A 140915-nucleotide genomic window follows, 5' to 3' on the forward strand; every position below is an offset into this window, starting at 1 on the left:
TGAGATATTCAAATACCATAAAATTCATAAAATTATGTTACCATCTTGCATCAAGTTCCCTAGAGTGGAGAGGGGAGCAGGAGAGGACAGGAGGCCAGCTTCTGTGTCCCCTGCCCCAGGGAAGCTGTAGAGGACAAACTGCCCCGCAGAGTTGGTCCCACTTGGGGGGGGGGGACTTTTTGTGGCAGTTAGCAAGTGTGGGAGGCGGAGGGCGAGGAGGGGATGGCACCCGGCCTCCAGGGCAGAGTGGCTGCTGAGGTGGCAAGGCAATGCTCCTGGGGAAGGGCAGGTTTACCCATCAACTCCCAAAGCAGCCAGGAGTGCTCAGCCAGGGTGCCAGCGCCATCCACGGCCACCCACCCTCGCATGCTTAGAACCACCTGCTCCTTAAAGTTCATTCCATCCTGACTAAGACAGGGAACACCACCCCTGGATCTTTTTTTAAATATTTTATCGAGGTGAAACTTACATAACATAAAACTCACCCTCTTAAAGTAAACGACGCAGCCCCGTTTAGTACTATCACAATGCTGTGCAACTATCACTGCCATCTAGTTCTAGAATATTTCCATCACTCAAAAGTAAAACCCCTTGCTCATCAAACAGTGTTCCCCTGTACCCTCTCCCTTCAGCCCCTGGCAAATTCTAATCTGCATTCTGTCTATGGATTTACGTATCCTGGATATTTCACATAAATGGAATCATATACTGTGACCTTTTATGTCTGGCTTCTCTTACTAAGCATAATGTTTTCAAGATTTATTCCAGTAAGGGATCCCTGGGTGGTGCAGCGGTTTGGCACCTGCCTTTGGCCCAGGGCGCGATCCTGGAGACCCGGGATCGAATCCCACGTCGGGCTCCCGGTGCATGGGCCTGCTTCTCCCTCTGCCTGTGTCTCTGCCTCTCTCTCTCACTGTGTGCCTATCATAAATAAATAAAAGTTAAAAAAAATATTTATTCCAGTAAGAAATACTTCATTTCCTTTTAGGACTGAATAATGTTCCATTGTATGTATATCCCACAGTTTGTTTATCCATTCATTCATTGATAGATGTTTGGGCGGTTTCCACCTTTTAGCTACATGACTAGTGCTGCTGTAAACATGCTTATACATGGACTTACAGGAGCACCAGAGTTCTGTTCTCTTGGATGCCTTGGTCCGCTCAGGCTGCTATCACAAATTACTACTGACTGGGTGGCTTACAACACATTTATTTCTCATGGTTCTGGAGCCCTGGAATTCTAAGATCAGGGTGCCAGCAAGATTGGTTTCATTCTGTAGCCTCTTTTCTTGCCTTGTCGGCAGCTGCCATCTCACTGTGTGCACACGTGACCTCTTCTTGTTGTTCAGAGAGGGATCTCTTTCTCTTACCCTTCTTAAAAGACCACACATCCTTTGTCCTCCAAATTGGGCCCCACCCCTATGTCCTCATTTAATATTAATTACCTCCCTAAATACCAACTCCAAATATTGAGGGTTAGGGCTTCCATATATGAATTCTGGGGGATCATAATTCAGACCATGGTATAGTATATATCTAGGAGTGGAATTACAGGATCATATGGTAATTACATATTTAAACTTCTGAGGAACTTCTGATCTTTTCCAAAGTGGAACCATTTACAGTCCTACAAGCAATGCACAAAGGTTCCGATTTTGCCACACCCTTGCTAGCCCCTGATACTTCCTATTTTTAAAGACAAATTTAATCCATTCTCGTACTTGTGAAGTGGTACCTCATTATGGTTTCGATTTGCATTTCCCTAATGACATGGTGTTGAGCCCCTCTTCATATATTTCTTAATCATTTGTAAATTTTCTTTGGAGAAATATCTATCCAAGTACTCTGACTATTCTTGTTTGGTTTTCTTTATTGTTGTTGAGCTCTAAGAGTTCTTTATATGTGTCCTGGATCTAAAGCCTCATCTAATTTATGATTTGCAACTACTTTCTCCCATCCTATAGATTATCCTTACACTTTGGGGATAATGTCTTAGGTGCACAAAAGCCTTTAATTTCTAAGAAATCTAGTTTATCTTTTGTTGTTGTTACTCATGTTCTTGGTGTCATATCTAAGAATCCCTTGCCAAATCCAAGGTCATGAAGACTTAACCTTTATGTTCTCTTCTAAGAGTTTTATTGTTCCAGCTCTTATATTTAGATCATTGATCCATTTTGAATTAATTTTTGTATTTGGGGACACCTGGGTGGCTCAGCAGTTGAGCACCTGCCTTTGGCTCAGAGCGTGATGCCACGGTCCCGGGATCGAGTCCCACATCCAGCTGCCTGCATGGAGCCTGCTTCTCCCTCTGCCTGTGTCTCTGCCTCTCTCTGTCTCTCATGAATAAATACATAATATCTAAAAATATTTTTTTGTATATGGCATGACATAGGGATCCAGCTTCACATCTGTGCATGTGAATGTCCAGTTGTACTGGCACCATTTGTTGCAAAGAATGTCCTTCTCTCCTTTAATGGTTTTGCCACCTTTGTCAAAAATCAGTTGGTCATAATTGTATGAGTTTATTTCCGTACTCTCAGTTCTATTCTGTTGGTCTAGATGTGTATCCTTAAGCCAGGACCACACTGTTATAATTACTGTAGCTTCCTAGTACAGTTTTGAACTCAAGAAGTGAAAGTCCTTCAACTTCGTTCTTTTTAAAAATTGTTTCGGGACCTCTGGGTGGCTCAGTAGTTGAGCCTCTGCCTTCGGCTCAGGGCGTGATCCCAAAGTTCCAGGATGAGTCCCACGAAGGTCTCCCTGCGGAGAGCCTGCTTCTCCCTCTGCCTATGTCTCTGCCTTCTCTCTGTGTCTCTCATGAATAAATAAAATCTTTTAAATAAATAAATAAAGATTGTTATGACATCTTTACAGTATTAAGTTTTCCAATCCATGAACATGAGAAGTCTCTCCATTTATCTGAGTCTTCAGTTTGTTTCAGCAGTGTTTGTAGTTTTCATGTAAAAATCTTTCACTTCTTGGTTAAATTAATTTCCAGGTATTCTGCAGATGTTATTTCCTTTTTTGATTGTTTATTGCTGGTTACAGAAACACAGCTCACTAATGTGTGTTGATGCTGTGCCCTGAAACTTTGTTGAATTATTAACTCTAGTAGTTTTCTGTGGATACTTATGCATTTTCTATAAATAGAATCATATGTGCATATTGGAAATGTTTTTACTTATTCCTTTCTGATTTGATTGCTTTTTATTTCCTTTAATTGCCTAATTGCTCTAACTAGAACTTCCAGTACTATGTTAAATTAAAGTGGTGAAACCAGGCATCTTTGCCTCGTTCCTGGTCTTAAGGGGAAAGTTCAGTTTTTTACTGTGGAGTATGACATTGGCTGTGAGTTTTCCCCTATGGCCTATATCATGTTGTAGAAGTTCCCTTCTGTTCCTAATTTTCTGGGTTTCTTAAAAAGGCTGTTGGAATCTGGCAAATGCATTTCCTGCACCAACTGAGATGACCGTGTGGTTTGTCCACTTCATTCTATCAATCTGGTATGTTACACTGATTGAATTTTGTATATTGTACCACTCTTGTATTCCTGTGATAAACCCTGCGTGTTCATGGCATATAATCCTTTTAATACAAGGTTGAATATGCTAGTATTTCATTAAAGGTTTTTGGATCTATATTCATGAGGGATTTTAGGGATATTTGATGATATTTTTCTTTACTTGTAAAGTAGCATTGATATCAAAATAATGCTTCCCTCTTATAATGAGTTATGAAATGGTTGCTCTTCTCTTTTTTAGAATAGTTTGGGAAAGATGAGTGTTAATTCTTCTTTAAATGCTTGGTAGAATTCACCAGTGAAGACAACTAGTTCCAAATTTTTCTTTCAATATGTTTGTTTGTTTTCCAAACAGATGCAACCTTTGCTTTTTGTAAATCTGTTCAAATTTTCCATTTCTTCTTTCTATTTCTTATTGAACCGGTTTGGTAATTTGTGTTTTATAAGAATTTTTTCATTTCATCTAGGTTATGTAATTTGGGAGGCACATGTTGGTTTATTTTCTTACATTTCTTTTCAGTTCTGTATAATAGTAATGTTACTACTAATTTTTTATTTTTACTATTTTCACGTTTCTTTTTTATAATAAATTCATTTTTATTGGTGTTCAATTTGCCAACACACAGAATAACACCCAGTGCTCATACCCTCAAGTGCCCCCCTCAGTGCCCGTCACCCATTCACCCCCACCCCCCGCCCTCCTCCCATTCCACCACCCCTAGTTCGTTTCCCAGAGTTAGGAGTCTTTATGTTCTGTCTCCCTTTCTGATATTTCCCACACATTTCTTCTCCCTTCCCTTATATTCCCTTTCACTATTATTCATAGTCCCCAAATGAATGAGAACATACACTGTTTGTCCTTCTCCGATTGACTTACTTCACTCAGCATAATACCCTCCAGTTCCATCCACTTCGAAGCAAATGGTGGGTATTTGTCATTTCTAATGGCTGAGTAATATTCCATTGTATGCATAAACCACATCTTCTTTATCCATTCATCTTTCGATGGGCACCGAGGCTCCTTCCACAGTTTGGCTATTGTGGACATTGCTGCTAGAAACATTGGGGTGCAGGTGTCCCGGCGTTTCATTGCATCTGAATCTTTGGGGTAAATCCCCAACAGTGCAATTGCTGGGTCGTAGGGCAGGTCTATTTTTAACTCTTTGAGGAACCTCCACACAGTATTCCAGAGTGGCTGCACCCATTCACATTCCCACCAACAGTGCAAGAGGGCTCCCTTTTCTCCACATCCTCTCCAACATTTGTGGTTTCCTGCCTTGTTAATGTTCCCCATTCTCACTGGTGTGAGGTGGTATCTCATTGTGGTTTTGATTTGTATTTCCCTGATGACAAGTGATGCAGAGCATTTTCTCATGTGCATGTTGGCCATGTCTATGTCTTCCTCTGTGAGATTTCTCTTCATGTCTTTTGCCCATTTCATGATTGGATTGTTTATTTCTTTGGTGTTGAGTTTAATAAGTTCTTTATAGATCTTGGAAACTAGCCCTTTATCTGATACATCATTTGCAAATATCTTCTCCCATTCTGTAGGTTGACTTTTAGTTTTGTTGACTGTATCCTTTGCTGTGCAAAAGCTTCTTATCTTGATGAAGTCCCAATAGTTCATTTTTGCTTTTGTTTCTTTTTCCTTCGTGGATGTATCTGGCAAGAAGTTACTGTGGCCGAATTCAAAAAGGGTGTTTCCTGTGTTCTCCTCTAGGATTTTGATGGAATCTTGTCTCACTTTTAGATATTTCATCCATTTTGAGTTTATCTTTGTGTATGGTGAAAGAGAGTGGTCTAGTTTCATTCTTCTGCATGTGGATGTCCAATTTTCCCAGCACCATTTATTGAAGAGGCTGTCTTTCTTCCAGTGGATAGTCTTTCCTCCTTTATCGAATATCAGTTGACCCTAAAGTTCAGGGTCCACTTCTAGGTTCTCTGTTCTGTTCCATTGATCTATGTGTCTGTTTTTGTGCCAGTACCACACTGTCTTGATGACCACAGCTTTGTAGTACAACCTGAAATCTGGCATTGTAATGCCCGCAGCTATGGTTTTCTTTTTTAAAATTCCCCTGGCTATTCAGGGTCTTTTCTGATTCCACACAAATCTTAAAATAATTTGTTCTAACTCTCTGAAGAAAGTCCATGGTATTTTGATAGGGATTGCATTAAATGTGTAAATTGCCCTGGGTAACATTGACATTTTCACGATATTAATTCTGCCAATCCATGAGCATGGAATATTTTTCCATCTCTTTGTGTCTTCCTCAATTTCTTTCAGAAGTGTTCTCTAGTCTTTAGGGTATAGATCATTTACCTCTTTGGTTAGGCTTATTCCTAGGTATCTTATGCTTTTGGGTGCAATTGTAAATGGGATTGACTCCTTAATTTCTCTTTCTTCAGTCTCATAGTTAGTGTATAGAAATGCCACTGATTTCTGGGCATTGATTTTGTATCCTGCCATGCTACCAAATTGCTGTATGAGTTCTAGCAATCTTGGGGATATTTTCACCTTTCTTTTCTCTTTATCATTATAGCTAAAAGTTTGTCATTTTTGTTGATCTATTCAAAGAACCAACTTTTGGTTTAATTACTCTATTGTTTTTCTTTTTTCTGTTTCATTTATCTCTAATATTTATTTCCTGTCTTCTACTAGCTTTTGTTCAGTTTGCTCTTCTTTTTCCACTTGCTTGCAGTGTAAACTTAGGTTACTAATTTGAGATCTTTCTTCTTTTTAAACATACACATTTATTGCTATAAATTTCCCTCTGAGCACCACTTTTGTTGCACGCTATAAATCTTTTTATATTGTTTTCACTTTCACTTGTCTCTATTTTCTGTACTCCCTTGTGATTACTTCTGTGATCCATTAAGCTTGTTTAAGAGCATTTCTTTATTTTCCACATATTTGTGAATTTTCCAGTTTTTTTGTTACTGATTCTACTTCACCCTTTGTGATCAGAGAAGATATTTTATATGATTTCAGTCTTTTAAAATTTATTGAAAGTTGTTTGTGCCCTAAAACATGGTCTGTCCTAAGAAATGTTTCATATGGATTTGAGAAGAATCTGTATTCTGCTGCTGTTGGGTAGAGTGTGCTATGCCTGCCTGTTGCAGGTAGGTCATTGATTAACAGTGTTATTAATGTTCTGTATGTCCTTGTGGACCTTCTGTCTAGATGTTCCCCATCCACTACCGATAGTGGAGTGCTGATGCCTCCAAATAGTACTGTGGCACCATTTGTGTTTCCCTTCAATATGTTAATGTTTGCCTAAAAGATTTGGGGGTCTGTTTTCTGGTGCATATGTGCATATATGCTTTTTAGAGTATCTCTGTTTGTATTTTATCCTTTATGATTATAATTATCTTCTTGATGAATTGACTCTTTTTTCAATATCTAATGCCCTTCTTTGCCTCTTCCAACAGTTTGGACCTATGATCCATTCTGTCCGGTGTGGGTATGGCCACACCAATGTTTCTACTGGTTACCATCTGTATGGACGGTCTTTCCCACCCTCTCACTTTAAACCTATTTGGGTCTTTGGGCTAAAGTGAAGCTTCTGGAGGCAGCATAGGGCTGGATCTTGGCTTTTTAAACATCCTGCCAAGCTCTATCTCTAACTGGAGAGATCCAATCATTTACATTAGAAATAGTTTCTAAGGTAAATGAGAAGGAAGAACTCACTTCAGTCATTTCCTAAGTGTTTTCTATTTGTCTCAAACTTCTTTTCACTGAATCAAGATTGACTTCCAATCTTGAAAACATTTGGACTAATCAAAATGGTGCTGCTATAATTTCTTATCATTCTTTAGTACGTCATATAGAGATGCTTAGATGTGGACACTGGACCCGACGGCCCTTTGTAAGAGTTCCGGAGCCCTCAGCTACCCTAACAAAGCAGAAATTGACAACACAAGCAGCACCGACATGCAGGTGTCTGATGAGGACTTCAGCAGCAGGCTGTGCACACAAACCAAATGCAAATATGTGTTTATACTTTCTGTGTTTACTTTCCGTCTTTGCTTCATAAAGCCGCTGATATAATTGAGGCATCTTTCAAGTATGAGATTTCTAAATATTGTAATAAAAAACAAATGGAAATGCCACAAACTACTTTGTCGCAAATTCCTACACCAAAAATGGAAACACAAGCCAGGTGCTTTTATCCGAGTCCCCACACCTCAATATCAGTTTTAGATATTTTCCTATACACTTTGTAGATATCTTTTTGCAATCAGCTCATTAATTTATGCAAATTAGGGAAACTGATTTCTAATGCCAGCACCTTTAAAGGTATCTTCTATATTTCTGCCCCCCCCACAAGACACCCACCAGATCTGTAGCCCAGGTGAACAATGATGCAACCAACTGTTTAGGAGCCCAAAGCAGTCTGTAATCTTACCTTCCTAAATATGCAATGATCTCAAATTTCTGCCTGGGTAAACAAAAAGACTCAAGTGATCAGGGATCCCTGGGTGGCACAGCAGTTTGGTGCCCACCTTTGGCCCAGGGTGCGATCCTGGAGACCCGGGATCGAATCCCACGTCGGGCTCCCAGTGCATGGAGCCTGCTTCTCCCTCTGCCTATGTCTCTGCCTCCCTCTCTGTGTGTGTGTGTGTGTGTGTGACTATCATAAATAAATAAATAAATTTTAAAAAAATAAATAAAAAAGACTCAAGTGATCAAAAATCACATAGTTGAGGAAAAACGTATCAGTATGAAGATTATTTAACTATGACTTTATTATGTCTTTCAAGCTACAAGCTCTCTTTAAGTTATCATAAAATTACAGTGCAAACACAGCTTAGACTTGCTTGGGAACACGACATTACATTAAAATAACTGAAATATGTCACAATTTAATAGGCTCTTAAATAGTTTTCCCAGGGGGAAACAAGCATTCTGTGTTCTTTGAGAAACTGGATATATGAGTGAACTGCTATGTATTCATTTAAGGCTTGAAGGAACCTGAGGACAACAATTTTTTTCTAATAATGCAATACTGACATGTATGATTGTCATTGTTAATACAGTGAAAGGATGAAATGGTATAAACAGATTCAATCTCTCATAAGTATAGTTGCAAAATATTCTAAATGGAAAAAAAGACTGACACTGATAGTCATTTAAAGGAAAGAAGAACCTAAAAAAGAAGAACAAAAGAAATGCTGAAGGACAAGAATATGTACTCTGGCCAAGGAGTGAGAAATGTTTTTTTTTTAAAGATTTATTTATTTAATTATTCATGATAGACAGAGAGAGAGAGAGAAGCAAAGACACAGGAGGAGGGAGAAGCAGGCTCCATGCTGGGAGCCTGATGCGGGACTTGATCCTGGATCTCCAGGATCGCGCCCTGGGCCAAAGGCAGGTGCCCAACTGCTGAGCCACCCACGGATCCCAAGGAGTGAGAAATGTTAACACAAAAACGAGACACAAAGAACAAAAACAGTCAGTCTTTTTACTTTTTCTTAAATAACGGACAAAACATAGAAGAAAGAGGGAACCTAGATTATTTAGAATTGAGGTAGATGTATATCAACATGGAACGTGGTCCAGTGAGTTGATCTCATGAAGGAAATGAATCAAATTACATGTTACATGTATTTATGTCAATAATAAAACATTAATTCAAGATACACACAATGTATAGTCTGGATTTTTCCCCTTAGGTTTATAATAAATTTGAAACCTCTATTCAGTGAGTTTGATTTTCTAAGCCTTCTCTGTTTAGCAGCACATACTATTCGAGTGCATCCATTCTGAATTTTGTCATGAGAACTACAGTTCTCAACTCAAAGTCTTGCCTTTTTACCTAGATTTATGTATGTTTTATTTCCATCATATGACAGTTTTAAGACCTTTTTACTGATATATTTCAGAAAGCTTTGAAAGTGTTTTTAATTAACATATAACATTTAAAATATCGTTTTTTCAGGATGACTCCTTTTAGTACTAATACATGATGGGTTTAACTTAATTAAAGCATAATATGGTAACTACATTATACCATTTAAACCAAACCACAGTTTTAGGAATATAACCAAAATGATGTTGCATAGTTATGAGCAGTGAATGAATACATCAGATAGATGACTTCTCACCAGTGGCCAGTCATTACTTTGCTTTTAGGAATATATAAGACACTGTCTTCTTTGAGTTTCAAAGGTTCTAGTAAATCTACTTGTGTCTTAGCTTACTCAAGATCACCTTGAATTGCTGAAATAAGTCAGTCTAAGAATCAAAGTTCTTTTCCGATCTGAAGCAAAGGGGGACGCGTTGAAAACATCCCCAGGGAAGTCTTCTTTGATTTTTAGAGGCTTTTCCTATTCTTACAGTCTGGGCACCATGCTCTGCACACCACCAACTATGGGCCTTTCCACTTCCAACACTGGCCCAATGGATGCATAAACTGCAGGATTACTACCTGTTTAGGAAAGTTAACTGTGCAGATGCCTAGCAACTTGGAGCAACTTGCCTGACCCTCATCCAGAACAGCCTGGCTCCACTAGTAGAATCTGGCAGGGGCAGCACCTATGACAAACCTGTCTTATATTTTTCTGTCCCTCTTTTTCTCCATTCCTGCATTCTTTTGTATTTGATTTTTTGTAGTATTTTTTTCAGTTTTTAAATTAAAATATAAGTAACAGAGTTTACCATTTAAACCATTTATAAGTGTACAATTAATTCAGTGGCATTAAGAACATTCACAGTGTTTTATAACTACCACCACTATCAATTCAAGAACTTTCTTATAACCCCAAACAGAAACTCCAATTATTTAAGCAATAGTTCCCCATTCTGCCCTCCCCTGAGCCTTTTCTCTCTCTATGAATTTCTTTTTCTAGACACCTCATATAAGTGGAATCATACAATATTTGTCCTTTTTTTAAAGATTTTATTTATTTATTTATTCATGAGAGACAGAGAGAGAGGCAAAGACGCAGGCAGAGGGAGAAACAGGCTCCACGCAGGGAACCCGACACGGGACTGATCCCGGGACTCCAGGATCACACCCTGGACTGAAGGCGTCGCTAAACCGCTGAGCCACCCAGGCTGCCCAATATTTGTCCTTTTGTATCTGGTCTATTTCACTTAAAATGTTTTCAAAGATAATTCGTATGGTACCATATCAGAATTCCATTCCGTTTCATGGCTGAATAGTATTCCATTGTATGTATATGCAACATATTCCTTATTGATTCATCTGTTGATGGACACCTGGGTTGATTCCACTTTTTGGCTACTGTGAATAGTGCCGCTATGAACACTAGTGTCCAACTATCTGTTTGGGTCCCTGTTTTCAAGTCTTCTGGGCATATAAGAGTGACATTTCTAGGTAATATAATTTTTAGAAAGATTTTATTTATTCATGAGAGACACACAGAGAGAGGGAGAGACATAGGCAGAGGGTTAAGCAGACTCCCCATGAGGAGCCTGATGAGGGACTCGATCCCAGGACCCCGGGATCACGACCTGAGCTGAAGGCAGATGCTCAACCACTGAGCCATCCAGGTGCCCCTAATATGATAATTCTGTTTTATTTTTTTTAAGGAACTGACAAACTGTTTCCAGAGGGAATGCACTGTTTTACATTCCTACCAACTAAAGGATGTGGGATTTCTTTTTAGGGGAATAAGAATGTTTTAAAATTGACTGTGGTGATGGTTGCAGAACTCTATGAATATACTGAAAGCTATTGAATTATATAGGTAAACTGTATGGTATATGAATTATTTTATCAGTATCACTGTTAAAATATATATGAAGGAAAACCTGATAGATCTACAAGATGTAGACAAATTTACAATTATATTCAGAGATTTCAATAACACTTTTCAATGATTTATAGAACAAATGTACAGAAAATCAGTAAGGATACACAAAATGTGAACACTATCAACTATCCTGAACTAATTGACATTTATAGAATATTCCACCAAAAACAGAAGAACATACATCTTTTTCAGGTACACCCAGAACACTTATGAAGATAGACTACATCTTTGGCCATAAAACAAGTCTCAGAAAGTTTAAAATGAATCAAGCTATTCAAAATATGTACTCTGACCATCATATGGAATTAAATATAAATCAATAACAGAAATATTCCTATTTGGTAATTAAATGACATGCTTCTAAATAATCATGCATCAAATATGAAATCAAAGGGGAAATTAGAAAGTATTTTGAACTAACTAAAATATCAAACATATCAAACAACATATCAAAATATGGGATGTCACTAAAGCAATACTTAGGGAGAAATTTATACTGTTAAATACCCATATTAGAAGACAAGGAAGATTTCCAATCAGTGACCTCCACTTCTACTTTAAGAAACTAGAAAAAGAATGAACTAAACACAAAGTAGAAGAAAAGAAATAACATAGATCAGAGAAAAAAAACAATGAAATAGAAAACAGGAAGACAAAGAGAAAATAATGAAAGCAAAAGCTGGTTCTTTAAAATCAGTACAGCTGACTTAAGTCAGACTAACCAAGAGGGAAAAAGGAGAGAGGATTAAAATTACCAATATCAGGAATTAGAAAGATGACATCAGTACAAATCCAGCAGAAAGGTAGTCATTCAGAACATAAAGACTTCTAACTCTGGGAAATGAACTAGGGGTGGTGGAAGGGGAGGAGGGCGGGGGGTGGGGGTGAATGGGTGACGGGCACGGAGGGGGACACTTGACGGGATGAGCACTGGGTGTTATTCTGTATGTTGGTAAATTGAACACCAATAAAAATTAATTTATTAAAAAAAAGAAAGGTAGTCATTAGAAGGATAATAAGGGAATAACTGTGAATAATCTTTTGCCTATAAATTTGAGTAGCTAGATGAAAGGGATGAATTCTTTGAAAGATAAAACCTACCAAAGCTCATTCAAGAAGACAAATGGCCTGAATTGCCTACTAAATACCTATTAAAGAAATTGAATTCCCAATTCCATGCCTTTCCACAAAGTGAACTCCAGGTCCAGATAGCTTCGCTGGCAAATTCTACCATGCAAGGAAGAAATAATATGAATTTTACACAAACTCTTCCAAAAAGCTGAAGAATGGAACACACTTCCCACCTTATTTTATGTAGCCAGCATTGCTCTAATAGTGAGATTAACACAAAGATATTGCATGAAAAGGAAACTATAGACCAGTATTATTCATGAACATAAATGCACGGGGTTTTTTCCTTGATTATAGCAAATAAAATCCAACAGTATATAAAAAGGATAATACACTATAACCAATGTGGAGTTTATTCCCAGAGTGCAATGTCCATTAAACATTCAAAAAATTATTCAGTATAAGCAAGAAGTGAAGGATACAATGAACCCGGTGGTACTGGACTTGAGTTGGAAACAACAGTATGAACTGTTTAATATATGTGCAAATGGATAGATCCAGAAACAATCGCAGGTATGCATGTATAGTTGGGTTAAGGTACATGCCTACATTACATAGTTGTCTTACCTAGCTTAGAGGGCCTAAAAGCAATGACATCTCAGTAGCAGAAGCATACCTTGTGTCTAAATCTTGGTTTCCAAATAACATTCTCCAATTAAAGGAACTAGGTCATCTTAGAGAAATGACTGATACCATGATTGAATCCAGGAAAATACAAGATAAGCCTGGAGCATCTTGTAACACCAGAAATTAAGGATATATTCAAAAAATAAAATGATGGAGTCACATGAAATGGACACAGTAGCCATGTGAAAGGACTCCCAATGGCCAAAGCTAGAACAGCGTGACCAGCAAAATAAATAATACAGTATTGGATTATAATCCAAAGTATAAAATACATATAGGTGAGTCTATACAGTGAAAATAAATAGGGGGAAAGACACAAATATTCTCTGTAGAATAATTCTTTTAAGACTTATGTATTTATTTTAGAGACAGTGAGAGAGCATGAGTGGGAGGAGAGAGGGAAAAGGAGAGAATCTCAAGCAAACTCTGCACCAAGCACAGAGCCTGATGCAGAGAGCTCTGTCCCATGACCTTAAGATCACAACCTGAGCCCAAACCAAGAGTCAGATTCCCAAACAACTGCACCACCCAGGCATGGGTGGCACCACCCATGAATTATTTAGAATTCATCCCAGAAGAATTCTAAATAATATATGTAGATACTACACGTTGCAAGAGCCAACACTGTATGAACACCACCCCTAATGGTGGGCTAAACAGAGCAACTCAATTTCAAAGAATAAAGTGTGCAAAGGGGAACAGTGAAGAAACCTGGAAAACACTACCCTGCCCAATGGACCAAGGTTAAAGTCACCACTGATGTCATCATGGACTCCTCCCATAAAAGTGATGAGAAGGGTACTTCATCTCTATGGGATTCATTCAAAAACTCATAATCCCAATAATCACGAGAAAACCATAAGACAATTCAAATTGAGGGGTATTCTAGAAAATATCTAACCAGTATTCCTCAATAGTGTTAAGGCCATATAAAAGCAAAGCAACAATGAGTAACTGCCACGGATCACAGGAGACTAATGAGACCCGATCCATAAAAGCAATATGTATGTGCCCTAATTTGGACCTTGGAACAGGAAAATGACAGTAATGGAAAAACTGAAAAACTCTGAATAAAGTCTGGAGTTTGGCTAATAGTCTTGTACAAGTGTTGATTTCTTAATTTTGACATACATACTATGGTAATGTAAGATGCTAACAGCAGAACCTGAAACTGGGTGAAGGGTGTACTGCTTCGCAAATTTTCTGTAAATCTAAAATAATTCTGAAATCAAAGGTTATTTTAAAAAAAAAGAAGTAGGGGGGCTGGGGAGGAGAGGCCAAGATGGCAGAGGAGTAAGAGATCTTAGTTTCGTCTAGTCCTAGGAATTCAGCTAGATAGATATCAAATCATTCTGAACACCTGCGAACTCACCTGGAGATTTAAGAAAAGAATTGCTACAACTCTACAAATAGAAAAGCAACGGGTTTCTGCAAGGTGGGGGGTGCGGAGAAGAGAATCCCAGACGATTACGGGAAGAGGAACTGGGTGGGGGGGAGCCTCCGACCGCGGCACCAGAAGGCCCAGAGCAGTGGAGCACAAAATCTGAACTTTTCCAAGTCTGCTCCAGGGAGGGACGTCCCTGCCTGAAAGGTGCTCAGTCGGCCAAGGGGGTGAAACCCTGGGCAGGAGACAGCGTGGTGTTGGGACCGCCACGGCCACAGGAGGCCAGGGCGCGAGGGCGGCCGAGTCCGGGCAGTGGACCGGGAAGCTGGCTGCGATCCGCGCGCCTGGGCGGGCTCCGGGCTCGGGGCGGCCAGGAAGCACGAAGCACGGGTGGCACCGCAGGCGACTCTCTCCGAGCAGGGGCCCAGGGGGCAGCAGGACGACGGCGAGACCCGTCACCTCCCTCCGAGGAGTGGCCTGGGTTCACACCACAACAGTCTGAAGGGTTTGGAGACTCAAAACGGGGCCGCGTGCCCGACACCGAGATGCTCGAGCCCAGGCTGGGTGAGCAGAGCGCGGACGGGGACCAGGGAGACCGGGGAGACCGATGTTCCCCGACGGCGCGGTCAGGAGCGGGGCCTTGGGCTGCCGGCTCTGGGGCTGGAGGTTGGAGGCCACCCCCTTTCACTCTCATCCTCTAGAGCTGCGTGGAAAGCCTTCAGGAAACAGAAGCCCCATGGAGCAACCCCGAGCTGACTTAGCCTGGCCTCCTGGCAAGGGTGGTGCCATCCTGCCCCCTGCCCCGACACTTCAGAATACACGCCACAGCCCGTCCCCCAGAACACCAGCAAGAACACCCAGCCAAGCCCAAGGTTACGGGTCACCGAGAGCTTCAAACCTCCAGAGCTAGGGGAATAGTGTACACAATTCACGGGTTTTACCCCACTGTTCTTTAATCTTACAATTTTAATGTTTTTGTCTTTCCTCTTGTATCCAATTTCTTATTTTATCAACTCTTTTAAAAATATTTTTTATTTTCATTTTTACAGTTACATACACTGTATTTAATTTTATTTTTGTGTATATATGTTGTTCCTTCTTTACAATTTTCGGATGCAGTTTCTTATAACAAGTAGACCAAAATACACCCAGAATCTAGCGCATATGGTATTTTGTTACTCTTCTTCTTTTCTTGGGAGGGGGGGGTGTTAAAAATCTTTTTAAATTTTCATCTTTACAGTTACATACATTGTATTTAGTTTTATTTTTGTGTATATATGTTTTTTTTCTTTACAAATTTGGGATGTAGTTTCTCATAACAAACTAACCAAAATACAATCAGGATATAGTGTATAGTCACCTGCATGCTTATATTCCTTCTTTCTTTTGTCTTTTTTTTAAGATTTTATTTATTTATTCATGAGAGACACAGAAGGAGAGAGAGGCAGAGACACAGGCAGAGGGAGAAGCAGGCTCCGTGCAGGGAGCCGAGCCTGACGTGGGACTCGATCCCTGGTCTCCAGGATCACACCCCGGGCTGAAGGCGGCGCTAAACCGCTGAGCTACCAGGGCTCCCCAGCTTTTGTCTTTTAATTTTCAATCTTACAGTTACATTCTATCCTTTCATTGTGTTTAATTTTTTGGTACATATGTAAGTTTTTCTTTCGTTACAATTTTGGAAACTAGTTTTCTAACAAATGGACCAAAATGCACACAGGATCCAGTGTATTGCTCTATTCTGTTCACTTGTCTGATTATATACTCTTTTCCTTTTTTATTTTTCCAGCTTCAGGTCTTTTTAAATTTGTTTTGTGTATATTTCTCTGGGGTTTTTATTGCCATTTTAGTATTCCATTTTATTGTTCATCTATTCTTCTCTAGACAGAATGACAAGATGGGAAAAACTCACCTTAAAAAGAGAACAAAAGGCAGTACTGACTGCCAAGGATTCAATCCATGTGGATATAAGTAAGACGTCAGAACTAGAGTTCAGAATAATGATTATAAAGATACTAGCTAGGCTTGAAAAAAAGCACAGAAGACATTAGAGAATCCCTTTCTGGAGAAATAAAAGAACTAATATCTAATCAAGTTGAAATTTAAAAAGACTATTAATGAGATGCAATAAAAAATGGAGGATCCAACTTCCAGGATAAATGAGGCAGAAGAGAGAATCAGTGATATGGAAGAAAAAATAATGGAGAATAAGGAAGCTTGAGAAAAGACAGATAACTACTGGATCACAAGGGGAGAATTCAAGAGATGTGATATCATAAAGCAAAACAATATTAGAATAATTAGGATCCCAGAAGAAGAGGAAAGGGGGTGGGGAGAAAGTATTCTAGAGCAAATTATAGCTGAGGACTTCCCTAATCTGGGGAAGGAAATAGGCATCCAAGTCCAGGAGGCACAGAAAACCCACCTCAAAATCTATAAAAATAGGTCAAGTCCCCGACTACAATAGTACCACTTGCAAATCTCGGAGACAAAGAGAAAATCCTGAAAGCAGCTCAAGATAAGAGGTCCAGAATCTACAAGGGTAGAAACATTAGATTGGCAGCAGACCTCTCCACAGAGACCTGGCAGGCCAGAAAGGACTGGCATGATATATTCACAGTGTTAAATGAGAAAAATATGCAGCCAAGAATACTTTATCCAGCTAGGACATCAGTCCAAACAAGAGAGATAAGAAGATTCCAGGACAAACAGAAACTAAAAGAAGTTGTGATCACCAAACCAGCTCTACAAGAAATATTACAAGGGACCCAAAAGTAACATAGACCAGAAAGGAACAGAGACGATCTACAGACACAGTGACTTAATAGGTAATAAAATGGCACTAAATTTGTATCTTTCAATAACTACTCTGAATGTAAATGGGCTAAATGTTCCAATCAAAATACACAGCATATCAGATTGGATAAAAAACAAGACCCATGGATATGCTGTCTGCAAGAGATTCATTTTAGACTCCAATACACCTCCAGATTGAAAATCAGGGGGTAAAAAACCATTTCTCATGTTAATGGACATCAAAAGAGAGCTGGGGTGGCAACCCTATATTAGACAAATTAGATTTCAAACTAAAGACTGTAGGAAGTGATGAGGAAGGATGTTACATCATAATTAAACAGTCTATCCAACAAGAAGATCTAACAATTATAGTTATGCTCCTAACATGAGAGCAGCCAATTTTATCAGCTAACTAATAACAAAATTAAAGAAACACATTGATAATAATACAATAACACTAGGGGACTTTAATACCCCCTAGTATTACTCACTCACTGCAATGGACAGATCATCTAAGCAGAAGATCAGTGAGGAAACAAAGGCTTTGAACGACATACTGGACCAGATGGACCTCACAGTTATATTCAGAACATTCCATCCTAAAGCAGCAGAATAGGCATTCTTCTCAAGTGCACATGGAATATTCTCCAGAATAGATCACACACCGGGTCACAAATCAGGTCTCAGTCAATACCAAAAGACTGTGATCATTCCCTGCCCCTTTTTGGACGACAATGCTTTGAAACTGGAACTCAATCACAAGAGGAAATTTGGAAAGAACTCAAATACATGGAGGCTAAAGAGCATCCTACTAAAGAATGAATGGGTCAACCAGGATATTAAAGAACAATTTAAAAAATTCATAGAAACAAATGAAAATGAAAACACAACTTTTCAAAACCTTTGGGATGCAGTAAAGATGATCCTAAGAGGGAAGTAGATAGCAACAGAAGCCTTTCTCAAGAAACATCTCAAATACACAACCTAACCTTACACCTAAAGGAGCTGGAGAAAGAACAGTAAATAAAGCCTAAACCCAGCAGGAAAAGAGAAATAATAAAGATTAGAGCAGAAATCAATGAAATAGAAACCAAAAGAACAATAGAACAGATCAACAAAACTAAGAGCCGGTTATTTGAAAGAATTAATAAGTTCGATAAACCCCTGGCCAGACATCAAAAAAGATAAAGGGCCCAAATAAATAAAACCATGAATGAAAGAGGAGAAATTGCAACCAGCACCAAAGAAATACAATTTTAAGAACATATTATGAGCAACTATATGCCAACAAACCAGGCAATCTGGAACAAATGGATGCGTTCCTAGAGATGTATAAACTACTGAGACTGAAACAGGAAGGCATAGAAAACCTGAACAGACCCATAACCAGCAAGGAAACTGAAGCTGTAATCAAAAATCTCCCAACAAAATATCAGAAAGGGACACAGAACATAGAGACTCCTAACTCTGGGAAATGAACTAGGGGTGGTGGAGGGGAAGGAGGGCGGGGGGTGGGGGTGAATGGGTGACGGGCACTGAGGGGGACACTTGACGGGATGAGCACTGGGTGTTATTCTGTATTTTGGTAAATTGAACACCAATAAAAATTAATTTATTAAAAAAAAACCACAATGAGATACCACCTCACACCAGTGAGAATGGGGAAAATTAACAAGGCAGGAAACCACAAATGTTGGAGAGGATGCAGAGAAAAGGGAACCCTCTTACACTGTTGGTGGGAATGTGAACTGGTGCAGCCACTCTGGACAACTGTGTGGAGGTTCCTCAAAGAGTTAAAAGTAGACCTGCCCTATGACCCAGCAATTGCACTGTTAGGGATTTACCCCAAAGATTCAGATGCAATGAAATGCCGGGACACCTGCTCCCCGATGTTTATAGCAGCAATGTCCACAATAACCAAACTGTGGAAGGAGCCTCGGTGTGCATCGAAAGATGAATGGATAAAGAAGATGTGGTTTATGTATACAATGGAATATTACTCAGCCATTAGAAATGACAAATACCCACCATTTGCTTCAACGTGATTGGAACTAGAGGGTATTATGCTGAGTGAAGTAAGTCAATCGGAGAAGGACAAACCGTGTATGTTCTCATTCATTTGGGGAATATAAATAATAGTGAAAGGGAATATAAGGGAAGGGAGAAGAAATGTGTGGGAAATATCAGAAAGGGAGACAGAACATAAAGACTCCTAACTCTGGGAAACGACCTAGGGGTGGTGGAAGGGGAGGAGGGCGGCGGGGGGTGAATGGGTGACGGGCACTGAGGGGGGCACTTGACGGGATGAGCACTGGGTGTTATTCTGAATGTTGGTAAATTGAACACCAATAAAAAATTAATTTAATTAAAAAAAACAAAAACAAAAACAAAAAATCTCCCAACAAAGAGTCCAAGGCCAGATGGCTTCCCAGGGGAATTCTACTGAACATTTAAAGAAGAATTAATACCTATTCTTCTGAAGCTGTTTCAAGAAATAGAAATGGAAGGAAAACTTCCAAACACTTTCTATGAGGCCAGTATTACCTTGATCCTCAAACCAGGCAAAAGAATTATAGACCCATATCCCTGATAAACAGGGATGCCAAAATTCTCATCCAAACATTAGCCAATAGGATCCAACAGCACATTAAAGGGATTATTCACCACCATCAAGTGGGAGTTATTGCTGGGCTGCAAGGGTGGTTCAATATCCACAAATCAACCCATGTGATACACTACACTAATAAAAGAAAGGACAAGAACCATATGATATGATCCTCTCAATAAATGCAGAAAAAGCATTTGACAAAGTACAGCATCCTTTCTTGATTAAAACTCTTCACAGTGTAGGGATAGAGGAAACATACCTCAACATCATAAAAACCATATATGAAAAGCCCACAGTGAATTTCATTCTCAATGGAGAAAACCTGAGAGCTTTTCTCCTATCGTTCGGAATATGACAGGGATGTCCAGTCTCACTGTTGTTCAACACAGTACTAGAAATCCTAGTCTCAGCAATCAGACAACAAAAAGAAATAAAAGGCATCCGAATCAACAAAGAAGAACTCAAACCTCCACTCTTCCCAGATGACATGATACTCAATATGGAAAACCCAAAGACTCCACCACAAAATTGCTAGAATTCATACAGGAACTTAGCAAAGTGGCAGGATATAAAATCAATGCACAGAAATCAGCTGCACTTCTATACACTAACAATGAGACAGAAGAAAGAGAAATTAAGGAGTCAGTCCCGTTTACAACTGCACCCAAAACCATAAGCTACCTAGGAATAAACCTAACCAAAGAGGCAAAGGATCTATACCCAGAAAACTATAGGACAATAATTTTTAAAAATTGAGGAAGACACAAAGAAATAGAAAACATTCCATGCTGATGGATTGGAAGACCAAATATTGTTAAAATGTTTTGCTACCTAGAGAAATCTATACATTCAATGCAATCCCTATCAAAACACCATCAACTTTTTTAACAGAGTTGGAACAAATTTGTATGGAAGCAGAAAGACCCCAGATAAACAAAGGAATGTTGAAAAAGACAACCAAAACTGATGGCATCACAATTCTGAGCTTTTTTTGTTTGTTTTGTTTTTAATTCTGAGATTTAAGCTCTATTACAAAACTGTAATCATCAAGACAGCACGGTACTGGCACAAAAACAGACACGCAGATCCATGAAACAGAATAGAGAACCCAGAAATGGACCTTCAACTCCATGGTCAACTAATCTTTGACAAAGCAGGAAAGAATATCCAATGGAAAAAAGACAATCTCTTCAACAAACAGTGTGGAGAAAATTAGACACCCACATGCAGAAAAATGAAACTGGACCATTTCCTCACACCATACACAAAAATAGACTCAACATGGATGAAAGACCTAAATGTGAGACAGGAATCCATCTAAATCCTGGAGAGGACACAGGGAGAAACCTCTGTGAACTCAGCCACTGCAACTTCTTGCTTAACACGTCCCCAAAAGCAAGGGAAACAAAGGCAAAAATGAACTACTGGGACTTCTTCAAGATAAAAAGCTTTTTTGCACAGCAAACAGTCAACAAGACCAAAAGGTAACCTCCAGAATGGTAGAAGATATTTGTTTGGTTTTTTGTTTTGTTTTGTTTTGTTTTGTTTTGTTTTGTTTGGGTAGAAGATATTTGCAAATGACATATCAGATAGAGTTAGTATCCAAAATCTATAAAGAACCTTTCAAACAAAAGAAATAAAGAAACAAAAGGCATCCAAGGGGGAGACGCCCCGCGAGGAGCCGGGCTGAGGCCGGGCGAGTGTCCCCAGGACAGGAGAGCCCCGTCCGGGAGAAGCAGGAGCTGCACCAATCTTCCCGGGGGGGAAAGGCGCCCGCAAGGAGTTAGAGCAGGACCCAGGAGGGCAGGGATGCCCTCAGGCTCCCTGGGACACTAACAGACACCTGCGTGCGCAGGACAGTGCGCCGAGCTCCCTAAGGGCTGCAGCGCGCACGGCGGGACCCTGGAGCAGCTCGGAGGGGCTCGGGCAGCGGCTCCGCGGAGGGGGCTGCGCGGCCAGGAGCGCGAATCCAACAGCGCAGGCCCCGGAGCACAGGGCGCCGGGACACACCGCAGGATCCGGCCTCCCCCGGGACAGGCAGTGGCCAGGAGGGCCAGGACAGCAAGGACGCTCCTGCCCCGAGCTGAGCAGATCAGCAGCCCCGCCCCCGGAGCATCCAGGCCCCTGCAGACGGAGAGCTCTGGAGTTCCTGCGGGAGCTGAATCCAGGGCTCCAGAGCTGGCCTCCGCCACTGTGGTTGTTCCTCCTGGGGCCTCACGGGGTAAACAACCCCCACTGAGCCCTGCACCAGGCAGAGGACAGAGAAGCTCCCACAAGTGCTAACACCTGAAAATCAGCACAACAGGCCTCTCCCCCAGAAGACCAGCTAGACGGACAAGTTCCAGGGGAAATCAAGGGACTTAAAGTATACAGAAACAGAAGATATACTCCCCCGTGGTTTTTTTTTTTTCTTTTTGAATTCTGTTTGCTTCCCCCACCTTTTTTTTTTTCGTTTCTTTCTTTTTCTTTCTCTTTTTCTTCTCTTTTTTTCTTTTTTTCTTCCTTTTTTCTTTTTTCTTTTTCTCTTTTCTTTCCTTCTCACTCTCTCTTTTTCTCCTTTTCCCAATACAACATGTTTTTTACCACTCTGCACTGAGCAAAATGACTAGAAGGAAAACCTCACCTCAAAAGAAAGAATCAGAAACAGTCCTCTCTCCCACAGAATTACAAAATCTGGATTACAATTCCATGTCAGAAAGCCAATTCAGAAGCACTATTATACAGCTACTGGTGGCTCTAGAAAAAAGCAAAAAGGACTCAAGAGGCTTCATGACTGCAGAATTTAGATCCAATCAGGCAGAAATAAAAAATCAATTGAATGAGATGCAATCCAAACTAGAAGTCCTAACGACGAGGGTTAACGAGGTGGAAGAACGAGTGAGTGACAAAGAAGACAAGTTGATGGCAAAGAGGAAAACTGAGGGAAAAAGAGACAATAAATTAAAAGATCATGAGGATAGATTAAGGGAAATAAAAGACAGCCTCAGGAAGAAAAACCTACGTTTAATTGGGGTTCCCGAGGGCGCCGAAAGGGACAGAGGACCAGAATATGTATTTGAACAAATCATAGCTGAAAACTTTCCTAATCTGGAAAGGGAAACTGGCATTCAGATCCAGGAAATAGAGAAATCCCCCCCCTAAAATCAATAAAAACCGTTTAACACCTCGACATTTAATAGTTAAGCTTGCAAATTCGAAAGATAAAGAAGATCCTTAAAGCAGCAAGAGTCAAGAAATCCCTGACTTTTATGGGGAGGAGTATTAGGGTAACAGCAGACTTCTCCAGAGACCTGGCAGGCCAGAAAGGGCTGGCAGGATATATTCAGGGTCCTAAATGAGAAGAACATGCAACCAAAAATACTTTATCCAGCAAGGCTCTCATTCAAAATGGAAGGAGAGATAAAGAGCTTCCAAGACAGGCAGGAACTGAAAGAATATGTGACCTCCAAACCAGCTCTGCAAGAAATTTTAAGGGGGACTCTTAAAATTCCCCTTTAAGAAGAAGTTCAGTGGAACAATCCACAAAAACAAGGACTAAATAGATATCATGATGACACTAAACTCATATCTGTCAATAGTAACTCTGAACGTGAACGGGCTTAATGACCCCATCAAAAGGCACAGGGTTTCAGACTGGATAAAAAAGCAGGACCCATCTATTTGCTGTCTACAAGAGACTCATTTTAGACAGAAGGACACCTACAGCCTGAAAATAAAAGGTTGGAGAACCATTTACCATTCAAATGGTCCTCAAAAGAAAGCAGGGGTAGCCATCCTCATATCAGATAAACTAAAATTTACCCCGAAGACTGTAGTGAGAGATGAAGAGGGACACTATATCATACTTAAAGGATCTATCCAACAAGAGGACTTAACAATCCTCAATATATATGCCCTGACTGTGGGAGCTGCCAAATATTTAAATCATTAATAACCAAAGTGAAGAAATACTTAGATAATAATACACTTATACTTGGTGACTTCAATTTAGCTCTTTCTATACTCGATAGGTCTTCTAAGCACAACATCTCCAAAGAAATGAGAGCTTTAAATGATACACTGGACCACATGGATTTCACAGATATCTACAGAACATTACATCCAAACTCAACGGAATACGCATTCTTCTCAAGTGCACATGGAACTTTCTCCAGAATAGACCACATACTGGGTAACAAATCGGGTCTGAACCAATACTAAAAGATTGGGATCGTCCCCTGCATATTCTCAGACCATAATGCCTTGAAATTAGAACTGAATCACAAGAAGAAGTTTGGAAAGACCTCAAACACGTGGAGGTTAAGGACCATCCTGCTAAAAGATGAAAGGGTCAACCAGGAAATTAAGGAAGAATTAAAAAGATTCATGGAAATTAATGAGAATGAAGATACAACCGTTCAAAATCTTTGGGATGCAGCAAAAGCAGTCCTGAGGGGGAAATACATCGCAATACAAGCATCCATTCAAAAACTGGAAAGAACTCAAATACAAAAACTAACCTTACACATAAATGAGCTAGAGAAAAAAACAGCAGATAGATCCTACACCCAGCAGAAGAAGAGAGTTAATTAAGATTCGAGCAGAAATCAACGAAATCGAGACCAGAAGAACTGTGGAACAGATCAACAGAACCAGGAGTTGCTTCTTTGAAAGAATTAATAAGATAGATAAACCATTAGCCAGCCTTATTAACAAGAAGAGAGAGAAGACTCAAATTAATAAAATCATGAATGAGAATGGAGAGATCACTACCAACACCAAGGAAATACAAACGATTTTAAAAACATATTATGAACAGCTCTACGCCAATAAATTAGGCAATCCAGAAGAAATGGACGCATTCCTGGAAAGCCACAAACTACTGACACTGGAACAGGAAGAAATAGAAAACAGGCCAATAACCAGGGAGGAAATTGAAGCAGTCATCAAAAACCTCCCAAGACACAAGAGTCCAGGGCCAGATGGCTTCCCAGGGGAATTCTATCAAACGTTTAAAGAAGAAATCATACCTATTCTACTAAAGCTGTTTGGAAAGATAGAAAGAGATGGAGTACTTCCAAGTTCATTCTATGAGGCCAGCATCACCTTAATTCCAAAACCAGACAAAGACCCCACCAAAAAGGAGAATTACAGACCAATATCCCTGATGAACGTGGATGCAAAAATTCTCAACAAGATACTAGCCAATCAGATCCAACAATACATTAAGAAAATTATTCACCATGACCAAGTAGAATTTATCCCTGGAACACAAGGCTAGTTCAACACTCATAAAACAATCAATGTAATTCATCATATCAGCAAGAGAAAAGCCAAGAACTATATGATCCTCTCATTAGATGCAGAGAAAGCATTTGACAAAATAGAGCATCCATTCCTGATCAAAACTCATCAGAGTGTAGGGATAGAGGGAACTTTCCTCGACATCTTAAAAACCATCTACGAAAAGCCCACAGCAAATATCATTCTCAATGGGGAAGCACTGGGAGCCTTTCCCCTAAGATCAGGAACAAGACAGGGATATCCACTCTCACCACTGCTATTCAACATAGTACTGGAAGTCCTAGCCTCACAATCAGACAACAAAAAGACATTAAAGGCATTCAAATTGGCAAAGAAGAAGTCAAACTCTCCCTCTTCGCCGATGACATGATAATCTACATAGAAAACCCAAAAGCCTCCACCCCAAGATTGCTAGAACTCATACAGCAATTTGGCAGTGGGGAGGATACAAAGTCAATGCCCAGAAATCAATGGCATTTCTATGAGACTGAAGAAAGAGAAATTAGTGAGTCAATCCTATTTACAATTGCACACAAAAGCATAAGATACCTAGGAATAAACTTAACCAAAGAGGTAAAGGATCTATCCCTAAAAACTATAGAACACTTCTGAAAGAAATTCAGGAAGACACAAAGAGATGGAAAAATATTCCATGCTCATGGATTGGCATAATTAATATTGTGAAAATGTCAATGTTACCCAGGGCTATCTACACATTTAATGCAATCCCTATCAAAATACCATGGACTTTCTTCAGAGAGTTAGAACAAATTATTTTAAGATTTGTTGGGGATCCTTGGGTGGCGCAGCGGTTTGGCGCCTGCCTTTGGCCCAGGGCGCGATCCTGGAGACCCGGGATTGAATCCCACGTCGAGCTTCCGGTGCATGGAGCCTGCTTCTCCCTCTGCCTGTGTCTCTGCCTCTCTTTCTCTCTGTGACTATCATAAATAAATAAAAATTAAAAAAAAATATTTGTGTGGAATCAGAAAAGACCCCGAATAGCCAAGGGTATTTTAAAAAAGAAGACCATATCTGGGGGCATCACAGTGCCAGATTTCAGGTTGTACTACAAAGCTGTGGTCATCAAGACAGTGTGGTACTGGCACAAATACAGACACATAGATCAATGGAACAGAACAGAGAACCCAGAAGTAGACCCTGAACTTTATGGTCAACTAATATTCCATAAAGGAGGAAAGACTATCCACTAGAAGAAAGACAGTCTCTTCAATAAATGGTGCTGGGAAAATTGGACATCCACATGCAGAAGAATGAAACTAGACCACTCTCTTGCACCATACACAAAGCTCAAAATGGATGAAAGATCTAAATGTGGGACAAAATTCCATCAAAATATTAGAGGAGAACACAGGCAACACCCTTTTTGACCTCGGCCACAGTAACTTCTTGCAAAATACATCCATGAAGGCAAAAGAAACAAAAGCAAAAATGAACTATTGGGACTTCATCAAGATAAGAAGCTTTTGTACAGCAAAGGATACAGTCAACAAAACTAAAAGACAAACTACAGAATGGGAGAAGATATTTGCAAATGATGTATCAGATAAAGGGCTAGTTTCCAAGATCTATAAAGAACTTATTAAACTCAACACCAAAGAAACAAACAATCCAATCATGAAGTGGGCAAAAGACATGAAGAGAAATCTCACAGAGGAAGACATAGACATGGCCAACATGCACGTGAGAAAATGCTCTGCATCACTTGTCATCAGGGAAATACAAATCAAAACCACAATGAGATACCACCTCACACCAGTGAGAATGGGGAACATTAACCAGGCAGGAAACCACAAATGTTGGAGAGGATGCGGAGAAAAGGGAACCCTCTTACACTGTTGGTGGGAATGTGAACTGGTGCAGCCACTCTGGAAAACTGTGTTCCTTAAAGAGTTAAAAATAGACCTGCCCTACGACCCAGCAATTGCACTGTTGGGGATTTACCCCAAAGATTCAGATGCAATAAACAATGTGAATTCAAAAAAAAAAAGAAGATTCAGATGCAATGAAACGCCGGGACACCTGCACCCCAATGTTTGTAGCAGCAATGTCCACAATAGCCAAACTGTGGAAGGAGCCTCGGTGTCCATCGAAAGATGAATGGATAAAGAAGATGTGGTTTATGTATACAATGGAATATTACTCAGTCATTAGAAACAACAAATACCCACCATTTGCTTCGAAGTGGATGGAACTGGAGGATATTATGCTGAGTGAAGTAAGTCAATCAGAGAAAGACAAACAGTGTATGTTCTCATTCATTTCGGGAATATAAATAATAGTGAAAGGGAATATAAGGGAAGCGAGAAGAAATGTGTGGGAAATACCAGAAAGGGAGACAGAACATAGACTCCTAACTCTGAGAAACGAACTAGGGGTGGTGGAAGGGGAGGAGGGCGGGGGGTGGGGGTGAGTGGGTGACAGGCACTGAGGGGGACACTTGAGGGGATGAGCACTGGTTGTTATTCTGTATGTTGGTAAATTGAACACCAATAAAAAATAAATTTATTATTAAAAAAAAAGAACCTTTCAAACTTAACACTCAAAGAACAAATAATCCAATCAAGAAATGGACAGAAGACATGAATAGACATTTCTCCAAAGAAGATAAACATTTGTCCAACAGGCACATGAAAAAATGGTCCACATCACTCAGCACAAGGGAAATACAGATCAAAACCACAATGAGATACCACCTCACACCTGTCAGAATGGCTAAAATTAACAAGTCAAGAAACAGCAGAATGTTGGCGAGGATGCAGAGAAAGGGGAACCCTCTTGTACTGTTGGTAGGAATGAAAGCTGGTGCAGCCACTCTGGAAAACAGTATGGAGTTTGCTCAAAAAAGTTGAATAGAGACCTACCCTATAACCCAGAAATTGCTCTACTGGGTATTTACACCACAGATGCAAATGTAGTGATCATAAGGGATACCTGCACCCCAACGTTTATAGCAGCAATGTCCACAATAGCCAAACTATGGAAAGAACCAAGATGTCCATCGACAGATAAATGGATACAGAAGATGTGGTCTATATATACAAAGGAATACTATTCAGCCATCAAAAAAATGAAACCTTGCCACTTGTAATGAGGTGGATGGAGCTAAAGGATATTATGCTGAGCTCGATAAGTCAGAGAAACACTGTTATCATATGATCTCACTCATATGTGGAATTTAGGAAACAAAACAGAGCATCATAGGGCAAGAGAGGAAAAAATAAAACAAGACAAAATCAGAGCGGGAGACAAATCAAAAGAGACTCTTAATCATAGGAAATGAACAGGGCCACTGGAGAGGAGGCAGGTAGGGGAACAGGGCAACCGGGTGATGGACATTAAGGAGGGCACATGATATAATGAGCACTGGGTGTTTATAAGACTTATGCATCACTGACCTCTACCTCTCAAACCAATAATACATTATATGTTAATCAATTTGAATAAATAAAAATTAATTAATTAATCAACTAATTTAAAATGAATTCAGTATAGTTCGCCTGATTAACAAAGTAAAACAGGAAAACTATATGACCATCTCAATAGATGCAGAAAAGATTTCTGACAAAATCCAACATTCATTCTTGACATTGAAAAGCTAAATAAAAATTCTTAACAAAGTAGGTGTAGAAGGGAACAGCCTTAACCTAATGAAGGATATCTGTGAAGGATATCATACTTAACAGTTAACTCCTCTATTGACATCATACTTAATGATAAAAGACTTAATTATATGCCCTTCAGATCAGAAACAAGACAAGGATTCCACTCCCAACTCTTGTAGTCAAAATTGTTCTGAAGGTTCTGGCTGGTGCAATAAGGCAGGAGGGAAGGGAGGGAGGGAAGGAGGGAGGAAGAAGGGAGGCAGGCAACCAGATTGGACAAAATATATCAAAAATATATATAAAAGCAAATGACTTGCTTTTCTATGTAGAAACCCAAGGGAATCTACAAAAAGGCTGCTAGAGATGATAAACAGACACATGAAAAGATGCTCAACATCACTAATGACCAGGGAAGTGCAAATAAAAACCATAATGAGATAGCACCTCACACCAGTCCAAATGGCTACAATCAGAAAGACAATAAAGGGCAAGTTTTGGCGAGAATGTGGAGAAAATGAAACACTTGTGCGCTGTTGGTGAGAATGTAAATTGGTATATTGCTGAAAGCAGTACAGACTGTCTTCCCAAAAAATTAGAAATAACATATGATCCAATAATTCCACTGCTGGATATTTACCTCAACAAAACAAAAAGATATATGCACCCCTATGTTTATTGCAGCGTTATTTACAATAGCCAAGATATGGAAGCGCCACAAGTATCCACTAACCGATGAATGGATAAGAAAGATGTGGAGTATGGACATGGAATGTTATTCTACATAAACAGTGATGAGATCTTGCCATTTGCGATGACATAGATGGACCTAGAGGGTGTTATGCTAAGTGAAATAAGTCAGAGAAAGACAAATGTCATATGATGTCACTTGCAGGTGCAATCTACAAAATAAAACAAAAGGCAGAAACAGACCCATAAATACAGAGAACAAACTGATGGCTGCCCGAGAGGTGGGGGTGGGAGGGAATGTGCAAAGTAAGGGAAGAGGAGTGGGAGATCCAGGCTTCCAGTTATGGGATAAATCATGGGGATGAGAGGTCTAGTGCAGGGAATATAGTCAGTGGTATTGTAATAGCACCGGATGGTGACACTTGTGATGAGCACAGCATAACATGTAGACTCGTCGAATCACTATGTCGTACACCTGAACCTAATGTGACATTGTGTGTGTCAACTATACTTCAATAAATAGGGTCTGCTAAAGGGGCGCCTGGGTGGCTCAGTCAGTGCAGTGTCCAACTGTTGATCTCAGCTTAAGTCTTCGTCTCAGGGTCATGAGTCCAAGCTCACATGCCAGTATGGAGCCTACTTTAAAAAAGGGGGGGGGATAAAAAAAATAAAATAAATTAAAAAATAAAAAAGGGGGGGCATCCCCGGTGGCTCAGCAGTTTACCGCCGTCTTCAGCCCGGGGTGTGATCCTGGAGACCCGGGATCGAGTCCCGCATTGGGCTCCCTGCGTGGAGCCTGCTTCTCCCTCTGCCTGTGTCTCTGCCTCTCTCTCTCTCTCTCTCTCTCTCTCTCTCTCTGTCTCTTATGAATAAATAAATAAAATCTTAAAAAAAGACTACTAGAATTAATAAGTCCGTTCACCAAGGTTTCAGGATGCATAATTAATACACAGAAAATAATTCTATTTCTAAATAATAGCAATGAACAATTGAAAGTTGAAATTAAATATCATTTACACAAAAAATATATCATTTACAATCCTATCAAAATATGAAATACTTAGTAATTTTGACAAAAGACTTGCACACTCAGACTAAAACATTGCCAAGAGAAATTACTCTTAAGTATAAACATTATTGGAAAGATACACTGTGTTAATGGTTCAAAGGACTCAATATTGTTGAGATGTCATGTCTCCTCAAATAAATCCATGGATGCAGGGCTCCTGGCATAGAGCATGTGACTCTTGATCTCGGGGTAGTAAGTAAGCATGTTGATTACTTAAAGACTTTTTTAAAATGTATCTATATTGAGGTACCCAGGTGTTCAGTGGTTGAGCATCTGCCTTTGGCTCAGGTCTGATCCTGGGGTCCTGGGATCAAGACAGGAAGCCTGCTTCTCCTCCTACCTATGTCTCTGCCTCTCTCTCTCTCTGTGTCTCTCATGAGTAAATAAATAAAAATCTTTTTTTAAAAAATCTAAATTTTATCTATAGATTTGACATAATCACAATAAAAACTCCAGCAGGATTTGTGTTATAAATCAATAAAGTGATTCTAAAATTCACATGGAAATGCTACCAAACAGCTTTGAAAAGAATTTGGAAGATGTAGACCGCCTACTTTCAAGACTTCTTGTAAACCATAGGTAGTAAGATGCTGCGGTAGCACCGTCAGGGTAAACCTGTTCAAGGGAACAAAAGAGAGCTCAAAAGTAGACCCATACATATGTGAACAACCTATTTTCTTCAGAGATATGAAGGCAATTCAGTAGAGGAAGAAAACTCTTTGCAACATACGACCCTGGAGCTACTGGATATTCACATACAGAAAATGAACTTCACTCCATAGTTTACATACCCTTAACAAAAATTAACTGAGAATGGACCATAGACCTAAATGTAAAACCTAAAACTAAAACTTCTAGAAAGTATAAAATCTTTGAGGCCTTGGGTTAAGCAAAAATTTCTTAGATACACCAAAAGAACAATCAATGAAAAAACACATTAACTGTACTTATTCAAAATTTAAAACTTCCATTCTTAAAAAGACACTACTTAAAGATTTTTTTTAAAAAAGCCTTGGAGACTGGGAGAAAATATTTACTAGAATGTATGATACAGGACTTACATTCAGCATATAAAAAGAACACTCAAAACTCTAAGGACCACAATAAAAAATTTTTAAAAAGCAAAGATTTGAACAGACCACCAGAGAAGATATGTCAATGGCAGTGGGCACATGAAAACAGTGATGCTCCACGGCACTAGACATGGGGGCGATGCGCTGACACCACCCAATTTCCAGGAATTGGGGGCGAGTGCACAGCAGCTTCCCCCACGCACTTGGCCCTATTCATCTCTTCCATTCTCTCTTCCTGGATTGTATCCTTTTAACTAAACCACCAAACAATCCCCAAACAAAAGAGCAAATTGTCTATGGTTAAATGCCCAAATCCTGAAGAAGGAGCTTCAGTGCTGGAACTTTCTTTGAGACTGGCAGAGATGGTAATGCCCAGATACCGCCGGCCGCAGATCCCAGGGACAGTGGCAGGACTTCAGGAAAGTTCTCCATCAGCAGCTCTGATTATGGGATGGGTGTTCGATTGCAGAAAGAAAAAGAAACCGAGAAATGCTGATGGGAAGAATGTATACATGTCAGCCACCTCAGCCCCTTCCCAAACTGTGGAGCCAACTGCATTTAGAGTCGGGATTTAGGGGCGCCCCGGGGCTCCACTGGTTGAGCTTCTGCCTAGAGCTCAGGTCCTGATCCCAGGGCCCCAATGGAGCATCGTCTGGGGAGCCCGCTTCTCCCCCAGCCTCTGCCTCCCACCCCCCCAGCTGCTCTCTGGCTCGCTCTCGCTCTCTCTCTCACTCTCCCTGCGAAATACATAAAATCTTTAAAGTTTTTTCATTTTCAAGAAACATTAGAATTTAAAGGGGTTGGGTGTAGGATAAAAGGTGTCCTGTTGCAACAGTGATGACGGCGACCCGATACAGGGAGAGCTACTAGGAGAGAGTGAGCCCTAAGAGTTCTTACCCGAAGAAAAACATGTTTCTCCTTTCTTTTATTTTATTTTTATTGTATCCATACGAGAAGATGGATGTTAGCTGAACCTACTGTGGCAATCATTTCATAACGGATGTAAATCAAACCATCCTGCCACATGCCTTAAGCTTAACAGCAAAGTATGTCAGTTATTTCTTAGTAATACTTGATAAACAGAGGAACCTGGGTGGCTCAGCCCATTAAGCGTCTGACTTTGGCTCAGGTTCTGTTTCCCATCCTGGGTTCAAGCCCAGCGTCGAGATCTGCCCTCAGAGGGAAGCCTGCTTGTCCCTCTCCCTCTGTTTCTGCCTCCCCCCAACCCTGTCATGCTCTCTCTGTCTCTTTCTCAAATAAATAAAATCTTTAAGAAAAAAAAAAACTAGGGGATGCCTGGGTAGCTCAGCTTTGGCTCAGGCCGTGATCTTGGAGTCCCAGGATCGCATCCCACATCGGGCTTCCTGCATGGAGCCTGCTTCTCCCTCTATGTCTCTACCCCCTCTCTCTCTGTCTCCCATGAATAAATAAAATCTGTAAAAAAAAAATTCCAGCTACATAGGTGCTTTCTCTCTACATCAAATGGGTTTGCTGATTTAAGAAAAAAAATCTGAGAAAGAAGCTCTGAACAGATTCAAAAGTCTAACTTCCATTTTATTTTTTTTAAGATTTTATTTATTCATGAGAGACAAAGAGAGAGGCAGAGACATAGGCAGAGGGAGAAGCAGGATCCTCGTAGGGAGCCCAATGTGGGACTTGATCCTGGGACCCAGGAATCACAACCTGCACTGAAGGCAGATGCTCAACCTCTGAGTCACCCAGGTGTTTAAAAGTCTACCTTTTAAATTAGAGAATAAGTAGATGTATTCCTTTAGCAGATGAAGTAATGCTAACTTTACTAAGAAACAAAATCAGATTGCAGGTATTAATGACTCACTAACCCTAAGGACCAATTTATTCTAACATTTTGCTGGCCTCTCTAGAATTTGTGATCACATGAGATCTATTTATCATCTTTAGTGTGGAAAACGTTTTGGAAGGTCACTTCTGGTGGATTCTGTGGTCTTCTGAACAAGACTTAACAGAGAAGTGCTGCTTAATCTTCTCAAAGGGCATCCTGTCCTGTTTAGCTCACAGAGTACCAAGGCACTTGTGGCATAGTTAGGAGGTAACGATCACAGGCCTTGGATATGATCACACTAAACAAATTACCTAGAGGAGATAGCACTGGTATTAGAGAATTTATTTCCTTAAAAAAGAACAGCATAAGGTTTGAACTGATTGGAATGCCCATTAAGTCTTGGTTTGGGGGCCCTGGGTGGCTCAGTAGTTGAGCGTCTGCCTTCGTTTGCCTCAGGGTGTGACCCCGGGGTCCTGGGATCTAGTCCCACATTGGGCTCCCTGCAGGGAGCCTGCTTCTCCCTCTGCCTGTGTCTCTACCTCTCTCTGTGTGTCTCTCATGAATAAATAAGATCTTTTTTAAAAATCTTGATTTGTTCCAGCTGTCAGCTAACATTTGGTTGAATTTGTAGACTCCAAATATAATTTTCAAATTAATGTATTTCCACTATTATTAATTTGTTCCTTACTTATAGATGGATCTTGCACGATTTTGCACTATTACTCCCTTAGAGTAATAGCTAAACGCAGAGCACCACTTTTCTGAATAAGTTTGTTTTCAAAGGCTTGGCACTAAAGAAGAAACATGTAGAATTTTTTGTTTTATTCAAAGTTAGAAATGCAGATTGTAATTTTGGAAGTGGCCTATATTCTACAAATGGGTCTGAACAATGTGGTGTATATGAAAAATATGTACATTTGGCATGAGTAGATAGTGTTTGAGTGACTGAAGAACAAAGTGGAGTAAAATGATAGGGCAGCCCGTTCATCATCACTAAAGCCACGTCACAATGACCATGCGATATTAGTGATGCCATTCTATATGGAGAGAACAGTTTGGCTGCTTTAAAATAATGCGACACTTAAGTCATTTTAATCAAGGTGGAAAAGATTCAGATGCAATGAAACGCCGGGACACCTCCACCCCGATGTTTCTAGCAGCAATGTCCACAACAGCCAAACTGTGGAAGGAGCCTCGGTGTCCATCGAAAGATGAATGGATAAAGAAGATGTGGTTTATGTATACAATGGAATATTACTCAGCCATTAGAAACGACAAATACCCACCATTTGCTTCGAAGTGGATGGAACTGGAGGGTATTATGCTGAGTGAAGTAAGTCAATCGGAGAAGGACAAACATTGTATGTTCTCATTCATTTGGGGAATATAAATAATAGTGAAAGGGAATATAAGGCAAGGGAGAAGAAATGTGTGGGAAATATCAGAAAGGGAGACAGAACATAAAGACTCCTAACTCTGAGAAACGAACTAGGGGTGGTGGAAAGGGAGGAGGGCGGGGGGTGGGGGTGAGTGGGTGACAGGCACTGAGGGGGACACTTGTCGGGATGAGCACTGGTTGTTATTCTGTATGTTGGTAAATTGAACACCAATAAAAAATTAATTTATTAAAAAAAACAAAAAAATCAAGGTGGAAAGTTACTGAAGTTTGGATTCTTATCTCAGAAACTTAAAACCCCAAAATTTACAAATTTCATAAATATTCCTGACATATATAGCTTGAAGAATCATTTGACCCTAGCCATACTCCCAAATCTATCTCAGCATGATATTTAGCATGATTTTGGCATGGTGGCGCACATTTGCCTCCCAAGGTCAATTCAGTGATTGCTCAAGCCAGCAGGAGAGATACCAGTGCTGGCCGGTAGGTCCCACCCCTGGGCTCTGCATTGTTTCTCTTCTTCTTTATGAAACTATCACAGAAATGAATGAATTCTCATTGAGCATGCAGACAAAACTAAGATTTTCTAGAGCTTTGAGAAGGAAGGATTCATGGGGCAGGATCAAAGCATACATTGGAAATACACGAATCATATAAAGGTTAATGTGGTGGCACAGGATCCTTCCTGTGAAGGGCAAACCTTTCATCACCCTAAAAGTGAGAGATAAACTGAATAGTAGGCAAATTGTTGACTTGTGTTCATGGGGGGGGGGGGCAGTAGTATCTTTTTTTTTTTAAAGTTAATGTTTTTAGAGGATAGTTTTTCCTTTTTTAATTTTTATTTATTTATGATAGTCAGAGAGAGAGAGAGAGAGAGAGAGAGAGAGAGAGAGAGAGAGAGAGAGAGGCAGAGACACAGGCAGAGGGAGAAGCAGGTCCATGCACCGGGAGTCCGACGTGGGATTCGATCCCGGGTCTCCAGGATCACGCCCTGGGCCAAAGGCAAGCGCTAAACCACTGCGCCACCCAGGGATCCCCAGTAGTATCTTTTTTAAAAGTAATCTCTACAACACAACATGGGGCTTGAACTCAGGACACCGAGATCAAGAGTCACACACTCTACTGAGCCAGCCACACACCATGAGGATGTTGTTTTAAATATAAAAGTGTTGCTATTTAGGAGTACTAACTTCAGCAGACAGAGATGCTCTGGGAGTTTGGGTACTTTGGAATATCTTTATATGGGATAGACCTAGCTTAATGGAGAAATTGTCCTAAGACTGTTGCTATCGGTATGTCTTTCAGATGTTTCCCACTGATGTTTGTGATGCTTGAAAAAATCCAAATTCTGTTTGGATGAATTTTATGCCTTTTTCTCTCTACCTCCTCCTTTCCCTAGGTGCCCTCCCACATTTTGCTGTCAAAAGTTACTGCCCTATTATCTCACTGATAAACCTCAACTATATTAATTTAGAATTCTTTGAATTTATTTATAAACTACATTTGTAGGGGAAAAAACTCACATTCCTACACACCTATAAGAATGGCTAAAATTTGGAGCACCTGGTGGCTCAGTGTGTTGAGCCTCTGCCTTCAGCTCAGGTCATGATCCCAGGGTCCTCAGATGGAGCCCTGCATTGGGCTCTCTGCTCAGCGAGAAGTCTGCTTCTCCCTCTCCCTCTGCCCCTGCTTATGCTCTCTCTCTCTCTCTCTCTCTCTCTCTCTAATAAATAAATAAGTAAAATCTTTTAAAAATTGAAAAGACTGAGCACACCAAGTGTTGGTAAGGAGCTAGAAGAACTGGAGCTCTCAGAAAATGCTGATGTAGAGTGTTGAAACCACATTTTGACAGTTTTAAAAAGTGCTCACCATGCACCCACCATATGACCCTGCATGTAGGTGCTCAGCCAGGAGATATGAAAGCATATGCTCCTACAAAGACTTGTGTTCAGACGCTTGTAGCTGCTTTACTTGTAATGGCCCCAAACTATAAACAAGGAAGTCCATCACCTGTTGGAGAGAAACAGCTTGTGGTGCAGACAAGACTGTGGAATGCTCAGCGGTGACAAGGCATAGAACACCAGAACTCGTGGGCACATGGGTAAATCTCAAAATGATCATGCTGAATGAAAGAAGCTGTATGATTGCATTTATTACAAGATTTTTTTTTAATGTCAATGAATACAGTGAGAGACACAGATCAGAGGTTGCTGGGGCCGGGGAGGGAAGGAGGCTGGAGGGATTACAGAGTGCCACAAGGAGGCCTTCGGAGTGATGCGCGGGTGCACGATAGTGCTTGTGGTGCTGGTTTTCTGGGTGCAATCATTTGTCAGAACTCACAGCTGCCAAATAACCCAGCCATTCCACTACCTGAGTATTCACCCAGGAGAAGTGCGCAGAACCAACTATAGTCACCAAAAGCAGGTCACGATGATTCTTTACCAAGAATATAGTTCCTGCAGAAAACCCCATTGGACTCATTTCCCTTTCTGGATCACTGTTTTACACATTAAGGATGAGCTACCTCCATTTTTCCACTTCCATTTAAAATGTACTAAAATTATATTCATTAGGATCAGTTTTTTCCTTGCAAATATAAGACTTCATATACTGATCAAATTCACAATTAGGACTTGTGCCTACACACATGCTCAGGAATCAGCTTTTACCATGTGTACAGGTTTAGCCACTGTCAAATCACTTTGTTACTATTCCTAACAATAAAATTCATTATGAATTCTATTTTTTAAAAGAATATTTATCATTTGCCTAAACCAGCCCACAAGGAAATAGTGAGCAGATCCCTCAGTTTCCTAGATGCCCTTTGGTTCTGGCTCACTGCACAGCCTGTCCACCTCCCCCTGCCCTTCCTGTCTTGTGTGTTCCAGAAGCTGTAAGCCATTTTCAGGGTTAGAATATCCACAGGGACATGAAGGCAGATCAGAGAGACTCACTTCACTTGTCAATGACTTCATTCGTAATTTTAAAAGTGAAAATTAGAACATCTACTAGTTTTGCAAAGAGCAGTGAATTTGGCTTATACATGGGGAATAGGCATCCCGAGAGAGGGCTAAAGCAGGTGGCTAGAGGGTCCCACCCAGGAGGAAAATGTGACACTATATCTCATAAGTACCCCTGCTGCACAACATGACTTAGAGAAGGTGGGTCCCTATGTGCCAACATGAAAATATCTCTAATTTGCTAAGTAAAAAAGGAAGTCAGAGTAGTATGAACAGTGAGTAACTAAGAAAGGGATTAGATTATATATAAATACATTCGTGAGCATGGAAAGTTTCCAGAAAATACACAGGAAACCATCACTTGGATTCTGCAGGCTCCACCCCATCCATGGCCTCCCATCAGTGTTCCCTGAGCACAAGCCCTGTCTCTCCAACAAGGAGACCCACGTGCCAGAAACAGATGAGAGGCCCAACAAGGAGAGAAGGGAAAAACTAAGGACAAGGATTGGAGCATGTGAAAGGAGAGAGAGTTGCCAGGAGAATCTGTTCCGGATCCTGGGACACTCTGAAGAGGAGGGATGACCCGCAGGTGGAAAGAAACCACTGGTCCTAAAGCTCCACCCACCCTTACTCTGTGGCCTGAGCACACCTTGTACCACCATTCCCACCTGCGAAGCTCAGGGCTCAAGACTTCCCAGGAAGTGTGAGGGCAGATCCTGAGTTTCTGCTCTTTGGACCATGTGGCCTACAGCTTGGTTTCTATCTCACTCTGTGACTGACACGGAGTTTTGTTCGGTGTTTAGAGGATAACTAGTGTCTGACACCAGGGTACAAAGCTTATATACCCAATAGGGAGATGAAGAAACTGGCTTTAGAAGAGAAAGACCAAAGCCAAAAAAGGAATAATGGACCTGCCAACTCTAATCTTAGCAATGCCAGCTCTTACCCAAAGCAGATAAAATTTGTTTTGTTTTTTTTTTTAATTGAATCCAGTGTTGCTACACTACAGAGCTATGGGCCACCCAGATCAGTTTGCAAGCCCTCCTAGGTGGCCTAAGCATTTCAGGGGTCAGAAGTGCACAGATGGTGTACACCAGGGCACCCCTGCATAAGTATAAGGTTACCCAGCATCTCATCACCAATTGGATCTAAATTACAGCCCACATCTATAAGCGTTTACAGCATGTCATGCTCTGCTCTGAATCCTGCACATCTGTCCTAATTTCATTGTCACACAACCCTCTGGCCATATTCCCAAGGCCGAATAGCTGATGAGGGGCAAAGCAGAGGGTTTGTTTGAACCCTGACAGACTGATGAATCCCAAAAACGGACAGTCATGGCTGCTTCACCAGCCCCAGCAGGAAAAGGACAGGCTCCTTGGTCTTCCTCACCCAGAGTTCTTCCTCATGCTCCTGCACCTTCCGCCACCTGTCTTTGCAACCAGAACAAAGGACCACCTTGCACTTGAAACACATGCAAACAGTGAGCAGGTAACTGCCCAGCCAGGAGTGGGGGCGGGGGGCAGGGGTCTTCTTTCTGGAGCCTGCCATCTTTAATCCTCAAGTGGCTAAGATTTGATCCATGCCCTGAGCCCATCGAGACCTCTTTCCCAGGAAGTTACAAATGGACATGAGCAATTCTGGTTGGGGCAGATTCCTGCCTGGGGTCAGCCACGTGGACTGATCATTGGATGGCCATGCTACAAAACTTCACACTGGGGTCATTCTTCGAGTGGACTCAGATCCACACCCTCCCCTTCTGCATCAGCTCACCTCACAGGTGTTTCCAGGGCCCACCCCCACTGATTTAATATGCAGAGACTCCGAGTGTACAGACCATACCCGGCCTGCTGCCCCAGATGACCTTGTTCCAACTTTAAAAATGAAAATTTAGGACACCACATTGCCATTGACATACAAGCAACTCCACCTCGTTGGAGGGTGACAGAGGAAGGACACATTTGCTGGGGGAGGGTTTGGATTCAATTGGGCAGGGCAGGTAGGAAGAAGTCCAGAAAGCATCTCTTCATATATATATATATATATTTATATTTATATTTGTATTTATATTTATATTTATTTATTCCATCTTTGTTTTCTTGGGAGTGAGGGGCTCACTGGGTCTGTTGGGAGTGGGGTTGGATCAGGAGGCAGCGGTCAGTTCTGGGAGATCTGTGGTCTCCATTTCATAATACCCCTTTGCGCTAGAAAAGGTCTTCCCCTTCAAGATCTCTATGAGTTGCTGTAGTCGCTTGGCAAAAGAAAGTACTTGGAGAGGTTTAGTGATAGATGGGGGTGCAGGTGGGGGTGGGGGTGGAGGTGGAGGTGGGGGTGCAGCTGGGGGTTTGGGTCGAGGTCGAGGTTGAGATGGCGGACTGGCAGGAGGCGGTCGAGGAGGGCGTTGGAAGTACCAAGGAGGGTGAGCAGGAGACTGGGCAGAGGGGGGTCTAGCCGGGGGTGCTTGAGTACTAGGATGGGGAGGGGTGGCCAGTTGAGCCATGTGCAAGGCATTAGAACCAATCTTGGAAGCAATCCAGTTCAGATAGGGCCAGGTGGCCGTGTAGACTCCGGGGCGCTTAGCTCGGGCACAGCCTACCCCCCAGCTTGTGATTCCCACGACCACATAGGTGTTTGCCACGTTGTCTCTGCACATGAGAGGCCCGCCGCTGTCCCCCTGCCCAGAAGGACACAGAAGTCACTCTCTGTCCGAGCCACTTTTCCCCTGTCCAGAAGGGCCATAGGGTCTGGAAGGACAGTTTCTGTAGTCACATGGCTTCCTGCTGCCATGAACACAAGTAGTAGTGGTAAACTTTGAGTTGGTATCAACAGCTTCAGTTGGGATGTGAGAAGGGAATGGACTGTCATGGGTCTCCTCGCAGTGAGGGGGAAGACAAGCGACCCATGGGCCCAGGTGCGTGGCTCATGCATCCAAAGGCATGTACGTGCAAGTGGATGTAAAATTTTTGTATTCTGGTGAGGAGAGGTGAGCATGTCTTCAAGGGTGGTGTTTGGGTGCTATGGTCTCTGTGTTATGACGGGATAAAGGCTCTCAGCATGGTGATTAGTCCTTTGTAGGGGCAGCAGATGTCACCTCCCATCCTCATTCTACAAGATGGGACCAGGGAAAGGGTCACTGAAGCAGGGCCCTGGAGGCAGTGGTGTTCAAGGAGGAGGGCACCCAAAGGGAAGTTACCTGGCAGGTGTCGATCTTGCCTTCAGGGTAGCCTGCACACACGTTGGTTGAACGAATGCGCCCGTTGTACCACTGGGTGGAGTTACATAAGTCGAGGTCAATGAGGTTCACGCGTGCCTCCTGCAGTGTAGGTGCGATCCTGTAGGCTACAGCCAGGCAGCTCAGTGGTCAGCGGTCACAGAAGGCGCGTTCTGGGAAGCCCTGCCTCCTCCCTCCACAGAACCCCTGTCATCCTGAAACACTCTAATTAAACCTAAAATCCATGGAAGTCAATGCCCCTGGCCTCTCCTCATATGCTTCTGAAGGACATGGGGCGGGGGTGGAGGAACGTGCAGGGGCAGTGCACGGAGGACACACAGATGCAGCCGTGTGTCAATGTGAAGGGATGTGTGTTGATGCCAGATGTGTATTCACAGTTACGGCCAGGATGTGTCACCCCGTTTACACCCCACAGTGACCTCCTGTGTTGAGCCCCATGACTCGCCTTTCCCACAATCATGAACTTGGAGAACCACTCATCCAAACATCCTGGTAGGGATGTAGTGTGGCTGGGATTCTGGATTCGGACCAACGGTCTCCTGTCTACACTCAAATAGAGGATACACATTTCATTCCCCCATAGCACGGCTGTGAGTCACCCTCTGCTCAGCAGCGGACAGGATCCTCTGGAGCGGGATGAGTGAGTCCCTCCCTGTGTGCCTCCCATCTGTTCTGGGATCATAGAAAGGGAGGAAGTGCAGGATTGCCTCCACACAGACCTGTCAGGGGCTTGGGTGGCTGGAATGACCTGAAGCCAAGTCAGACCTTCCTTTACAGCCCCGGACGTTCCATCACGACCTATGGGTTAAGAAAGGGCCAGCGCAGGCTCTGCCTCCATCAGCCAACCCTTCACCTGGCTTGGACAGAGCCCCGGAAAGGGCACGGCTCTCCCCTCTTCATCCAGCGGCTCCCTCAGACAGAGGAGCCCCAGTACAGCAGCACCCACAGCCCAGCCGCAGCCTGGCGGGTGGCCCTGACATCCCTGCATCTGCATGGGGAGGTGGCAGACCAGACTTGCAACGTAGAGATGTGGGGCAAGCAGGAAACCAGGACCCGTCTGGGCGGCCTTGACTGTGTCTCAGTCCCTTCAGCTCAGCTTTCCGTACCCCTCAAAGCAGTTAGTTTTGTACTTGCACTGCCCGAGACAGGGGTGACATTGAAATTGCTGCCAAAACAAGACTGGTCACTCGAGGTGACCTTTTAGATCTATGTTAAGAGCCAGAGGACCTGAAGGAGAACAGGGTTTTCTCAATCCCAACCCATTGGCTCTAAATGACAGACGCTATGACGTCTACAAGAACTGGAAATTCTGTAGGAAAGGAGGAGGACCACCCCAGAAGTGCTCTCCGAGCCCCGAAGCACATGGGCTCGAGGAGGAGGTAGAGAGAGGAAATGGAGAAGGAACATCACAGAAGATCTGAGACTTGGCCTTAGCGGTGGAGGATGTGTTCACTAAAACCTGGCAGACATTCCATTAAGTTGAGGAGGATTCTAGAACAAAAAAGGACTTGCATGGTGTCCAGGGTGTCGCTGGGAGCCTACAATCCTTTTGAGTGACAGGATAGCAAAGGTGATGGTAGCGGTGGAAGTGTAGATGGGAGCCCTGAGATCAGCCCCCGAGGGACTGCAAGAACCCCGAAACACTGTGCCCATGTTTGGGTGGGTGGGCAGAGCAGGGTGGGCTGGGGTGGGACAAGAAGAACGCTCTAGAGGCCACAGCAGAGCCATGGACACCGACAGCCAGCCAGAGGGTACACCCCGGGCCAGGGAGGGAAGGGCCAGCAGAGGCCAGTGAAAACAAGGGTGCCCGGGGGGAGGGGGGAGCCCTTCCCTGAGGGACGGGCAGAGAGGAGGAAGAGTCACAGGATGCATCCTGACTCTACCAGGGTTTTGTCACCAGAAAAGACTAAGTTTTGACCCCAAATGACTTGAATCAGGAGCCCCCAGTTTTCCATTAGCAAAGGACGGAAGCACTTCCAGGGTCTCCTCACACCCCCAAGCTGATGGGAGAAGAAGCCCACGTGGCCACCTGAGGAAGGTTGAGAGGCCTACCCCACCTGCCCTGTCGCTGCCCACTGCTGACCTTCCAGAAACGCCACCCCCAACGCCCACTATGGAGGAAAGGAGGAGGGCGGATTCTGGAGGTGTGAGCCCCAAGGGTGCCCGGGCCGGGCGGGCTGGGCTCCCGGCTCTCACGGCCCCCCACTCGGCCTCGCACTCGACCTCCCATGCGGCGGGACGGCCTAGGAGGAGCTGGCCAAGTACCATTTCAGGCTACGATCCCCCGTTTAGGCAGTGTAGCAGCGGGGCTCCTGGCCCCAGGTACAGACACAGCCCAGACCCCATTCCCAAAGCGCCAGGTCCTCCTGTGCCTGCGCTCGGCCCTCCCTCCAGCGACCCACAGGTCCGTGGTCGTGAGGCCCTGGGCAGGGGACGCAGCTGCCAGTGTGTCCCCTATGACAGGGCCCAGTGTTGGGACCCTACTGCCCGCACTCCGCTGGGCCTCACATCTCGCCCCCACTGCGGAGACCACGGAGAGGTGCCCCGCAGCGCCCCGTGAGCGTCCCCCAGCACTCACCTTTCTCCTTCAAGAACCCCCAGCCAGCCACCCAGCAGCCCTGGGGCACCCTAGGTGGGCCCGCCCTGAACTGGGGCAGGCAGCCGGGGCCAATGAACTGCCCGCACGGAACGGGCGGCGTGATCTTCATGAGCGCGATGTCGTTGTACTCCAGACTGGGGATGTAGCTCTCGTGGATGATGATTTTCTCCACGTATCTTTCCTGCTGGGGCGGCTTCGCGGGCTTATCATTCCCATACACGATCTCCCTTGCGCCAAAAACCAGTCTCCAGTCGTACACTTTCCTGCGGGCGGAGGCCGGGCAGGCGGCGCTCAGCCAGGGGCCCCGGGACCCCAGCCCCCCCAAGGCCCACCCCAAGGCCCCACGCGGCACCCTGCACGCCCACCCTCCGGGGCCCCCAGACCCCTGCACACCCTCGCACACCTACTTTTTGGAGACGAAGCAGTGAGCGGCAGTGAGCAGCCAGTGGGAGTTCAGCAAGGTGCCTCCGCACGCGTGGTACCTCCGGTTGTTGTGGGAGGTGAAGACCTGGAGGCTGACCATCCAGGGCCAGGCCCCGATCACCGCGTCCTGCCCTCCGATGATGCGGCCGCCCCCCTGCGTGCTGTGCCTGAACCGCAGCCCACAGGGGCCACTGAGGAGAGATGGCCGGGTCAGAGGGCACGGGGGGGGGCACGGGGGAGCACGGGGGGCAGGGGGGGAGCCAGGCCAGAGGCTGCGGCTCCGGGAACGGCCCAGGAGCTTGGGGTCGTGGGGCTGGTGGATATGGCCACAGGCGGGGAAAGAGGGACCGTGGGAAGCAGGGGGCACGGGGGGGGGTATGGGGGGGCACAGGGGGGCTAGACAGGTGTGATGGTGGGGGACTCAGGGAACAGCCCCAGGGCCCCCCTGCTGTGCACGGTGGGCTTGGAGGGTGGCAGGAGGAGGGGACCTGTCAAGGTAGGTCCAGTAGCCCCAGCTGTGGGGAGCACTGGGGGCCCAGGGGTGGAAGCTCCAGGAGCTGGGGGGAGGCCACAATAGTTTCGGGGGTATCTTGGGGGCTGCTGGAGCCTAAGGTGGAGAAGGGATCCTTCAGGAATGCCGTGACAACACCCTGGAGCCTTGGGGGTCAGCCATAGGTAGGGGCACCTCGGGGTCTGTGGGAACAAAGGGGCTCCTAAAAATTAGGACTCGATGCTTGAGGCAGTGGGGTCAGTCTCTGGGTGAGGAAAGGGCCCCAGTGTCTGTGCTGCAGGAGGCATCGGAGCCCAGGGTCAGGCCTGGGGGAAACTGGGAGCAGGGTGGCCTGAGGTGGGATGCGGGTGACACTGGGGGAAAGCCAGGGGAGTCCCAAGGGTCAAGCTTGGCCTCCTCTCGTGCCCTGGACAGAGGGAGTCTGGGTGGGCCTTGCTGCTCAGAACACACTCTCCCCAACCCCTGAGGAGCCCCGGACACTTACTCACACGTGGCGTTATCTTTGGCAACCACAGACACCGCCAAGACCAGCAGAATGGCAGTTGGCAGCATCTCCACCATACTCCTGCCCCAGCCTGGCCTGGAAGCCGAGTGACCTCATAAAGCTCTGCGGCCTCCTGACCAATCAGCAGGGCCACCTCCCACCTCCTCCCCCCACCCCCAGTCTCAGGCCAGGCAGGACTTTTTAGCTAACCGGTTCACACTCAAACAAGTTTCCTGCTTTTGGTACAGGCTTCCCCCACCCCTGGGGTGATGGGGACTCATGTCCAGCCCCCTCCCTCCATCCCAAGGCCAGGATCTTCATTCCCCGGGACCCTTCTAAGGTCCTGTATCGTCTGAGGTTCTAGTCCGGGGCAGGTTCAGGGTCTGTCCCTTGGGCACGCTGTACCCACAGTTTCTGCTCCACAGCCTGGATTGAGGGGCAGCTATGTCCTGTGTCAAGACAGTGCAGCATGTGGCGGCTACAGGGCATCAGGCTCGTCAGGTTAATCGATCCTTATCCATGTATGGAGCAAATTGTCTTTCCCTCTCACAAGTACGTGTTGTCAGCACGCTTCTCGAAGAGCCACTTTAACCTTTCTACTCACTGCTGAGTATCGCAAGCTCTGGTGTTTCCCACCTGAGTGCCTCCAGGTCTGCTCTCCAGGACAGACGTGCAGCAACGTGTGTCTCTTATACTTGAGTGTTAGGAACTCCCAACACAGTTGCCTAAGTACCCTGAGGTTTCACTTCTATCTATCAGGAGACAGCACCCCGCCTACAGGAGGATGACAAACGCTCACCTCACACACCTGCATGTTACAAAGTTGCAACTCCTGCAAGAGTGAGGACATCATGTCTCCACCGCATGGAGGGCGATCTCCCCTCCTCTCCCTGAGTGTAAGCTCTGCACCAAGCCATCGGAGTGTGAAGAGCTTGTCCCCTCCCCCACCTGCGTGTCAGGACCCCTCATAGCTTCTTTCTGAGTGTTAAGATGTCAGATTGTCAGATGACCTTTATTCTTCTACCTCTCTTCTGACTGAATGTCTTTTTTCTTTTTTAAGATTTTATTCATTTATTCATGAGAGACACACACACACAGAGAGAGAGAGAGAGAGGCAGAGACACAGAGGGAGAAGCAGGTTCCATGCAGGGAGCCCGACACAGGACTCGATCCTGGGTCTCCAGGGTCAGGCCCTGGGCCGAAGGCAGCGCTAAACCACTGAGCCACCCAGGGATCCCATCTGACTGAATGTCTTAGTGCTCATCTCACGTAACTTTCGGGAGGTCACATCCCCCCCAGATGAATATCCAATAGATCTTGCATATCTGCACCTGAGTCTCAGGAGCTATCGACTCCTATTCCTGCACATGAGGATGTGTTTGCTCCCATCTCCAGGCCGAAGGCCTCATCTCTACCACCTGAGTGTCACTTTGGGGTGTCTTCTCTACCCGAGAACCCAGAGTCTTCTACCCCCTACCTGAAGGCCAGGAGGTGCATCTCACGTAGTGCACCGCGATTTCATCAGCCATACTGAGGAGCCAGGAAGCCTCCCTCCCCCACCTAAAAGTATGAGCTTTTAGCATCTCTACCTGAATATCACACGGTCTCCTTTACTGGCTAAGTGTCTGACTGTGGTTTCCGTCTCACTGCTGGGGGTCTTGGGGTCGCATCTCCCCTACCCGAGGGTAATGAAATCTCCTATCTCCCATTTGAGTATAACCGGGTCTTCCGTGCTCTCCCTGAGTGTCAGGAGATCCGGTCTCTCATGTCTTCTGCTAGATCTGGAGCCTCCATCTCTTCTCTCTTCATGACCGAGGGGTCTCCTCTCCCCTATTTGAGTGTGACAAGGTCTTATGGTCCCTACCTGCAGATCAGGTGTTTCCATCTCTTCCACTGAATTGTCGGACCTCTCATCTCCTCTACACGACTGTCCCCAAATCTACTGTCCTTGCGGGTCAGAAGACCTGGCCTCTCCTATTACAGGGTGTGGGAGTACTGACTGGCTGCCTGCTAAGGTACCAAAAAGGCTTTGGAATCACACTTCAAGAAACGACAACAGGAATTCAAGATGGAACCATTAGAGTTTTGACTGTATAAGAAAACACCTATTCAGGAGTTTTTACAGGATTCTGATGGGCACAAAATTGATATGGTATTTAGGTCCATGAGAATCATTTAGCAGAATGATGTGTAAACACTTATTTTGATGCCAATATGTACAATACTGGCTGCTGTTCGAGTCTGCTCAGTGACCCCTCTTGGGGCCCCTTGGAGATTGACATGTAGCTTGGAAATGTTTGCCAAGGCATTTCCCCCCGGGATGGGGGAGGCTTGTTTTCACCGCCCAAGTATCCAGTAGAGATAACCTGGCCCTTCCCTAGCTGAGACATGGGTGGTAGTCCGAGATCTAATCACAGGTGAGCTGTCAGATGCACGCAGGTCCTTTGAGGTGCCCGTGAACCGTTGGACTTCACCACCATATCCTTCTGCGTGTCCCCCCGCTCTGCGACATTGGTGGACTACCGTCTGGATTTTGCGGAGAATCACGAGGCAGCTGCTGAGGATGGTCCTCGCCCTGCCCACCTGAATAAAACCCTGTGTGAGTGCTGCGGGTGGCCTGCCTGGTTTCCCTGGCGCAAGGTGCCTTCTCAGTGTGGGAATATTTATTGTCCCTCCTCTGCCTTCTAACACTGGGCCAGAACATCTTTGTTCAGCAAGGAGCGACAAAGCAGGATGATTTAACTCCCTCAAGTTTTAATATGTATTATTTACATTCCCGCCAAGCAACAAGTTGTGTTTCCCCTGGATGACTGTAATTGGGCCTCGACAACGTCACCCGTGTGTCACAAGATTTTTATCGCTGCTACCTGCATGTCAGGTGGTCTCCCCTCCTCCACCTGAAGTTCAGGAAGTCCTATTTCACCAACCTGAGTGTTAGGAGTCCTCACATATCTTAACCGAGGGTCATTTTGTGCCTGCTAAGGTAACCAAAAAGGCTGGAATCACACTTCAAGAAACGACAACAGGAATTCAAGATGGAACCCTTAGAGTTTTGATTGTGTAAGAAAACACCTATTCAGGAGTTTTTACAGGATTCTGATGGGCACAAAATTGATATGGTATTTAGGTCCATGAGAATCATTTAGCAGAATGATGTAAACATTTATTTTGATGCCAATATGTACACTTTTCCAGAAATCACAACCTTGGCAAGTATTTAAACATGATGAAGATGTTAGTCATAAACTTCAAGACGAAAAGTAGTACATGGTTTTTCAAAACACTTAGAGTCACTCATAACAAAGTTGAAAACCCAAGGTCTAGATTCTAGAAGACAACTACTGTGTGACTTCACAGAGTAACACTCACTTCTGATTCTAGAAGGGGCCACCAGTCACAGCACCTGCCCCATGGCCACAGGAATGGCTGGAGGGATAGGCACGTGGCCCACCCAGGTTAATTTTGTCATTAACCCTAATGGAGGAAGCAAACATCTGAAATGAGTGACGTCATTTGGCTTCTACACTCTGTTCCAAAGCACAGGGGAGAGAGGAGGGTACCAGACAGGACCCTGGGGCCAGAGGACGTGGTCCCAATGGCTACCGGGGGCTTGACTCCGGCCAAGCTAGGGCTCCCAGCTCCCCAGATGATGGGTTCCCCAGCCCCAGCCCCTTCCACCTCCCTCCCTCCCTGCCCTCCTGCATTCCCACTCTCATGTCCTCAGGCTTACCCCAGCCTGCTTCCTGCTCCTTGCCTCCGAGCCCCTACCCTGCCCCCACAACGTGATCCCGCATCTGGATCCCTAGCCCCCTCAGGTTCCCCAGGGACGTCCTCTGCAGAGCGGACACCAAGGTGTCCACAGGTCCTCGGGCAGGGGTGCCTGGGCTGAGGGAGGCGAGTGCACTGCAGCCAGGAAGAGTGCCGGTGAGTTGCCTAGGGGCCCCCAGAAGACATCCTGAGGCCATGAGGAGACCTTGGCCCCACAGCGTCTGGGGCTGCAACTCCCCCAGCACTGAACCTGTGGGGTCCTCTGCTGTGTCCTCTCACAGGTGGTGAAGATTCTGACTCACCTCCCCCAAACCTCTTGGGGTGGCAGTGCCATTTCCACGGAAGGTTTGCTGCCTCTTCCTTCCTTCTGTGGAAAACTGACCCAGGCCCAGAGAGACCCAGAGCTCCGCGTGCAGCTCCGAGGACCCCAGCCCCTACCCCACAGAGGCGCAGGCCCAGGGCGAGTCGGGGTCCCACCCCCACCCCTACCTACACTTCGACACCCCGCCGCCGCCAGCCCGTTCTCTCTGACTTCCTTCACGGCCTCTTCTATACGATGACTACAGCTTCTAACTTAAAAGTGAAAATTAAAAATTTGAAAAAGTGGGAAATTTGAAATTGTGGGGCTCTCTAGATACGCTGCCAGCCCCTCAAGATCCAAGCTCGGCAGGGCCTTCTCCAGTCCTTACCAGCCCATCCAGACCCGCACGTGCTGCCTCAAAGCACCTCCACCGGCCCGCACCTGCAGTCGGAGTCGGCCTCCCTGCCACCTGCTTCGCTCCCTCTGGAATCTTCACGCCTCCCTGGTGGCGTCTCCTGCTGGCCCCGCCGTGACCCGGTGATAACCCCGGTCCAAGTCCACATTTATCACCGTCGCCTCTGCGCCCCACCTTGAGCCGGTGGGGCCCGGCTCTGCAGGCGCTGCCCTCCCAAGGCCTCACCATGGGCCTGCTCTGTGGGACAACGTCCAGCACTCGCTGCACTGTGAACCCTTCTCCCACTCACCAAGGAGCCCCTGACCTTCCTGTGGACAGACCACCCCCACCGGGTGCCACAGCAGGCTGGCCACCTCCTTGGCTGCTCGTGTGAGTGGGAGCTCAGAGCACGAGGGGAAGTCTGACCAAGGGCCACAGCCACGGGGGCAGGACAGCTGGGGCAGACGGGAGGGGCTCCAGGGGCAGGAGCTAGAGAATTCCGAAACAAAGGGCCTGGGGGAGGGGGGCAGGGGTCACAACTGGACTTCTAGCTCAGGAGGGCTATGCAGCGAGCTGATGAACAGAAGCTTGCAGCTCAGGAAGCACAGGTTGAGGTCCAGAGCACTCGGGCAGAGCTGCAAGCCTGGCATGTGGACGTGGAGGTCAAGGAGACGGGGTCAGGGCCAGGGCCCCGAGTCAGCAGGTACTCGTGTCAAGGCTGAGGAGGTCTGTGTCACCCTGTGCAAGGGTCAGCAGTCTGTGTTCCGAGTATCTCCTCAAACAGGCAACTGAGAAGGTTTCATTTCTTATAAATTTATTACATAATAATATTATAATAATTATTATCAATAATAATAATATAAGAAACATAGATCTCTGTGGGGTGTATCACAACGTCAGGGTCAGGAGGCCTCAGGACTGGAGCAGGGGTGAAATCCCCTGGATGGAACTCCATACAAAAGGAGGGGCGGAGCACAACTGACCCTGTAAAGTTAAAAACCCAAATTGAACGGAACCAAAAACCCACAGGTGAGTGTGAGACCGAGTGTGTATGTGGCAGTCTGTTACAGTGACTGCTGCTGTGTGTGTGACCTGGTCTGTCGGTGATGGGGTTACTGGGTGTGACTCTGCCCAGGGAGTGGGGCCGGCGGGCCAGGGCGGGGCAGGCAGGCACAGACCGGCGTGCCAGGCCCCTGGGCTGGGAAAACTTCAGTTTTCTGGGTTTTTTTTTTTTTATTAAAAAAAGCTAGAAATATAAACAGAAACTTGTGAGTGACGTGGATGGAGCTTAGTCCAGACTCCAAACCCTAGGTTTAAAAACGTCCCAGGGCCCCCCACCCCACAGGTCATTGCTGAGTGTGAGGAGTCACAGTAAGGGGGGCTGGGGTGTCCTCTGGGGTCTTTGCCTCTCCCCAGGGCTTGTGGTGGCCTGACTCTAGGGGTCCTCTATGAGCCCCCCAGAAGCCCAAAGCAGGGGTGGGCACTGCCTCCAAGGGCCCTTGGGAGCCTGTCCCAGCAGCAGAGCTTCACCGAGGAGGCCCGCTCAGGCTAGAGGAGGCTCTGCAAGGACAGGCTGGGCAAACAGCAGGTCCTAGGGTGCCTCTTTCTTTGGAAGTGGAGATGGGGTGCTTTCACGGGCACACACCCATGCACGCACCCTGTGCACACCGCTGAAGCCCCCACACAGAGTGGCCTCTGGGGACCACGCTCCACTCAGGCACACACAGGGCCCCGATGCACTCAGCTGCACCCAGAGTTTCACACACTCGCACATGTGCGCACACACACAGGGCAGGAACGGGAGACTTTGGGGTCTGAGGCAGGGAGGCTTCTCTGCTGTGGTTGCCCGACAGTGTGGGGAGGAGGCCAGGCCCCTCCCGAGAAGGGGCCCCGTGAGGGACTCGGCTGGGGGTGGCCACCGGGGCTCTGGCCTCCCCAGGGCAACGGTCTCCCAGGCCACCTGACCTAGCTAGTGCCCAGCAGGACTCGCGGCCTGCCGCCCCTCCTCCGCGCAGCACCTGAAGGGTCGGTGGGGCACACTAGAGCTCAGCGAGGGGAGAGGGCCGAGCCGGGCCTGGCGGGCTACTAGGACCCTGGCCAACCCCAGACCAGCTGGAGCGTCCCCCGCCCCATGTGGGGTGGCAGTGGCAGTGAGGGGCCAGAGATGGAAGACTGGGCAGCAGCAGCGCAACCGGTGGGGGGCTGTCGGGGAGGGAAAGGGAAGCTATTAAGGACAGAGATATTTGTTCCTTTTCTCGTTCCAAATATAGAGTGGATTAAAATATGCAAAACAGGGGGGCTCCTAGGCCCCCAACCGAGAACCCCAAGTCTCCCCCCTCCCCCCGAGTCACCAAGGTGTGTCCTGACCTCGCATGCTGGACTGGGTCCCCCCCCCCCCCACGTGGGAGAGCAGCCGCCAGGCGCTGTGCGGAGGTGGTCAGGCCGGAGCACCCACCCCGGCCCTCTCCCGCCCCAGCCGCCGGCCCCTCGCCCTTCCTGACCGTGTGCTGGGTGGGACTCGCCGGCCGGGGAGGGCACTAAGCAATGTACAGGGCAAGTCTCCGAGCAACAGCAAACAGGACGATTCATGCAACATTCCTGGCCCGGGCGCCGTGGGGGGGCGGGCCGAGCCCGCGGCCCGGGGGCGGGGGCGGGGGCGGGAGGGGGCCCTGCCGGCAGGGCGCGGCCGGGGCGCGGGGGGGGGGAGGGGGGGCGTCAGCTGCCGTCCAGCTGCCTGAGCGCGCGCTCGATGTTCATGCGGTGGCCCACGCGCGTGACGCCCAGCTCCACGAAGTCGTCCTTGGTGAGCGCCGGCAGGTGCGCGCCCTCGATTTCGTGGTCCTCGAAGCGGTCGCGGTGCTCGCCCAGGTGGATGCTCTCCAGCCAGTCGCCCACGTCGAACTTGCTCCAGAGCTGCAGCGGCTTCTGCTGGAAGGGCCGGCGCGGGCCGGGCGCCCCGGGGCCGGGGCCGGGCGCGGGCGAGGGCAGCGGCGACGGCGAGGGCGAGCGGCTGCGCGCGCTCACGCTGCGCACCACGAAGCGCACCTCCTTGGGCTCGTGCGGGATGGAGAGGCTGGACGACTTGAGGATGGTGGGGGGCGTGAGGCCGAAGGGCCGCCCCGCGCCCCCCGCGCCCGCCCCCAGCCCCTCCACCCGCTCCAGCGACGCGGGCTTCACCGGGCTCGGGGCGCGCCTTGCCACGGGGTAGCGGCCGCCGGGCCGCACCGGGAACGAGGCCCCGCCGCCCGGGCCCCCGGGGCTGCGCTGCGCTGAGATGGTGCTCAGCTCACCGAGGCTGCTGAAGAGCCTGCGGAGGGAGAGGGGGTCAAGGCCAGGTGAGGGGCGCCCGGAGACGCGGGGGCAGGCGGGGCGGAGGGGGCGCAGCCTTGGGGCCACAGGAAGGCAGTGGGCTCCCAGGGCTCCAGCGAGGGGTGAGGGGCGAGGGATGGGCGAGGGGCGCCGCTGCGTTGGGCCCCCAGGGTCAGGCCAGGGCCCTGCACGGGGAGAGGGGGCCCCGGGCTCAACGGAGGGTGCTGTGAAGACTAAACCCAGTGGCGTGGCCCCCTTCAGGCCAGGGGGCCCCCAAGAGCTGCCCACCGGAGGAAATGTGGCCTCTGCCGCCAAAGGGCTGCTGCCCCACCCCTGACCCTCGGCCCTGGCTCTAGGCGCTGCAGTGCACCCAGGCCCTGGGCGGGGAGCCTCTGGCAGCACCCCTCACCACTCCTACATAGCTCTGCTCTCCTGAGGAAACCCAGAGACGCCTGGGCGGGTTTCGGGGAAGGCTGAGTCATGACAAAAGCTGGTGGCTGCACAGACTGACCAAGTCCATGAGTCAGAGACAGACAGCAGGCAGCATTCGTGCCCACGCAGAGCAGCGGCACGTGCAGGCCAGGTACGAGGCAGTGCCACACCCGTGGCACGGCCTCCCCGCACAGGGCAGCAGGCTCAGCAGCAGCACCCACACGCGGCACAGACATGCAGCAGCGGGGCAGGAATGGCGGTGCCCTGCTCGCTACAGAAGCAGCAGCAAAGATGTGAGCGCACAGACACACACACACACACACAAATGGTACCTCGCTGCCCAACATCACCTGACAGGACCCCCAGACCTGCAGCCCTCTCTCTCCAGCACGGCCTTGCTGGGAGGCCCACCTGGGAGGACCTCTGGAGAAAGCCCACCCCCTTATCCCACCCCCTTATCCCACCCCCTCCTCTCCGTTCCTAGCCCGGGTGATGCCCAGGGGAAGCCTCAGGGGGCTGTCGGTGGGAAGCCCCACGAAGCCAAGCAGAGCAGCAACCAGGGTGGCCGGGTGCAGCGCATGGACAGCGAGAGGCATGGGATGGGCATGCTCACTTACACAGCCGGCGCTCAGGACCACCGCGCAGCTAGACAGAGCAGCCACATGCAGATGGGCGGGAGAGAGCAATGAGAAAGAGTGTTAGCAGCCCAGGCCCAACAGCAGGCACGTGGCCCCACTCGAGCTAGTGTGGCAGCCAAGGACACATCCTGGCCAGACACCTGCGGGGGAGGAACTCGCTGCAGTGGGAGGGAGCACACTTGGGGCTGCTAGGGGAGGGGGCTGCAGCCCCAACCCGGGCCCATCTGGGTGGGCTCCTGGTCTGCCTGTGGGGCTTTTCTGGTTTGAGAAGCCAGGCAAGAGTAGTGCCCATCCACGGGCTTTTCTTGGGACGCTGTGTGGCAGGTGCTCAGCAGCCCCTTGGCACTTGGGGACACTCTCTGAGGTCTGAGCAGCCTCTCTCCAGTGGCCAGCCCACCTCCCCACCCCGCCCCTGCCTAAGTTGGGCTAAGCACACTCCTCTGGGTACCCCCGCCCACCTCCGTGAGACCCTGGCCGGGGCCAATCCCACAGTGCACGGGGCACCCTCGGCATCCTTCCTCCTCTTGATGTGGCTTCATCTTTCCATGTCCCACCTGTGCAAGTGCAACCTCTCCCACTCAACCTGCGCTCCAGTTCCCAGCTTCCCCCACCTTCCACTGGCTCCTCTCCTCAGCCTCTGCCCCTGCTGCCTCTCCCAATGGCTCAGGCCCACAGCGGAGCCTCTTGAGGAGACTAGATCAAGCCTCCCCCCCACCTGCCCCCAGGGGACACCTGAGGTGGGCTCAGGAATGGGCACCAACCAGAAGACCCCTCTCTGTTCCCACCACACCTGGCCTCCCTGGCACCACCTGGGCTTTGGGGCAAGGCAGGGCAGCAGTGAAGGGAGAGGAGGAGGCCACCCAAGGGGATATTGCAGGGGGGTGGTGGGTGCCCAGGGGGCTGACTGTGGGGGAGGGGGAGGCAGCGCTGCGTAAGATGCTGAGAGGACAGTGGCCGGGAGAGGCCCCCTATGGCCCCCACACAGCGACCCCAGCCTGAGGACCTGCATCTCAGGAGGGAACCCTCCCCAGCCTACCCCAGAGGTTACGTTTCAGTGGACTCATGTGGGCATGCCTAGAGGCTCGGGTGTGACCGAAGCATAGTGACAAGTTGGCAGGACCACAGCCAAGCTGCGAAGGCAGAGAGAACAGGGTGGGTGCTCTGAGCCCAGAGCAGGGTCTGGCCTCCAGAATCTTTCTGGCCGATGCTGGAGCCTCCTCGTCTGGCAGAGAGGTAAGCTGGCTCTAGTAGCACCGAGGAAGAGCCCCCTGAGGAGATGGGTGCTGGGTGCAAGGAGATGGGCCCCTGCCTGAGGATACGGCTGGTGCCAGGGGTGCCATGAGGGCCTGAAGTGCCATGTTCCACTTGGCTGGGAGTGGAGAGAGAGAGCCTGTCCTAAGGATGCCCAGGGATGCTGGACAGGCCAGGAGGCCTAGAAGAGCCTAAGGAAGTCTGCGCTCCCGAGGCCACAGAACACAGCAGGGAGTGGCTGAGGGTTCCCCACATCCCAGGTGCCTGCTCCTCCTCTCCTTCCTCTTGCGGGGACAAGGAACTATCACATCGCCCCCTGGGCAGGAATCCCAGCAGTATTCACAGCCAAGTTTCTGCGTTCTTCTGCACACCCATCACTGTCCATCACCTCTCTCGGCTGTCTGACCACCTCCCGAGCCAGGACCCAACCATGGCGTAATCACGTCCCAGCACCCGCTGGCCTCCCAGAGGGGGCTTCTGGGCTATCCACCCTCTAACCAACGGTACCTCACCCCTGAATGCCGGCAGCATCTCCTCCGGATGGCTCAGCGAGGCTTCATGCCCCGGACGTCTCCTCCACCAACATCTGACTGTGGTACTGCCTCACTACCTCGTAACTCTTCAGCCACTGAGGCCTGGCCTGGTCCCCACCCCCCACACACCCATGCAGTTACCAAGGCAGTAGCAGGACCTCTTGCTGACCCCTTCCTCTACCCCTTCCTTCCTAGCTGGGTTTCATGGGTTCTCCTTTCAGTTCCCACTTTCTCCTGGGTCGTATGGTCCACTCCCATGGTCTACTCTCCTGGGCCGTATGGTCCACTCCCTTGGCTATGGCGAGGTGTGTAAAAATGCTATGTGTAAAGCCCAGCTAAGCTCCCCTGAGCTCCAGACCTCTACAGAGGCTGCCAGACATCCTCCCCACACCAGGGACCTGGGTGCCACCATCAGCTCCTTCTTTTCACCTGGAGGGCTCCTAGCATTAACCCAGGTCCTCATCCTCATTCCCCAGCCACCTCAAGGTCCAGACATTTCATGCTCACTCAGGCCCTCTCTCCTCATTAGCTAACTGTCCTCCTTGACTCCTAGGACCTAGCACAAAGCCAGGAGCACAACTTACACTGGAAAAAATGTCATCACACAAAAATAACTTTATGTATCTCTCCCAGGCTTGGCTGCCTATTGACCCATTGGTACCAACAGAAAAGACAAAGCCCAAGCTCTGGTCCTTGCCTCTGCCTCAGGCCTTCCGCCACAGCACTCCTGCAGGGCAGGTCTAGGCCCGGGAGCTTCTGCAGTCTGGGAGCCCCAGTCGGGGAAAGAACCCTCAACAGCAGCACAGAACTAGATACAAACCCGTAAGCTTCAAAGCACACCCTGTGGCCGCGGCGTCTCCAGCCTCTTGCCTTCCCACTGCCCACATCCGCTCACAGCTCCAACCTCAACACATCGCCTCATCTGTGAGCCCTTCCTGCTCTCCCAGCAGAGTTCGGGGCTCCCGAAGCACGCGACCCAGTTTCATGCAACATTGCACTGGCCATCACACAACAGGTGTCAGCCCAGGTCCCGGAGGAAGCCCAGCTGCCCTTGAAACACCTGCAGTCACACAGGGGTTGCATCCAAATCCCTGCCAAACATGTCAGCAGACCAGGGTCCCTACCCCATCAGAGGGGCGTGTGTCTCCTGCAAGACACTAAGCGGTGACCTACTACTGACGGGTGTGAGGCCATGGCACAGAGCACCTCAGAGGGGTGGGGTGTGCAGGACAGACACCGCCTTCACTTTGTATTTCCAAAGCCATTTCTCCATGAACGTCTTCTGTAAAACCCAATGTGAGGGTCAGATAGCTGTAAAACTGAGAGCCACAGCAGAACTCTGTCCCTGCGGGGCTCAGACCACACGCAGGATTCCAATCCAACTATGGAGCATGGAAGACAAATGGAGCTGCGTGCAGACGTGGCCCTCAAAGACCTCGGTGGGGCTCTAAGAAGACGGCTGTTCTGTCTACACCAGAGCTAGACCCGAAGCTGGAAGCGCAGAGTGGGTGCATAGTCTGCAACCAATGGTCCAGAAAGCCAGAGGTCTTAGCCCTTCCACCCAGAAAGATGGCCCCAGGACAGATGAGCCGATCACTTCAAGTTACTTCAGATCTGTGGCATACAGGGCAGCTTAGGTTGCCCGAGAAGGTCTTAGGCTACGGGGCGTCTTGTGGCTACGGGGCCTCAGGGCGGTCAGCGGGGAGGTAGGTGAGCAGGAAGGGGCGCTGCCCCTCCTGTGACATCCGTTGGGTGAGGAAAGGGACAGGTCCGGGTGGTGAAACCCAGGGAACCCAGGGAACCCAGGGACCAGGGGACGAGGCTCGGAGGTGTGGCCCTCCAGGGGCCTCTGCCAGGACCGATCCTGGGAAGGAAGCAGCCCTACCCAGACATCGGGACTTCCCATACCAGGAGCATTTCTCCACGACACGGTATCATGGGCAGCCCATTGCTGAGAGAGGAGTGCAGCCCGCAGCCAGCGGCGGAGCAGGAGCCGCCCGGCAGCCACCGAAGGCCAAGTCAACATGTCGCCACGTCCCCTGCTCGGCCCCTGCCTGCAGCCAGAAGTGGAGGGGGGGCACTCCAGAGGGCCGTGGTTTCACCCAGGTCTGAGGGCAAGAGGAGGAACACTGCGGAGACAGGACGCGTGACCGGGAGCAGGAGGGCTTGTGGAGGGCAGGGGGATGGGGAGGCTACACTAACAAGGTCGAACTGCGTGGATGAGTGATTGCAGAATATCAAGGACACGCCGTGTGTCCTTCACACAACTGACACGTACAGGTGGCAGTGTAACGAATGAACAGGTGCGCATGTCTGTGCGATGGGTTACTGCACAGAAACCAGTGTCTGTCACCAGAAGGGGCTTAACGACAGAGGCTGCGGGGGTCGGCTGGACACCACCACTTACTGGCTCCAAGAGACCTCTTTAGAACCTTAGTTTCATTGTCTGGAAAATGGAAATTATACTACAGCCCATCTAACAGAAGGGTTATAGAGGTGAAATAATAGGATCTGATGTTTTCTAGTGCAGTATCTGGCACTCTTTTTTAAACAATTTTATTTCTTTATTTTAGAGAGAGAGAGAGTGGGGGAAGGGCAGAGGGAGAGGGAGAAGCAAACACCCCACTGAGCACGGAGCCCGACGTGGGGCTTGATCCCAGGACCCTGAGATCATGACCTGAGACAAGTCAAGAGTTGGACACCCAACCTACTGCGCCATGCCGGCGCCCCCAGAACCACAAAGGGCTTGGCCGAGTGTGCACCAAGTGAGAAACCACCATGCGGGAGCCCTGAGCTCAGAGCTTCAAAGTGATGCTGTATCATCCTCATGTCACAGGGGAGGGACTGCCGTTCACAGGAGTCAAGGGGCTTGTCCAAGACTACAGAGCTCAGATGCAACAGCTGAAAGTTGAAATCCAGAGCCCTCTGACCCTAAGCTGATGCCAGGGAATGAAGCTGCTGGAGATGGCAAGGGCCACATTACAGGGGACCTCTGTCGTTTCAGGTTACCTGGCTTCTGGGACCCTGCTACCAGGACCTGATTGTCCTCTTGAGAACCACACTCCCTCACTCTCAGCACCGCATGCCCTGGCTTCCAGGAGAGAGACGATTCGGGCCTGGCCAGCGGCAGCCTTACGTCCCGCTGACCCCAGTGATTCATTCAGAGGAAAGCAGGAGACCCACATGAAGCCAGAGCTGCAGTCTGGCAAGAACCGGGGAAGGAGGCTCACTTTCCAAAGGACCTATGGAATAGATGGGACGGAAGGTTTGCAACTGCCCTTCCCCATCCCATATCCAAAAAAGAAAACAAACAGCGTCCTGGCGCAACCCAGAGCCATGGAACAAGAGATCGTTTCCCTGACAGAGGAGAGATGCTGAGGCTGCCCAGCCGCCCCATGGGAGCCAACAGGCAAATGACCATACCCGGGCTCACCTAAGCCTGATCACCTGATCGTGGGGTTTGACAACCAGTAAATCGGAGTCCTGTGTCTGCCGTTCGGTGGTATGTGTCCTAAGCCACCTCCCTAGATTTCAAATCACAAAAGACAGCTTGCATTTAGCTCAGTTCTTTCATGTGTTCAGCAAATGTTTATTGAGGGCCTGCATGGCACCAGGCACTGTGTTGCCCACTTTAAATGGCTTTAATTTTCATTGGGACCAAGGGACACAGGGGAATGGACAGGCTGGGAAGGGAGGAGAGGCAGAGATGAAGATGGGGGCTGGTCGAGGGTGGATCGAGGACCCCCTCACCCTTAGGGGTCAGGTCCTGCAGAGGGCCAGGATCCAGGCTACTCGTCCCATATGGACACCCTTGGCCACTGTCAGGACACTTTCAGGGCACTTTCAACATCACCCTGCCGGAAAGAGGGCTTTCTATTTAGCTGGGAGTTGGAAGAGCGGAAAGGGGGAGAGGGCCCCAGACCAAGCCCCTGAGATGACTAGAGCTGAAGGACAACATTCCTGGACCACTTAGGAGAGGCACCATGAGCTTCCCAAGCCCCAATTTATCTTTTGAATCCTTAACTTGAAGAAGGTAAATGAGACAAACCCTTGTGAGTAAGCCCCGAATCCCTCACTGCTCTGTGAACGCTGCCTTCCAAGGCCTTCTTCCAACGCCGATGGGAAAGGGCCCTGGAGGCTGGTATTCAGGGAGCAAGAAGGAGGAGCCAGGCAGTAGCACCCCACCCATGCCTCACAAAGCCAGAAGAGGGAGGAGGGCCAAGGGCTGGCCCAGGAGGACCAGCTGCCTTAGACCAGCACCGGGGGCAGGAACCAGCTCTTCCAGCAGTGTCCATGGAGCCCACAGGCCCAAGGGGGATCCCCTTCAGGAACAGAGCCTTGGGAAGGGGGGTCCTCAAGGAGATACCCGAGGGATCAGCCCAGGGGCTCTGGCAGCATTATGGGAGCAGCACCCCAGCCCCTTGCTCAGCCCCTCCCCTTTCAAGTCCCCACCCCGGGTAGGAGGTGGGAAGAAAAGACAGAAGGACAGGGAAGGTACAGAGAAAGCAAGAGGGCAGATGGAGGGTGCGGAGGTGGTGTGACTTCCACCAAAGAGTGACTTCTGAATGTGCTGTGAAAATCGTACACCCGAATCTGTGCTTAAAGGACACTGAGGCAGAGCAGAGAGACAGGAAACAGGAAGCTGGTGGGGGAACCCCAAAGGAAAAGGAGTCAGCGCACTCTAAGCCTCGAAAGGAAGCAAGGCAGGAGGCAGCTACAGGAATGGGGGCACCAGCCACGTGGCCACCGGGGGTGGGGAGAGCGGGTGGGAACTCCAGAACGGACCACAGAAGGACCCTGAGTAGTAGAGGCAGCTTCGGTCAGGAGCAAAAGAATAGGAGCCCACATGAACCCGAGGCGGGTAGTCTCCGGGAGGGCCAGGGAGGTGCTCGGGCCCTGCCTGGGTCTGTCCCCCATGGGTACCCAGCTCCCACTCCCAGCACCAACAGGGACGACGGAGAGGACAGCAGCCCTGATATTTCAGATCCCTGACAAAGCAAGAGCGAGTCAAGGACAGAAGTGGACAGGGAGGAGTGCCACAGACGGGTAGGGGATGGGACAGAAGGGACCACAGAGGGGAATGGAGGAGGCCGTGGACGCACGGAAGGAAGAACACAGAGGGGCCGTGGACATGGGACAGGACCCTCCCCACACTGCCCTGCTCACCGAGCTGCCGCGATGGGCGACTTCTTGGCAGGGTCCAGCAGGCCGCCCAGGCCACCGACCGGCTCTTCCCCCAAGGAGCGTGTGTCTTTGTTCAGCTGCTGCAGGCGGGAGCTGAGCTCACTGATCACAGTTGGTTTGTCATCTTCGGGCCCAGGGAGCCCCCGGCTCTCCACGGGGTCCCCCCACAGCTTGGACCTTCTCTGGAAGAGGTAGCGAGGGCGAGCAGGTCCGGCAGCAGAGGCCAACCCAGCAGAGGCGGCGTGGTGCTGCTGGGCCATGAGCTCACTGTCCGAGGACTGCTTCAGCAGCGGGTCCCTGAAGGTCACCGGCCCCTTCCCCAGCGGGGACTTGAGCTTGGGCTTGGGAGGCACTGGTGGCTTCTCGAGTAGAAAAGTGTGTCCATCGGCGAAGGAGGTGTGGGTGTCAGTGAGTTCCCCACTCTCTGAGCTCAGCGTGGACATGCTGGACACCGTGGAGATCGTGCTTGTGGTCTCCAGGTGGGGGTCGCTGGAGCTGCGCGTGTCGGCCTCCTCCACCCCTGAGTCAGCTGCAGACTCAGGCGCAGGCGGGAGCTCGCTGCTCGGCTTCCCTGAGGCCGGGCCTGGCACCGTGGTGGGCGAGGGACCTGGGCCAGGAAGGGGGGTGGCCAGCAGGACCCCGTTGGCAAATTCTTCAGGAGGCGGCACCAGCCCAATGCGGGCCAGCTCCTCCCTGGTCTCCTCATCACTGGAGGACAGCTGGGCGGGCGGCAAGTTCACGGCAAACACCAGCTCTGGCTCCTCCTCCGAGCTGCCCTGGCCCGGCCCGGGGTCTGTCGGCGGGGCGCTGCCAGGGGGCTGCGCCCGGGGGCTAGCCAGGGGCTCCGCCGCCACTGCCGACTGTGGAGGGGCGGGGGCCAGCTCCGGGGTGCTTGGCCGCTCCTCTTCAGCCCCCAGCCCGCTGGGCTCCTGCCCGTTGCTGGTGGCATGCACGACGATGAGACCAGCCGGCCGCTGCAGAGATGTGTCCAGGACGCTGAGGATCATGGACTTCTTGTCCTCCGGTGACTTCCGCTCTTCCCGGGGTGCTTTCTCCGGCTCCCTGCGAGCAGGCACAGGGACCCAGGCTGGACTTCTTGGGGAGAAGGCTGGGGAGGCCAGGGCCCCTCGCTCGGAGTCGCGGGCCTGCACATCCACAAATAGAGGCCCGGGACGGTCAGCGTCGGGGCTGTGCACAGGTGTGGGGGACCGGGAAGGCGCCTGGGAGGCCAGAGCCCGCTCCCGCGCGGCCAGGGCCAGGGCCAGGGGCGAGCTGGGGTCCAGAGGCTTGCCGGTGAGCGGGTGGATGAAGGTGGAGCCTGAAGGCCCAAGGCTCGGGCCGCTCACCAATGGCTTCAGAGCAGAGACGGGGGAGGGCAGGAGCAGGTCGCGGCCGGTGGTGGGGGTGGCGCCGGCGCCCAGAAGGCGCTCGTCGATGGAGCGGGAGGGCTGCAGGGAGGGCAGCTCGGCGCTCGGGGGGCTGCCCTCGATGGCTCCCACCGACAGGAACACGGTGGAGCGGCGCCGCTCCTCCAGCCGCCGGTCCTTGGCCGGCCCCGGGCCGCCGAAAGCCAGGCCGGGGCTGTCAGCGGGGCCATAGTCGAGCCCGCCAGGCCGAGGGCCGCGGTGCGTCGGGGAGGGCTCGCGGGCAAAGCTGCCACCACCCGGGCCGGGGCTGCCAACGGCGAGGGCCGCGCGCTCCTGGGCGTCCTCCACCTGCAGCTGCTTCACCAGGGGGCTCTTGCGGCGCTGGGGCTTGGAGGGTGCGAAGATGCTGGCGCTGAAGGCACCCAGGTTGGCGTACGGGCTGTCGGGGCCTGGCGGCCGCGGCCTCCGCTTAGGCCGCTCAGGCGGGGTGACGGCCGGAGGTGGCCGCGGGACATCGCCCACCTCGGGTGCCGAGTCCTGCAGGATGATCATGGAGCGCGCGCGCTTCTGCCGCTCAGGGTAGGGCAGCGGCCCCAGGGGCGCCCCAGCCTCATACAGGCCCGTGGCCCCCGCGCCCAGGCGCGCCTCCAGGCCGGGCTTAAAGCTGGAGCGCACAGTGTCGTAGGCGCGGCCAGGGGGTGGCGGAGGCGAGAAGGTGGGGGGCGGCCCCGAGTCGAAGTAGTAGGGGGCTGGTGGGGGGGGCGGCGCAGTCTGGGGGGGTGGCGGGATGCCTCGGCCCTCGCGCATGGAATCTTGCATGGACGTGCTCCTCGGGAAGCGCCCCTCCAGGAGGGACGCCAGCTTTTCATCCTCCCCTGCAGACAGAGGGGATCCAGTGAGACCCGCGGCCCGTCCTGCAGACGGAGCGGAGCGTCCCAGGCAGCAAGAGCCGCGAAGACACCCCCTGAGAACCTGGCGGGAAGCACTAACCAGACTGGGACGATGGGGTCCCGCAGGGTGCGGAGGCTGGGATTGGAAAGCAAAAGGGGACACGGAGAGCCCAGAATAGGGAATCTGAGCAGAGCCCCCCAGTCCGGGCTCCTCCCTAGATACCCAGGCTCTGCACCCCGGGGGCCCCTGCTGGCTTGGGAGGGTTCTTGGGAAGACCTGGGGAGAGGTATTAGTTCAGATGTAAGGCAGAGGAGGGCTCCACCAACAACTGAGAGGACAGAAACTCCGACAACCCAGGTTAGGGCCAAGAGCTGCCCAAGCCCCACTGCACTGAGGGCCCAAAGAAGGACCCCCCAGTCATGAAGACAGACCTGCAGAGAAGAGGTAGGTGGCTGGTGCAGGGCTTCCATCCAAGACCGAGCAGGGCCACATCACAACAGTGGAACCAGCAGGTGTGCCCCAGTGGCAACCAGAGAGGGCAGGAAGGGAGGCGGTCAGAAATTAGGGGGACGCTCTCCCAGAGTGGGAGTGATGCACTGGCTGTGCTCAAAGGGACAGCGGGACTGTGGCCAGCTGAGCCATGCATCTGGCAGAAAGAGAGCTGGTGCCCAGGGGAGGAGGTGCTTTGTGAAAAGACAAGCCCTGAGAGGCTCCATCCCAGAAACCTAAGTGGACTGACTGGGAGACACTGCTTGTCACTGCCGTAAGCTTAGTGGCTGGGTGTGGAGGAAGGAGGAAGAACTAAAATGGACTTGTAGACTAAGCACCTAATACATGTTTCAGTCCCACTGCCTCTGGGCCAAGCCCCGGGCCCCTCTGAAACTCAATTTTCTCATGAGCAAGACAGACTTAAAACATGACACACTCTGCCTGCCTCAGTGTGCAAGAGTTAGGGCCTGTGCAAGAGCAGGGCTGGGATGCTCAGGGCTCGCGCTGTCCTGCTGCCTGGCTAGAACCTGGCAAGTCCTCCCTAGTGGCCCTGTGGACACAATGTGGATACCTGTGCAGTCGGTGTGTGCGGTAAGGCTGCAGTGTTAGTGCCATCTGAGGAGAGTGGATGGATGGCCCCAGTGCTGACATACACATGGGTCTCCGGTAAAGGGCCTTGGGAATCTACACCTGGCTTCACCCTGTGCTTGGTCACATTTTTACGGACTCACTACAATACAGATTGCCTGTTCCCAGCCACCCCTCCTTTAGCCACCAAGGCGGTCTTGCTCAGGCCCCTCGTCCTGCATGACAGCTCCTGCACCCCCGGCACAGCAAAGGTGGGGGGGGCTCTCAAGTAAACGCTGAAGCTTGAGCTCTAGCATTAGCAGTTACCATCTGACATTCCTTGACCTTTTGGCATGTCCATTTCCTAATCTCAGGAGAAATGCTGGCCCCCACTGTGGGACTGCCAGAGCTAGAGCCATTTAAAGCCTACAGCACAGGGCTGTGCACCTAGAAGCATCCCAGCATGGTGGCTGAGGTCATGAGCATCGCTATCATGTGTAGGTCTGCTTTCCAAAGACCCCCACCACTGGACACAGACCTTGTGCTGGGTTCATTCATTCGGGGTCTCCTCCCTACTGCATTTACTGGGCAGCAAAGAGTCACCTACTGAGCACCCACAAGCCTGTGTGTGAGACAGAAAAGAACTCCACGAAAGCTGGTGCTCCTAGAAGATGCAGATTTGGCATGCCAAATTCTAACCTAGGGTGAAGACAAGTCACTTGCCCGGGATGAAATGGGGAATGTGTTGTGATACCAGCCAAGGTGGGGTAGGGCCCTCTGCCCAACGAATAGTAGCAAGCACTTCTTACCAGAAGACAGGGGAGGCAGCTGTGTGACCTTGGGGAAGTCATTTTACCTCTTTACCTGCTTCCTCATCTGTAATATCACCTCAACAGGGTCACTGAAGTATTAAATGAACCAGTGTTTAAAACACAGTGTGACAGTAAGTGTTAAATAGGTGTTTACTATGATGGTGAACAGATGATGGATGTGGTGCGGTGGACAAGGGTAGATAGATGGAAAAGTGGACTGGTCAGTGAATGGATGGACAGGTGGGCAGGGGAGGGGGATTAGATACCTAGAGTGACAAGCACTGGGTGGGGCTTGTGAGATGACCCCGTCTGGGATCAAGAGACATGGCTAAGTGTGGGGTGTGACAGTAGCTGTGGGGCATGAGGTCCCAAGGAGACAGGTGGAGAAGGCAAAGAGGCTAAGGACACAGCCTTGAGAAGGACCTACATTTGGTTTGGGGGGGAGGGGCATTAAAGACTGAATAGGTAAAGCCTAAGAACTGAGGGAAGGACCAAGAAATGTCCTAAAGCCTTGGGAAGGTGATTGTCATGGAGGAAGAGACAAACATATCAAATGCTAGTTGAGGTAAGAGAGGTCATGTGTCCACCGGAAGGAGTGCCCTGAGAACCCCCGGGTGAGAGCACGGTCAGTTTTAGGTATGGATAGAGCTAGCCTGCCCCCGGCTGAGGAGCAGGGGAGGGACAGGAGGCAGCAGGTATAGGCACTTTCTGGGAAGAAGAGAGATATGGAGAAGTATGGAGAAGTACGGGGGGGGAGGGGGCGGCCAGGCAGGTTCAAGGGAAGGGGAAGTCTAGGAGGCACCCAGGGTAGGAGTAGAGGACACAGGGAGAAGGATGTTGGTGTCCACGAAAGGTACAGGAAGGTGGCACGCTGGATGGGGAGAGTGAAGGAGCTCAGCTGTATGGGGAGAGGTGAATGGGGGGGCAGGGGGCACATGCTAGATGGGGAGAGGTGGATGGGGGGGCAGGAGGCACATGCTGGATGGGGAGAGGTCGACGGGTAGAGGTGGACAGGAGGTGAGGAACAGTGGATGGGGCAGGGCGGGGGGCACATGCTGGACTGGGAGCAGTAGACGGGGGGGGGCAGGGGGCTCACGCCAGACAGGGAGAGGTGGATGGGGGGGCACGGGGCTCACGCTGGATGGGGAGAGGTGGATGGGAGGGCAGGGGGCTCACGCCAGATGGGGAGAGGTGGGGTGGGGAGCAGGGGGCACACGCTGGACAGGGAGAGGTGGATGGGGGGGCAGGGGGCACATACTGGACAGGGAGAGGTGGATGGGGGGCAGGGGTCTCTTGCTGGACAGAGGGACAGTGAATGGAGAAAGGAAGCGTCAAGGTCTCTTCCGCACAGTGTCTCTGGACTGGGGGAAGGACTGACCCACATATGTTCACAAAGAAGGAGATTCCTGGGCTGTGACCTGGAAGAGCAGTTCTCAGGGCAAAACTGGAAACCCCAGTAGAGGGTTGGGAGACAGGGTTGTCGAGCCCCACATCCACCCCGGCCCCGTTCCCACCGTACCTACAGACTTGGTCCGTGGAATCCCCTTCCGCAGGGAGCCAGGCAGCTTCTCTGGGCCTGGGAGGCTCTGGCGCTCAAACAGAGACTGTGGGAGTTGGTGGGTTATACGGAGGTTCTGGGGCACCGGGGCCCCCAGGTCTCCACCCAGCCCCAGCCATGCTCCTGAGCCTGGGACCAAACATACACCACCCCAGGAGCACTGGCACCGACGGAGCCCTGAGCCAGGACTGTGAGCAGGCCCTGCCCGCAGGGAGCGTGGAACACTGGGTAGGGTGGCTGCGGATGCGGCTGGGGGAGTGGCCACAAGAGGTGCCCCCACAGGGCTGGGGGGGTTCTAGGTGGTGCAGGGTGTGGCTGTGCAGGGGCTCCTGAAACCCACAGCATGAGGAGTGAGAGCTCAGCGGGATGTTAAACTTGGGCCATTGTGGGGGCTTGATGCCCTGCGTGCAAGGGAAGCCACGGGGCTCTTCACCCCCAGCCCTGGAGAGCAGGGGCCGAGTGATGGACTCCCACCCCAGAAAAATGCACAGCCAGCCTGCAGGGGCCATGGAGCTCAGACCCCCAAGCTCCCCCCACCCAGTGCCTCCCCAGGCCCCAAAGCTGCTGGGGCGACTTACGCTGATCTCGGCAGGGGTGATCCTCCGACTGGTGGGCCGCTGTTTGACAGTGGCGGCTCTTGAGTCGGCGTCCGCGATGTCCGGCCTCAGGGTCGGCTCCGTGGCGGCGGCCAGGATCTCATCCAGCTTCTCTGCACAGCCGAGGGAGGCACCACTCAGCCACGTGGATGCCGAACCTGCCCCATGCCCATGTGGCCCCACTGCTGTGTCCTCCCCCCGGGGCCCGGCACCCTGCACCTCCTCTTCTGGACCCGAGCCTGGGGAGCCTGGGAGCCAAGCAGCACGCATCCCCTCTGAGTCCCACCCCAGCGGGGCCGCCGCAGGCTCAGGGGCGTCCAGGTCACCACTGCACTCCAGGACACGCCTGACTGGCCACAAGGGAGAGGACCGGGGGGTGGGGAAGGGGGACAGCATGCTTGGAGCCCAGAGGCTTCCTGAACTTGTTTCCCTTCACCCCGTCCCGTCCTCAGCACCTGGCGTCTCTCATGTGTCTGTGGCTCTGCTGCACCACAAGCTAAGCCGTTCCTGGAGGACAAGCCCGGGACAAGGCCCAGGACAAGGCCCAGGACAAGGCCCGGGACAAGGGCCAGGACAAGGCCCAGGACAAGGGCCAGGACAGGCCCAGGACAAGCCCAGGACAAGGCCCGGGACAAGGCCCAGGACAAGGGCCAGGACAGGCCCAGGACAAGCCCCAGACAAGGCCCGGTGTACAGCAGGTGCCCACCGAAGACAGAACGAGCCCGGAACGGATGGACGGGATACTGCTGAAGACAGAAGTCACAGTCCCAGGTGAGGGACCTAAAAAGATGACTCCCATCGAGGCCAGGAGGCCCAAAAAACTTCATCCACAGAGAAGCAGCCCCGCGATGGGTGGGAAGTGGGAGGAGAGGACGATGCTGGAGGGGGAGGGGTGGGGGTGGGGGGTGGGGGGCTGGAGGGACTCCCAGCAGCCCTGCGAGGCAAACGAGGCCAGAGCCCGGCAAAGGCACCAGGAGGCCTCACACAGCCTTCTTCCCAAATCCATCATAAAGAAAAGCTCTGTTTGCTTTTTTATTAAAGCTGTTGAATGTTTTTTAAAGTGGGGCTTTTGATTATCCATGTGACTTGAAAATTTTGTTAAGCACGTGTGTGAGAACCAGCAGCTCTGCGGGCACGAGGGTCGTGCATCAGGTGCAGCTTGTGCAGCCCAGCGGTGGTGGGTCCAGCTCCCGAGCCTCAGTGGCCCCACGGCACCCTGCACTCATCCCTGAGCCTCTGCCAACCCCAGAGGCCTGTGTCGGGGCCAGCCTGGCCTGTCACCAGGGCCCCGTCACCTCGCCGACACCTCCCCGGCTCCCCCTGGCTCTCCCTCTGCAGCCCACCCAGCAACTGCCAGGGGAAAGAAGTCAGCCCCTCCAGCCGCCAGCACCCAGCCCAGGCCGGACCCGTTCGGCGTACAGAGTCTGTCCTGACTTAACTTCCCTGTGACTCAGTTTCCTTATCTGATGAAGCAGTCATGAAAACGGCAGCTGCTTCAGCAACGGCTGTAAGAACGGGCCCACATGCAAGAAGCGCTCCAGTTCCGCCTGGCTCGGCATCAGCACCGAAGACACACTACACCTCAGCTCCTGCAGAGCTTGCGGGCTCCCAGGAGAGCCCATCCTCTCCCCTGCGTGTCCCGAGCGCCCAGCTTGGGCCCCAAAGAGCACGGGAGTTCAACAAATCCACCTGCAGACCAGCTCGCAGGCCCCGTGCGTGGCTCCCAGTGCCGCGGGGAGGGCTCGTGAGAGGGCCATCCTCTTGTCTGGGTGATGAAGCAGGCAACTTCCCTTTGGAAGATGAAATCACCATCACTACCCTTCGTTCAGTCCCTGGTGACTTCCGGTTAGAAGAGCTTCCCATGACCCTTCATCCCTTAAAACCATACAAAGAAGATGCTGATACTGCCCTTGTTTTACCCAAGAAATGAAGCTCTGAGAGAGAAAGTGCTCCAGACCACAGATCCAGTAAGAAATCAGACTTCACAACCGTGTTATCCAGGAACTGCAGACATAAAGACATGAGTGGAGAGGAAACATTTCCGTGGGGCACGTGGGGTGTAGAAGCCGCATCTCTAGGCCCAGGTGAAACCAAGCAGTGTGCACATGAAGTCAGCAGAGCAAGTACCACTGGACGTGGAGAACAGTGCTGGGCCCCGGCAAGAATGCTTTCCAAAAGGGAAAGAAGCAAGAATTCTGCAAACTATGACCTGGTGAGCTTGACAACAATCCCCACCATTATTAGAAAATACCTCTCTTTTTTTGTTTGTTTGTTTAAATTCATGAGAGACACAGAGAGAGAGGCAGAGACACAGGTAGAGGGAGAAGCAGGCCCCATGCAGGGAGCCCAGTGCAGGACCCGGTCCCAGGACCTCGGAGTCACGCTCAACCACTGAGCCACCCAAGTGCCCCTAGAAAATAAATTCTTAAATAAATTATCTTAGACACTTAAAAAAGAAAATAAGATCCATTAGGAAGCAGGTCTGGGGCACTGGGAAGGGACACTCCTGTCAGCCTCACATATACCGGGTGTAAGGATCCCGCATGAGGTGGGGACACAGATGCTGAAGCCACTGGAGCCCGAGCAGGAATGAGGGGCCACAGGAGCAATGCACTATCACGTCACTTCCCTTACACTTCCATTACAACTGAAAGAAGTGCACAGGCCACAGCATAGCACCCTGGGAGCCCCGCTAATGAACTAAGGACACAACCAAACTGTTCCAGAAATAGCTTGTGTGTCTGTCTCACAGGGCAAAGGAAAGCATTCCTAGAGGGTACCTAGCTTTAATACCTGGAGAGCACTTCACCTGGCACTGGGGGAGGGGCAACAGGAGAGCTCTGAGGGTCAGGTTGCAGGCCATGCTGGAGAGTCAGGGCCCAGACACGGGGTACCAGTGTGTCCCTGGCACCGCAAAGTGAAGAGCAGACACCAGGCACACAGACACGTGCCTGAGACCACAAAGCCACCTCAGGCTTCCATCTGGCTCTGACTCCTATTCAGCCGAAGAAGAGTCCCCTGTCCACTCGAGACATGGAGGAGGCTGGCAAAGGCCAGATCCTGAGACCTCACCAGATGCAGGACCTCAGACTCTGCCCCCACATGGAGGCTGGACACATATAGGAAGGAGCCTGGAAGGACACAGGGGAACTGCTGGAGGGGCAGGGGGCGGTGAGGTCAGCAGCCCAGGCTATGTTGGGCAGAGGGGCTCCAAGCTCCCCTTCCCATGCTACGGGGCCCAGACCCCTGCTCAGAAGGCACTGTCAGCAGCCCTGGGCTTGACCCCACAATGAGTCGGCACAGAAATGGGATCCACGCATCAGGCACAAGGAGCCCCCAGAAAACAGCAAGAAAGCAACCACATAGGCCCGAGCTGAGCAGACCCCCAGCTGGGCCCGCTGAACCCTTGCCCCACCCAGCTCCAGGAAGTGGCACTGCTCTGCCTCCCCAGGCTGCCTCTGGGGCCCTCACATCCCCACAGAGCCACACCCCTGGGAACTCCCCCTCCATCCCTCCCCAGCTCCCTCCGCTGTACCCACACCAGATCCCCAGGGACAAGGCCAACAGGGAGGCACAGCCCCAGCTTCTAAGCCCCCCTGACTTGAACGGAAACTTCCCTGTACAGGGATCAGGTAAAGTTGGGGACCCAGCAGATGACTCACCCCCTTTCCTTCTCCGAATGGAGGCTTGCAATCAAGAAACAAAGCAAAGGGGTAAGAGGCAGGCTTCGTCCCTCAGCATCCGGGCCCCTTCCCACTCCCACTTCCCATATTTCCCACTTCCCAGCCCTCCCAACAGCCAGGACCTCCCAGGTTCCCTGCGACGCTCGGCCTACACCCCCCATCAGACCCTAAGGGGCAGCTGTGCCCAAATGCCGAGTTGGTATGTGGCTTGAAACTCAAGGCAGAAACCACCACGAGCAGGCTCATATGCTTGTGCACGTGCACATACGAGCGCGTGCACACACATTCATGCACTTCCACTCACACGCATGCATGGATGAGCTCATGCACACACAGACATGCATGCACATGTGCAGACGGCCACATACACTTGGTTGCATCAACTATTCAGAAAAAAGGCAACCCCTCCCCCCCAAACACCCAAGTTCAGAGGCCACTGACAGTTTCAGTGATCACCCCTGAGTGTTCTGTGTAGTGTGTTTCCAGCAAGGGGCAGGCCCATGTGTTTGCCAGACCACAGCCAATCAAGAACCACACACGGGCATGGCACCTGCCCCGGCATTCTCATCGCAAGAGAAAAAGTGACCCAAAAGTTCCAGACTTCTCCAGAAAGCAGATGGACAGGAGGGGCTCAGACCCTCCGAGGCCCTCCCTGCCCCGAGTCTCCACTGTCTCTGCAGCCCCAGCATATTACTGGTTCAAGCAGATGAACATGTGGTGACCACAGGAGTCCCCCCCATGCCGAAGGGCACGGAGAGTGTCCCACCTTTCCTCCTCCTCCTGCCACACCACTTACAAGAGCTCCTACCCCAACCTGTTCCTCTCGTTCCCATTTCTGCCAGCCACCCCAGGCCCTCATTTTCTGGGCATCGTCTCTGCCCACACCATCCCCCACCAGGATGCTCTTTACCTCTTCTCCCTCCCACAGGACCTGACTTCTCCCCAACACCCACGGAGCAGCAAGAAGCCACTTGGGCATGAGCTCCCACCTTTGCCACCTGCTTTTTCTGTGGCCTCACACTTCCTTTCTTTCCAGATGTTCAGGTCATCCTCTCAATAGACCACAGCACCCTAACAGCTTCTATCACTTCTCAACAGTGCAACGGAGAGCTGGCATGTTTATGCTGGTAATGAACCAACAGGTCTTATTTCCGTCTTACAAAAGCACAAGTGCTGGATCATGGGGTGATCCCTCGGGTACCTGGGGAAACCCTGATGCTGGCCTGACTTCCTCAAACCTAGAGAAAGTCAGCCAGTGGTCTGGCTTCCCAGAACAGCTCTCCTCCAGGGGCAGCAGTGGCATCTCCTTCTCTGAAGGGAGCAACATAGAGAGTCTGGGTCCAGCTTCAATAAAAGCTATGACCCCTCATTCAGCAGTATGGGTGGTGGCTCTGTGCTAAGCTGTCCCTTTGTCCTCCCCCAGACTCTGCTTGAGTAAAACCTGGTGGAAACAATGCTGACCTGAGGCAGCAAGAGCAAGCCCCTCTGGAAGACAAGGGTGTGTAGACTAATCCTGCCACCCAGCAGCAGGAGTGCCCCAGACCAGTGCAGAGAGGAAGGAGGCTCTTCTTCTACTCACTGGTTTCTTCACACAGAAGCACCCCACAGAGCAGAAGGCCACTCTTCTGTTTCCACGGGGCTCAGTCCCCTGGTCCCTAGATGCCCATGCACCTCTTCAAGCAGAACTCGGAGGGTCCCTTCTGAACATGTAGCTGAACATGGCTATGTGACATGACATGACAGCCTCTGGAAGGAGACTCCCAGGACCCACCCACTACAGCCTTGGTCTGGTGTCTAGCCAGACCCAGCCACCCACTGGTACTGGTTTACTGATCAGTTTGGAGCCTCCATCAGTGTAATGGATCAGTTCCCCATGGCTAGCCTTGGACCCTTGTGACCCTGAGGCCAGAGGTCTACTGGCCTCTCTGCCTCACTCTTCAATGAGCACGTTTAGCTGGGTATAGAATTCTAGGTGGAAAGGCATTTTTAATTCAAGACTTTTAGGTTATTTTTCCATCGTCTTCTAGCATCTACTATTGCTGATGAGAAGTCTGCTGCCATTCTAGCCATTGATCCTTTCTGAGTTATCCAGCTGCTTTGGTAGGTAAAAATTTTCTTTTGTCTGTGGGGTTGTGAGGTTTTACTATGACAGATCTAGATGTAGATTTGTTTTTATTGCCTTGCTTGGAGCCTCTTCAAAATAGAATTTCATGTCCTTGTTCAATTACAGAAAATTCTTAGTCATTTACTCTACAAATATTGCCTCTTCCCCAATCAGTTCATTCTTTCCCTCTGGAATTCTCGTTAGACCCGGATATTCTCACTTGTCCTCCATTATCTCTTCTCTGCTTTTGATAGTTTGCATCTCCCTACTTTCTGTGCTGCATTTTGGGTAATTTCCTCAGAATGATCTTCTAATTCACGGTTTCTTTCTTCAATTGAATCTAGTATACTATTTATCTCAGTCATGGATTTTTTTTTTTTTCATTTCAGGGACTATACTTTTTGTTTCAATAACAGTCCTTTTAAAATCTGATTATTCTTTTTTTTTGTACTGTCCTGTCCTTTGTGAGTTGTTAGTTTCCTTAAACATTGCATTTTTTTAAGATTTTATTTATTTATTCATGAGAAACACAGAGAGAGAGGCAGAGACATAGACAGATGGAGGAGAAGCAGGTTCCATGCAAGGAGCCTGATGTAGGACTTGATCCCAGGACTCCAGGATCACACCCTGAGCTGAAAGCAGACGCTCAACCACTGAGCCACCCAGGCATCCCAAACATTGTATTTAAACACCTTATTTTATGTCTTTCTTTTTCTTCTATGACTTCCATTTCTTTTGATGTTAATGCCAGTCCCTGGGCTCGGTTCCAGTTTTCCCACTTCTCATGGGTTCACGGCTACATGTCTTGGCTTTGCAGAAGCTTCAGAGCCCCGACCACTGTCCTTAGGATCTATACACTGTCCCAAGCCTTTTCGGACACTAACTTCCTCTCACTTTCTTAACTAATTTCTCTCTTTATTCTTGAGACCTGTGAAATTCTTCTTCCTTTGTTTTGAGTTAGCTATCTATTTTTGAGTTTTACTCTATTCAGAATATTTATGGGGAAGAAAAGTATGACCCTGTCAGCCCGGTCTATCTTGGTGGCTGCCCTCCTCCTCCTACACTGCAGTCAAGAGTACCTGCTTGGAATGGGGTGGAGGGGAGGGGGGAGGTGGCTCAACCTGTGGCCAGGACAGGGTCAAGGATCACTCTATTAATAAGGTCAGCAGTAATTCTGGGGGACAGGTAAGTGTTCTTTCCATGGCTGGGGAAGAACAAAGCCTGAACCCAGGGTTGAGGGTCAGTCTAGAACCAGGATCGGGGCCGTTCCTGTGGCCAGGACTATGTCAGAACTCAGCCCAGGACCAGAGGCAGCATTGCTTCTAAGGCTAGAGCCACAGTAAAGTCTGGTATTAGAACTGGGTTTGAATTACAGGAAGATAGAGCATGCCAACAGTCATGTATATTGAGACATGCCCATCGTTACCTGCCACATATGTCAGGACACAGTCATATTTATCTGGACATGCCTATGATGAAGCTACTAACGGTCACATATATCAAGACATGCCCACAGGTAAGCTATTGGGGGTCATCCCAGAATCATGCCCACAACATGCCCCGTCAAAGCCCTGACACACTCTTATTTGTCTCTTGTAGCTCACGGGGGCCTGTCCTATCATCACACTAGTGATGGTCACACAGCCCTGTAAGGTCAGCAGCTCACTGTAACCCCTCCTTAGCTGACGAGTGAACAGGGGCTAAGGAGGCAAAAATAAGCACAAAGATCACACAGCTAGTGCCCACAGAGCTGGGACAGGGCCCAGGAGCCCTGCTCCTTCCTCACTCTGATGCAGTGAATGAGTAAAGTCAAACTGAAGGTGTGCAGAGCCAGAAGCAGCAGGTGCACATGCACACAAACATACTGGTAGGCCAGGTCCTGCTTCCTGCCCATCTCCAGCCCTCATGCCATCTGCGAGCCGTTCCCCTCCTCACCACTCCAGCACCCACCCATTTACCTTTGACCTATCCATATGTCTGTCCTTCCTCCCTTCTGTCTCTGCCTAGCTATGGCCCCAGCTGACACTGCCTGGCCTCCCACCCTGGGCTGTCTGCCCACTGTCCACCCCTGCTGCTCACCAAGTTCCTCAAGTTCTGCCGTCATGGACTTGGAACGCAGAGTCAACGTGGTGCTGGGGGCCCTCTTGGGGGGCGGTGGGGCTGCAAAGAAGAGGGAGGCCTTGGACCTCCTGTCCAGCAGTAGGCAGCGCGGTGTGGCTAGGTGCAGGTGCCACTTGCGCTCCACCGCCTGGATCTCCTCGTACTCCCGTGAGGATGAGTCGCACTGCGCCAGGATCTTGTTCAGGCTGCGGCTAGATGCAAACTTCTTCATGGCGCTGGGAGCTCAGGGGGTGCCAAGGGCCCGGCGGGGCCAGGGTGGCTGGCTGGGGCCTCAGGAGGCAGGTGGTCAAGGGCCCAAGTGGGGGTCACAGTGCCGGCCAGCTCACGCCTGAGTGCCCACCCAGCAGGCTCCGTGGGCTGAGCCAGGGGGCACCAGAGCCATGAGGTGGGGGCTGGGAGGGGTCTCCTGGCAGGCGGGGCCTCTGCTCCGGGGCTCCCCCCAGGCCCTGGAGGCCACTGCCCCTTGGGGACTGGGCTGTGGGCAGCCGAGCTGGGACCGGGGCCGGGCAGCCCAGGCTGGCAGGGCCTCCCGGGCCCAGGCTGTGCCGCGACGTCGCGGGGAGAAGACGCTTTTCCTCTTCCCTCAGGTGCCGCCTCCCCCTTCCCTCCGACAATAAGCGGCGGCAGCGTCAACCTCACAGTTGCTATGGCAACCCCGGCCTCCAGGCAGCTGCTGGCAGTGTCGGGAAGGAGGGCTCTTCCTCGCCAGGGGCTGGGGGGACGCCGGGAAGGAGGGGGTGGGGGTCTGAGGAGGGGCAAGTGGGGTCAGGGGTCAGAGGCTGGGGGCCGGGGCTGGCGTCCTGGCAGTCTGACATGGGGGTCAGCAAGGCACCCAGGCCCTGAAGGCAGACACTCTGCCTAGGTTGAGGCATCTGACGTCAACAGTCTAGGGTCAGGGGGTGGGGAGAGGAACATGGGCCTGGGGTCAAAGGTCTAAAGTCAGGTGTCAGAGGGGACAGTCTGAGCACAGAGGTCTGAAGCCTGGCCCCTCACCTCTGCGCCGAGCCCCATCCTCTTCGGGCTTCCTTGTCACAGACACAACCTTCATGACGAGGCGGTTCCCGCCCTGGCGGATCAGAGCCACCACCTGCTTGTGGCCAACCTTCACCACGTTCACCCCGTTCACCTGGGACAGACAGGCACGTGGTGGGGACGTGCCAGGTGTGTCCACCTCAGGGCTCGGAGGTCAGCGCCCCACCTGACTGCACAGGTAAGGATAAGCCTCACCTCGATGAGGAAGTCTCCTGTGCGCAGCCCGGCCCTCCAGGCCACACCCTCCACATCCACCGACTCAAGATACTGGAGCGCAGGGAAGGCGGGCGTGGGCGTGAATTCCTCGATGGGGGTCTCTGCTGCAGGGCAGGGGTGCAGGGAGGGCATTAAGGACCATGGCCCAGCTGGGAGCAGCTGCCACACAGGAACCTCCCACAGGTGGCTCGCCACGCTCAACAAAGGTTCCCTGAGGCAGGGCATCCTGGGAGCAGGGGGCCGCGGGCAGGGCTGCCCAGGGTACAGATCCTCCCCCGGCCCTGTGACAAAGGCCTCCCCCTCCACTACACATGTTCCAGTAGAGGTCTTGGTGACCGCCAGGGCCAAGGGACTACGGCCTTGTACCCAGACATTCCAGACCAAGAATATAGTCAGAGCAGAGGGGCAAGGCGGGGTGGGGCCAGCCAAGGAGCGTGTCATGGCAAGGCAAGGGGGCAGGGGCCAAACCCACAGGGACGGAGGGAGTGGAGCAGGGGTGAGGCTGGAAGGAGAGCAGAGAGGAGGAGCAGAGACCAGAAATATCCGGGCAATATCCGGGCAATGTGCAGCCCCGCTGGCCTGACACTCCAGCCCTACACACTCATGCTGCCGCCTATCCTTCATTACCTTTGGCTCCCCGGAGCACAAAACCAAAGCCTTCATGGTCCCGTTTCTGTAGGACGGCCACCTTGTCATCAATGACATAATCACTGGTGGAGGAAAGCAGGGAAGGGTGAGGAGAGCCCTGCCAGAGAGCACAGCAGGCGAGGCCAACCCTGGGTGTGCCCTAAACAGGACCCCACAGGCACAGCCCACCCCGCCAGCTGCCCTTAGACCACACAGGAAGGCAGAAGATAGCGGTGGGCTGGGTAGCACCTCCCATCCTCTGACCTCCTCATCCCCAGGCCTCCTCAACCAGCATACGTCCTCCCTCCATGTCTGACATCCCATCAGCATGCATGCCTGCCCTTGCCCACCTGCACACCCGCCTCCACCTGTACCTGTGTGAGGTGAGGCTGTCATAGGAGCCCACTGTGTAGTGGCGGAAAAGGCGCTTCGTCCGGTCCTCCCGGGTTTCTGAAGGGAGTTTCAGGAGCTGATGGAGGGCCACATCCTCCACCTGACCTGAACTGCCCCTCAACCATGCAGGTCACCAGCCCCCCCACACACACATACACACATCCCTGGCCTGGTATTGATGTGGGGGACCCAAAGGTCCGAAGGTAAGAAGGCTGAGAGGACCATGCTGGAAACCCTGGCCTCTCAGGGTCAGGGTCTGTGATGAGGAGGGGCTTCGGCTCAGGCGCCTCCTGAGTGGATGCACACAGCAGATGGGGCCAGGCCAGGGCCATCTTCAGAGAGTGTCAGCAAACCCCAAGGCTGAACAAAGAAGGTGCATCACACACGTGTGTGACCTGCAGTCATGGGTAAGTGCTGTGTTCATGTAGGCGTGTGTGTATGCAACCGCAGTCACACGCAAGTGTCATGCTGTAGACAAACACACTGGCACAGAAGTCACTCTGGCCTCACTGAAACTCTCTCACGAGCCCACTGATGCTCAGCCTGCCAGGGTCCCTTCCTCCAGAGCCAACCTCTGAGTGGGCAGGAGATCCAGGTGTAGGGCCAGGTCCCCTTCCCCTACGTCACTGCATCCCACAGAGCCTTGTCCTGTCTGTACTCTTGATCTCAAAGTCCTTCACAGCGGTCACGGGGCTGGGCAGCTGTCCATCTTCTGCCCTACCCATGGCCTCACCGAATTCCCACAAGCTTGCAGTTTCCAGTCCACACCTGTAGCCACAGTCCCCTGTTCCAGACTTTCTTCTCCAGCATCCTAGCCCTCACTCCTGCCCCTCCTGGCTTCCAGCTCTCCAGAACCCTGGAAGGCCCCCAAGATGGCTTGACCACCACCTCCTATTTCATCCATAGCTCTTTTCCCATTCCCTATCATTCTAGCATTTCTCAAGATTCATTCATTCATTCAACGAGTATTTACTGAGCGCCTACTGTGTACCAAGCACTGTTCGTCTTAGGCTCTGAGAATACAGCAAAGAACAGAACAAAGCCTCCACCCCGTGGCGTTTACCATCTATCTGAAGAGGGAGAACAGGAAGACAGGAAACAGGTACATGCGTAACATGGCAAATGCTGGCAAATGTTGGGAGAGAAGCAAGCAGGACAGGGGTCTGGAGAAGGTCTACAGTTCTAGGATGGTCACAAGAAGGCTCATCAGGAAGGGACAGGTGAGGAGGGGCACGGCATGGCAGGGAGCAGTCTGAGGACTCTGTGGACAAGGGCTTCCCGGCAGCAGGGGCACACCGGGCAAAGCCCACATGGCAGGACTGGCTTGGGATGTTCAAGGGACAGCAAGCAGCCTATGCAGCTGGAGCAGAGGAAGAGAGAGACAGAAGAAATGAGATCAGAGAAGGAACCTACAATCGACTGTGAGCTCCTCGTAGATAACAACCGTCTCATTTATTTCTGTGACCCCAGCACCCAGTACAGCACCTGGCATAGAACAGGCCCTCTAAATGTTAACTGGAAGGATAGACAGGTGGACAACTGGCTGAGTAGATGGATAGATGGATGGATGGATGGACGGACAGATGGGAGGATGGAACGAGAGACAGGTAGAACAGATCAGATCAGAGGAGAGATACAGAAGTGGACAGAGGGAAAGAAAACAGGTTAGGAGGCTACGGATGGATCAAAGGGTAGTGGATGGGTAAATGGGTGGATAGGTGGGCTGGTGCGTTGGCAGAGACAGGATGGCTGTGTTGGTGGTTTGATTAACGTATTGATCAATAGATGGATAGATGGTTGGGTAGGTGGATGGACAGAAAGAGAGGCTGGCTGGGTGGGTTGAAAGAAGAGTAGACGGATGGAAGGAAAGGTGAGTAAGCCAAGGGACAAGAGGAGACGGAGCCATGGCTGAATGGAAAAAAGAAAGAATTCCTACCCATATCACAAGACGCTGGTATCAGGAAAAGTACTGTCCCCGCTTCCAGGACCCTGCCGCTAGTCTGACTGACTCTCAGTAAATCAACAGATCCCTTTGAGCCTCTCTTCGTAGAACAGGAAACTTCTCCTTGGAGGGTCCTTTAGGTTCTGACGGCCTGTGATTTATCACCCTAACCCTCCCAACAGCTCATCCGCTCCCTTCTTTCCTCTTCCCACACACTGCCTGTCATGCACCTGCACCCGCCATCCTGCCGCTCCCAAGACCAGAGCAGGCCAGGCCTTGTCCCTGCCGGTGCAGGGCGCGGCGGGGGGGTGGCCTTTGGACCCCTTCTTGCTTCTGTCACGCCCTTCTCCATACTGACCCAACTTCACGATGTTCATAGCGCCCACCTGCAGAAGGACCTCCTCAGACTCCACAGTTCATCAGCCTCCGGTTTTTAGATTTTGCCAAACAAATTATATTTATTACATAACACAAATTCACTTTCCAGTTTTATTAATCAGACACATAAAAGCCAGCTGAAGTGAAAACACACAGTAGACCCTCCAAGTACTGGAAAATACAGGGAAGGAGGGGGAGGAGAAGGGGGGGAGGGAGGGAGGGAGGGAGGGCGAGGACGAGGGGGAGGAGAGGGAGGATCTGGCCAGGGTTTTCCAGGTGTCTTACAGACCCTTCTGTGCGCACAGGGCTCCCCCTCACTTCTCAGCTTTCTGCCCTCCTGCTCCCGACAGGTGCCAGGGAGGTGCACCCTGATGACCCTGGGAACCAGCCTGTCCCACACATGCTGGCACAGAGGCCCCTTTTTTGGCTTCTAAGTCCTTCTCTCTCCCCACTCCAGTCTCAGAAACAGATCTTCCTTTGGATCTGGGCCTGTTGGAAGCAGGTTCCCATTCCGGGGCTGCCCTCCAGCCTCTGGCAGAACCCAGTCCCTGGGTCCCAGGTCAGGGACTATCTGCCCAGAGCAGCTGGTGGCTGGGTCTTTGGCTGAGGACAGAGATTACTCCTACCCCTTTGCAGCAGGAAGCCCCCTTGGTCCTCTCCCCCTCTGCCCACCTGCCCCCTCCAGGTGCCTCCTGACGCTCTTTCAGGGGACAGACCCCAGAGCCACCCTGGTCTGGCAGCCCTGCAACTGCCCCGAGGCCTACAGCTCCTTCCCCAGGCTGCTCCTCGCACTCTCCCATCTCCGGAGCTTCAGCCCACCCCAGCCCTCTCCACTCCTTCTCTGCCCTGCCCGGCCTTCGCCCCAATCCTAAATGCCCCGCACAATCCAAAAGGCAGCCGTCTCCCACAGCACTGCCAAAAGCTGCAAAGCTCCTCCACCTGGTCGCACGGCCACCTGACTGGCCTCACGCTCCCTGCAGCAGCCCCGCCACCCCTCCGTGCACACACGACTTTCACTCACCCAGAGCCCCCGAGGTGTGGTGGTCATGTCACGGACCCTGCAGGCCACTGCCCACAGCGCACACGGGACTCTGCCCTCCTAGAGAGGAACCACCGCCCCCATCTCCCCCACCTCCTAGACCTGCCGGGACGAGGCAGTGAATTCTCATACATAAAAGCACTTAGAACTATTCCAGACACCCTGACGCAGCTAGGAGCATGCTAGATGCCAGCACGTGTGGATCTAGAACACCAGGCCACGTTCCAGCAAACAGGCTCTGCCCCCCATCCCCATCAGCTGACCACCCCGCGGACTCCCAGCTGTCCTATGTCCTACAGGGCTGCTCTCCGACTCCTTCGGGCCAACCCTGGGGGCTCCTCCGGGCCCCCAGTGGTCGCAGGAACACAGCAACGTGGCTGCTGCAACTGCACACCTGCTCATCTCCACGCAGAGCCGGCCTCTGCGACCCCACTCCCAGCGCAGGGCCCAGCACACACCAAACATGTAATCAATGTTTGCTGCTGTTCTCCGCTGCCAGCTTCCTTCCCAGCTTCAGACTCCGCTTCTGGGTCTGCACAGTTGTCAAACCAGAGACTTCGCTGTCCTCCCGTAGAGGGCACAGGACCCAGTCCCTACCCGCTCATGGGGGGCACAGGACCCAGAGGCCCCTTCTGCCCCACCTTCCTCCGTGAACTTGGCACCGGGACCCAAACCTCAGAAAGCACTCCCCAGCTGGACACACTGGCCCACGTACCCTCCACGGGCAGACAGCAGGGGGTGGGTGTCCCTCCCAAGCTCCCAGCCACCAGGAGGGCCGACAGGGCAAGACAGGAAATGGTTGAGAAAGGGAGTAAAGGCTCCTGATCAGGAGCAGGTCAGCAACCGCACCTCTGCCTCCCTGGGCCTCGGCCCTGCTCCACATAGGGCCGAGGTCCAGGCCACACAGGGGCTGGCTCCGCTTGGGAAACCCTCAAGCCAGGGCCCGAGCCCTCCAGATGCAGAGGGAGGCACGCACACACACACACACACCAATCTAGACACGCTGCTGGTAACCACCACTGGCCACCACTCAGGAGGGGGCTCCCTTGGGACACCAGTTCTCCACGGCAGAAATAACACTCATGGGTCGGGGGACCTCCTCCCATCACAAGGGTACACCCGTGACAGACACACAGCAAGCCCTGGCCTGGGGTCCCGTGAAAGGAGCAGCCACCTCAGATCCCGACACCTGGAGGGGTCCTTTCTGGAGGCCCAGACTAGTCAGCAAGGACTGAGCAAAGCTGCTCCCCAGCCTTGGCCCTCACATCCTCCCTCCAGGCTGAGGCTGCAAGGTCCCCCACCTGCTGCCCTCAGACCATGCTGGCCCCAAGGCACCCACGACAGCCCCTCTGGGCCCAACTGGCCTCATTTCCTCTTGGCTAGTCCAGGCCTCCCTGCACTGCCCACTTGGACAATCTGTCCACTTTGGAAAGACGCCTCTTTTCTCATACTGACCTCTTTACCGTCTGCCAGCCACACGGGAATCTCGCACTCCAAACACTCAGTATTTCTGTAAGGACTATGTATGGGGGGGGGGGGGTTATGGTCACTGGGAGTCCCCCGTGGGATCACAGAGGCGTAATCACAATGTGCGTCCTACGGGCAGGCTGCACGTGTCTTTACGGCTGTGAAGCGCCAGCATGTGCCCCTAGGTCCGAACAGGGTGCGTGTGTGCTGCGTGTCTGTCGTAGACACAAGTTTGTGTCCACTTCGGATGTGTGTTTGAGTTTACAGTACTCTTTTCTCTGTGAATATCCATGGATTCGGCTCCACACGAGACCACAGGGGAGCTGGAAGGGGCGGTGCCCCTCGGTTGCTGCTTAGGGGACGTGGGGTCACTCACCATGCCGTGTGTCATACTGCCTCATCTGCACCTCCTCCACGCAGTCGGCCGGGAACCAGCCCGTGCGGCCTTTCACGGTCCCCTCCCAGAAACCGCCCTCCCCAATGCTGAGCACTGGAGGGACAGAAGCCAGAGAGCTGTTAGGGCAGAGCAGGACCTCCGGAAGCCCACCCCAGCCACCACCACCCCAGGCGCAGGCTCTGCCCACCGCCCCCCTGCTTGACCCTTTCTCTCCTCCTCTCCCCTTCCCTCCCTTCAGCCTCCGGGTTGTTTCCCTGGGAAGATTTTGGGATCCACACAGGAGATAGGAATGAACAGATGGACACAGCATAGGATAGGCATGTGGGGGACAGAGAGACACACAGATGGACACACTCGAGGGGGGACAACAGGCAGAGGCAAGGGCCACAGTCCTGCTCCTGCCCCCCCAGCGAAGCCCTCTCCCCCCAGCTCTTGAGCCAACACCCACCCTTGCTCTGTGGCCCACCCCAGGGGTCACCACCAGAGGCTCAGGGTCATTGTGCTGTGGCCAAGGGGTTAGGCCACACGATGGACCAAAGGGGGGCCTGGCCCCACAACTGTCTCCTCAGGCTCCCATGGGCGTGAGGCCCCTGTGAGGACAGGACCCCAGAAATGACAGAGGCCCCCAGAAGGAGAGGAGCTTGTCATGGCACAGGATCCCCTCAGAACACTGGAAGCGTCAGTGACAGAAACCTTCCCGACACGCAGCCACCCACATAACGGTCCCAGGTGTCCCCTACAGTGGGACAGGCCCCCCGCCCCATCTCGAGGATTTCCAACGAGGAAGTCCCAGAAGTGACCCCGGACATCCGTCATGGGAGGAAGGTCCCCGATGGCACGGGGTCCTCCCATGACAGCGACCTCCATCGTGACACAAAAACACCCCAGAATGCGAGAAGCCTGGGTGGTGACAACAGGGAACCCGGGGCGACAGAGGATGCGGAGGGACCCGGGGCAGGCCCGCGCCCTGACACGGAGCCCTTCGCGGCGACCCAGGGAGTCCCCCGGGGCAGGTGCGTCCCGCGAGCGCCGCGGCTCCGAGTTCGAGTCCCGCCCCGCCCGCCCCGCCCGCGCCCGGGCCCCTCACCCTTGACGGCCTCGCCGCGGTGCAGCGGGATCTCGCCCTCGCCCTGCGGGCTGTGCGCCTTCACGGCGATGAACTTGCGGCCGGGGACCGCGCTGTAAAGTTTCCGCTTCGGGCCCCGCGGCGGCGGCGCGTGGGGCGCGGGGGGCGCGGGGCCGGGGCCGGGGGGCGCGCCGGGGCCGCCGGGCCCGCTCGGGCTGTAGACGAACACGTAGGTGACGGACGCGATGCCGGGGGGCAGCGGGCACGCGAAGCCGGCGCCCGGGGCCTCCATGGCGCGCGGCCCGGCCCCGCCGCCGGCCTCACCGCAGCCGCCGCCGCAGCGCCCGCCGCCCGCCGCCCGCCGCCGCCCGCCCGCCCGCCGGGGGCCCGGCCCGGGGCCGCTCCATGGGCCGCGCCGCCGCGCCCGGCCCGCTCCCGCCAGCGCTCGAGCCGCGCCCGCTCAGGGCTCGGGGGCCGCGGGGCTGCGCTCCCGGGCGCGCCGGGCTCGCTCCATGCCGCGGCCGCCCCCCGCCCCGCGCCCCGCCTCCTCCGCGGCCGGCTCCTCCCTCTGCGGGCGGCGGCGCCGGCCTCCTCCGCGCCTCCCCGGCCACGGCGCGGCGGCCCCGGGGGGGGGGGGAGGGGGCGGGGGGGACCGCGGCGGCCCCGGGGGGGGGGGGCCGGGGGGCGGGGGCGGGGGGCCGGAGGGCGGGGAGACCGGGGAACCGGGGGAGACCGGGGGGCGGGGGGACCGGGGAGAGGGCGGGGCTCCCCGGGAGGAGGGGGAAGGGGGACGGGGGGTACCGGGGGGCGGGGCGGACGGGACGGGGGGGGGGGGAGGAGGGGCGGGGGGCGAGGGGGGGACCGGGAGGCTCCCCGGGGGTAGGGGGAGGGGGGCGGAGGGGCCGGGGGGCGGGGCCTGGGGGACCCGGGGGCGGGGGAGACGGGGGGGGCTCCCCGGGGAGCAGGGCGGGGGGGGGGCGTGGGGAGGCTCCCCAGGGGGCGGGGGCAGGAACCAGGGGGCGCTCCCGGCTCAGGCCTCGGCCCTCCCCCACCCCCACACCTGCTCCCGGGGCTCCAGGCCCACCACCTTCCCCGTGCCGACCCCGGGGCTCCAGGTCCCGCACCCTGCGCTGCTCCACCCGCCGCCCCTCGTACCCAGGCAGCCGGGGGCGCACCCTCAGGCAGCGGCCAGGCTCTTGGGGGAGGAGGGCACCTTCCACCCCTCGCCCCCCGCGTAACTCATGGTGCTCCCCTACCTTTCACCTGCTCTACTCCTACCCATTTGTCCAGGTACCAAGTTACAGGTCCCTGGGCCAAGACCCCGCAGCGATGCCCGGGACACTGGGCCCCCCAAGGCGGGCAGCGAGGGGCTCCACACCAGGCCCCACCCACAGGGGGCGCTGGAGTGACGGGGTGGGGGAGACGCGACCTCCCCCCACATACCCTCACCACCACCACCTTCCACCAGCCGACCTCTCCCCAGAGATCTCCCTCCAGGGTGCCCCACACTTCCCCAACCCCCTCCTGGCCACTCAGCTGGAGCCCCCTTCCCTGAACCACTGCCCACCTAACTGCTGCTTAGTTCTGGGCCCCAGCGGTCAGTGCTGTTCTGACGTTGCTAGGACTCCCTGCCATTAGCTCCTACCGTGTCTGGCACTCTAGGCACCTAGTAAATGTAGAAAAATAGTAATATCCTGCCGTCCCACACAGAGCAGGTCTCAGTTGTGTGTGTGCCGAAAGGATAAATGAGTACATAAAAAATAAATGAAAACAAGGGCATCTACACGTTTTCGTTTCTGACACTGAAACATCCCCAAGTTTGTACTTTTAGCCCCTGTGCCGTCCTAGCCTTAAGAAATCCATGGGACATGCAAAAGCTCTGGGGGAGAACTGAGATGATTTGGAGCAGGACAGACAGCCTTGGAGTCTGAGCAGAGACACGGAGAGAGGAGACATCACAGATCACAGCTGCACGAGCAGGGACAAAGGCAGAGGAAGAAATTGCTTTTATAAGTTCCTGCTGCACCCAAGCCTTCTGCTCAACACTCAGGCTTAGAAAATCTGGGAACCAGGTCTACCGGGGCCCAGTTACGCTGCTTCCTAGCTCTGTGACCTTAGACAAGTCCCTTACCCCATCTGAACACTGGGACCCTCATCCGTAAAATGGTGTTAATGGAACACAGTCTCAAATGTGGCCAAAGTTAAGTGAAATGATCCACACATGATGCTCAGCCCAGCTGTCATCTTGAAAACAAAATGCTGTTTATGTAACTCATTCAACAACGTCTCCTGAGCACCTTCTATGTGACTGGCTCTGGGGAAGCTGTAGGAAGATAGTTCCTGCCATCAAAGGTCCAGAAGGAGAGGTGCCTTACCCAGCATTGTCTGGACTGTGTTGTGGGCCAGGGGGTCCCAGTAGGGACCCCTCACTTGCTCAGGTTCCAGAAGGCTGCCCAAAGGAAACAACTGTGTGGTATTGCCCTACCTTACTGATGAGAAGCCCAGACACAGAGTGGCTAGCCGACCTGTCCAAGGCCACACAGTCAGCAGATGCCAGCTCTGCACTGGACCCCACCCATCTACCTGCAGAGCCCACCCTCCCACTCCCCACTGTCCAGCCCACCGAGGCCAGTGGTGGGCCTTGGCTTTAGCCAAGGCTTCTTCCTTTAAGTTCTGGGGATGCCAAGTCCCTCCCATGACCCCGGTTCTCGGGGTCCCAGTGCTAATGGTAAGGGGGTAAAGAGAGAGCCAGAGAGTCTTGTTATACAGGGCTGGAGGAGCTGCGGAAAGCCAGAGACTGCCCCCCTTGGAGACAGGGCTAGGGGTCACTAGAGGCTTCAAGCCCTCATAGAGATGAAGCTCCATTCCCTAACCCTAACCACACACCATCCAGCCCGCCTCATCTCAGCCTTTCCCCTCCTCCTAGCAATGCAGGCACCTCCATAAAGCACAGCGCTGGCCAAATCCTCTCCTCCAACGTCCTCCCTGAGCTCCCCTCGGGGCAAGTCCAGCTCCCACCCGATCGGCACAGGGGAGCCTGTCCCAGCCAACAGGGCCTCACCTTCTTTCCCTTCCCATCCAGGGAGGCCTGTCAGGGTGGCCTGGGAGCCCCCCACCCCAAGCTTCAGCCCATCATTGTGGAGGTGCCAGGCACCACTAGGTCTCTCCCTGCCTCTTCATGCTGGCTCCTCTGCTTGGGTGCCCCCACCCCACCCACCCAGACCCTGCCAGGGCCTCCCAGAGCCCTCCTACCTGATCTTGCTCTGGCTGCCCCTGCCTGCTGTGGGGCCACCGATGTCATTTTCTTGGTCACCATCCCGATCCCGGTCTTTCTCCTCCTGCAGCCGCTGGAGCAGCAGCTGATGGGGAAGGCTTCGCAGAGAAGGTCCAGGAGAAGCTGCCGGTTGCACCTCACCCTTCAGGTTGATGTCACTGGCTGAGCGCTGCAGGGGCCGAGGGGAGGCCAGGCCACTGGGGCCAGCCAGCCGCCGCCGCTTTGCATAACTGGGGGTTTCCCTGAATGGTACTGGGGTGGGAATGGGGGGGTACAGATGAGATTCTGGGCAGCCAGATAAGGCTCTTACTCTCAACTTACTCTGGTTTGCTTTCCAGATTTTAAAACTAAAATCCTATATCCCAGGAACTGCCTCAGTCCTGGGTTAGCTTATGACTGAAGCTACCACTGGGGGTCACATCCCAAACTGCCTCTAACATAAGCTTCAGGGGCAGAAGGCTGCTCCTCCTGTCAGGCAAATGAGGTCTTGGGCATGCTCAGATCTGCTCTTGGAACTGCCCATTTCACAGGCTTCGGCAGAGACAGAACAGGCCACATGCGACAAATCTCACCAGGCTACTGCTGTACTGGACCATCTATAGTTGACTATAACGAGGGAAACCGTAAAGGATGTTCTAGATCACGGTTTGGCAAACTTCTGTAAAGAATCAGATAGTAACTATTTCAGACTTTGCAAGCTATATAGCCTCTGTCCTAAGGATTCAACGCTGCTGCTGTAGCACAGAAACAGCCACAGACAATATATAAGCAAATGGGTGTGGCTGAGTTCCAATAAAACTTTATTTAAAAAGCAGATGGTGATTAAAAAACATGATCCAAATATATATGCTATTTACAAAAGAATCACTTTGGATCCAAAGCCACAAGCAGGTTTAAAATAAAAGAATAAAGGAAGATATTTCATGTAAATAGTAACCAGGAGAGCTAAGTAGCTATATTTATATCAGACAAAACAGACTTAAAAAGTGTTAAAAGAGACACAGGACATTGTATGTTGATAAAAGTGTTAATTCATCAAATATATTAACAATTATTAACATATATACACCAAACAACAGAGCATCAAAATATGTGAAATAAACATTAACACATTTGGAGAAATAGACAGTTCTATAATAGTATTTAAGACTTCAACACCCTACTTTCAATAATGGGTAGAACATCGAGAGGGACAATCAGTAAGGACATAGAAAACTTGAACCAATTAGACCTAACAGATATGTATATAGAACACTACAGAAAACAAGAGCAGGATATACATTATTCTCAAGTGCACATACAACATTTTCCAGGAATAGACTATATGTTAGGCCACAAAAACAAGTCTCAATAAATTTTTAAATGACTGAAATCACACAAAGTATCTTTTCCAATCACAATGGGATGAAACTAAAACTCAAGAACAATAACAACAACAAAAACTTAAAAAATTCACAAATACGTGACAATTAAACAACACACTCTTAAACAACCAGTGTGCCAAAACAAATCAGAAGGAAGTTAGAAAACACCCTGAGACAATAAAAACAAAAATATGCCAAAACTTAAGGGATGCAGCAAAAGCAGTGCCAATAAGGAGATTCATAGCTATAAACAATCTGTAGAAAAAAAAAGAATAAAATTCTCAAATCAATAACATAAGTGCTCCTCTTAAGGAATTAGAAAAAGGGAAGCAAACCAAACCCAAAGCTAGCAGAAGGAAGGAAATAAGGATAGACAAAGATAAATGAAACAGAGAGCAAAATATAGAATCAACAAAAACAAAAGTTGTTCTTTGAAAATATCCACAGAACTGACAAACCTATAGCTAGACTCACTTAGAAAGAGAAGAGGGACACTAACTAAAATCAGAAGTGAAACTGTGGCATTGTTACCAATCTTATAGAATTAAAAAGGATTAAAAGAGATTAGTGCAAACAACTGTATGCCAACAAATGAGATACATTAGATGAGATGAACAAAGTTCTAGAAAAACAGAGATTATGAAAAGTGACTCAAGAAGAAATAGAAAATCTAAACAGACCTGTAACAAGCAAAGAGAAGGATCAGTAATCACAAATCTCCCAACAAAGTCAAGTCCAGCACCAGACAGCTTCACTGGTGAATTCTACCAAAACACTTAAGAATTAAAACCCATCCTTCTCAAATTCTTCCAAAAACTAGAAGAGGGAAGAATACTTCCTAACTCATTCTATGACCAATTGAAAAATAAGCAAAGGACTTGACATTTCGCCAAAGAAAATATACAAATGGCCAATAAACACATGAAAAGATGCTCAATGTCATTAGCCATTAGGGAAAGGCAAACCAAAACCACAATGAGATACTACTTCACACTGACTAGAATGGCCATAGTAAAAAAAATTAAAAATGAAATATAAACCAAACTGATGATTACAAGTGTTAGCAAAGATTTGAAGACTTTGAAATTCTCGTACGTTGTGGGTAGGAATGTAAAATAGTGAAAAACAATTTGGCAGTTTCTCAAAAAGTTAAATATAAAATTATCATATGGCCCAACAATTCCCCTCCTAAGTTTACACCCCAAATAACTGAAAACAGGTATTCAAACAAATACATTTCACACATGTTCATAGCAGCAATATTCATAATAGCTGAAAGGTAGAAACAACCCAAGTGTCCTCTTAAAGCACATGTGGATAAACAAAATTTTATATATACAAACAATGGAATATTATTCAGCCATACAAAAGAGCAAAGTAGTGATACGTCCTACAATGTATGTAGACGAAGCTTGAAAACAAGCTGAGTGAAAGAAGCCAGACACCAAGAGTCACACAGTGTATGATTCTATTTATGTGAAATACCTAGAACAGGGGAATCTATAGAGAGAAAGTATGTTAAGGGTTGACAGAGACTAAAGGGGAAGAGAATGTGGAATAATTACTTCGTGTATGCAGGGCTTCCTTTTGGGGGGATGAAAATATTTGAAATTCAATAAATGTGGATGTATAACACTGTGAATATATTAAATACCACTGAATTATTCAGCTTAAAGTAATTAATTTTATGTTACGTGAATTTAACTCTAAATGAAACATAAATCCTTAATTTTAAAGCCTCCATTAAAAAAAAAAAACAGCAGATCGTTGGCTGAATTGGGCCCGCAAGGCCTCACTCGCCAAGCCCTAGATTCCTGTTAGCGAAGCATGGGCCATGGACCATCAGCCTCACCTCGTAGCTGAAACTCATTGGAAATGCAGACTCTCAGGCTCCACCCAGAGCCACTGAGTCAGAATTTACAACAAGGTCCCTGGGTCCAGTGTGAGGAGACTTTCCCTCGGGCACGATGGGACAGCACGTCCGTGGGAACCTGCTGCTTGAAAGCACGTGCGGGAGAGATGGCGACAGCGACTGGGGGCCCTGGGTCAGCCCAAGGCAACAGAGGTGAAGAAGCAGAGGTAGCTGCTCCTAGGCCAGGGTCCCTGCCTCAGGCCTATCAGTCTAGAGAGGGCTGCCAACAGGCTTCCAGGGGTCCTGTCCCTGGAAGGCAAGACCCCCCACGAGGGCCCCCTTCCTGGGGATGGATGGGCAGAGACCCCCTCCGGCTCTTCTGTGTGCAGACCCACCCAGGTCCCCCAGCTGGGAGGACAGACAGGGCAACTTGTGACTGTCATCAAGGGAGTGTCCTTGGAGTGAAGGCGTGCAGAGGGAGTAGGGGTGACAAGGACAGGTGCAAAGACAGCCTCTGCCCTAAACCCCCTTTATAAAAATGGACTAATGCTAATCACTCCTTGAGGGTTTACTGAGAGTAAACGAGAGAGATAACAAGGCTTATAGCAGCAAAGACTCAAGAGTATATTACCTGTGGCCCAGGGACATGTGGCCATGTCACACAAGCGTATGCACAACAACCTGAGCAGATTAGGGCACGTGGCCCACAAAGCCAATGCCCACACAGGGACGCCCGCTCTGTACCTCAGCTCAGCAACGACATGCCTAACTCCAACCTGGCAAGCACACCCTTAGCCAAACAGTAAACTGTAGAACTGGTGACCCAAGGAGCCTAGCATCTCTGTCCACATCAAGCAGCTGGAGCCTTCCTCTCTCTTGGCCAGGACCAGACACCCCCCCCCCTCCCACCAACCAGTTGGACCAAGGTCACCTGCCAGAGTCAAGACACATAGTCAAATCCCACATGAGATCAGAGAAAAGAAAGATGTACAAATAACCATAAATAACCATATTTTACTTAAGAGAAACTGAGGCACAGAGGTCCTGAGCAGCTTTCCCATGGTCGAACAATCATAAGATGAGGGGATCCCACATGTCCACAAACCAGGGTTCTCTCCCAGGCTAACAACCACCTCCAAAACACTCACCAGCCCCAACCAGACCATACCTGAGCTCTCACTCTTGTCTTTTGTCCCCAAATCAAACCTCAAATCTTACCATGGTTCTCTCCCAAGCAGAAATTAGACCCAAATCCTATGCCCAGTCATTAGCTCAGTCGTCCACTCAGCATGTACCTACTGCGACTAGCTGTGCTGGAGCTGCTGCAGCTGTGGAGCGTCTGCGTGCCCCCCCCCCTTGGAGACCCGATCCATTATCAGGGTCCCCTGGCCTTCCTGGGACATGAGAGACTCATAACTAAGCCTCCCTGGAGGAAGTCTGTTCTGGAGAGACTCTGCAGAGGAAGAGTCCTGAAACATGAACTTGACCTTAATCTTAACCCTAGTCCAAAATCCAACCCCAGCCCTGACCCTAACCTCACAACAGACCAGCCCTAGTCCTTTGCTACCCACTGTCACTTAATTTTTTTTCTTTTTTTTTTTTTTTAATGAGGACACTGCAACCCTGGCAGAAACGGGAGCCAGGAGTCTGTGCTCCAGAGAGAACCATGGGCAGAAAAACGTGGTCTACCCAGGACAGAGGGAGCTAAGAAGGGAGCCCCTCCTCGGCCAACTAGATAGAGGGGTCGCCTTAGCTCCACCCACTTCACACGGGAGAGAGAAGCCCGGGTTCCCAGGACAGGTCCCGCATCCACCACTGCTGTAGCAGTGGGTGGCGGCCTCCTTGAGGCTCCAGTGGGATGGCTGTGCCCACCTTCCTGCCCACCCTAGGGTCAAGACCGAGTGGCATCTCCTGGTTTTCCTCTGGGACCACAAGTCAGGCACACACTGGGCTCCCCCCAGTGCACTGGTTCAGGACTCAGTGCCCTGAAGGTCGCTCTTTCCTTTTCCATTTGTACACCCACCACTGTGTTTTGTTTACGTGAGCTTATCCTACTGAAGCACGCCACAGGCCACGCAAAGTGGCTCTTGCTCCAGACAGGAGCGACACACTGAGGGTCAGTGGCTGAGATCCACTGCTCCATGTGCCCCGCTGACCCTTCAGATGACCTAACAGGAATGAGCCTTGACCCTAACTTCAACCCCACTCTCAACCTAAGTCGATCCCGAAATTCAACAATGGCCCCAACCCACAGCCCTGCCCTAACCATGCTTTCAGCCCTCACTCGGGCCCTCTGTTCATGCCACAGGGGCCTCTCCCTCAGCACACGCCCCCTACCATCAGGACCACTGATGGACCGCTGACCAAGGCACAGCTGCGAGGGTGAGGCTCAGGGTGTGGAGGCTCCCTGACACCCTCCCCACAGCCCCCCGTACCTGCTGGGGCCCTGACAACCCCCACAGATCCACATCCAACAGGGCCCTGGGTTGGCCAGAACTCACCAACATCTGAGTCTTTATGGGTCTTGATGACCTCTGCGAGCTCAAAGTTCCCTGCGATGATGGCCACCTGAGGGGGAGGGGAAGAAGTGGGGTTCAGGGGCGCCAAACCTTCCCCCCTCGGCTCCTATGCATCCTGACGGGGCTCCTGTGTGGGGTCTCCCTTGCTTGGGTGCCCCAGGCTTAGACCCTGGCCCCATTCTGCCCGGGACTAACCGGCTTCCTGGGATATGAGACTTTCAGAGCTAAAACCAGGACAGTCCAGGCCTATGGTCACCCCACTGGTTCTCCTAACAGCCGCTCCACACGCACCATCACTCCTACCTCAGCCGTGGCCTACCGCTGCCTCACCCCCATCACCTCCCTTCTCTTCCCTTAGTCCTGCATCTAGTCACCCAACTGGCCCTTCCAGATTCACCCAAACCCACCAGGATCTTCTACTGCCGCATCTGCCCCCCTGACGGGACAGCCACAGAGGACCTACCTGTTCTCCTCTCATCTCAGAGGAGACGGCCCTCATTTCCACTGAGAACAGAACCCCAGCTCCCTCTGTGGTCTAAAAGTCCCCAGAACATGGTCTTTATTCCCCCATCCCCAAACTCCAGGCATACAGTGACTCTTGGCATGGTCACACCACCGCCATGAACCAAAGCCAGCTAGGAAGCATCACCTGAAGTTAAGTCAGGAACTGGAACCAATCCTCTCCCCCCTGGGTTGGCCTCTGTACCCCACCCGTCTCTGGCAGGTCAAGCCCACACTGGTTGTCCCCTGACAGAGTCCTATGACCCTCCTCTCTCCCTGGATGGAAGACAAGGGAATCATCCGCAGTGAGCCCTCCCTCCATGAGCAGGGCGCTGCACTGGCCCCCCCTCCTCTATCTGGGCCAACCCTGGGGGGAGATCCCTTCTTGCCTTACAGGGAAGAACCAAGGTCCAGAAAGACAGACCCCCAGGGGTCAGCCTCACCCTCCTGTCAACCACTCTTATACCTGGAAGGCTGTCTGGCTGTTGTAATTGCGGACGTCCTTGTTAGCTCCGCGGAAAAGCAGGACGCGAGCACAGCTCTCCTGCGGAGACGGTTGGAGTGGGGGTCACAGCTGGGCAGCTGGAAGGGTGCGGTGAGGACACAACGGCACGCACACACACTACAACACATGCATCCACACCCACGTGTCCAGCGTACATATGCGCAACACAGGGGCACGCGCGGATGAGCTCTACACAACACATGTAGGTCCCTCCTGGCCCAGAGAGTGCGTGATTTACACCTGGGTGTTTGGAACACACGTGAAACACGTGCGCTCAGGGAACAGAGGTGCACGCATCGGCCTAGAAGGCCATAGCCAACAGCAGGACACAGAACAGGCACTTGTGACGTAGCACACATGCGTGCAGACACATATAGTCACACCTGGTTATAAAGGGCACAGATGTGCAGGGCCGTGTTCCCTGAGGCGTTCTGAGCCCCCATGTCAGCTCCGTAGAATAGCAGATGCTCCAGGTGCTGCACATGCCCAAAGCGGCACGCCTGCGGGGTGAGGGAGGTGCTCCTGGGTCCCCGAACGCCGTCCAGGACTCCCCACCCCTGGCTGACAGGGCCCAGGCAGAGGCGAAGCCCCCAGCCCGTGCCCCACACTCCCGGCGCACCTGGTGGATCTCCTGCCAGCCGTTCTCATCCGTGGTCCCCAGCTGAGCATGGTCGTGCAGCAGCAGCTCGCAGCACAGGGCATCCCCGCCCCCCAGGGCGCTGTGGTACAAGGGCGTCAGGCCACGGCTGTCCTTGTAGTCAGGAGAGGCGCCCAGGTCCAGCAGGGTCTGAGGGCAAGGAGCCTCGGCGTCCACGGGGGCCCAGCCTCCGCCCTGCCCCCGCGCCTCCCAGGCGGGCGCCGCACCCACACTGACCGTCAAGGCTGCCGCGTTGCGCCGGCGGGTGGCACAGTGCACGGCCGTGAGCCCGTCGCGAGTGCGGAAGTCCAGGTGGGCGCCGCCATTCCTCAGCACCTTCAGCAGGTCTGTGGCGTTGTCCAGCTGGGCCGCAAGGCTCAGAGGACACTCTGGGTTCGGGAGACAGATGAAGGTTAAGGTCCCAACCACCACTCCAGGGCCATGCCCCTCCCCGCTCTGCTTCTCACCTCCTGAGTCAGGATCGTGGAAATTGGGGTCCAGCCCCTTGTCCAGTAGGCGGGCCACCTTGTCCGTGCTGTGCAGCTGGACGTAATCCATGAACTTCTTCAGGTTTGCCTGGAACACCCAGCCATCCGGGTCAGCCGAGCACCACGGCTCCGATCGTCTAAGTGTCACCCACCTTCCACCAGAAGCCTCAGGCCACCTGTCACCCTACAGAGGCATCGACTATCCCACCTCCTCACACCCGTCACTCTGCATCATGACCTGGTCGCCCCCTCATATCACCTTAAGCCCTGGACTCCCACGGGCCCGACCTCAGCTCAGCGGGCCCATGGGCTGCCTGAAGTACTTGCCCGGATCCCCGGCCCATCCAGCCCCTCATCAAGGCCAGGTTGCCCTGATCACGCCCCCATGCAAGGGCTTCCTACCCCAGGCTCAGCCACTGCTCTGGCTCCCCTCCTCGGCCAACCTGCCCAAACCGGAAGAGCCCGAGGCACCCAGGCAGGAGCCGCGGCCCCGCCACAGCCCACATCCTCATCACCCCAGCGACCCTACCCAAGGTGGTCCATTCCCTCTTCCTCACGAGATCACCCCAAGGCAGACCCCCCGAGGCCCCTCCTCGCCCATAGGCGGCCCCTCCCGTGACAGGACTTGGCCTGCCTCTCACTCACTGACCTAGTCGTGCGTTCATTCACTGAGCAAAGCCTCACTGAGGCTGGTGCTACAGATGCTGCACGCCCGAGGCAAGGTGCCCTGGCTTCTAAAAACACTCAGATTGCATCAGAAATAGGAGGGCACCATGGGAACCGCTCCACGGATGTGGCCCCCGAAGGCGGGTCTGGACAGTCAAACAGGAGGAAGGGTGCTCATGACAGGGGAGAGACCTCAGCCAGACCCCAAGTGGATGCTGTGACGCTGGGGGCTGGTTAGCGTCCAGGAGGCAGAAACACGGGGCTAGGGTAAGGAGTTCAACGTGATCGAAAAACAAGTGGACCCACTGGAAGTCACTAGTCAGCAGTGTCACCAGGGTCCTGTGAGGTGCTCAGGATGGTTTTAGAGAAGAGGTAACCACTTTGGGAGGAACCCAGAGTGACAGGGTCACACGGGGGCAAGAGGAGAGAGAAGGCACCGTCTCGGCCCAGCCCCAGTCATGGCCTTGATCCCCACGCGCCCCACCTCGCATGGAGTTTCCAGGGTCACAGAGGGGGTCACTGGGGCCCAGAGGTGACAGTGCTCAGATCCTTCTCCTGGAGAAGGAGACACGCTCCAGAGATTGTCAATGACGTGTCTAGCAAGCAGATGTCCACTGGTCACTAGAGCCCGAGGTGGAACCGGAGGAACTCTGACTGTGGGTAGCGGCTGTGGCACCCACACTGCCTCTCCTACACTCCAAGAAGGCAGTGAGGCAGCCCCCAAAGAACATTTGGGGCCAGGCCCACCTAGCAATGGTGCTCAGTAGGTGTGCCTAGGCACAGGACCCCAGAGTCAGGCACATCTGGATTCAGTTCCAGTTTCACTGGCTGCGCACCTGGGAGCAAGTCACATAACTTCTCTGGGACTCAGTACCTCCATTTGGAAAATGGAACAATAAAAGTCCCTCCCAGGAGAAAACTAACTAGATGCCTAAGTATGAGTGTGCCCAGTTGGCTGACCGCTAAGGGCTAGGCTCCTTGTTCTTCCCACGCCATCCCAGCTCCCCCCAATGACAACATCAGGTGCTTGTTCACTTCCATTCCACCCGGGATCTCCCCAAGACACCACGCCCTATCATACCCACCACCCACCCACCCACCGCCCCCCCCCAGGCCAGAGGTGGTGAGCCAGAATCTAGGCTGACTGGAACCCATCAGCAGACCATGGCCACAACGAGCACGGTGCTAGAGTCTGCACCCAGCCCTCCAGCTGACCCAACACCTGCTCTGGGCCCGTGACACGAGAGAGAGAACAGATGAAGCCAAGCTGGCGGGACTGTAGTCAGCCCCAAGCCGCAGTGGGGTACTGCGAGAAGAGGGAGGGCTCTTAGGAATTTTTCAAGGGCATTTTTGACATCACAAAATCCAGTGAAGTGTGGGCTTAAGGGAACACCGCCCACGGGGGCCAGGTGGGGCCAGGTGGCAACCTCTGGGGTCCCTCCTCTGCGGCTTCCTCCTTACCTTTGTGTGAAGCTTTGCAAACTGCTTATCATCGATGAGGTTCTGCGCGTACACTCGCCTCTTGTATCGAAACTGCTCAGGTAAAGGGAAGGCAGAGAAAGGGCGCACCCTGGGCTGAGGGAGCGCACGACAACCCCAACCAAGCCCTGCTTGGCGGGCCTCACACTGCCGTGGGCACACGGCATAGGCTGCGCTCACACGGGACGTTGGCCTGCTGTTCTGGAACCTGCAGCTCCCTTTCTCGGTTGTCCCCATCCCCAGGATTCCCTGGAAAAAGCTGCTCCTCTTCCAAGGCCCGATTGCAGGCTTCCCTCCCAGACTTGCCCTGAGCGGAACCCGGTGTCCCTGCGCCGCCGGGGTCCAGGCCGACTCTGGGCTCGGCCTCCGTCATGCTTGGGGGGGGTGCTTAGCGCCCTCGCCGCCGCCACCCGGACTACGAGCTGGGTCCCCACGCCCGACAGTGCGCCCCGCATCCTTTTCGCTATGAATGGGTGAGCCGGCGAGAGTCGGGGTGCCGGCGGGGGAGGGGGCGACGCGCGTTCAGGCGAGGCGCTGGGTGCGCTGGGGCGCGGCACGGCCCCTGGGGTCCCCGCACCCGCGCCCCGGGCCCCGCGCTCACCTCCAGGTAGGGCAGGGGCGTGTCCAGGTTGGGCGGGTAGTCCTGCAGGAGCCGCTCCTCGTCCAGGAACTTGCCGGCGCGGCCCCGCGAGGGCGGCTGGAAGAGCCCGTAGTTGAGCGCGTCCTGGAGGCTGTGGCTGAGGGCGCACAGCACGCGCTGCTTGGCGGCCCACACGGGCGCGGCCGGGTCCAGACGCAGGCACTTCTGCGGCGGAGCGGGCCCGTGAGCGCGCCCCACGGGACCCCCGGACCCCCGGGACCCCGGACCCCCGAACCCGCCCCGGGGCGGCGCTTCCCCGGCCCCGCCCCCGCCCGGCCGCTGGGGAGGGTCTCGGCGGGGGCGGCGGGGGAGGGGCGCGGGTCCCGGGGCGCGGGGGTCCCGGCACGGGGCGTGGGGCTCACCGTCTGCTGCAGGTCCGGGATGCCGACGCGTACGACCACCGCGCTGGCCCCGGGGCCGTCCATCCCCGCGCCGGCACCCGGGCCGGAGCCCGGGCGGCTCGCGGCCGGGAGCGGGGCGCGCTGGGGCTCCGCGCGGCGCCCCGGCCCCCCCTGCCCCCCCGCCGGAGCCCCGTCGGCCGCGCCGCGCGGGAGGGGGCCGGGGGGGGCCGGGGCCGGGGCGGGCGCGGGGGGCAGCTGAGCCGAGGGCTGCGCAGGGGCGGCGGCGGCGGCGGCGGCGGCGGCGCGGCTCAGCTGCATCGGCCCCGGCTCAACGCGGCGCCTGCCTTCCCCGGGGGCGGGGGCGGCGGGGGGAGGGGGCCGCGCCGGGAGGGAAGCGGGGGCGGCCGGGGGGCTGCGCCGGCGGCGGGGGGAGCGCGCGGGGCGGCCGGGGTCCCGGGGCGGGAGGGGCCACGCTGGCGCCGGGGGCCGGGGGCCTGGGCCGCCCCACAGGGCGGGGGCCCCGGGGGCCGCGCTAGGGGCGCGGGGAGCCCTAGGCCTCGGCGCGGGGGGAGTGGCCGCGCGCGAGCATCCGAGGACCACGGAGCAGGGGTGCGCGCGGCGGGGGTCCCGGGGCTGCGGTGGGGTCCGCGTGGGGCGCGAGGGCCGCAGAGAGGGCGGGGAGGGGAGAGAAAAACAGGAGAATTAATTTCCGGAGGTGGCAGCTTCTCCCCCATTCTACCCACCTCCCCCCCGCACTCAGGGCCGGGCCGGGGGAGGGGGGGCGGGGAGTGACGGTGACCAGCCCTGCCCGGTCCCGGGGCGGCGCGGAGACCCCGGGTCACGGAGGCCCAGGGGCGCCCCCCCCGACTTCACCCCCAGACCACCCTGCACGGAGCCTCGCGCGGCCCCCGGCTCCCCCAGCCGACTTCGGCGACTTCGCCCTGGACTCCAAGCCCCCCCCCACCAGGCCTCCTGCTCTGCCTAGACCCAGGCCCTGTCGCCCCCTCCCCGTCACCTTAGCGACGACAGGATGGGGGCACGACCTAGGAGGACAGGCTTAGGGGAGGGGGCGCTACTAGTCTCCACCTGCAACGGGGAAGTGAATTTTAGTTTTACACGTTGTCGTAGCAACGCGGGAGGGGGTGATGAGTGGGCGGAGAACAGGGGAGCACAGTAAAGAAACTAGCTCAGGCACCGCCGCCCCGCGGAGCCCGCCACCGCCCCCCAGCCCTGGTAAGCCTCACAGGACTACCCGGGGCTGCCAGACTTGGGCCCCCAAGACTTGAGAGCAAAGAGCCGCAGTGGAATGCGGTAATAGCCCTGGACTCCTGCAGAACTCCCCAACATGCGTGAAGCGCCCCAGAACACCAGGCCCTGACCCCCTAGCCAGCAGCTCACCTTCTCACTGGACACACCTGACCACGTTCACAGAGCAACCAAGCGTGGGCACACGCTCAAGTCCCTGGTAGAAACAGTCCCTGGGCCCCCCAGCCTCACCCAACCTCCTCCAAGAACAGCCTCGGATCCCCAAGGCTCCCAGGAATAAACCTAAATGAACCCCCTACACACACAGAGAACCTCCCTAATCCTCCCCCATGACAACCGGAAACACCCTAACCCCCCACGAAAAGTACTTGGCACCCCCTCCAAGAACAGATCCCCCCTCCCAGAGCCACCTTGACCACTACCTGCCCACCACCAAGCCCCCTCCCCGCCAATACCCACCCCTCTGCCCCCAGAGCAAGGCCCTCTTCCCAGGGCCCGGCCCTAAGCCCTGAAGGAACCCCTGGCTCTCTCTTCTTCCATCTGCTACTTTAGGAAAAAAATCTCTACTTCCCAGGACTCCACTGACCCCACAGAGCCGAGTCTCCAGCGCAGTCTGTGGGTCTGGTCCTGCCTTCTCCTCAAGCCTGGGCGGACCCTCCCTACCCGGAAGCGTGGCCCCAGAATGCCCAGACCTCCCACCCCCTTGTCCAGACTCTTCCCAAGGCCACTGGGCTGGCCAGATTGGGGGAGCTGAGGGTTCCCTGGGGATTGAGGCAGGATGGGAGGGATGGGGAAAGGGGGGAGCAGGAAGGAGCCTGTCAGAGGCCACTTTATCTGCAGGAAGCACCTTGGGAAGCACGAGGGTTGGCTTTCCTGCGGCCCAGCCCTAGAGAGAGGAAACGAGTGCTCCTAGCCCCTCTCCTGTCTCTGCTAGCTTCCTGTCCCCAGCCCCCATCGAGCCAGTAGGCCCACAGTTCCTGCCCCCCCAGCCCCCACCTGCCTTTACTCCCAGCCTCTGATCCTACTGTGGCTGGCTGCTAGGCTTCCAACACGCTCACCAGAGCCCTTGGTTCATGGTGGAAGAAGGAAAGAGGCTGCCCATCTCCTCAGCACCCGTCCGGGCAGCTCAGAGCTCTGCACCAGTCCTACCAACCTGCCCACCCAGCCTGGACCTCAGGGGAGCCCAGTCAGCCTTCCAGGCCTCCCCCTACCAACCTACTGCCCTGGGTGAGTCCCACTCCGGCCCTGCACTGCAGCCTTAAAACCTTTGGGGAGAAAAATCTCATATATTGTTGATGGGCAGTCAACCGATTATGGTCCCCAGGCTCTGCGGGGCTGGCACTGCCCAGGGAGGTACCAGGGCCTCGCTCAGTTCCGAACTGGTTCCACAAAGTGCCTGGCACAGGGGACGGGCACATAATGAGTGAATTCCCAGCCTGCACATTCCCCAGCTCCACCACCACCCCAGCAAACAGCAAAAATAACAGAACCCAGAAGCACTTTACCCACATTACGTCCTTCCATCCCCGCAGCACGGTGGGTTTACAGAGGACCGAGCCGAAGGATAGTGGGTGTCTTTGCCCTTTATTTTGTTGAGAATAAAAGAACTTGGCCCCTCACCACCCCCCCTATAAATCCCAAGCTGCCCCCTGGTCCAGCAGACTCCAGCTCCCAGGCAGGGCCCCCCTTTGCCTGCCAGCACCCACCTCCCTCTGCCAGACCCAGGGCCCTCTGCTTCCCACTCCTTCCATCCAGGCCAAGATTCCAGAAGGATCTTTCTCACCATCCCTGCTTCTTTCCCACTTTCTCCCACCACACATATTCAGACGCATACGGGCCTCATAGGGCCTTGGGGATTTCATGTGGGCAAAGCACCCCCAAGAGTGCCTGGCACATCCCACAACCACGCAGCTACCCCCAGGCCGCGGCCCCCATAGAGGCCCTGGCCTCACCACAGCCTCCCCTCACCCCAGCCCACACTGCGCCCCCTCCCTCCTTGGTTTCCCAAACCTCCATCATCTGATGCACCTTCACGGTCCAGCATCCGAGGCCCACACCCTCCTGGCCCTTGTGGCGGGCTCCTCTCCTGGCAAAGTTTTTTGCCACCTTTCACTCCCTTTTATTGCCCCTCCCTCCCTGACACTCCTGGGGCCCACTTCCTGCCCCTCATCCCAACCCTGTGCCCCTGAGGGCTTCTCCTGGCTGTCCCACCGCCCAGGTTTCCTTGACCTCGGTTGGGCCCGTATTCTCAGCCCTCTACTGGCCTGGCAGCGCTTCTCCACAGGCTGCTATGTCCACCTCACCCCCTCCCGCAGCACCTACTCTCACCTACTCCACACTTGACGTGCCAATTATTGTCCAGTGTCCGTCTTACCCCACAAGAACAAGGCTCCCCAGGGGTCCCTGACAGTCTGCGGCCCAGGGGCCACCGCTCCACGTGTCGCCGAGTGGATGAACCAAATCTGCACCCTGCCGGCTCTTCTCACTCCATTTCCTTCCAGATGAGATCCCCGCCCATACTCCAGAGCAAATGTGGGAGGTGGGGATCCTTGGACGTCCAGTTGACTGGAAAACTGTCTGGGCCTGGTGTATCTTTTGTGGTTAGAGTTTTTATTGCTTCTACTTATTTGATATCTATCATCCTGAGTCTGATTCGTCAAGTTTCACTTTTCAGGGAATAAAACCACTTGTAAAGAATCAACTTTTAATTTTGCTAATCATCTGTATTTTCTATTTTGTTTTATTCTGTTCTATCTCTACTTCTTTATTGTGTTATGATTCTTTTTGTAATTTCTTGAGTTGGATATTTAATCCAATTTTTAGTCTTTCTCTTTTCTGACAGTAAGTGTTTAAAGCTATACCTTTCCAAGTGCCACTTTAGTTATGTCCCTGAAATCTTGATAAGTAGGATTTTTAATTTTACATTGTTCTGATTTTCTAATATCAAGTTTTTTTGGCTTGGGAATTGCTGAAAGTATGCTTATTTACATGTTCCAATGTATACTAGATTTTTTTTGGAGGGAGGACTAACCATTAGTTACTGATTTCTTATTTTATTGCATTACGGTCAGAGGAGGTAGTCTGCATAAATACTGATCTTTTGGGATTCTGTGAAGACTTTCTTTGTAGCATGTACATGGCCTATTTCTGTGAAAGTTTTCCATCTGTTCTATAGGAATTGTTCGGAGATGATAGATAATAGATAGATAGATAGATATGATCTCCATTGTATCAAGCTTGTTAACTATATTATTCAAATATTCTATGCCTTTTCTAATTTTGCATCTACTCGATTTATAAATTACCAGAAGAGGTGGGTTAAATCCCACTACTGCGATACTGGTTTTAGCAATCTCTCCATGAAATTTGCCAGTTTGGGTTTTATATGTTTTGAGACTTGGTTTTGAAGTGCTAAGAAGTGTAGGATTATTATAGCTTCATGATAAATTATTCCTTTTGTCATTTAACAGTACCCCCTCTTTATCCCTAATAATGCCTTTGCCTTAATTTTGGTTTTTCTAGTAAGTAATCTACTACAGCTCTTTTTCTGAGTATGGACATCATTTGTCTTTTTCCATTCTTTTCCTTATATCTTAGGTATGCTTCTGATATATAGTCCGTGTAGCTAAAGTCTTTTTTGTATAAATCAATCTTACAGTTTTCAACCTCTAACGGTGTGTTTATTGTGATTGATGAGATGTTTTAATGGATCTTTATTATCTTCTTTTGTCTTTTTTTTTAAGATTTTATTTATTTATTCATGAGAGACACGGGGGTGGGGCAGAGACACAGGCAGAGGGAGAAGCAGGCTCCATGCAGGAAGCTCGATGTGGGACTCGATCCAAGGATCCCACGATCATGACCTGACCTGAAGGCAGAAGCTCAACCACCGACCACCCAGGAGTCCCTGTTTTTACTCTGTGCCTCTTTTTGCCTCCCTTTCTGTCCTCTCCTGGATGGATCAAGTCATTTATTCCCCTTTCCCTCAACTCCATTGGCTTGGAAGCTATGTGCTCTCCATCACTTTCATAAATACACTTAATTTTCAACATACATAATTAGCAAGTTCTGGGCAGCCCAGGTGGCTCAGTGGTTTAGTGCCGCCTTCAGCCCAAGGCCTGATCCTGGAGACCTGGGATCGAGTCCCACGTGGGGCTCCCTGCAGGGAGCCTGCCTCTCCCTCTGCCTGTGTCTCTGCCTCTCTCTCTCTCTCTCTCTCTCTGTGTGTGTGTGTGTGTGTGTGTGTGTGTCTGTGTGTCTCATGAATAAATAAATAAAATCTTAAAAAAAAAAAACAAGTTCTAAAGTCAGCTATGTAGAGAGAGTCTCTCGTGTTCCCTCCTATGTAACGATAAGAACTTAGAATACTTTCACCTCTCATCCTTCAGGTTCTTGATCCTGTGACTTTTGCTCCAAATCAGTCATTCTCATTGCTATTCTGTCGAGCAGTGGGTGCATGTTAGATTAGATCACACCTTAGCCTATTTCTTCACTCGCTCTTCCTTCAAGGGTGAGGTCCATTCTTCCTGAAAGCACATACTTCAGATATTTTTAATGAATGTCCAGTAGTGAAAAATTCTTTGAGTCTCTGAAATGTCTTATTTTGCTCTCTTTCCTAAGTGATAATTTAGCAATGTAGACTTCTAAATTGACAATTATTTTCCTCTCAGTACTTTTTTTTCCCTTTGTGTGTGCTCTATTCTGGGTAACTTCCCAATTCTGACTTCTACCTCACTAATATTCTCTTTGACTGTGTTTAATCTGCTGTAAATTCTGCCCATATGTTTTTTTTTTTTCCATAGAGCTTTCAATTTCAATGACCATAGATTTTATTTCTAGAAGCTCAATTTGGTACATTATCAAATCTGCTTGCTCTTTATATTGGCTTTTATCTTTTTTTTATTTAATGCAATTTTAAAACTTCTCTTGTCTTTAATCATTTCAAATATATTTATTTTAAAATTTCTAGTCAGTAGTTCTACTGTATGACCTTTTTGGTGGTGTAATCTTGCTCTCTGTGGGGTCTACCAACTTTCACTCATGGCAGATTATTTCTGTGAGAATCTTATTATTTGGAGTTATGAACTCAGTTGGGCCTGTATTTATGTGGGGATCCTAAGCAGCCTAAATGTGTCCCTTCAGAGAAGCACCACTATCCTATCATGACTTGTATGTTAGTTTCTTGGTTTGGTAGTCCAGGGACTACAAAGAATAATAGAACTCAAACTCAGAAACTGATGGGAGCAAGCAAGGTTTACAGCCTCACTTTTCTACAGAGAGACCACCACAAAGCTTTGTAAAAATTGCTTAAATAAAAAAGAATGGTAAAAAATTATGAAAATAAATTAGTTACTAAGGTGTTTGAGAGCTACATGTCATTCACTGAGCAAGCCACTATTACTGCTCTCATGTAACAGATGAGGAAACAAAAGCCATCAAGAAAAAGTAACTCAGGGATGTCTGGGTGGCTCAGCGGTTGAGCGTCTGCTTTCTGCTCAGGGCGTGATCCCAGAGCCCCGGGATCGAGTCCCACGTCGGGCTCCCTTCAAAGAGCCTGCTTCTCCCTCTGCCTGTGTCTCTGCCTCTCTCTCTCTCTGTCTCTCATGAATAAATAAATAAAATCTTAAAAAAGAAATGAAAAAAAAAGAAAAGAAAAGAAAAGAAAAGAAAAGAAAAGAAAAGAAAAGAAAAGAAAAAAAGTAACTCACTGTGTCTAAAGTCGTGCATGGTTAGACAGTAGAGAATCCAGGACTTGGACCATGGCAGCGGGCATATGACCCAAGTAGGGCAAGTGACAATCCTGCCTTGGGATTTTACCTCTTATAACTGTTTCTCCACTCTTGAGATACATAAGAGATGTGAACTCAATAGCTACTGGTAACCAAGATTCCAGCCTTGAGAAGAGAGCGACTCTGAGGGAGGTATAGATATGAGAGACAGGAAGGTTCTAAAAGGGTAAGTCCCTAAACACTCCCTGAAATCTGAAAAGATTTCAGTTTCTCTTGAATTTGGCCTCAAGAGCCAATAAATTTCCCTTCTGGGTTCAGAGTCCACACAATGGACAGGTTGGAGGGCTGTCCTTGGAGCAGATGTCTGGATTAAAATCCCAGCTCAGTCTCCAAATACCCCCATGGCCTAGAAAAGCTTCTTAGCTTCCCTCTGGCTTTCCTGTGTCTCCAGAGCACCATTCTGCACCCTGGTAAGTTGAGGACAATGGTAAGTATTATTTCAGTTGCTGAGTATGAAGCAAGTACTTACCTTCAGGGCTCACGGGTTGGCTCCTGGCCTTCTGGGCTATTGGGTGGGCTAAAGGAGGTAAGTGGGCATGAAGTGCTACCATACGCCTGGTACACAATAAACACTCTAATTTTTATTAACATTATAAAGCTGGGGATCCTTGGGTGGCTCAGCGGTTTGGCACCTGTCTTCATCCCAGGGCGTGATCCTGGGAGTCCCACGTCGGACTCCCTGGGTGGAGCCTTCTTCTCCCTCTGCCTCTGTCTCTGCCTCTCATTCTCTGTGTGTCTCTCATGAATAAATAAATAAAATCTTTAAAAAACATCATAAAGCTAGTTCAGATTTGGTTTCTGTCATCTCAACCTCAGTGGCTTCTACTGAACATTCTTCATATGTAGTGGCAAAAGTTGGAGTGATGTGAAGGGATGACTGATCTTTGTTGTATATTCTTAGAAAGAGCATTAGATAGTAAATATTATTTTAACAATGTAACTAAAAGTCAGAAATATCTGCCTAATGAATTTCACATTTAGGATTCCAATTACCTTTTCTTTCAAGACTGTGAGGTTTGTTTGTTTTTTAAGATTTTATTTATTTATTCATGAGACACACACACAGAGAGAGAGAGAGAGAGAGAGAGAGAGAGGCAAAGACACAGGCAGAGAGAGAAGCAGGCTCCATGCAGGGAGCCCAACGTGGGACTCGATCCCAGGTTTCCAGGATCAGGCCCTGGGCTGAAGGCAGCGCTAAACGGCTGAGCCTCCCGGGCTGCCCCTGGAATAGCAATTTAAAGGAAACTCTAGAAGACATGATGCAGATGGTATCAGAAGATGGAAAAGCCAACAGAAGCTGAATCGTTGACTACATAGCCCCAAAGACACGAAGGCTGCTGGGGAAGAAAGCTGTCTCAGCACAGTGGGGCCCTGCTGGAGTGGGGTGGGGATCACGGAGTCTAGCTGCAGGTACAGAACTGCTCCCTAAGTGTAGTGGAAGGGACTGGGACTGGAGGGACCTCTGGGCCACAGAAGTGGGCTGTCACTTCAGGGAAGGCTTAGCTTTAAAAAAAAAAAAAAAGGGTGATTCCTAGCTTATCTTGCTCAACTTTCCCAGTGACCAGGTATCCCTGGCCTACTTTCTGCCGGACTACTCTTCCACCTCCTCATCCCTGCCCTCCTAGGGATGAACTTCACACAGTTCACTCTTTCTGTTCTGTATAAGACTCCGTTTTACGAAGATACCACACTTCGAGGCACCTGGATAGCTCAGTCAGTTGAGCGTCCAACTCTTGATTTCAGTTCAGATCGTGATCTCAGGGTGGTGAGTTTGAGCTCTGCATCAGGCTCTGTGCTGAGGGTGGAGCCTGCTTGGAATTCTCTCTCTCTCTCTCCCTCTCCCTCCGCCCCTCTGCCACATTCTCTCTCCCTCTCTCTCTCAAAATAAATCATTAAAAAAGAAAATACCACATTTTGCATATCAATTCATCTGTTAAAATATATATTTGGGTTGTTTCTTGTTTGGGATAATTATGAAAAAAACTGCTATGAACATTTGTGTACAACTTCTTGTGTGGACTTTTGCTTTCGTTTCTCTTGGGTAAATACTTAGAATGGCTGTATCTTATGGTAGATGTATGCTAACTTTTTAAGAAATTGGCAAGCACTTTTCCAGAATGGTAGTATCCTTTTAAATTCCAAATTTTTCCATTTCCTCCACATCCTTGCCAACACCTGGCATTGATTGTTTGTTTGTTTTTTTCTTTTAATTCTAGCCATTTTAATGAATGTGTAGAGGTATCTATCTCCTTGTGTGTTTAAATGAGCATTTTCCGGGCAGCCCAGGTGGCTCAGCGGTTTAGCGCCACCTTCATCCCAGGGCATGATCCTGGAGACCCGGAATCGAGTCCCATGTCGGGCTCCCTGCATGGAGCCTGCTTCTCCCTCTGCCTGTGTCTCTGCCTCTCTCTCTTCTCTGTGTGTCTCTCATGAATAAATAAATAAAATCTTAAAAAAATAAAAAAAAATGAGCATTTTCCTGGGATATCTGGGTGGCTCAGCAGTTGAGCATCTGCCTTCGGCTCAGGGTGTGATCCCAGAGTCCTGGGATTGAGTCCCACATCAGGCTCCCTGCATGGAGCTTGCTTCTCCCTTGGCCTGTGTCTCTGCCTCTCTCGCTCTCTCTTTCTCTCTCACTGTCTCTCATGAATAAATAAATAAAATATTTTTTAAAAAGAGAGACACAGAAAGAGAGAGGCAGGGACACGGGCAGAGGGAGAAGCAGGCTCCATGCAGGGACTTGACGCTAGGACTCTGGGATCATGCCCTGAGCCAAAGGGAGACATTCAACCACTAAGCCATCCAGGGGCCCCTCAAATTTTTTTTGTTGTGGTAAAATACATATACCATTTTCGCCAGTCTTAAGTGTATAGTTCAGTAGCATTAAGTACATTTACATTATTTTGCCATCTCCTCCATCTATCCAGCTCCAGAACTTTTTCATAATCCCACATGGAAGCTGTGCCCATTATGCAATAACTCTCCATTCCCCTCTCCACAGCTCCTGGGCCCACTATTCTGTCCTCTGTCTCTGTGGATCTTAATGCTTTAGAATCTTCTCAGCACCATTTTTTAAAAGACTTTCCTGTTCCACTGAATTAATTGCCTTTGTTGAAAATCAGTTGATCACATATGTGAGGACTATTCCTGGTGGTTTTATTCTTTTCCTTCAATCTACACTTATACTTTCAGTTATACCAGATTGTCTTAATTTCTATAAAGCCTTGAAATCAAGTAGTATAAGCCCCACAACTTTGTTCTTTGTAATCTTGTTGGCTATTGTAGGTCATTTTCATTTCTAAATAAATTTTAGAATCAGCTTGTCAATTTTTTTTAAATTTTTTTTAAACCTGATGGGAATTATATTGGTATTGAATTATCTCTATAAATATATCTAGAAAGAACGGATTCTTAATTATATTAAATTATCCAATGTGTGAACATGGTAAACCCTTTATTTATTTTGGTCTCAGCAAGGCTTAGATGTTTTCAGTGTAGAATTCTTACACATTTTTGTTAAATTTATTCCTAAGAATTTTGTTATTTCACATTATTGCAAATGAAAATTGTTTTATTTTTATTTTTAGAATTTTTTTAAAGATTTTACTTATTTATTCATGAGAGACACACAGAGAGAGAAAGAGAGGCAGAGACACAGGCAGAGAGAGAAGCAAGCCCCCTGCAGGGATCCCAACGTGGGACTCCATCCCAGGTCTCCAGGATCAGGCCCTGGCCTGAAGGTGGCACTAAACCATTGAGCCACCCAGGCTGCCCTATTTTTAGAATTTTTAATTATTTTTTAACATGCAGTGTTCTATTACTTTCATGTACACGATATAGTGATTCAACAATTCCATACATTACTCAACGCTCATTGTAATAAGTGTCCTCTTAATCCCCTTCACCAATTTCATCCATCCTCCTACATCCCTCCCTTCTGGTAACCCTCAGTTTGTCCTCTATAGTTTGAATACTGTTTTTGTGTCGGTCTCTTTTTTCTTTGTTCATTTGTTTTGTTTCTAATTTCATTTTATAGCTGTTTGTTGCTAATATTGACAAATACAATGAATTTTTGTATATAAACTTTGTAGCCTGTAAACTTAATAAATTCACTTAGCACTAGTAGCATTTTTATAGGTTCTTTAGGATTTTCTATATAAACAATCAGGTCATCAGGAAATAGCAAAATACTTTCTCTTTTTGAATTTTCATGTTTTTTTTTTCTTTTTCTTGCCTTATTGCAATGGCTAGGACCACCAATACAGTGTCATATAGAAATGGTAAGAGTAAGCAGCCTGGCTTTGCTCTCAGTCATAGGAGGAAAACATTTATTTCACCATTAAGTATGATGTTACCTGAAGGATTTTTTTTGTAGATGGCCTTTATCAGATTTAGAAGGTCCTCTTTTAGTCGTAATCTATAGAGAGTTTTTCATCATGAACAGATGTCTGACCTTTTTTTTTCTTAAGATTTTGTTTATTCACAAAGACACAGAGAGAGAGAGGCAGAGACACAGGCAGAGGGAGAAGCAGGCTCCCTACAGGAAGCCCGACGTGGGACTCGATCCCGGGTCTCCAGGATCACACCCCAGGCTGCAGGTGGCACCAAACCGATGCGCCACCGGGGCTGCCTGATGTCTGACCTTCTTAAGGAACTTTTTTGAAACCTTACTCAATGATTCTGCTTTATCTCATTGGCCAGAACTGGGTTTGCCTGCAAGTGAGATTAGGAAATGAAGTTCTTTCTTAGGTAAACACATTACTGCCCTCCATCAAAATCAGGGCTCTGTTAATGAGGAAGAAACCATGGTGGATATTAGAATAGGCAGAATCGGGATCCCTGGGTGGCGCAGCAGTTTGGCGCCTGCCTTTGGCCCTGGGCGCGGTCCTGGAGACCCGGGATCGAATCCCACGTCAGGCTCCCGGTGCATGGAGCCTGCTTCTCCCTCTGCCTGTGTCTCTGCCTCTGTGTGTGTGTGTGTGTGTTACTATCATAAATAATTTTTATAAATAAATAAATAAATAAATAAATAAATAAATAAATAAAACCCACCTGTTTGAAGAGAAACTATATGAATTCTGAGGATTTAATTTTCATCTTGTGGTGAAATCGTTACAAAATATTTTATTTCTCTTTTTTGAAAAGCAGATTTTTTTTCTAGTCTTTCTAGCCTATTACTGAAGTTATAGGCCTTTAAAAGTCCTGAGAATGTTCCTGATATCATGCTTTCATGCCTTCTTACTTTTAGTTTCCTCTTCATTTAGTGTCTCTGGGGCTATCTCTTGCTTTCTTTCAAGCTCAGCTATATACATTTAAAAGAATGCTTATTATATTTTAGTGAATATTTCCAAGTGTCTTGCATTAGATTATGTTGTTGGAAAGGTTTTCTTTCTTTTTATTTTTTCTAATTTTTGTGAAGTAATCTCTACACCTAATGTGAGGCTTGAACTCAACCCTGAGATCAAGAGGTGCATGCTCTACCGACTGAGCCAGGCACCCCAGAAATGCTTTTCATATTCAATCATAGCAGTCAGCACATATATGTGCTTAATGATTGTTTGCTAGACAGATGTTAAATAAATGCAGAAATAACAGAAGGACATTCTACATTTTAAAATGTTTATTATGGGCCCATACACACACAAACACACACCAAAATAGGAGACACTAGGAATATAGCAGTGTACAAATGAGTCCCACCTCGTCACCTATGTCCTCTCATTCACTTGGGACTTTGGTGTCTTTTTTTTTTTTTTTTTTAAGTAGGCTCCATGCCCAAGTCAGAGCCCAACTCAGGGCTTGAACTCATGAGAACAAGACCTGAACTGAAATCAAGAGTCGGACGCTTAAACGACTAGCCACCCAGGCACCCGGGACTTTGGCATCCTGATGACAGATTGCTTGCTCACCTCAAGTTCTGACATTGCCCATGTCCCTCCAAGTGATCCCTCACACACTGGCCTCACAGTTCCCCAACCTCTCATGTCACTGACTGCAAAAGCTAGAATTTGGATACAGATTACAGACTCATGTTTGGCTAATTTGAACAGAAAGGGATTTAATACACTGGAATTAGTGCCTACAAAGTCATTGGAAGGACTGAAAGAGAAGCATCTAGTCTGAGCTTCTAAGATTGCCCCCCCCCCGCCCCGTAACTCCATAGAAGTGGTCCCCTAGGGGGTTACTCTTTGTGCCACAGTTGACAAACTGAGGTGAAGGAAAGCTGGTGCCCAACTGCTGACTCCAATTGGCCACATTCTCAACCCCTTTTGTATGTAGGTAGGGCCATGTCAGAGTTCTGGAACTGATATGTGCCGCTCTAGGTCTGACCCATAGATGCCTCCTGCTCACGCCTGCACGCTTTCCCTTCAGCCTTCTGCTTGCTGGATGTCAGCATCCAGGATGTTGAAAATCCACATGTTGAAAATGGCAGCACTTCCTTTGCTCTGGTCCCTAAATGACTACGCAGAGCAGAGAGCCCACCCACCATCCCTGCCAATGTTGCAAACTGGACTTTGTGTAAACAAGAAACCATGGGTTGTATTAAGTCCCTGAGATTTTGGGGTTTAGCTGTCAAAGCAGCTGGTGTTTCCTCAAATGATATAAGAGGGGAGCTCTAGAGGCCTCACTGTGCTTCCTGCCTTGGACGTGGTCGCCTGGACGAGCAAGGGGTGTTGCGCTGGCTGCTCAGTACACCTCAACAACTGGGGAAGTTAACACAACGTAGATTCACAAACCCACCCTGTCCGCTGTGAGAGGGACTGGCCCAGAAGGCGTATCTCACCTGACTTCCCAGGCCTCCTGCTGGTCACTGAACTATAGAGGCATGAGAATGGGAAACGGCTTTCACTCAGAACCAAGTGCCCAACAATCCCCGAAAGCCTCAAGTGTCCCTCCCCTCCCCGCTCCCCACTAAATAGCAATCCTAGCAAAAAGCTGCACCTCCTGGCAGGGGAGGCCATGGGCAAGACTTAGCGTGGCCTTGAGTGTTTCCTCCAGGTCTCTCCCTCTGGCAGAGGGCTCCGGCTCTGTGAATGACTCATGTCCAGGAATTGGGAGAGGAGCTGGAGTGACTTTCCTGTGTTGTGAGTCAAGTCCGGGCCAGTTCCTGAGACCCAGGGTCTTTCCACCACCGCCCAAGCCTCTGCTGGCACTGCCTTCTGTTTGTGTCCTGGAGGGTGACTCCATGGCCCATGGTCTCTGAGTCCACACCAATGTGTTCGACCATATGATGACCACACCTGCCGGGCCACAGGGCCCCTGCCACCCCATTATCTCCTCTCTTTGTCTCCTCTCCGCCCTCCAGCTGCCAGCTCCCCCAGAGCCTTTCAGGGGTGTTGCCGTCGCCCTCCCTACTCCAAAATACACCCTTTACATTTTGGTGAGGGGACATCTCAGAGGACATTTGGGGACAACTGAGCAGGTCAAGCACAATACCTTCCTGTCTCAGTCTTTCAACATCTTTTTCTCCACTGCTAAAAAGAAACAACAAGCTCCAAAATGGAGTCACTTTTGCTAAGCACCAGCAACACTTAGCACCTAACCTAAGGGCAGTCTCAGCCTCTCCGGGCAGTGGAACTTCAAGCCAGCAAGTCTAGACTCTCCTGGTCAGCACAGTGAGGTTATGAGCGTGATAAGCTCCCTGCCTCCCCTAAGGGAAGTGGCCTTGCCTGAAGCAATCCACCCCTCTAGCTGCCTTGTCCCCCTATCGTCTGCCCCTAAAGCCCTTCCAGGTGTGAAGCTCCTTGGAGGCCCCTTCTTGCTGGAGGAGATGCCAGCGGATCCAAGAGTCACTGAATAAAGCGAATTCGATCTTTACATTTATTCAGTTGAATTCCGTTTTCCATCACCATTCAACCGAGGAGTCTTCGGCGCCTCAGCGTCATCACCCAGGCTGTAATTGAGCCCTGGTCTCAATTACTCGGAGGCAGTCACCGCCACCCCGGCCCTCGGGTCCGTTCCACTGATGTGGGGCCGTCTTCCTCCAGTTCATTCCTCAGGACCTTGCCGAGGGGGTGTGCAAAACAGTGCGATCATCTTGGCGTCCGTGTCTTCTCTTCTGTGTTTACATGAAGTTGCCCGTCCTGCCCAGGAAGGCTGGACTACGACCCTATGACCCCTGAGGAATTTACCATGCAGCCTCCTCTGCCTCAAGCCCCGGGGGCCCAGGCGGGATGGCTCCCCAGGCCTGCACCAGGCTCTGGGGGGGCAGGTCCCCGGCTGCCACACACACGGGGGCCAGAGTCCGCTGCTGCACACCAGGTCTCCGTGAAGCATTGCATAGGAGGAACTGTCCCGCACCCGGTCTGGGCAGAGCGTCAGACATCAGCATTCCTCGTGGGTGAACTTTAATGACAGAACAATGTCTGGGGGGATCCCTGGGTGGTGCAGCGGTTTGGCGCTTGCCTTTGGCCCAGGGCACGATCCTGGAGACCCAGGATTGAATCCCACATCGGGCTCCCGGTGCTCAGAGCCTGCTTCTCCCTCTGCCTATGTCTCTGCCTCTCTCTCTCTCTCTCTGTGTGACTATCATAAATAAACAAACAAAAAAAATTAAAAAAAAAATAGAAGAATAAAAAAAAAAAAAAAAAAGAACAATGTCTGGGGACCCAGTCACCTGCCCAGCTGAGTGTCATTCACAGGTAAGGGATTTGTAGCCAGAGGCTGACAGGGATCCGCCTGCTGCATCTGTGAGGTGCTCCCTCAGGGGCTCTCCCCTTGCAGGCAAGATTAAGTAAAACCTGACAACCCGACTCTGCTTGTAACTCAGCAGACAAGTTGTCCTCATCTCTCCACCTTGTTGTCAAGCTATCTTCCCTAGCGCCCTGTGGAGGATCCAGGGTGTCTGGAAGTCCTCGTGCTCCTGGCCCGGCACCACCCTAGGACAACAGTAATGGTGAGAAGAGTAATTCAGACTTGCCACATGCCAACTGAGGCTAAGGCTTGCTTACGTCAACTAGCTTATGCCCCCGCCAACAGAGCCCGAGGGCAGTGGCTCACAACTGGGCAGAGGTGGGAGAAGGAGCTCGGACACCAGGGAAGGCCTCACTGGGAAAGTGATATCCCAATGGACCTGAAGGAGGTAGGGAGTGAGCCAGGCTGATCTAAGGTCAAGGATTTCCGATAGAGAACAGCAAGCTCAGAGGCCTGAAGCTAGAGGATATCTACGGATTGGCAGTGGGGCGGGGGGGGGGGGGGCGGCAGAGGGACAGGGCCATGGAGAGCCACACTGCTGCACAACAGTCCCAGCACTCCTCGGCACCCCGTCTCTGGGAGCCCTCCCGTTTCCCTCTCCACCCCATGGATGCCATGAGAGCATCCCAGACAGCACCTTCTTAAAGAATCATTCACAATGCTTGTTAAAACGGGAAGGCAGTTGGTGGGACTGCAAGCTAGTGCAGCCACTCTGGAAAACAGTGTGGAGGGTCCTCAAAATGTTAAAAATAGGGCTACCCCAGGATCCATTAATTCCACTACTGGATTTACCCAAGGAATACAAAAGCCCTAATTCAAAAACATATATGCACCCCTATGTTTATAGCAGCATTACCTACAATAGCCAAATTATGGAAGCAGCTCAAGTGTCCATCGACTGATGAATGGATAAAGGAGTGTGTGGTGTGTGTATGTGTATACACATAATGGAATATTATTCAGTCATCAAAAAGAATGAAATCTCGGAACGCCTGGGTGGCTCAGCAGTTGAGCCTCTGCCTTCGGTTCAGGGCGTGATCCTGGAGTCCTGGATCGAGTCCCACATCAAGTTCCCTGCGTGGAGCCTGCTTCTCCCTCTGCCTGTGTCTCTGCCTCTCTCTGTGTGTCTCTCATGAATAAATGGATAAAATCTTTAAAAAAAAAAGGAATGAAATCTTACCATTTGCAGCAACATGGATGGAGCTAGATACCATAATGCTAAATGAAATAAGTCAGAGAGGGATCCCTGGGTGGCGCAGCGGTTTAGCGCCTGCCTTTGGCCCAGGTCGCGATCCTGGAGACCCGGAATCGAATCCCACGTCGGGCTCCTGGTGCATGGAGCCTGCTTCTCCCTCTGCCTGTGTCTCTGCCTCTCTCTCTCTCTGTGTGTGTGACTATCATAAATAAATTTTTAAAAAAAATCGAAATAAGTCAGAGAAAGACAAGTATATGATTTCACTCCTATGTAGAATTTAAGAAACAAAGCAAACAAACAAAAAGAGACAAACCAAGAAATAGACTCCTAACTAGAGAGAACAACCAAGTGGTTACCAGAGGGGATGGGGGTGAAATAGGTGACGGAGGTTAAGAGGACAGTTATCACGATGGGCAGTGAGTGATGGATGGGACTGCTGGACCATAATATTGGCCTGAGACTAATATAACACTGCGTCAACTACCTGGAATTTTTTTAAAAGAATACATTTAACCAGTTAAATACAACAGGCACACTTAATCAGGACCATCACAGTAGGTACACAGACCACTGTGATGGAATTTTACTGTGGCGGCTCAATTCTGATTGCAGCACAGGCAAGTAGGAATTCATAGTGATACAGTTCAGAACACACTACCCCAAAATATGACACCTTGCATCCTGAGTATGTTTTTTTAATTTTTTTTTAAGATTTCATTTCTTTATTCATGAGAGACACACATAGAGAGAGAGAGGCAGAGACACAGGCAGAGGGAGAAGCAGGCTCCACGCAGGGAGCCCAACGTGGGACTAGATCCCTGGACTCCAGGATCACGTCCTGGCCCTAGGCGGCGCTAAACTGCCGAGCCCCCCCAGGCGTCCCATCCTGAGTGTCCTGGGTAGTTTGAAGCAACAGCAGCAGCAGGAAGGCCATTCTGACCTCCACTGCCCGTGTCCCCTGAAACAGGCCATGAACCCCCCTGTGAGAGGTACTCCCCCCATCCCCAGAGAACAGGAGCGCTCTTATGCCAAAGACAAAGGAAAGGATCCCAACAAACTGGCCTTGCTAAGCTTCCCCCATCTACCACACTAACCCTCAGACTCCTTAACCTGCCATATTCTCCTGCAGCTGTCCAGGCGCCACCAAACCTAGCACAAGATACTCAAGTTTATCAGGTTCTTTGGGTCATTTCCTTATGAAGTCTCCCATGTCAAGGAAACCTTATAAAATTAAACAAATGTGTGGGCTTTCTCCTGTTCATCTGTCTTTGTCAGTTTAGTTTCCAGACCCAGGGAGGGATCCTACGAGGGTCAAGGAAAACTTGACCTACAACAGCTAAGGAGCAGGTGGGGGTCAGTGGAAAAAAACTGACTTTTTCACTAAAAACATCAGGGGTGAGGGGGGTTCTGGCTAGACCAACCCACCAGGATTCTGGCCAAAGACAGACCAGGTGATCAGATGTCAGCTTGCGGGGGCGGGGATCAAGACCCTGATCAGAGGGACCCTGGGTGGCTGTTGACTGAGGGGTGAGCAGCTGCCTTCAGCTCAGGTCAGGATCCTGGGGTCCTAGGATCCATGGTTTGGGCTCCCTGCTCAGAGGGGAGCCTGCTTCTCACTCTGTTCCTACGCCGCCGCCCCCCCCCACACACACACACACTCTCTCGGGCTATCACATAGATAAAATCTTGAAAAAAAATTAAAACAACCTAATCAGATATCAAGGGTGGAGCGTTCTTGCTAACACTGAGATTTACAAAGAAGTGCACAGATGGGCCCGGGAAAAGGTTCAGAAGACGGACTAAAGTTTGGTCAAGCAAACCAAACCAAACCTCCCTCCCTAGGTGGAGACATGCACCTACCAGCCTGCCATGCGGGAACTGGGACCAACCCACCAGGTCAGGGTGGCTGTGGGGGAGGAAATACCACCTGGTGGACCAGGTTGAGGTCTAGCAGTTCCTGAGGGCAAGGAGGGAGGAACTGGGGGCCTGCACAGATGGCTTCTGACGTCCTGGGCCCCCACATCAGCCAGCCCCAGAACTGCTGCAGAATCCTCCCCCGTGGGCTGGGCGTTCTCACTGAAGCCACTCACCCACCCCACCCACCCCACGCAGGCCCAGGAGACACAGGCCTCTCATGCCTTGTCCTAGGTACAGAAGCACAAGACCAGCACCACTCATTGCAAGGCCCCCCTCTCCTAACTGTGGGCGTCAGTTCCAAATTAGCAATGTCCCAGGCGTCCAGAGCCACATCATGCACGCTGGCAGGCTGCCTCCCATCAGGGCTCTATCCCAAGCTGACCCTCCTGCCAGCTCCTGCAGCAGTGCCAAAAAAGAACTCATATCTCCAAAAGACTCAGATGCCTGCAGAGGCTTGGCTTTGAACAAACATAGCTGGCAGCACACAGACCTTCCCCCTACGTAGAGGTCAGGGCCGGGCTGGCTCCGCCGGCCCGTGTGCACACACCTGAGGGGCCTTCAGGAACCGCAGGGGAAGATGCCAGCCATTTGCATAACATTACAACCCCAGGCAGGCTCTTCCCGAGAATCAGGGCAGGTCCTCTGCCGCCTGGGGTAGTTTCCAGCTCACCGCTGAAAGGGAAGAAAGTGCTTTTGGTTGACTCCTTTTAAACTCCAATTCACAGCGCCGACCAGCTGTGATAGCTCCAATTACAGGTTCAAAGATTTCTGGGCCATGGAAAAACTTCCTGTTCTGGCCACTCAACCCCATCCCACTCCCACGCAAAGGCCCAGAAACCACCCTGGGATGTGACACCAAGGGGACAGGTTGCCAAACTGCCCCTTCCAGTCCTCACAAGGTCAGCAGCTAGCCTTGACCCCAACCCCCAGGCCAGACCCATTCCGGAGAGTTCCCGCCCTGCCAATTTTGCTCCTCCACACTCCCCCATGTCTTGAGCCTTCCTGTTTCATCAGGAAAATGCCAGCTCCCCAGCCAGGGCTGGACTTCAGTGGACCCGTGTCCTGGTCCCCCACCGCAGTCCCCAGAGGACATGTGCTGCGCGGTCCACTCTGAGCCCTGCTCCACCGTCAGCAGCCACGGAAAGCCTCGCCAACTGGGAACCCAGGTCCTGATCTTCCTGAGGTCAGAGTCCCAGAGGGATGCCCTGAGTTTGTGAGGGAAACAGGCCAGGAAGCGGTCCTGGAGAGTTTCCTGGGGCGGTGAGAGCTGCCCCGGGGGAGCTGCGGCTGGGGGCCCCGTTACCCACCTAGCCATCCTCTGGCCACTCCGTCCCTTTGAGGCAGCTAAACCAACGGGGGCCAGACAGGTGAAGCCCGGTCTGCAAGGTCACCGGTGCTGCAGCTCTAGCCCTAGTGTGACCCCGAGCAGGCCAGAGCCCAGGTACCACCGTACGCGCAATACACACACACACACACACACACACACACACAGCCGCGTGCACGGAAAGGGTCTGAAAGAGTTTGCTGTCTCGCGTTTCAAGAAAAGCACCGGAAGTAACGTTGAGCAAAGAGCCCGCGGTCGGTGGGCTCCGCGGCCTTCGCTCCGCGTGGCTCATCCAGGATGCCCAGGGCACCCCGCCCCCTCCCCGCACTCAGGTCCTTTCCTAAAGGACCCCGAGTCTCCCAGCCCCCGAGGTCGGGGGCCCCGCCCTGCCCGCCCTTCCAACGGCCCAGGGGTGCGAAGCGGGCCCGCGCGCGCGCCCCCCAACCCAGCGCCCAACCCCGCCCCAGGCCGCGTGAGAGTAGGCCCCGCCCCCGACGAGGCCCCGCCCCAACGAGGCCCGCCCGGGCTGCCGCGCGCGGAGGGTCACGGGACTGCGGGGCGGGGCGGAGACGGGGACGGGGCGGGGCCGGGCGCGCGCCCCGCAACCCCGAGCCCAACCCCGAGCCCAACCCCGCCCCAGGCCGCGTGCGAGCAGGCCCCGCCCCCAACGAGGCCCCGCCTCCAACTCGGCCCCGCCCCAACGAGGGCCCGCCCGGGCTGCGCGCGCGGAGGGTCACGGGACCGCGGGGCAGGGCGGGGCGGAGTCGGGGGCGGGGCGGGCCGAGGCGGAAGCGCCCGCGGGGCCCCAGCCGTCCGCGGTCCCGTCCCGCCCCTGCTCCGCCCGGTACTGCCCTCGTCCGCCGCGCGGGCCCCGGGGTTCAGCGTCGTGTGACTCCTGCCCCCGACCTCGAGGCCGAGCCCCGGGGTTCTGTCCGGGCCGCGGCCTCCGGGTGCTGTTGGGGTCAGCGGTCCCCGGAAGCCCGCTGGGAGGCCGGGAGGGGGTTGTCGGGAGTACTGGGGTCGGGCCTCCAGGAGGGCGTCGTTCCCGGAGTCGGGATCCCGCGGAGGCGAGGCGTAGCGCCTGGCTCTGGGGCCCCGGGTGGGGCCGCGCCTGGGTCGGGCCCCGGGTGGGACTCGCTGCGGCCGGCTCGCCCTCCGTCCCAGGCCGCTGGCGCCAGGCGCCATGGGGCCGCTGTGGGCCCTCGCCCTGGCCTCGGCCGTCGGCCTGGCCGCCGCTGGGCCGCCGAACATCGTGCTGATCTTCGCCGATGACCTGGGCTACGGGGACCTGGGCTGCTACGGGCACCCCAGCTCCGCCACGCCCAACCTGGACCAGCTGGCCGCCGGGGGGCTGCGCTTCACCGACTTCTACGTGCCCACGTCCCTGTGCACGCCCTCCCGGTAAGCGGGTGGCTCCCTCGGGCGGGGGGGCGCGTCCGCCCCCGGCCTCGTGTCCGTCTCAGCCTCGCCCGGTCCCGCAGGGCCGCGCTCCTGACCGGGCGGCTGCCGGTGCGGATGGGCCTGTACCCCGGCGTCCTGGAGCCCGGCTCCCGCGGGGGCCTGCCCCTGGAGGAGGTGACCCTGGCCGAGGTCCTGGCTGCCCGCGGCTACCTGACGGGGATCGCCGGCAAGTGGCACCTTGGGGTGGGGCCCGACGGGGCCTTCCTGCCCCCCCACCAGGGCTTCCACCGGTTCCTGGGCATCCCGTACTCGCACGACCAGGTAGGAGCCCGTGAGCCCCGGCCCCGCGACCGGCCAGGCCCGCCAGCAGCCCAGCCTCCTGAACCGAACCGCTCCGCCAGGGCCCTTGCCAGAACCTGACCTGCTTTCCGCCGTCCACCCCCTGTGATGGCAGCTGCGACCAGGGCCTGGTCCCCATCCCGCTGCTGGCCAACCTGTCCGTGGAGGCTCAGCCCCCCTGGCTGCCTGGACTCGAGGCCCGCTACGTGGCTTTCGCCCGTGACCTCATGGCTGATGCCCAGCGCCAGGGCCGCCCGTTTTTCCTGTACTACGCCTCCCACGTGAGTGCCCCTGGCCTGCTCCCTCCTGCCCTGCAGCCCTACCCAGTGCTAACCCCTGTCTCCGCCCACAGCACACCCACTACCCCCAGTTCGGGGGGCAGAGCTTCTCCGGGCGCTCAGGCCGAGGGCCGTTCGGGGACTCCCTGATGGAGCTGGATGCAGCTGTGGGGGCCCTGATGACAGCTGTGGGAGACCTGGGGCTGCTCGGAGAGACGCTGGTCATTTTCACTGCAGACAACGGGTTTGCTGGCAGGGGGGGGTAGGGAAGTGCTGGTGGGTCCCTCAGCAGTGGTCACTGGGGTCTCCCCATCCTGAGCACTGGCTGAGGACGTAGCGGGACACGGTTGTTTGAGGAGATGCTGGCTGTGTGCTGTGACCCATGGGGCACGCGGGAGGCAGGGGGCCACGAGTACATGGGGTGCTGGTTATTTTCATGGGGTCCCCCTGAGCGTCACTGATGGCCCACTGTGCGTCCAGGCCCGAGACGATGAGGATGTCCCATGGTGGCTGCTCTGGCCTTCTTCGTTGTGGAAAGGGAACCACCTTTGATGGGGGTGTCCGCGAGCCTGCCTTGGCCTTCTGGCCAGGCCACATTGCTCCTGGTCAGTCTCCAGGCCCTCTCCTCATGAACCCCCAGCCCCACCTCCCCAGTCCTGGTGGCAAATGGACTGATCACACACAGCCTTCTGCCTCCAGGTGTGACCCATGAGCTGGCCAGCTCCCTGGACCTGCTGCCCACGCTGGCGTCTCTGACCGGGGCCCCGCTGCCCAATGTCACCTTGGATGGTGTTGATCTCAGCCCCCTGCTGCTGGGCACAGGCAGGGTAGTGCTCACAACCCTGAGACCCTGGCTCTACCCCCCCACTCCACAGCTCCTCTGTTGAGTGGCACCCAGGTGGTGCTGCCAGTGGGGTTTCGGGTGGGCAAGGAGCAGCTGCATGTCCAGGGCCTGACACAGGCTGATGGCTCTGGGTACATGCAGGTCAGTGCTGGGGGGTTCTGGCCACCCTGTGATCCCTGACTTTGCCCCCAGAGCCCCCGGCAGTCTCTCTTCTTCTATTCGGCCTACCCGGACGAGGTCCACGGGGTCTTTGCTGTGCGCAGTGGGAAGTACAAAGCTCACTTCTTCACCCAGGGTAATCTCCTCTCCCCCGCCCTGCTGATCCCCTGGTAGCCCCAGAGCCTGGCCCCTCCTGTCCATCTCGCCCTTTGCAGAGACCTGCCCTCCTCCTCAGGCTCTCCCCACAGTGACACCACACCGGACCCTGCCTGCCACGCCTCCAGCCCTCTGACTGCCCATGAGCCCCCGCTGCTCTTTGACTTGTCTGAGGACCCTGGTGAGAACTACAACCTCCTGGGAGGAATGGCTGAGGTCGCCCCAGAGGCACTGCAGGCGCTGAAGCAACTTCAGCTGCTCAAGGCCCAGTTTGACGCCACCGTGACCTTCAGCCCCAGCCAGATGGCCCGAGGCGAGGACCCTGCCCTGCAGATCTGCTGTCAGCCTGGCTGTACCCCCCGGCCATCCTGCTGCCACTGCCCTGAGCCCCAGGCCTGAGAGCACTGGCACGGGCCACCCAGGCCCTCGCCCCACCCAGGCATGTACCTGAGAACGCTAATAACACCAGCTGGTACTCATAGGTGTGATACTGCATCTAATCTTTGTGATAACCCCGAGGTAGGTGCTGTTCTGCCTGCGTTACAAATGAGGAAACTGAGACAGAGCAAGGTCACCGAGCCATCAGAGGTTGGCTGGGATAGGAACCCAGGCATCTTGTGATTGTATCGTGTCAGTGAAAGCTCGTTCCTGAGTGTGAGCATGTCCCTTCAAGGAGCCTAGGAAGTGCCCGAGTGCCAGGGGCAGGTCGCGGCAGGCACGAGGGACAGTGGGCAGCGGGCAGCGCCAGGACTCCTATTAGACACCTGAGGGTGGGAGATGATTTGCAGGTTCCAGGTGGGGGTAAGGGGAGATAAGCTCCTGAGGTACTCAGGCCCCGCCTCGGCCCCCGCTGAGGCTCCACATTTCCACCCTCATACAAGTTTCCTGTCTCCTGCCAGCGACACAGACATAGCTCAGGTTTGGCTGCATCCCTGCTCAAAGCTCTGCAGGCTGCCCCCAGGCTCAGAATTGAGCTCACACCCCCGAGGGGCCCTGTTCCCACCAAGGCCTGCCTCCTCCCCGCCCAGCGGCCCTTGGCCCTCGGCACGCTGGCCTGGCTGGCCCCTGCTGGGGTCCGCGTGCTCTGCCCCAGCTGCCCACCTGTGCCACAGAGCCACCTTGTGTGTGTGCTGAGGGCACGTCCACGGGTGCCCCCTGTGCTCACTCAGCGTTGGCTCGATGGGAAGGGCACAGTCTGGGTGCTTGAGGCCCCAGCGTGGGCAGCCACCCACTGCCCTCATAGACCTCCACTGACCCAGTGTTGGGCAGAGGCCCATGGACTAGGAGCACAGCCTCTCCCTGACCGGCAGAGCCAGTCACAGTCCAATCCAATTCTTGGTCCAGGTATGGCATGTGACCAAGAGTCCTGGTCAGTGAAGGATCGGGGCAGTCCCCCATGACCCCTGGGTCCCCTTCAGCATCCTTCCTCTGGGGGCAGTGAGGACGGCGCTGTGCTACTGCTGCCCCAGCCAGCATCACGCAGCAGCCCCGCCGGCATCTCCAGGCCCCTATCTGCAGAGCTCACGTATAGTGAACCCTTCCTGTTTAAGCCGCTGCTAGTGGTTATCAGTTACCTTCTGCCAAAAGAGGTCTTGCTGGAAAGGGATGTGTGAATGAGATGTGTGGGGCCACATGGGCGAGCAGGTGGTCTGGAGAGGGGGCCTGTGGCACCAACACGGAGGCCCACCCCGTCTGATCCCTGTGGCTCTCCCATCACTTCTCATCTGCCTTGGGGGCTGCACTGACCACGCCCAGGTCCTGCTGCATCTTGGGGCTCCCCCCATAGGGCAGTGGCTTCTTGGGGACCCTTGCAGCCAGTGACGCTGGCAAAAGGAGGTCCCGTGTGCACCTGTGTGAGTGGAGGCCTGGCCCCAGATGAGCCAGGCACGCCCTCCCCCTGCAGACTGCAGCTTCTCTTCCAGTGGGTCACACAGTCACCTCAAGAAGGTTCCAGAGTGATGACTGAAGAACCGGAGCGGGCACGCCATCTGTGCATCCAAAGACCGACTGCCCAGCAAGAACCACACCCACGCTAACACCCATGCACAGCACCAGGCACAGGTGCTTCTCCAGGCCTGCTGCCCACCTGGGTAAGGTTTATTCACCACCCAGTGCCGAGCAGGTTGCTGGGGTGCAGATCACCAGAGGGGACCCATCCCTGTTCCCGTGGCGCATCTGGCCTAGCAAGGGATAGGGGCTTCAACCCTGCTATCTCAGGGAATTAGGCACCATAGGCACCCCTTCCTCCTGGGTGGGGGCAGGGGCGCGTGGATGGTGCCCGAGACGGGTCACTGGGGAACATGAGAGGCTGCAGATGTTCTGACTTGACTGAAGGGTGGAAACGTGAGACGCACGTATACATAGAGCAGTACGGCCACATGCTTATGTCGTCACCTGTGTATTTTCTTCTTCAGTAGAAACGAGAATTTCGCTGAGAAATACCACAGAGGAAGAGTGCAGGTCCTGTAAGAGCATAATTGCTGGGGGGGGGGGGGGCTTCTCTGCTGGCTGAGATCTGAGGATGGTGTTGAAACCCACCACCTTGCTCCTGTGGTTTGGAAAGAAGCAGACTCTCACCCTCTTACCCTACTTTTGGTTTTGCTGTGATGCTTTTGCAGGCAGACGTGCTTGTCTCTCATCCTTTCAGCTGCTCCTCATACAAAACGTGTGTGTGTGCGCACACTTGCAAACATGCATGCAGGGCTGCCCAGGGGGCTCAGCGGTTTAGCGCCGCCTTCGGCCCAGGGCCTGATCCTGGAGACCCGGGATCGAGTTCCACGTTGGGCTCCCTGCGTGGAGCCTGCTTCTACAACTCTGCCTGTGTCTCTGCTTCTCTCTCTCTCTGTGTGTGTGTCACTCATGAATAAATAAATAAAATCTTTAAAAAAAAATTTTTGACACGCATGTGAGCACATGGCTCACGTGCATACGCACACATGTTCATGTGCACGCTCGTCGTGGCCTGAAAGGCTGTCTGCAATGTCCCTGAACTTCCCTTTCCTCCCTGCTACTGTTGATTTAAAAAACTGCCCCTTGTCCTGTGAGCTTAAGACTGGTCATTCCCCCAGGCAGTGGCCTCCGGCTCTGCAGAGCCACTGCCTCGGGCCTCCCCTGCCCGGAGCCCAGCCGGGCTGCTTGGAGCGGCTGCTAGCGCACTTCCCCTTAGGTGCGCTGTGGGGAGGAGGGATCCGGGGAGACCTGCTCCCCTCCTCGCCTCCTCCCTGCTCACAGGCTGGCCTGTCCCCCAGGTGGCCAGAAGGGGGAGCAAAGGGGCTGTTTCCCCGGGATCCTCCTTAAACTGGCCTCTTCCCTGAGTTTCAAGTACTAGTTAGAGCCCCGCAGGCGATGCGATGCCCTGACATCCCGGGGAGCTGTGCCCTAACCTCCCTGCACCCGACAGTCTCTCAGGGGTCCCGTGTGTCCTGACGCCAGGCTGGGGCAGGGCGGGCAGTAACGGAGGAGTGGTTCCCATGTGTGACCCTTCCTCTGGGTGGTCATGGCCCACCCCCGCCATGGCAAGGAGGGGCAGCCTCAGGTGGTCTCAGGAGAAAGGGACCCGATGGAGAAAGAGGGGCCTGGGGTGCCACGGGAGCTGACCGGCCACCAGAGCCCTGGAGAGAGCTGTTGTGGGGCGGCCTGGCCCGGGATTCCACAGTGAGAGTGGAAACATCTCATCATCTTACAAACCCTGGAACAACGTGGTGCCCGGGGCCTGTCTCCCCAGGGAACCCCCATGCCCATTGGGAACTGCAGTCCCCCTGCAGCCTGGAGGGAGGGCAGTCACCCTGGTGTCGGCCGTGACCCAGACATGGGTCCCCAGGTAGTGACCCCTTGTCGTGCCTTCTTTCTACCCTGCAAGTCCCAACACCCTCCCAAGAAATTTCCCTGCGGTTACGTTATCCAGAGTCTGCTCCACAGCCTGGTGGTGACCACATGCTAAGTGATAGAGAAGTTAAGTACTAACTGCACTATCCTAATCCCAGCACACCTGCGCTGTCGGGAGGACGACTGGTACCCTCCAGAGGGCCCGTGCGACGTGCTGGGTTTGGGGCAGGAGATGGAGGATCTCCCCTGGGGATCCACCTGCGCCACCTGCCACCCCACGGGAGGCTGTGCACACTGAGGAGGGCCCGTGCCTGAACAGCAGGACCTCCTCATCCCCTGCTGCCACCCCGATTGGATGAGCCGCCCACCCTGGGATACCTCCCCGGGGGTCCCCAAGGAAGGACGGGGCAGGAGCTTGCCCCATCCCTTCCGCGGATGCGAGTGCGGGGCGGCCGTCTCCCTCCACGGAACCCTCATGCGGGCGCCCCAACAAAGTGCAGGCAGGTCTAGATGAAGGCCAAAGGGGGGTGCCCCCCACCCCAGGTGGAGGGCGGGGCTCTGTGGGGGCTCCAGGCGCCCAGCCATGTGCCTGCTCCGAATCTGCCCAAAGGAAATAACAAAGTAAATCAAAGTTCCTCTTGCCATCCGCTGAAATGACAGCCGAGGCAGCTTTCAGGGTAAATGGTTGAATCTCTCCTCCGCCAAGCTCCGTGTACAAGGACCTCATTCGCAGGTCGGGAATTCCACAGAACATGACCTGGGTGGTGGGGTGGACACACTCGGGGAGCTTCCATGCGACACACCAACGCCTGTCCACACGCACCTGACCCCTGCACAGGCCCCGCACCCCTGTGTCCACACCTGCACCAGGTGAGGCCAGCTCACAGTGGTGGTTTGGGGGCTGAGGAGCCAGATCCCCTACTCTGCTCAGTGCCGAGGCAATGATCCCTAATACCACCTACTTCCCCGTCACCCTCATCCCAGGACGCCGGCCTTGGGTGCCTGCTTGCTGGGTGGAGGAGCATCTTCCCACATGCTCCCTGGTCAGGAGAAGGTGAGAAACACTGCTCAGCACTGAAGGATCAGAAGGCCGGGGGCAGGTCTTCTGACCTCAGCTGTGGCTGGCCGGCGATCCCAGGAAGACCCGCTTCCTCCCTCTGCTCTCACCGCCCGTGAGCTGCTCTGAGGGCGGACGCTGCCCTTTTCATATGTGCCCAATACTTGCCCAATATGTGCCCTCACCCCCCACCCCCAGGGGCCAGAAGCCAGCAGGTAAATGTTCCTGCTTCACATCCTTCGGGCGATGGCTCAGGGAGGCCTTGAGTTTGGACTTGACACCGGCTTTTCCTCCCCCGGGCCTCCCTCCTACATACACCTCACTGGGGCCTAAGACCAGCTGCAGGCCCCTGTGCCCTTGCTCCTCCTCCTGCCTGAACCTGAGCGAAGCTGGAAGGGACAGCAGGCCGCAGGCAGTCCCAGGACCAGGCGCCCGGTCACAAGGCCACAGGGTCAGCTGTCCTCCAGCAGCTTCTAGCAGCCCAGCCAGCCTGGAACCCCCTCCTTGGCTGGTCGGACCCTGGGGTTTCCCTCAGGGCTGAACGCTTAGTGTCACACTTATTACATTGCCATCCAGAGAGAATGGTGTTCTGCACACGTAGGATCCAGAATCCAGTGTGTACGTGAGTTGGTTGTACCTTATTAAGTTTATTTTCAGGGCCACCTGGGTGGCTCAGCCGTGGAGCATCTGCCTTCAGCTCAGGGCGTGACCCCCGAGTCCTGCCTCGGGCTCCCTGCATGGAGCCTGCTTCTCTCTCTGTGTTTCTCATGAATAAACAAAATATATTTTTTAAATTTATTTTCAGATCTGTTTCATCCTTTTTCTTGCTGCTCAAACATCTCTGAATCAGGAATTTGTGGGTCTGGGTTTCATAACTAGAGACTCACTGTGCGAAGACCGTCTTTCACTGCACAAAGCTCATTGCATGGTGACCTCGGCTACTTTGCTTTAATCTTCTTGCCTTAAATTTTTCATTGGGTCCCTCGATCTCTCTCTGGTCACAGACAAAATAAAATAAGAATCCATATATAGAAAGGGGGAAAAATAACCAAAATACCAGCAAGAGTTGTCTTTGAGTAAATATGAGGACTTTACCTTCCTTCTATTTTCTGCAGGTTCCAAGATTTCCATCATGACCATGAGCTCTTTATAACGGAAAAGTAATACTTTAAAATAGAGAAATTCTACTTTGTATAATGTTTTTAAGAGTGGTGATGAATACACACTTACCCGAGCGCTGTGTTCAGCCTGCCCAGAGGGCAAATTCACACATCCTCACCCGAGTCCTAACAAGGGTACTTTTACTGTGGTCAGATTTTTTTTTATTTATTTATGATAGTCATACAGTGAGAGAGAGAGAGAGAGAGAGAGAGAGTGGCAGAGACACAGGCAGAGGGAGAAGCAGGCTCCATGCACCGGGAGCCCGACGTGGGATTTGATCCCGGGTCTCCAGGATCGCGCCCTGGGCCAAAGGCAGGCGCCAAACTGCTGCGCCACCCAGGGATCCCCCTGTGGTCAGATTTTTTGTTTGTAATGAATATCTTTGCTTTTTTTTATTTTTGGTTTTTCCGTGGATGTTTCTATTTGCATTTACGGGTCTCTAATAAGCACCTATAATACTTTGGAAACAATGAAGACATGCTTGTGCAGGAATAAAGGGAAGAGAAGCAGGGACTTGCGTTCACTCTTTTTCAACACGTAGTTTCCAGCACAAGCTCTGCAGATTTATTTTCCCGTAATAGCATAACAAATATTTTCCATATTACTTTTTCATATGTGCCCAATATTTCAATTAGGTACATACCTTTAGTAGGTCAAAATTTAGATGATTTTTATGCTTTCAATATTTTAAACAAGAATGTGCACAAAGGTTTTCATTTAGGGTGCTGCCCTGAGCCAGGTTTCCAGAAGTCAGAGTCCTGACATGAGAAGCCCGCTCCCTACACAGGCTCCGAGGGCTCAGCATGCGCGCCAAGCACTGTACCGGCTCCAGGTGGAGAGGGCATCTGCCTCGCCCCTACTCGCTGGACTCGTATTTCTCAGCCTCTGCCAGGGCAGGAGGCAGGAGAGACACCCCACCCAGCTCCAAGGCTCCAGGCCTCCAGCACCCAGGAGGACAGGTCTCCAAGCAAACTAGACAGGACAGGGGGTGCCCATAGGAAGCTCAGAAATGGGGTGCAGGGGAGGGGGTGCTGAGAGGGGCAGGGACAGGGCAGTCTCAATAGGGAGCCACTGCAGAGGTTAAGATGGAGCATGCTGCCCAGGGTTCTGTTTAAAAATTCATCAGGTCACAGGTGTAGGTTGAGGTAGGGAGCCTGGAGGCTTCTGATGCTCAAAGGAGGAAATTCCAGGCCATGTGGAGGGGAGTGGGGGGCAGCCTTGGCGGTGACGATGGGGGTGGAGGTGGCAGCAGTGTGGGTCTGGTTCAGGCACCAGAGAAAATAAATAAAGCATAACACCCAGAACATAGCTAACCAGGAGCAAGCGCGTAAACGCTCGTGGGAGTGGCGTGGCCGTGGCCCCCGAGCTGTCGCTGCGTCTACACCGCAGCCCTCTCACCAGGGTCCTTGCTGGCACTTGGCAAAGCACTGGCCTCTGCCTGGCTAAGGGAGGGGCCCTGGAGGCCCGCCGGGGCTGGTGGGCTAATGCCTGGTGCACGCAGGCCAGCTGAGTCGTCCACTCGGAGAGCCCAGGATGGAGTGGGGACCCAGTCCGCGGGAGCTGAGCAAAGGAAGCCAGGGCCCAGGGCGCAGGGGAGCTGCGCGGGAAGGGTCCCCCCAACAGGGAGCGGCTCCAGGGAAGGGACCAGCCCAGGGGACGGTTAATGACAGGGAGAACTGGCAAAGCTTGGAGGAGCTGGGGCGGGGAGGGGCACCCCGGCTGACCCAGGGCAGGAAGTGCAGGGAGCAGGTGGGGCCCACGGACACGCCCAGGCCCCCGACCGCGCTCCCTGCCCGGGCACGAGTCTCAGACATGCACATCCAGGGCTCTGCCTCTTTCCAGCTCGAATCCGTGAGGGAGTTTCCTCACACATTCTCTCTTCCTGACGGTGGGGTTGGACCGTCTGGGGGCAGCTCCACACGCAGCACGTCTGCTGCAGGACCTGTGGGTGCACCTGCCGATGCCCAGGCCACACACCGGCCGCCACGTGAGTGGAGACAGTAGCTTTAAGTTCATATGTAGGGAATCCGTCCTTCCCTTGGCTCACGCTTCAGAGCCTTCATCTTCTGCAGCACTGGGCTCCGCATCGGGGGTGGGGGCACCCAGACCACCCTCAGGAAGGCCGGCCTCAGCACCCGAGGGCCGGGCTCGCCCGGGGGGCCGGGGTCCAGGACATCCCTTTCTCTGGAAGATTCCATCCACAGCAACATAAAGCATAGTGACACATAGCCACCCCTTCCCCTTTGGCTTTCTGGGGAGAATTTTTTAAGTGCCAGTTTTAAGATCTGAGCATCGTGGCCCCTGTTTCTCACACACACACTCACAAGCGTGCGTATCCACATGCACTGTCCAGTGGGAGCCCTGGTGCAGCTTGAAGGAACACAGTGTGACCACCGCCCTCTGCATACCCGTCCCCCACTGGCCGATCAGGTGCATGCAGGGAGAACCCCTGGGGGGCCTGGGGCATGATTTCGGGGAACACTGAAGGGGTGAATCTTCCCAGGAACCTTCTCACGTCCCTACCGCCATGGGCAGTGCCTGGACCCCCGGCCCCCCCGCAGAAACAGCCAGTGTCACACCAAGCAGAGAGTTTATTGAGGTGCTAGACTGCGGGGAGTGTTTGCAGCGGCAAAGCGGACGCTGGTGTGGCCAGGGCCAGGGTAGACACCCTCCTCCTAGCATCTGGGGCTCAGGGTAAGCATCAAGAGCTACTCCTAATCTCCCCCAGGACCCTTCTGGGGAACCCCTCCCTGCTTCCCCCTGAACTCCATGTGGGGCAGTATTGAGCGGGGTCCTTCTCTTTGTCCCTGTGGTCAAGGATGGGATAATCCCTTGAGATTCACTATAAAAATTAAAATTCCTTTATAAATCACAGGGGAGGGGTGGGAGGGGATCACCTGGGAGCCTGGTGCCACCAGTCACCTAGAGTCTCGCCTTCCTCTACAATCCTCCCAGTTCTGACCCCAAGTAAAGAGCAGAGGATGAGAGATAGCAGGCGCAGAGAGGGACAGACAGAAACGAGGAGATGGGTCAGGGGGGCGGAAGAAAGTGACACAGAGAGGAGGAACGGATCAGAGGGAAAGAGGAGAGTACTCCCCTCCCCCGCAGCCCCGGGGAGCAAGGAGGAAACGCCCTGGACATAAGCTCCCACGTGCCCCCAGTCCAGTTCTTGCAAAGCCGTGGCGGCTTCCGGAGACGCGGCCAGCCCAGCTGCACGGACAGCAGGACAGCGGCGGGGCTACTCCAGGTAGATGTCCTCTGTGGGGCAGGCGTATTCCAGGTGCTCCTGGTAGTACTCTAGGAAGGCGCGGCTGGGGGGAGAGAGTCGTCCAGCAGCCACTTGGGCCGCGAGTTGCCCCGCCCGGGCCTGCCCATCACCCCCGGAACCCATTCCTCAGCTCTTCAGGCCCACGGGTCACAGGGTAATTGCCACCTCCACCCACTTTCCACTCTGCACCCCTATTGCTTATCATCACCGCCCTCACCCCTGCCCCAACTCTCCAGCCCACACCAGGCCTTCCCCCCTGACCTCGCCTCCCAGCCAATCTTCCTGCCCCACTTACCCCACACTCTGGGCCACGGGCCGCATGGACTCCTGGGAGACAAAGACGTGGCAGGCAAAGCGGCTCAGCAGAGGGTGTTTGGTGATGAAGCCAAAATAGCTGCAGGGGGGTTGGTGCGGAGGGGCATCAGAGCCCAGACCCACGCCTCCGGCCCCCCAGAGGTCCGGAGGCAAGACTCAGGAGCAGAGGGCTCGGGAGGAGAGTGGGGGTGGGAAAACACGTGGGTCACAGGAATTCAAGATATAAGGGTGGCCTTTTGGGGTCTAGTCCAAGCACAGTGCTAGCACCACGAGGAGTGAGCAACCTGTGTTCACTTCTGCAGAACGGGGTGGCCCCCCGCCCAGAGCCGCCCCGGGCCAGAGATGGGGCCTCCTTCCCGCCGCCCGGACGTGAGTCGCTCGGCCTGCCGGCCCCACTCGTGTCCTGCCAACTCCGCAGCTGTTCCTGAGCTCCGACCGCAGAACCGCCTTCGCAGAGAAGAAACTCGCGCCCTGGCTCCGTTTGGATTTGTAGCCACTGCCCCACCTCGGGCTCACTCGGACCTCTCCTAACCTGCCTCATCCTGTCCATCTAAGACGTTCACAAAAGTCGTCGCCCAGAGGGAGGGCCTGTGGGCACCCTGCGCCACCAGCCCCGCCCGCACCAGGCTGCACTGGGGTTTTGGAGGCACCAGACGGGCATGCGCCCAGCAGCGTCACTGCCAGGATGGCATGCTCACGTCCTCCGTGATCGGCCTGGTCTCAACGGCTGCGTTCAAAGAACCGCACGCACGGCCACCAGCCCTTGGACTCCGCTCACCAAGCCCCAAGCACAACAGCACCTTGATCACTAAGCACAGATGCCTCCTGACGGCCCCTGATCGGCCCGTCTCTAGATGGTGGAGGGGAGGACACACGCCAGTCCGGGATCTTACAGGCCACACTCTCCAAGTTCACCAGACACAGCATGTCCAGCACGCCCGGGGTCTACTGCCTACTTCCTGAGGAAATGCGGTCATGACTCAAGTGTTTGCCTCCGCTGTTTCATTAGAGCCTCCTACTGTGAGGGCCTGGGTTGCTCCCGAAGGAACCAGCACTAGGAAGGCCCGGGGCCAGACAGCAGCCCCACGCCCCCTCCCGTCCACCTCCACCTGATCCCGATCAGCTGGTCTGACCATCTTTCTCTCATGGGCTTGCACTGGGATCAGTGTGCAGGTGTCTAGGCCTGAGCCCAGGTCTACACAACGATCCAGGTTGTTTGCCCTCTTGGTAAGGTCACCCTCAGCCCACCCCACGCGGCTGGGTCCCCCGTGCATACCCGCCCCCGTGGAGCCCACCCGCGCTCCTGGGGTCCCCCTGCACTGCAGCCTGCCCCTGCAACACCAGAGCTGCCTGCTGTTTGGTCTGAGCCCTGGCGTTCTCCTCCTGCTGGGAAGCCTGCAAAGCAGCATCTCCCTCCTCGGTGGAAAAACAGCCAAACGGGGCTGTGACCCCGCTGAGGGTTAACGCCACACCCAGACCGCAAACAGATGACACACGTGCTGGACTCAAGCTCTGTCCCAGGCCTCAGTGCCCTGCCACTGTGTTGTTCTACCCCTCACCTGCCCTCCAGGTAGGTTGCTTCCTGCGACACCCCGTGGGAGCGTGGGGAGCCCCCGCCTGGCCCGGCCTTTCCGTTATTCCTATTTCCTTCCTCGAGGGCACCAGGACCAGCGGGCCGGGGCCGGGCTGGGCAGGCAGCCTGCAGCTCGGCCAGCTGGTCACAACACCGGCTCTCTCGCTCCCTTCCGTCCTGCCCTTTCTCGCTCTGCCTGCCTACCTGGTTCACCTCGGCCACTGTTACCCACCTGCCCCCAACTGAAGCTCTCCCTCCACGGCTCCTTCCCACTCCAAACCCATGTAACAAATGGCCACTTTGATCTCACTGCATCTGCAATTAAACGCCGCATCTCTAGGATGTCAGGCCCATCCACTCCATGCTGCCGCTAGGTGTGTGGGTTACTCTCTGCCCGTCATCGGGGTGGCATGTCACCCTGGATTCTCCCTCCAGGTCACCCTGTACATCCAATCAACCCAGCTCCTGCCTGTCCCACCTCCTGAATGCGTCCGGGACGCTGCACGTGCCTGACCTGCGGCACCTGGATCCGTGTGCCCTGCACAGCAGCCAGAGCCGGCCTATCAAACTGGCTGAGTCACCCCATGACTCCACTGCAAGTGGACTCAGGTACAGAATCCTGACAGTCTCCGGGAGCCCGCTATCCCTCACCACAGCTCCAGCTCAGCTGGCTCCCTGCCGACATCCACCTTGTTCCATACCCGTCTTCCAAGCTTGCAGAGTGGCCTTTCGTCCCTCCCTGGGTCCCAGAGGACTCACCCCCCTGCAGGTCTGCTTCCTGAAGCCCTGTACAGACATCTGCCAGTGTTACTACAAGTCTGTGTTTCCCCACCCAGACCAGGTGACAGCTCTTCTGATCCGTGTCTCCCAAGCCCAGTGCAGGGTGGCAGTCGCGTGGGTGCAGGTGGGGCAGTCAGGCGGGGGGGGGGGGGAGCGGCGCTGTGTATGAGCAACTCTCAGGGTTGTGGGGACTCAGGAAGGTAGGGCTCTCACCAGCTGTTGCGGGGATGGCAGCCACAGAAGGAAATGTTCTTCATCTGGAAGAAGTGACTGCAGTGCTGGACCTGGAACACAGGTGGCAGGCAGTGCCGGTGAGAGGCGGGGTCTGGGGCTGCCTCTGCACCCCTGCCAGACACCCCTCCGTCAGACCCCCAGCCGCCCCCGCATCAGGCCCCTACACTCCCACCTCAGGTCCTCCACTTAGACTCAGCTTGACCCCCCGAAGGGAAATCTCAAGGTCACAGGAGGCAGGAGGACGCAGGTGGACGGTCAGCTTCCGGGCAGTAGCAATCTGGGGAAGAGGTTAGGGGAGGGATGGTCTCAAGGGCCCTCAAGGGTATCCTTCCATCCGCTCGGTGCAACATGTCACAGGAGGGAGGCAGACTCTTGGCTGTGACCGGAGAAGACGTGAGCAGGGGGGCGGGTCTCAGCCATTCCTCAGGCTCAGGACCGGCTGGTCACCTCTCTGCACGAAGCCTGCCACTTGCCTCTGTTCCTCCAGACAGGACCATGGCTCCCACAACCCCTGGCCTCCTCGCTGCCCATCCCGCGAGCTACAGGGCTGTCCTGTTCTCTGGAGCTTTCCTACTCAATCACGGGGCTGGTAGATGGGCAGGCTCACTAAATGTCTACCAGGTGAATGAATGAGTGATTGAACAAATGACTCCCAGGAAAGGATCTGAGAGTTGGTCTTGATTGGCAGACAAAACAGCATGGCCTGAGGGCAAGAAAGGGCCAGCAAGACACCCACAATGCTGCCATAGAGCACAGGCGGCCAAGTACAGTGGAGGCAGAGACACCGAGGTGACAGGGGACAGCTGCCAAGCTCTGCCCTAGGCCTGTCTGCCCAGGCCTCTGACTCAGAGCAGGGATCCCTGCCCACCCAGACTCCCAGACTACTGTGTGGACCCTCCATGGTCACAGGCCTGGGACCTCCAGAGGCTGAGCCAGCCGATGGGGTTGAGCTGGACCCCTGCCTCCAGACTGACCTTCTGCATGGCTGCACACAGGATGCCATTGCCCTGGTGGCAGGGCACCTCTACAGAGCCCAGGAACTGCACGTCAAAGCGCTCCACCCAGCAGGGACTCCTCTTGCTCCCTGGGGGGAAAGGGGTGTCATCAGGTGCCTAGACCAGGCAGAGGGGGCAGGGGCAGGCTGGGTGACCAGCCACCCCCGGGGACAGGACCTCACCCAGCAGGTCCTTGGCAGGGCCGGGCACCGCATGGGCGTAGAAGGCAGGGAAGACCCCACGCTCCCCCGTGCGCATGTTGAAGCCACGGAACCAGAAGTCATCCTCCTCGGCCTCCACCAGCACGGGGTCGTCCACGTCCAGCTCCAGCTCATCGGGATGGCGAGGGATGAACCTGAGAGCGGGTCAGAGGCGGGAGGCCACCAGTGGAGGGGCGGGACACAGTGGGCTGCATCCACCCAGGTCCCAAGCTGTGTGCAGGCTGGGGCTGGGGACCACCCCCCACAACCATGAGAAGGGCTATACCTGAAGACAGCCCGATGGGTTTGTTCCTTCTCCTCCCCGTTGACCAAGCAGGAGAAGAGGCCAAAGGATTCGGTGCCTGGGACACAGAGACGGGGCAAGACAGTGGCTCAGGAGGCGGAGGGGGAAAGTCCTTGCAGGCCCGGCCTCCCCGCACCTGCAGAGCACCTGGCTTGTCCCGACTCTGGGAGGGGAGCACGGCCCGCGTCCCTGACCACCCAAGATGCCCAGGCTGCCCAGGCCGCCCCAGGACCACCTCCCGCTCACTGGAGGAACGAGATGTGCTGTTGACAAAGACGTTGAGGAACTTCTTGGAGAAGGTGAGGTCGGGGCTGTCTGGGGAGGCATCCTCGGGGCCCTGGCCGCCCAGCAAGGTGGCGGCCGTGTCCTCCTCGCTGGCCTCGCCGCTGTCCTCCGAGCTGTCGTCCCCCAGGCCCGCGCAGCGCCGCAGGCTCACCAGCTCCAGCTGCGTGTGCTCGTCCACCACCAGCGTGTACTTGACTGCGTCGTACACCAGCGAGGCGTCCAGCGTCGCCGTGGGGCCCCGGGGTCTGCCCCCGGGGCGCCCAGCCTTGGCCTGGGCAGCGGCCTCGTCCTCCTCGTCCTCTTCATCCTCCTCCGAGCAGGCAGCCGAGCAGGCGCGGCCCGGGCGGGCGCCGCGGCCCGGAGCGGCCCACAGCGGCGTGATGGTGTCACGCGTGGGGTTGCTGAGGAAGAGGCAGGGCCCAGGCTGCGCAGGGCCGGGCCGCGGGGCGGGAGGCGCGGGTGGCGGTGGGGCGCACAGCGTCTCCATGTCCAGCAGCTCTACGCCCGGGCCCCCCACGCACCCCGCGCCCCCCGCCCCGCCGGCCGGCGACACGGGCTCCCCAGGGGGACGCGAGGCAGGGGACAGGCACTGGCCGGGGCAGCGGATGGGCGAGGAGCCCTCGGAGATCATGCGGCTCACGAGGTTGCTGAGCAGCCAGGGCGAGTCTGCATCCTCGCTGAGGTCCGGCTCCGACTCGGAGCCCGACTCATACTCGCTGTTGGTGTCGTCGGGGCCCACTGGCAGGAAGGCGGGGCGGCGCGGGGGCTCAGGCTCAGGCTCGGGCTCAGAGGCGGGCGACGAGGCCTCCTCGATGGAGTTGGTGAGGTGCGAGGAGCGGCCGCTGCTGCTGCTGCCGCCGTCGCTGCTCAGCTCCAGCTCCGTCTCCGAGATGGATGAGATCATGCGCCCCAGGCGGGCGCCCACCGCATCCTCCGAGTCGGAGCCCGGCGACGACAGCTCCTGGCTGCTGCGCCGGCCCCCACGGCCCCCGCTCGAGCGGCTGCCCAGGTCGGCCTCGATGCCCGGGTCGGAGGATGGCGAGGCCCCGCAGGGCGCGGGGGCATCCGCCTGCCGGTTCCCTTCGCAGTCGCAGCCTGGGTGCATGGGCGACTGCGCCCCACAGGGGCTCGCGTCCGTGGGCTGCAGGGAGGCGGGGGGCTCTGCGGGGCCGGAGTGGGGGTCAGCAAGACCACCGGGCCCCTTTCCTCCCTCCTCTGCCGCCTGTGACCCCACACTGGCACCACGGCCCTGCTCACCTCTCAGGGGCTCCTGGGGAGGCGAGCACAGCGCGGTCTCCTGCCAGGAAGCTGGAGGCGCGGGGGCAAAGCCTCCGTTGTTGTTCAGGGAGTCCTGGGGCACGCGGGGGAGCAGAGAGAGTGGGGCTCAGGAGGGTGTCCAGCTCTCAGGCTCAGGCGGGAGGCCTTGGGGATCCGAGGCCCAGACACTGGAATCCCAGGTTAACTCCAGGATGCTGCGAGTGGGTCTGGGTGCTCACCTGGGCTCCCAGCGTCGTCAGGTGGAGCGTGGTGGGTCGGTTCTTGTGGGGTTCCTCCAGGGAGGGGGAGGGGATCAGGGCCTCTGGGGCAGGGGCCTCCGAGCCAGGGCCTCCTCCCTCCTTGCCCTCTCTGACTCCTTCCTCCTCATCCTCATCCTCTTCCTCCTCTTCCTCCTCCTCTTCTTCCTCTTCCTCCTCTTCATTGTCATCGATCATCTCAAACTCCTGGAAGTCATCCTGGAAGGAGCAGATGGGGTGAGGCTGCTCCGAACGTCCCAGGGAGAGACTGTCCTGCAAGAAGGAGGGATAGGCATAGTGGGCCAGAGCTCAGCAGTGACTTGAGGTTCCAGCTGCCAGGAAAGGGGAAAGCAGAAAGCTAGAAGTTAGAGAGAGAAGGCTCAGTTTACTCTGCTCCCCACCAACGCAGCAGTTTTGTTTTGTTTTAATTTGCTTAAGATACAAAAAAGATCACTCCGGTTCTTGCGAAGAGCCCAGACTTCTAAGCTTAAGCGACAGAGATCCTCGGAGCGGCCCCAGTTCACTTGCCACCCTCACGTTCTCCCCAAACTGCATCACATTTAACACCAACACTCCTTCCTTCATGGCATTTTAACCCAATTCTCAATTACTTTACACCCCACCCCACCCCCAAGCTCCAAGCCCCCCTAGGGAAGGGCCACGTCCACCCTTCCCTGAGAACAGGACTTTGCCTACAGATGCTAAGTGGAATGCATTAAGACAAACCAGAACCAGGATTAACCAAGCTTGCACCAACCTCAGGGCCTTTGACACAGTTGATCACTTTGCCAGCAACTCCTCTCCTCCATTCTCTACCTCCCTTATCTGCCCAGGTACATCTAGTCTTCCTAAGGGCAAGGTTGTGTGCCATTTCCACTGGAGAGTCTCCCTGAAGGCCTCAGTCTCTGTTGGGTTCCCTCCCCCCTCATTGCACCGGAGTGTCCTCTCATTGGAACCCAGTCCTTGGCCTGCAGGCAGCCAGCCAGCATCTCTTACATGTCTTTCTCCCCCACTGAGTTAGAAGCTCCCAAGGGCAAGGGCCACACCTGTCCCATTTTCCTTCCACACACCTGGAAGCCCCTGGCACTTTCCACATGGCAGAAACGTTCTTAAATGAATGAAAACAGAAGCATGCAGAGACAGGGAGGGGGTGGAGAAGCGGGAGATGGGGGGGAGAAAAGATCTCAGGGGTGGAGAAGACAAAAGGCAGATAGATGGAGACTTGAGAGGTGGGGAGAGGGCTGGGAAGGAGACAGCTGAGGTGGCAGCAGGAAGGGGTGAGGTCTTCCTAAAGAGTGGTCTGAGGACACATGTGAGACCAAGCTAGCCCAGTGACAGGGCCAGGCAGAGAATGCTAGGGACGGCCCTCTGTGGACGGTGGACAGTCTGAGAAAAAGAGAGGCGTGATACCAAGGAGGACCCTGGGCCAGAAGCGGGAGGGCAACCAGATTTCTCATTTCAAGGCTGAGCTCAGGCCCACCTTCAAACTCCACATGAATATTAAGCAGAGCCCGAGTGAGGCTCTCTCTGGAGAGGGTTCCATGCCCCCAACCCCTTGCCCACCTTCTCGCAGTGGTCCGAGTCATAGCTGAGGCCCAGGCCACAGTCATCGGTGATCTCAGACAGGTCCTCATCATCGAATTCTTCCAGGCTTATGTCCTGGGGAGGCCTGGGAGAGGGGACCACGGTCAGAGAGCAAGGTCAGGGCTTCCAGGAGAGCCACCAACCCTGGACTCCCTCCCTGCCTGGAAGCCAGTCCTAAGGAAGGACCCCCCCCCCAACTGCAAGGACCCATGGGCTCCAGAAACCCCCCTCACCAAGCCACATCCTGCCATCACCTAGACCCCCCAAGTTCTACTCTTCCACGGATTCCCCCCACCATCGGAGCCATGATCAGCCCAGGGGAGCCACTGGTCCCCTCAATCTTCCTCCAGCTCCTCCTCTTGGAGAGAGTCAGCAGCCTCTCCTCCTTGCTCCAGGCCCCTCTGGGTCACAGCTTCAGCCCCAGGGGAGTCAGATGGAGCAGAGTGGGGGGAGGGGGAGCTACAGCTGCAGCAGCGGTGGCCAGGAGGGGGTGGGCAGGTAGGGCTACTCTGGGAGCAGAGTCTACCGGCCACTTTGTCTCCCCGCTCCTGCCCAAGACCAGTCTACACTCAGAGGTCCAACCATCTCCCCACCTCAGGCCCTTCCCCCAAGGGCTCCAGCTGGGTCTCAGCTCTCTCCCTCCCTGAGCCCCACAAGGCCGAGAGACAGGCCTCTACGGAAGAGAGGCCCAGCAAGGCCGAAGGACACTGCCAAACCCAGAAGGTGGCTCAGCATCCTGCCCCGACAGGCCGCCCCTCGGAGGCTCAGCCCTGGTCCTCCACCCTTGAGGGGTCAGCGGCAGGGGCTGGGTGCCGCCCTGGGACCCGGCAGGATGTGGGTGCAGGCACCGGTCCTTAGGGCCATAAAAAGGGGTGAGGGTGGGACAAAAATAGAGATCCTGAAGGGAAGGAGGATGGGGACGGGTGAGAAGCGGTAGGGCGGAGAGGGTCCCCAAAGGTGATGGGGGTGGGGTGGCAGGCCCTGGCGCGGGAGGCTGTGGGCTGGGTCGGGCCGGGGGCTGCCGGATGGCAAGGGCCTGCCAAGGCCGGGGCGCCGGGGTGCGTACCTGCAGCCTGGCGGCGACAGCGAATGAAAGGTGGAAAGAGAAAACATCTCCGCCCGATCCGCCATCTTCTCCGGGGAGAGGCCTGCCGACTGCGGCGGGGGAGGGGTGCGGGGAGCCGCGGCCCCGCTCGCCCTCCGTCCTCCCTCCCTCGGCGCCCAGCCCTCCCCGAGTCACCTCGTGACCCGCCCTGCGACACCCCGCCCGCGACACACCTCGACACCCCGCCAGGACACCGCTGCGGGCGAGCGGCGCCGCAGGAGAGGGGAGGGGAGGGGACGGGAGGGGACGGGAGGGGAAGGGAGGGGAGGATCCGGGAGCAGGGAGGGGCGGGGGCGGCGGGCAAGCTGGTTGGAGGAGACGAGATCGTTTGACCGAGAGGCTCAGCTTCGGCTTCTTGGGGGGCGGGGGAGGCGAGGCGCGGACTGGCGGCGGGTGGGGGGGTCAGGTCCGCGGACAGGAGGCCCTGCGGAGGGATGAGGGAGGCGCAGCGGGCCGGGGCTGCAGAGCCCTGGCTAACGGGGGGCCCGGCCTGGTCCTGAGGGCTGCAGGAGCCCTGGCTAAATGGGGGGCCTGGCCTGGTCTCGGGGCTGCAGAGCCCTGGCTAAGTGGGAGGCCTGGCCTGGTCTCGGGGCTGCAGGAGCCCTGGCTAACGGGGGACCCGGCCTGGTCTCGGGGCTGCAGAGCCCTGGCTAAGTGGGGGGCCCCGGCCTGGTCTCAGGGTCGCAGGAGCTGTCCGCCCCGGGGGTGCTGAGCAGGCCCGCCCCGGGCGCCTCCTGAAACGCGAGCTGCAGGAGCTGTCCCTCCCGCGGGGTGCTGATCGGTGCTGGACAGAGGCATCTGACCAAGGGTCGCTGATCCCGCTGGATTCCAAGGTGATGGAACTTTCGGTGCACAGCACACTGTGCAGAGGTACTGACGGACCTGGGGTGATGACCCTGAGGCCATGCTCATTCCATTGGAGAAAATGTTTCTTGAGAACCGACTGTGTGATTGGCATCGTTCAGGGCGCCGACCTATTCTGGCTTTCTGGCTTGATATGGAACCATGTGGGGAGAGCGATGGTTGAAATCAAGCTCGCGCAGTTACATCATGTCAGGGTCACCGGGCACTGGGGTGGGAGAGGGCAGATCAGTGCTGTGAGTGCACTTGACAAAGATGGGTTGGAAAGGCGGGTTAGGGAGAGTTTGTGGAGATTTGGCTAAAGACGGAGGCTGGAACTTCAACAAAAGTGCAGTGAAATTAGCCTCTCCCCCCCCCCCCATGGGAATTATGTGCCCTTCTCAAAATTATTTCTGCGGGAAAGATGAAACACTTGATAAATGCTTGGAAACCAAACTCATGCAAGGTGAGGAAGACAACTTCATTCTCTGGGAGAGAGGGCCCATGGCCAAGGGTGGATTGTGCCCTCTTTTGTGCCCAACCCACAATTTACATTTTGTCTCAATTACAGTATTTTTCAGAACTCCTGGGTGGCTCAGCAGTTGGGCATCTGCCTTTGGCTCAGGGTGTGACCCCGGGGTCCTGGGATCGAGTCCCACAGCGGGCTCCCTGCAAGGGATCTGCTTTTCCCTCTGCCTTTGTCT

At 52.9% G+C, this 140915-nt stretch overlaps 4 protein-coding genes across 11 annotated transcripts; 1 reads left to right on the forward strand and 3 right to left on the reverse strand.

Moving 5' to 3' along the window:
• Positions 1–39882: 39882 nt before the first annotated feature.
• Positions 39883–45065, reverse strand: ACR (acrosin). Its single transcript, XM_055329364.1, has 5 exons — positions 44989–45065; positions 43978–44184; positions 43550–43833; positions 40933–41078; positions 39883–40413 (listed from the first exon to the last, which is right to left on the reverse strand). The coding sequence occupies exons 1-5, from the start codon at positions 45063–45065 to the stop codon at positions 39883–39885; spliced, it is 1245 nt and encodes a 414-aa protein (XP_055185339.1).
• A 5198-nt stretch (positions 45066–50263) lies between these two features.
• On the reverse strand, positions 50264–98170 carry SHANK3 (SH3 and multiple ankyrin repeat domains 3). Of its 6 annotated transcripts, none has more exons than XM_055329246.1 (23): positions 97831–98169; positions 97430–97633; positions 96811–96882; positions 94663–94771; positions 94433–94584; positions 94178–94345; positions 93942–94058; positions 93520–93597; positions 92535–92601; positions 86796–87069; positions 83565–83758; positions 82457–82570; positions 77236–77311; positions 76862–76944; positions 76214–76338; positions 75980–76112; positions 74945–75025; positions 70741–70764; positions 67061–67191; positions 66444–66528; positions 60781–63040; positions 53810–53837; positions 52600–52758 (listed from the first exon to the last, which is right to left on the reverse strand). In XM_055329246.1, exons 1-23 carry the CDS (start codon positions 98125–98127, stop codon positions 52738–52740), a joined length of 4893 nt encoding a protein of 1630 aa, XP_055185221.1. In that variant the 5' UTR covers positions 98128–98169; the 3' UTR covers positions 52600–52737. The 6 variants fall into 6 exon arrangements, 5 of the variants coding, with proteins under 5 accessions (XP_055185218.1, XP_055185219.1, XP_055185220.1 ...); XR_008664958.1 differs by lacking the exons at positions 52600–52758; positions 53810–53837 and adding exons at positions 53850–58856; positions 59048–59138; XM_055329243.1 differs by lacking the exon at positions 53810–53837 and having other exon boundaries at positions 50264–52758; positions 97831–98170.
• A 20606-nt stretch (positions 98171–118776) lies between these two features.
• ARSA (arylsulfatase A) lies at positions 118777–123259 on the forward strand. 3 transcript variants are annotated; one of them, XM_055329239.1, is made up of 10 exons: positions 118777–119395; positions 119476–119716; positions 119797–120015; positions 120087–120256; positions 120493–120617; positions 120712–120839; positions 121049–121151; positions 121251–121352; positions 121465–121610; positions 123094–123259. In XM_055329239.1, the coding sequence occupies exons 1-10, from the start codon at positions 119178–119180 to the stop codon at positions 123205–123207; spliced, it is 1566 nt and encodes a 521-aa protein (XP_055185214.1). In that variant the 5' UTR covers positions 118777–119177; the 3' UTR covers positions 123208–123259. The 3 variants fall into 3 exon arrangements, with proteins under 3 accessions (XP_055185214.1, XP_055185216.1, XP_055185215.1); XM_055329241.1 differs by having other exon boundaries at positions 121251–121610; XM_055329240.1 differs by lacking the exon at positions 123094–123259 and having other exon boundaries at positions 121251–121652.
• Positions 123260–129801: 6542 nt separating this feature from the next.
• Positions 129802–139591, reverse strand: MAPK8IP2 (mitogen-activated protein kinase 8 interacting protein 2). Its single transcript, XM_055327827.1, has 12 exons — positions 139333–139591; positions 138246–138351; positions 136665–136955; positions 136426–136519; positions 135130–136329; positions 134866–134941; positions 134562–134734; positions 134359–134468; positions 133557–133661; positions 133364–133434; positions 130778–130876; positions 129802–130525 (listed from the first exon to the last, which is right to left on the reverse strand). Exons 1-12 carry the CDS (start codon positions 139395–139397, stop codon positions 130453–130455), a joined length of 2463 nt encoding a protein of 820 aa, XP_055183802.1. The 5' UTR covers positions 139398–139591; the 3' UTR covers positions 129802–130452.
• Positions 139592–140915: the final 1324 nt, after the last annotated feature.

Source organism: Nyctereutes procyonoides, unplaced genomic scaffold (genome assembly GCF_905146905.1).
Source record: "Nyctereutes procyonoides isolate TBG_1078 unplaced genomic scaffold, NYPRO_anot_genome, whole genome shotgun sequence".
NCBI classification, from domain to species: Eukaryota; Metazoa; Chordata; class Mammalia; order Carnivora; family Canidae; genus Nyctereutes; species Nyctereutes procyonoides.

Coding starts and splice junctions, on each gene's coding strand:
- ACR (XM_055329364.1), bottom strand. CDS start 45,065: ATGGTGGAGATGCTGCCAACTGCCATTCTGCTGGTCTTGGCGGTGTCT. Junction 43,834..43,977: donor CACTGCTTCGTCTCCAAAAA/GTAGGTGTGCGA, acceptor CTCCGCCCGCAG/GAAAGTGTACGACTGGAGAC. Junction 40,414..40,932: donor GCAAGATCGACACCTGCCAG/GTAACTTCCCTT, acceptor CCTTCTGGGCAG/GGGGACAGCGGCGGGCCTCT.
- SHANK3 (XM_055329243.1), bottom strand. CDS start 98,127: ATGCAGCTGAGCCGCGCCGCCGCCGCCGCCGCCGCCGCCGCCCCTGCG. Junction 94,346..94,432: donor GCAACGCGGCAGCCTTGACG/GTCAGTGTGGGT, acceptor CCTTGCCCTCAG/ACCCTGCTGGACCTGGGCGC. Junction 76,339..76,861: donor TGTGCTCCGGGGAGCCAAAG/GTAATGAAGGAT, acceptor CCTGCCCTGCAG/CAGAGACCCCCATCGAGGAA.
- ARSA (XM_055329239.1), top strand. CDS start 119,178: ATGGGGCCGCTGTGGGCCCTCGCCCTGGCCTCGGCCGTCGGCCTGGCC. Junction 119,717..119,796: donor TCCCGTACTCGCACGACCAG/GTAGGAGCCCGT, acceptor CCGCTCCGCCAG/GGCCCTTGCCAGAACCTGAC. Junction 121,353..121,464: donor TGACTTGTCTGAGGACCCTG/GTGAGAACTACA, acceptor CGTGACCTTCAG/CCCCAGCCAGATGGCCCGAG.
- MAPK8IP2 (XM_055327827.1), bottom strand. CDS start 139,397: ATGGCGGATCGGGCGGAGATGTTTTCTCTTTCCACCTTTCATTCGCTG. Junction 136,520..136,664: donor TGACGACGCTGGGAGCCCAG/GTGAGCACCCAG, acceptor CGCGTGCCCCAG/GACTCCCTGAACAACAACGG. Junction 134,735..134,865: donor ACCCATCGGGCTGTCTTCAG/GTATAGCCCTTC, acceptor ACCCGCTCTCAG/GTTCATCCCTCGCCATCCCG.